Genomic DNA, 104,482 nt, shown 5'->3' on the forward strand with positions numbered 1-104,482 from the left:
CCAAGACCATACTCTCACAGTAGCTAATACTGGGCTTACTTCCATGTATGTGTGGCATTTCATTACTTTCATTGCAAAGGCCCATTCCAGAAGAGCCTAATTAAATACCTTGGCAACTGGGAGCATCTTTCAGGCTTTTAAAACTGCTAGAAATTAGTGGAATAATGTTATGTTTGAATTAACACAATTTTGTGTATGAATTAATATTTAATGTTAATAGGCTGTAGAAGGAAACAAGGGTGAAAGTACAGTTGAATTTTCTTTATGTTCTTTTAAACCATTATCTCCTTGCAATTTCTCCCCTGCAATTTATTGTGAAATAAAGAATTGGACAAATGCGTCCATGCCCCTCCGAATGAAGGCACAATCCTATGCTTAGGATACGACGGTGCAGAGGCTGTAGATGTAGAACTTGGGTTACACCCACCGCTGTAAAGGCAATGCAAACTAGCTTTTGCCCACCCCGCTCCCCCTCCTCTGTGCAAACACTCGGCCTTGCAAATTAGCAGTGCGGTTCCAGAACTTCTGCTGTTTGGAAATACATTTTTGTGAGCTTCCAGTCAGGTGAGGGTGGGAGCCCAGGATCTAAGGTCAGGATTGCAGGATTCCACTTTCATAAGCCACCTTAAAAAGAATGGGGAAGGTCCCAAATACTTCACATCGCATTATAAATACGACCCAAAAGCATTCCTATTGAATGGAAACCCTTTAATGCAAATGGGACCTAATTTAGCCAAGACAAGCTTAAGCCCTATTCATTTCAGTGGGTTAATTTTGAGCACTGGTAAGTGTGGAACCAAACCAAATAACTTCTAATAGTCACAATACCTTTTAACCTCAAAATCCAAAGAGGGCCTTAAATATTAGTGGGACATCCAAATAAAGAAACCTTCTTTCTTAGAATACAGAAGATTTAGGTTCCTGATGTATGAGGAATGAAGCAGGAATGAACCCCTTAAGTCCATCACTACAGTTGCAAGCCCCTCACCCCTAAAATTGTTTCAGGAATTGAATTGCAAGTCTCCAAAACTTCCTAGCCAGTTTCTTATGGGGATAAAAACACCCTTCTCAGTTGATCAGCATGGATCATCTTGGAAGCAGGGCTGGGAAAGCTCTTCTCTCTCTCTCTCCCCCAGTGTGTGTGTGTGTGTGTGTGTGTGTGTGTGAGAGAGAGAGAGAGAGAGAGAGAGAGAGAGAGAGCGAGCGCTCTCCCAGTAACTGCCTGAGCGCAACTGATGGCCAAGTGAGAAAGGGGGCAGGTGTGCTAAACTGAATGAATCTGGCTTTGCTGACCTGGGAGAACGAACATGTACATGTGGATGGACATGCTCCCTCCTTTCGGATTCCACAGTGGCTGATGCTCTGCCCTGAGATGTGGCCCTTGGCAGAATCTTAACGCCTTCCTGGATATTTGCTTTGCAAATTTGGGTGTGCAGAACCCCAACAGGATGTTCTCAGAGGCCAACAGGATGAGGCAGCGTCCCGCATCACATCACGACACTTTAAACATTCAACTTGTGAATGAAAGGACGTCAGCATCAGAAAGAACAAATATTTGTTGGCTGCATTTGCAAGTCAGAATAATAGCCCATCTTGGCAGGAAGTCTTGACTGACTGGCTGTCTGCCATGCAAGCAGTCCTTGCTACTATTTCAGCCAGATTTGTGAATCCACATTTGCCCCGGTACAGATGGGTGGGTGCACCGGGGGGGGGGGGGGGCCCGGGGGGGGGCAACATGCAGGGCTTGTCTTCTGGAAAGGTTCACCAGGTTCCCACAAAGGCTACAAGTAAGCCAATTTTCCCCTTTGGCTATACCTGACAGCTGTCAAAAGGGGACCTGTCAGATGCATCCAAAGGCACATGTGTTCTTAGCTTGTGAAAAGGGGCATTTTTATCTGCTTTGCAAGAAAAGCCTCATTTTGTTTGTTTTCCCTTTTGTCCTTGTTCCCAAGAGTCTAAGATCTCAGGAACACACACAGGCCAAACACACCGCCTTTACAGGTGTTGTTGCCTTTGCCAGCTGCATTTTTCAAGCAGGGTTTTTATAGGGTCTAAAATGGGGAAGGACATTATGCAGGTATATTTTTTATATCTCTATGGTATCCTACCCTCCAAAAAAAGGCCCTAAAGAAAATCTATCAAGAAGCTGGAAGAGCTACACAATGGCATGTGACTGGGAAGTGAGGGAGCTCTTCTTAGCAGTATCCTGGCTCTCTTCTTAAATCCTTTCCCCTGCTAAACATGACTGAACGGCAGGCATTCGGGTCCAGCCTCTTCACGTGTCGGGAGAGGCAACATGCAGCTTGGAAGGTTTTCATCAAGCAGCCACCATCCCGTTCCCTCCTTTCCCTTTCCAGAGAACCCCCACTGAGCATAGGGGCTTCCTGAGGCTTCATGGCCTCTCCTTCTGGATCAGATCCCCCCTGACTTCGGGATACCAGGGGCTCTGCGTCGTGTTCACCCCTTCCCTTTTCAGGCTGGCTCCACTGGGAAACAGCCTTCTGAAGGACCGTGGCACCGACCCGGCAAAGGAGCTCTCCTGCGGTGTTGCTCTTGTGATGTGCCACCGAGCTGCCTCCAACTTGTGATGATCCTCCAGAAGGCCTCTCCTCGCCAGCCCTGCTCAGCCCTTGCAACCTTTACAAAGTCAATCCATTCCACATGTGGAGAAGTCTGTTCTTTCCTGTACTTCAGGAGGACAGAAGAAACAATGCAAGCCCATGTGTGAACTGGTCCTCCATTTCTGTAAGGTCATCCCGCACACTGAACGGCTCACACAATTATCCTGTGAGTGTCTTGTTCTAGCAGTGGAGAAAAGCGTTTCTCGGGGACCCAGGGAGTTGCCGCAGACCTGATTCTCAGAGGCCTTGCCTTCCTCCGAGAGGAGCCTCACTATCAGACCGCCTAAGCACCTGTACTGCTTCCTCTCAAGCGTGTCGGGGAAAAGCAGCAGGCTGATCCGCTGATGCTGAGCTCTCTGGGAAGTCCGCGACTGCTCTTCCACGCTGCTAACCTCATGCGACCGGCAGAGAAGCACAGGTAATGTGGGTGGATGCTGAAAAACTTGGAGGCAAACAGCGAGCAAGAAGCAAGCTCAGATGAAAGATATTCAAGGTGTACATTTCTTTCTACAAAGAAACTCAGACAGTGCCTGAATTATTTTATCTCACGCACATGCCTTCACTTTACTTTGCCTCTCCCCCGTCCTCTTATTTTCCGCTGGGATTGCTGAAGGTTCCCATTTGGGTGGGTGGGACTCCACGCCTAGTTCTGGAGACCTTGAAGCAGAGGGAGGAATTGCATTTGCCTCACATGTTGATGTACTTAATCAACTTATAGGCCTCGGAGAGTTTCCAACAGAAATGGGAACAAAATTTGAATGCAAGCTGCTAATTTTGTACTTTCAAACCAATACACGCCAATGAAAACTCAGCTGCCCTTCAAAATAAGCACTTTTTGGAACTCTGTGATGGAGTTCTCCAGGAGAAAATGTTCACTTAAAAGAATCTATATATTAAGTGCACACAAAAATGTGTTTGTCAGTGAAAATGTTAAAATGCATCATATTAGGAAAATTGCTTGTAAAATATGTATATTTGGCAAACACTCCCCACCCCCAATGTATTCAGGGCAAAACAAAGTTAAGCCTGAAAAAATGGAAAATGGAGAAAAATGCAGAACTGACAGACCCCTGCCTACCAAAAGCCTCAGCAAATGACCTGATAGCAGGCTCACCAGGCTAAATGAAGCGTCCTAAAGATCTGTTTGCGCAACAGGTGGGCAGACGACACGGAAAAGCTAGCAGGTCGGTGTTACGGAGTTACTATAACTACCAATGGCAATATCGCATTGCTCTTACACTTCCTGTTTCTGTTCCTGTCCTTTACCTTTGACCCGGAAGCAGTAACACACTGCTTCATGACTCCTCAGACTAACAGCTTGCAGCGTCGTCCTTTCTGTACATGAAACATGGCCTCAGAAGTGACTCGAATCTGGACAGAGCCTCCTGTTTGGAGTGCGGCAGTCCCGGGACGCAGCACTGATTTGGGAGTTACAGCTCGAGACCGTTCATTGCGAATTTTCTGCTGCTGGAGGGCTTTGAGGCCTACCGACCGCATGGCTGCCATGGATTGCATACCTCCCCCGCAGGGGATGGAAATCGGTGGGGATTGTAGCAGCAACTGGGAAACTTTCAGAGCTGAATTTGAGGATTATTCCCTGGCTACAGGGCTGAATGAGAACGCTGAGGCAGTGCAGGCAGCCGCTCTGAGAGGAGTCATGGGCAGTGAATGCAGGCATGTGTATAAGCACAATCTGAACCTCTCAGCAGAGCAGCAGGAGAATGTTACAGCCATTCTGGATGCACTAGAAGCTTATTTCAAACCTGCTAAAAATGTCATTTATGAAAGAAATGTGTTTGGATGCTGCAAACAAGAGGGAGAATCTCTTGACAACTTTGTTACTCGCTTACGAGAAAAAGCAGCTACTTGTGAATATGGCACCCTGAAAGATGAACTAATAAGGGACAAAATTGTTCGTGGTATATCTAGTGAGAGCACATGCAGGCGTCTTCTAAGAGAGCGCGACTTAACGCTAAACACAGCTATTGAAACGTGTCGTACAGCAGAGCTTACTGACAGACATCTGAAAGTGATGGAACAGGACAGACAGAGTGACAGCATAAACGCTGCAATGCAGCGATGGCACATAAGCAAAGTGCAAGGACAGCAACACACGCTTAGAGCAAATACTGCCAACTCTACAGCATGCAAATATTGTGGGACCGTGCATCGAAGAATTAAAGAGCAGTGTCCAGCATATGGGAAGTCTTGTAGGTCTTGTGGAAGAGCAAATCATTTCGCTAAAGTTTGCTCGTCAAGTAAAAAACAAGTGCCATCTGGGAATTTACATGCTATGGAGGATGCGCCTGCATATGAGGAGGAGCCACGCACCACGGAAGTGATATACAGCAGTGAATTAATCGGTGCTCTGCAATCCAGAGGAAAGAAATGGTTTGTCACTTTAATATTAAAAAATAAGCCTCAATCCTGCCAGCTCGATTCGGGAGCAACGTGTGATGTGATGTGCTTGAGAGACAAAATGACGTTAGCACTGGAAGTATCTCTACTGTCAAGTGACACCAAACTAAAGTTATACTCAGGCAAAATTATGAAATCTCTTGGACTGTTCAGGACAGAATGTGTCGTACGTGGACTGACACACGAGCTAGAGTTTGAAATTGTGGAAGCTTCCCAAAAGCTACTGTTATCTGGCTCAACCTGCGAGCGTCTGGGGCTGATGCATTTCTCCATCCCTGCAGAGCTCAATGCGATGGACAATCAATTTAAATGGCCTTTGACAAAACAACTGTTATTACAGGAATTTGGTGATGTTTTTACAGGGCCTGTTGAATCTGTTCCGGGGGAAGTTCATTTTGACCTTGATGTGAGTGTCCTTCCAGTCCAATGTGCACCACGCAATGTGCCAGTGGCCTTGAAGAGGCAGTTAAGGCACAGCTTGACCGGTATGAGGCTGATGGTCATATCGCACCAGTTACCGAACCAACTGATTGGATTAGCAACATGGTGATTGTAAAGAAGCCTGATAAGCTAAGGATATGTATAGATCCCAAATTTTTGAACCAGGCCCTGAAACGATCTCATTACATAATGCCAACTCTTGAGGCTGTTTTGTACAAGCTGCCTAAAGCACGTCTGTTCACACTTGTTGATGCCCGGAACGCATTTTTACAGTGTAAGTTGGATACTGCAAGTAGCTATATGACAACCTTCTGGACTCCCTGGGGCAGGAAAAGGTGGCTCAAACTGCCTTTTGGAGTCTCAGTTGCACCAGAGGTGTATCTGCATAAACAACATGAGCTATTGGGCGGGCTTAAAGGTATTGCACCAATAGCTGATGACATACTTGTAGTTGGCTGTGGTGATACAGATGGAGAAGCAGAGCAAGATCATGATCGCAAACTGCTGGACTTGATGAATCGTTGTAGGCAAGTGAAACTGAGACTTGGCATGAAAAAACTGCCGTTCAAGGTCAAAGAGGTCCGCTTTCATGGTCATATCCTTTCAGTGGAGGGTTTGAAGGCTGACCCAGAAAAAATCAGGGCCATACTGGATATGCCGCAGCCGGAAAATGTGAAATCTCTGCAGCGCTTCATAGGATTCGTTACCTATTTGGCAAAATTCCTATTGCGTCTCTCTGAGGTTTGTGAGCCTTTGAGAAGACTTCTGGACAAGGATGCAGTTTGGCATTGGCTTCCTAAGCATGATAAGGCAGTGCAGGAAATCAAACGTTTGGTCACGGATACACCTGTCCTTAAATACTATGACGTTACAAAACCGGTAACTATCCAAAGTGATGCAAGCAAAAATGGACTCGGGTGTTGCCTGCTGCAAGATGGACAGGCTGTCGCTTTTGCATCAAGGGCACGGACCCCTACAGAGCAAAACTACGCACAAAGAGAGAAGGAATGTCTGAGTATTGTGTTCGCCTGCCAGCGCTTTCACCACTATCTTTATGGTCGTGACAAGATCACGGCAGAAACTGACCATAAGCCTCTGATATCTATTTTCAAGAAACCGCTTTTGTGGGCAGCTAAGCGCTTACAGAGCATGTTGCTCATGTTACAAAACTATTGTCTCAATGTGGTTTATAAACCTGGACCTGAAATGTACATCAGTGACGCTCTTAGCAGAGCGACTGCAGCAGGTGGTACATTTGAATGTACACAACACACAGTTTGCAATGTCCAACAGGACCTGGATGCCCTGTCACAGATTAATCATTCGGACTATTTAAACGTCACAGACCAGCAACTGCATCAGATAAAACAGCACACAGAAATTGACGAAAGTTTGCAGGTACTTAAATCTGTTGTTCTGAATGGCTGGCCAGGCTCAAAGGAAGAGGTGCCATTAATTGTGAGAGAATACTGGACTTTCAGAGACGAAATTGGCATTCAGGATGGCATACTATATAAGGGGCCAAGAGTCATCTTTCCTAAATCTTTGAGGTCGGAGATGTTGGAAAGCATTCATGCCAGTCACATTGGTGGAGAAGCATGCTATAGGCAGGCACGGGATACCCTTTACTGGCCCAACATGCAGAATGAGATTAGAGACTTTGTTAGTCGTTGCTCAGCATGCAATGAGTATGCACAAGCACAGCAGAAAGAACCCATGATGTCACACATGCTGCCCACCCGGCCTTGGCAAATTGTAAGCATGGATTTACTGAATTATGCGGGGCAAGATTTTTTATTAATTGATCACTATTCTGACTTTTGGGAAATTGAGCTCCTTCCTGACCTATCTGCTGAAACTACAATCGGGTGCTGTAAAGTACCAGATGGGGTAATCTCGGATAATGGACCCCAATTTGCATGTGAGCAATTCAGAAGGTTTTCTACAGATTGGGGAATTGTGCATGTTACCTCATCCCCGTGGCACCCACAAGCTAATGGCAAAGCAGAATCAGCGGTAAAGATAGTGAAGAACCTTTTCAAGAAGTCCAAGTATGATGGTAGTGACCCATGGAAGGCCGTTCTACATTGGAGGAACACCCCGACCGAAGGCATGGACAGCAGTCCTGCACAGCGTTTGATGTCAAGGAGACCAAAGACGTCATTGCCTGTGGCCAACAAACTGCTCGAACCTTGTGTGGTTACAGGTGTTCTGGAGAAATTGCGACGGAGGAAACAAATCTCCAAACTGACATACGACACGTCTGCCAAAGATTTACCAGAACTAAGCATTGGACAGCCAATCCGTATGAAGCCACTTCCTGGCGACAGGACTGGTCGCTGGAGACTGGGTACCTGGGTTCAGAGGGTTGCCCCTCGCTCTTACGTTGTGGATGTGGATGGCAGTCTCTACCGTTGCAATCGAGTGGATCTGCAGGTGGCAGAACAACCCACCTCACAAGCTTATGAGAGTCCTGCACATGATTCTCCGGAGGTGTTCAATGCCCCCAGTCCCGCTGGACCAAGTAAGCAATATAGAGACAAGGCTACTGTCATATCTGAAGGAAACAATGAGGACGAAATAATGCAACCACACATACCAGTAAGTTCTTCTGTACCAAACACACCAGTCAGGAAACAGGACAGTCTCTTATCAACACCTCCTGGAACTAAACAGCCTTCACCAGGCAACATCCCTGTGGCCTTGCGAAGCGGCCGAGTTTCAAGACCTCCAGACAGACTTAATCTGTAGCCTGTTTACTAATAGTACAGTGTGTTATGTTTCAGATTGTTTGGGATCTGTTTTGAGTCTACTTGTTTACACACTGTTGAACCATATGTAAAAAAGGGGAGATGTTATGGAGTTACTATAACTACCAATGGCAATATCGCATTGCTCTTACACTTCCTGTTCCTGTCCTTTACCTTTGACCCGGAAGCAATAACACACTGCTTCATGACTCCTGGGACTAACAGCTTGCAGCGTCATCCTTTCTGTACATGAAACAGTCGGGGGAACAGTTCCTGCAAAGCCCATTGGGCTCATTTTTTAATTCCAGCTCATTTTTTCAGCTACTGCAGCATCCCAAAATAAAATTATCCTCCAGCAACCAGAAGTGATACTGTCCATTGTAGTCCAGCCCTGGAGTTGGTACATTCCCTTTTTCTGGAAGGAATCATGGATCTGTTGGAAAGGAAATTCTCAGGATCTTCCCATCATTCTTTGGGCTGGAGAATTAGAGAACCTCATGGAGTTGCTGGAATTTGGATGCAGTTTTTTCTATTTGGGCTGCAATTTGGAAGACAAGAAAAGATGGCAATGGTTGGTTTTAGTTTCTTTCGTGCAGGGAAAAAGGATGACCAGGAGATGGTATCACAAATGTACCAACGTCTTCGTGGCCACGTGGATATCCACTGTTTCCACAGCTGCTTCTAATTTGCACTTTCTCATTTGAGGTGACCGCAAGTGAGTGTGAAGGTAATAGATGTTCTTTGGCATGGGATTAAGAGCCACGCAGATAATAAATTATAAACGGGAGTGTCATTCAGTGCATCCAGTGCAATCTTGCCTTTTTGCTTGGTTTGGGCTCAAGCGGACCAGTGAGGATGTGTGTTTATTCTAGGCTGTGGTGCAATCCAGGTGATGACAGGAACTGATTTCTTGTCCATTTAATCTGTTTATTCCATGAGTAATTTTGTTTTTTGCTGGGGTATTTCCTTTGCCTTATCCAGAGAATCAAATCTTTTTTTCTTCTTCTTTTTTATTAAGATTTTAAACTAAAACTACACATATCAGTCATCACACACATCAGATTTACTGGGTCAGCCCCCTGCAGCATGTCTTTTGACATTCTGTGATCATACTGTAATCCTTTTATAAAAACATGAAAACATCTTTAGATCAAAAACAAGTCCCGTTTCTCCAGCCAAATAAAAATGTAATTCCAAATTTGATAGAAGTCACTATCTTCCTTCTTCCATTTTCTTTATTGGTAAAATCAATCCCATCTTTTCTTGCAAAGTCCTGCTTCTCTTGACCATTATTTAAGGGAAGCTTCTCCAGGTTGGGTGAAATTGCAACATCTTCTTTCTTCTTCAGTGATAAATTTTCATCTAAACATTTCTGAACAATTCAAAATCTATCCATTTTTCTAATAAAAAATAACTTTCTCACTACCACGATTACTAGCAACTTCAAAAGGATCTATTTGACATCTCAAAGGGCATCCTAACTACTCTGCTTAGTGATAACTTTAAGCCAATTTTCTTTAAACTCACTAATGTTTCATCTGACTTAAACTCCATTTAATCAAATATAGTTAACTCCATACAGTGTCACATATAAACTTACCAACCCATATAAGTCATTCATATTTTTTTAAATAGTAAATTCTCCTATTTTCAATTTCAAATATAATCAAAGATATTCATTTAACAATGTTTCATTAAGCTAAGTTGTTAAGTTTTCACCAACCACATTAAATTAGCCTTTCTGTATCTCATGTGCACATACCAGCCTATTTAAATCATCCCTTTTTAAGATGAAAAGAGGAACAAAGAAAAGGAAAGAGAAAAATCTTTACACTTACAAATAGCATCAAAAGCATCCATTTATCATCTCTAAAAATGGCTTAACAACTCTATTTGTTGACTATTAATACCTATAATGAATTCTCTTATTTTCAAATACAGATAAAATCAAAAACATCCACTTAGCATCTTTAAAAGCATCATTAATTTATCTATTTGGTGATAACTAATACCTACAGTATCTTTTAGCTGAAATTTCTTTAAACTAAGTTACTAATGCTTCACCAAAAACAGTAGCTTAGCTTTTCAACGTTTCATAGGAGCATGCCAATCTCTATGCGTCACCCCTTTTTGAAATAACAAGAAAGAAAGTTCCAGAGAATCAAATCTTAAACAGCTGAGACACATTAATTACAAAATCACCCCTAAAGCTTTATTCAGAATAAGAATAAGAATAAATAAAGCTTTATTCTGAATAGGAATACCCTCTGAAGAGCTCACCTCTTCCTGTTCATGTGACTTTTCAGTTTGGGCTTGCCTCATCTTGGAGGGGAGGCAAATCCAGAGTAGCCATGCATTTCCTTTCCCATAGAGGAGAGTCTGCATGGGACCTCTTTTTGAATAGGTCCCATGTTGGAACAGCTGTCCACTAAGTCCATTTTAAAGATGGAGGACCCAAGAAGGGAGCGTTGGGCACTATCTTCCCTGCAACATGTACCATATTTTTATGTAAATGGCAGTGCCTTTTTCCGCATGGGGCCTCTTTATATAAGTGATGATCTGCCCATTTCATGCAAATCCGGGCCCTCCGCTCCTAGGGGGTTTTCATCATCTGTGAGGTCATGACTGCACTGGCATTTTAAGGAGTTGCTTGTACTGCTTTTAGAGGATTGGCCACTTTGCTTTTGGGGTTGAAAGGAGGCATGCCACAAAAGGATGACAATAAATACACGTACAAATAAAGGTCACCAGTGAGAAACTGACATCCAAATGGGAGTGAGGGACTTTTCCTGCACTCCACCTGTTCTGCAGTTGATGCCGTACACTCGTTTCTTGCTCATTTGGACAATGATTAGTCTCCTGTAAATCTCTCTCCACCCAGCTTTTTCCCTCATTGAATTCTGGCAGTGCACCACCTACGTGCATCTTTCCCATCACGCAGGCAGAAACCGGCCTTTTCCTGCAGCCAACGGCAACTCTCAAGCAGTCGGTACTGCATCCGGCACCCCAGTCCTAGTTTTCCTGTCTCAGAACCAGCAGGGCTATTTCCCAAGCCCCGGGCATACCTTCCGCAGAGGCATCGCCCCCGCCTGCCTTGAGTTTGCTGCTGTTCCCACATTTGCTATCCCCAGAGGAGATCGGTGCAGACAAACATGCCTACAGCCTGCCATTTCTGCCTGGTTTTGGCCCAGCTCTTTATGATGCTGCAGAACAAACACTGAAGAGGTCAAAGTCTACATAACCTCTCAGGAGGATCATCAGAGGAACATGAGAAAAGCCCTGCTAGAGAGACACAGCTGCCAACCAAGCACAAGCACAGTACCCATTTTCCCCAGCAGCAACTCATGTCCCTCTGGTGGTGGAGGTGATAGGAAGCGGTCACGACCATCAGCCCTTCCTACCCCGCTTGATGGATCCAGCTGAAGGACGTTTTTGGGAGTTCCTTGTATTTATCCGAAACTGCAAAATCCTTCAGAGGCTGTTCCAAGGCAACCCAAATACTCCCTGAAGGAAGCTGAATCCTGCACCCCACATCCCCGATTCTGCCTCTTCTTGCTTTGGGGTGCAGAACGGGATGCCACCACCCCTTGGCAATCTTACGCAAGCTGCTCCTTCACTGCTGCATCTCTGCGGCTGTAAGAGCTCGGCCACGGTGATTCCAGCGGAGGTTCTGAAAGATCTGGCAGCTCCACTCCACGCCGCGTGACATTGCTTTCCCCGCTTCATGGAAATCACAGCATGCGCACAATGCCCTGCTTGCATTTCACTGAAGAAGCGGAAAATAGGACTCTTGTGACGTCACCAGGCGAATCCAGGGGCAGGGAGAGAACTGATTTCCTTTGCATTTGGAGGTGCCGGGCCTTGAACCCAGTACCTCTTATATGAAGACCATCTGCGTTATCGCTGAGCTTCGGTCCTCACTTTTCTCTTCCTACTCGGAGACCACGTCTTTCACTGTACATGGTACAAAGGAGATTGGCATTGAGGCTGAAAAAAGAGAAAGATGGTGGCACGGCCTGGAAAATGTTCTTTCAGCAACACACTCCGTTTCACCTTCCTTGCAGCAATTTTAAGGTTCTGTCTTCTCTCAAGTCTGACCAGCTCCTTGGTAAGTCATGATCTTATCAATGCCCTCTAAGTCAAGGCCAGGACGCTCCGGGTGGACAGTGTGTGCTGCGTGTGCTGTGAGGAAGTGGAATTACATGAGATCATCTGTGCATAGACCGTATTGCATATCCCAAAGCTGAGGGCTGCCTGCGATTGGTCACAGCACGTCTGCTTGTGTTTCAGCCCCGGGAGTGGAGCTGGAACTTGAAAGCTGCCTGGAAGCTCCTCTTGAAGCTCTCATTGTAGTAGCCATAGATGACTGGGTTGATGCTGCTGTTGGAGAAAGCAAGCTAGTGAGCAAACGGGAAGGAATAACCAATCAGCAAGCCCTCGTTCATCAGGCAAGTGGGTGTAATCCACCAGCAGCATCAGCGTCCAGAAGGGCAACCAGGAGATCATGAAGAGGACAGCAACCAGGATGAGCATCCTGATGACCTCGATCCTCTTTCTCAAGGTGCTGTGGGCTCTGCCTGTGGCAGGGGCGGGAATGGGGCACTGCAGAGCTTCGAGCAGACTCTTCCATGCACGAAGACGATGAGCACCAAGGGCACCAGGTAAATGTGAACGGAAAGCACAGTGGTGTAGAGCTTCCGCGTGCCGGCATGCGACCAGTCTTCGTGGCAGGTGCAGAGGGGGCGAGTGGGGTTCCGGCTGTCACCGAGCGCCACGTAGCGGCCTTCCATGTGTCCCACCGTGAGCGTGATGGCAGGAGGGCATGTGGTGGCTGTGGCCGGGAGCCACGCTGCCGCGGTGGTCGCTGTGGCCTCGGAAGGCCGAGTCTCTCTCGTCAAGGCAGGACAACGCAACGGAACCTGGAGGGGGAGGAGGGGCACACGGGAAGGGGGAGCAGCGGCAGAGTCCCTTTAGTAGGGGTGAGCCAGTTGCGGCCTTCCAGGCATTCTGGCTTACGGCTGCCATCAACCTTAGGCAGCATGGCCAGTGCTGGGAGACTGTAATAGTGGTAGGCCAAAGCACCTGGAAGGTGATGGCCGACATGGGCAAAAATTAGATCTCCAAATGTCCATCTGGATGGCACCTTCTGGAAGTCCTAATTGTTGGACATGCTGGCAAGAGCTTCTGGGAAGTCTAAAGAGCTGGAGAGTTAATTTTCTGTCCTGCAATAGCCTTCCCAAATCTGGCTCCCTCCAGACGTGTCAGGCTAAAACTCCCGTGCTGGCTGAGGAGAATGGGAGCTGGGTCGCAGACTCTGGCCTATAGGGTCTCCTCTGCTGTGTGCAACAGAATGCATGGGAAAGCCATGCAAGGAAGTCTTGGTCCCTTTGTTGAAATGCAGGTATAACTGTGCCAACGAATGAGCGCGAGTCAGTCGGACAGCCACCCGCGGATGCTTTCGGGCAGCATGCCCGGCCCACCCATCAATACGCTGCTTCCGGAGGAAGAGGAAACACCCGGGAGCATTTCTGCGCTGCCCCTCTGCCTCTTTACCCAACAAATTGCCTACTTCGCTAACTCACGCCCACGAGGAGCCATCTCCTCCTCCTCTGGCAACTGCCTGGTGGTGTTTGGTGTCCTGGCCTGATGATGACAAGGAATGCCACGCAGAGGAGGTTGAGGTGGACTCCCCTGGAGCACTGGCGTTCCTGCCGGCTGAGGAATGTGTGTCATGCCGTGCTTTGGAGCTGCAGCTGGGGACCGAGCGGCCACCCACAGCACCACCCTCCAGGTGCTGAGAGGAGGCCAATCAGGTGTGCACTGATGAAGATGGCAGCCACAGCACGAACGTGCTGGCAATACGGGAGGAAGGTGCTGTTGGCCGAGCTTCCCCCTGTCCATATCTCAGTGCCATTGGGTGAGATTTCCTTCTGGACCACTTCCTTCATGGCCAGGCCCTTAGACACCTAGGAAGCAATCAAGGCAACAGTGCATTTGCTTGCTGGAAATTCATTTTTGAAATTAATGACATTTTATTGCATTGGTGAAAATATCTTGCTTGGCATCCCAATTTCAGGATTGCACATCTTCAGTTCAAACTACTTTTAGGGGTTTTACAGATTTTCTGGAAGAGGTTTCCACTTTTGGTAACTCTCCCTTCATCTGTGGCCAACTAAACTGTTGGACAAGCTTCAGCCTTGAAAGGTGACTTATAAAACTGATGCCTCCCTCTTTTGTGTAAGCCATGGGAAGATTTTCCCACTATCCCTCTTGCAAGGTACCCAAGGCCCTGCTCTCCATTTTATCCTGACAACAACAACCCTGAGAGGTAGGTTAGGCTGAGACTGAGTGATGGGCCCAGAATAACCCAGTGAGCTCCATGCCTGAGAGGGGACTTGAACCCAGATCTTCCAGCTTCCCAGTCTAGCCCACCATGCTGCATTCTGAACATTTTTGAAAATTACCTCAGTGCTTATAAACTTCCACACAAGTAGGCTGGGTCCTTCTTTTTACCTGGATCTTTTTTTCCTTTAATGGAGCCAACCAGATTTTCAGATTACAACTCCCATCAGCCATCATGTTTGAGAATAATGGAATTGGTAGTTAACACAGATGGAGAAGGCCAGGTTGGAGAAGACCATTCCAGCAAAAAGGAGTTAAAACAGATGCCAGGAGTGGTGGGACAGATGGAAAGGACTGGATGACATCCTGTCGCTTTGATTAATCTTACTTGGAAACGGCCAGCTGCAAGACAGGGAATTTAGCCCTTAGCAAGCCGCATTCGTAATCTTTGTAACTGCTTTAAAGTACAAGGACCCATCAATGGAGCCCAGAACCTCTTACGTGTTCACTGTTACGTGTTGACGTGACACGGAATAATCCGTTCAAGCTGCAACAACCCAGATTCAGGCTGGACATCAGGAAAAGCTTCCTCACTGTCAGAACAACACAACAGTGTTGGCTGCCTGGAAAGGTGGTGGGCGGCTCTCCCACACTGGACGTATTCAAGGAGAAACTGGGCAGCCCTCTGAGTGGGATGCTGTAATGTGTGTCCTGCAACAGGTTGGACTAGATGGTCTTCCCGGCCCCTTCCAGCTCTGCTCTTCTATGTTTCTCTGACCTTTCCTCTTCTCCTCTACAATGAAGGTTGGCCAAACCCAGCATTTTCAGGGTTTGCTGCATTCTTTGGCAGACAATCCCTTGCACCAAAGAAGAGCAGAATACAACCCCAAATGGTGGACACTTGTTGAGCAGCCCCCAAGGTCCTGCAATGGATGATGGCTGGGGATGCTGGAAACTGTAGCTCACTACATGCCTTGATTGGAGCCCCCAAGGTCTCCATGGGTCCTGCCAACTAGGGCTGAAGAATGCTGTACTCCATCACATCTGGAAAGGCACAAAGTTTGGGGAGGTGGACCTGGAAAATGGCCTTGCACAGTAATCTGATCAGTTCAGCAGGGACAATTCCAGAGGGTCTCCAGTGCAGACGGATGGACTCCTTGGAGCCAGCGATAGTGTGAACTGAGCTGAGGGCCAAAGGGGCTTCCCGAAGGGGGGTGGGGTGGCTCCCTCCCTGCCCCTTGTGTTCCTGAGCCCACTGGGAAGCCTCTTTGGCTGGCTTTTGCATTTCTAGCAAAGATATGCTTTCGAAGATGCATCTGCATCGCTAATCTTTTGATCAGAAGCATCCCAGAATAGGCATAGTTACTCGCACAGCTGTCTGCCCCTGTTCAGGTTACAGGCCTGGCTTTGCAAGTAACTTCTTCTGGACTTGCTCAAGATTTACCCCAAAGACAGGCCACCCACAAATCTTAAGGCAGCCCCAAAATGCAAAGGGGGGACCAAAACAAGACCAGGGACACTGTCCAGAAAAATAGGATCCATCCCTGCTTGAGAGCCAATAACCCTGCTGGCTGAGGATGGTGGGAACCCACAGAGGGATTGCCAGGTTGGGGAAGAGGGGTCAGTTTTCCATCAAATCCCCAGGTACAGTTGTCCACATACGGACATGCCTGCTCCTGCAATTCACACTCTGTTTGCACATGCCCAGGCTCTGAACTCTGATCCCTGGAACTTTGCATCAGAAAGAAATTTAGATTACAGTGTAATCACTTGCCACAGAATGGTGACAGGGAATGCTCTTGCTACAGGAATTTAAACTGGCCACCTTTGAAGCATTTTTGTGTGGGCACACAGGTTCTAAGTACAAAATTTGAGCTGATTGCAAGAGACATGCTGACTGTCGGCGTAGAAATCCGGATGTGCCCCGGTCCCATCAAAAGCCTAGACGCTCGGCTTGATTAAGCAAGTTTTTCTTCCAGCCAGATTCATTTCCCTGATCAAAGCTACTGTAAGGAGAAAAATATCAGGGGGATGCAGACTGCGTGCATACAACCCATGGGAAGAGGAAGGGTGTGAGTGAATCTCACATTTGTTTTACCCCCTCCCCAACACACACACAGTGATTTAGACATGGTGGGGACAGAGAGGGTTCCAATGAAAATTTTATTGATTGATTGATTGATTGATTGATTTATATCCTGCCTTTTTCCTGCAAAGGGCTCAAGGCAGCTTACATCTCCTCCTGCCCACAACAACCACCCTGTGAGGTAGGTTGGGCTGAGAGGCTGTGACTGGCCCAAAGTCACCCAGTGGGCTCCCTGGCTGAGCGGGGACTCGAACCCGGATCGCCTGAGTCCCAGTCCCATGCTCTTCACCACGACCCCACACTGCCTCTCACCACAAAATGCCATTTGGTTGCTCCTTGAGCAAGATGCAGCTCAAACGAATCTGGGTAGCACCTGAAATACCTTTAGCAACTTGCCATTGAAGGTCGGATGCGATTGCATTGTGCACATAAGATTAACTGGCAGGCAACCCCATTGAGGTCAAAGGGTCTCGCTCCCAGCAAGCATGTGCAGCCTCAGAAAGGGCCCACGTTGCTGCAAGCCTCCTCCTCCTGTTGAGAGTCCCTGCCACCACTGGGCGGTTTGGGCTGCAGTTCATCCTGTATGATGCCTACGTGGCAGGCAGCCCCACGGAATTCAGCAGGCCTTTCTTTGCCAGGCATACCTGGGATTGACTTTTAAGAATTCTCCTGCACAAGCATTCGTAAGTTAAGTACAGACTGAAGTCATATCACAAGAGAGACTTCGGCATCAGAGAAAAAGGAGCACAAGGACAAGACACCCTGCTGGGCTTTTCAGTACATCGTCTCTCTAACAGATTTGTTTTAAAGCTGAGTCTTTCATGCACAGTATCCTCTGAAGCATTTTGTTCGGACAGCAACGGATTGCACACTGGATTTGAGCATCAAGCTACTGCTCTCTGGAGGGAAGTGAAAACGAACTTTCCACCATCTGCAAAACCATCTGCCTGGATGGCTCTTCATTTACGTGTTTCTTTATTGGCACCATCAGAGTCAAGGAGTGTCCAACATCCCTCGTCAAAACACCGCTCAGGAAAATCTAGCCTGCTGAGACAATTGCAGAATGAACTTACCTAGTTCGTTCAGCAAACATCCCCCTCACTTCTCTTTCTTACCTGCTAACTCAGGGCATCTTCCCCCTGCTCTGGATTGTCTGGACTAGGTCCCTGGGCTGATTTGAGAGTCCTGCCTGACAGACACAAGAGCAATCCCATCGTTTCCACAGATACAGACAGATCCAGTCCCTGGCTCGGCTCGAATCCGTTTCACGAAAGCCGCCCATCCTTCCTGCAGCCTTTCACTTTATATACTAGGGAGCAGGTAGCGTATGATGGTCATTCACATCCACAAAATGCGCCCCCCTCCTGATTTGCACTCTCTCTCACACATGCCACCTGGCACGAGAACTTCACCTTCCGTGCCGCAAAGAACCGCCGGTGAAACATCCACCCGGTGACCTGATGTCTGAATTGGTGGGTCAGCAGGTAGATGCCGGTAGCCACACAGCAGAGCCAAGAGGTTCAAACAAGCAACACGCTCATCACAGGGCCTGGCCAGGTGCCAGCTAGAGCTGATTTGGGCAGACGTGAATAAACTGCAACGCTACTTACTCATTGTGGAGAAAACAGCGTGAAAATCGGATCAAAAGCATCGTGAGGAAAATGCCAGTTGTGGTGCTTGGGTTCCGTGTGCCAACCCTTGGATCTTCATTCCTCCGCACTGCATGCTCCCTGCTGCCTGGGCTGGGTCTTGGGTTCTCTCATACACATGGGGCGGTGGGGCCATTTCCAAGTTCTGCTATCTCCCTTTCCAGGTGTTCTTATATTAAAGCAAATTTTAGGGACTGCAGCAAGACTGAGCAGGGGGTTCCTTTTCACACAGCAGCCCTGAATGAGAAGCAATTAGGTAGTTCTGCTGTCCCTCCTCTGGTTCCTGCTGGCTGGGTCAGGTGCCTATGGTTCCTCTTTTATGGGATGCAGTCCTCTCTTTGAAGGGCTGTCCAGTCCAAATCTGGTCTTAAGATCAAGACCCTCTCCCTTCCCAGAAATAGCAAAGCTCTGGGATGGATTGTATTTCCACAGCAGTTATGATAAGTATTTAGAAATGTGTCTCTATACATAAAAATAGCATATGCACATTTCATGCGATTCACAACTGGCTACTCTAGGAGACATTTCACTAGCCTGACGGATCTGTGTGTGTTTTAATCAACTTAGTGGCCCACTCAGCCAGACCACACTGATTCCGTCTAGCCCAGGTCCAAGAGATTTGCAATCAGTCCCAGGGCTCTGTTGGCCCATCTGGATGCCGGCATTGCAATGTGGATGCCCTGGCTAAAATCTTCTCAGGGCCAAGCAGCTCCACTGCACAAAGCTATTGATCAGTCAACTGCCCAGGAGCCTGAACAATCAGGGATCTCCTAGAATCCCTCTCTGGAGAAGATCCTGGTGCTGGGAATGATCGATGGCAAAAGGAGAAGGGGGCGGCAGAGGCTGAGGGGGCTGGATAGAGTCACTGGGGCGGTGGGTGTGGACTTGGGTGGACTCTGAAGGATGGTGGAGGACAGGAGAGCCTGGAGGAAGGTTGTCCATGGGGTTGTGATGGGTCGGGCGTGACTTTTGACTAAACAACAAAGGATACCTCAGATCTGGGGATAGGCCATTACTGGGGAGCCAACCGGTAAAAAACAAGAGACTCTTCTGGGAACTCCTCTCAGGCAAGAAAATGCCACTAGAAAAGGAAGCTGTATGTCCTTCTATGCCAGAAGCATGACAGACGCCCCAAGGATTCTCTGGTGCATTCTTGCCTTCAGATTGTGACATCACTTCTCAGAAGTTTTGTCTCTTATTTTCTGTTTTATGATGTCGGCTGTTCTCAGTTCTGCTCACGGACTGCCAAAGAAGGCACATTTCATTTACATCAGGAATTCTGCAAGAAAGATTCAAAGGGGCTTTGGGGATTTACTGTTATTTCCTCAAGGCAACATGAGGAAGTGACGCTCTCCCTGGGCTCGTAATCAGTTCACTCAGATAGACTCTTTACAGAGAAAAGCAGCCAAGGGGACCAAAGATGTTGCGTGTGGTCATTCTGTCGGCTCACATACCCCCAGAAAATGCAGATAAGCCGGACACGTATGTGATTGGCTCATTCAGAGGTAATGCAATCATGCCATGCCATCTGATTTTAAATCATAAAACAGATTCCTATCAGGGAAGCGGCTATGCAGTGATTCTATGGAACGTCGCATTAGAGGAAGAATATGGCTTGTTAAGGATCTCACATTGCTTTTAGCAACATTTCTAGCCCCTATGCTTGCAATGAGAAGCTGGAAAGGGAAGAGCAATGCTGGTCAGAATTTCAGCACCCAGGGGGGTGGGTGGATGAGGGGTTAGGCGGTGAAAGGTCTTTGGTTCAAGAGCCTGAGCTGTTGCTGCTTTTTCTGGTCCCTGCTTGCTCTGTATCAAAGGAGGACATCAAGAATATCTTAAAAACATAATCTGTGAATTTTTGGACAGAAGATAGCCCTGTAATTAATTCCTATGCTGGCAGTCATAAAACTTTTTTCTGTCGAAAGATGCATACGATCGCACACTTAATTTGCCTTTTGAATTTGTTGTTACAGTTTTGCTGTGTCCCTATTTGTTTGCATTTTTTAAAAAATGTACTTTTCAGAAAGGCAGTCCAGAAAAGCTTTAATGAATTAAATTCCCCATGGGGAGCAAGAGAGGAATAACTAGTGCAAAATAAGGAGAACGATTGCCATGCTCTCCTTTTGCATAATTTGCAAGCATCTCAACACTCAGCTTTTCTTGCTGCAGAGTCTGATTGTGGCAAAGGCTTGTGGCTCAGCGGCAAAGGTGCAAATAGTCCCAGGTGCATTAACCACAGGGGCCAGATCCTGCCAAAGCATCCTACTTTCGGTTTGAGGATGCTTAGGGGGAACGAAAGCACCTGTGTTAGAGATCATGCACAGTTTACTGAATGCAACAATGAAATGCGAGTGAAGAACATGAATGAGCAAAAGAAAGCTTACTTCACCCTTCTCTGTGGCTGGGCTGGTTCCCTGAATCAGTCCAGGGTTGTTCCATGAGCCTCCGTAGCTGCCTGGGTGAGGAACGAGTCCATTTGACATAGTGCAGGAAAAGATGGAGCTAATATTGCCCCTTGTAATATATGGCTGCGAGAGTTGGACCATAAGAAAGGCCGAGCGCCAAAGGATTGAGGCCTTTGAATTGTGGTGCTGGAGGAGACTCCTGCGAGTCCCTTAGACCGCAAGACGATCAAACCAGTCAGTCCTAGAGGAGATCAACCCTGACTGCCCTTTAGAAGGCCAGATGCTGAAGATGAAACTCAAATACTTTGTCCACCTAATGAGAAGGAAGGACTCCCTGGAGAAGAGCCTAATGCTGGGAACAATAGATGGCAAAAGAAGGAGGGGACGGCAGAGGATGAGGTGGCTGGATGGGGTCACGGAAGCAGTTGGTGTGAACTTGAGTGGACTCCGGGGGATGGTGGAGGTCAGGAAGGCCTGGAGGAGTGTTGTCCATGGGGTCGCAAAGAGTCGGGCATGACTTTGAGAATGAACAACAACAACAACAAATATTCCCCAAAAATCACTCCAGTTTGCCAGGCAAACCCCCCAGAGAGGTTCGCCTGGCGCTGACTTTATACTCTTTTCGGCGCCAGGTAAAAACCTTTTTATATTTAACCATCATTTTAAGAATTAAGGATTTTAGCTGCTTTAAGATTCAGTTGCATTTTCTTTCTTTAGTTTTATTGAATTTGAATGTTATTTATTGCTTTGTTATTTATTATTTTAATTACTATTATTGATTGTAATTTTATTATTATTACTACTTTTAATTATTGTAAGCTATCCTGAGATGTTTTATTGGGAAGGACGGGGTTTAAACGTTTTAAATAAATAAATAAGTCTCCTTTCCCCATGAAAATGGCTTCTCTCATCTTGCTCCATTCTCAAGGTGTTTCATAATTTATTTCGAATCTCTTTCTGTGGTTTTTTTGAGCTTACCTAAACCCTGTGAGAAAGCCCAGGGAGCTGTCCTGCTTCTCCACTGCCATGCTCCATCCCCGACTGCCAGGTCTTCCTGGGCTGAAAAATCCCATGGGAGGTATTTCCTCTGATGTCTTCTCTAACGTGGCTTCCACTCAAGTAAGGGAAGCCCTGGAGGCCACCAGGCTGCTGGAAAGATGGTCATACAGTGAAGCCTGGAGAATTGTGAGCCGGGGTAGGGATAGGGGTAGGACAAGCACAAGACCCAGCCCATGTGTACTGTCCAGAAATGCTCATCACCTCTAAATTTATTTTCTGCCAGACTGAATCAGGATGGGAAAACGTGTGATAAATGTTTGGCACAGCAGTAAATGCTGTGCCTCCTTGCCTGCTGCCTCTTCTAGACAAGCAGGGGGCAAGGATGGTGCTGAGAAAGCCAGCTCGGTGGCAGGGAAACCATGGAGGGCACCTGCTCCAACAAGCCTTCAAAACCTGGAGCTTCCCCAGCCCCTGGCCAAGGGTCACAACCTGTGCTAGTGTGCATTCACCCGGCATTTTCATAGAATCCTAGAAGAGTAGAGTTGGAAGGGGCCATGAAGGCCATTGGGCCCAACCCAGTGCTGTTGCAGGACACCAGGTTACACCATCCCACTCAGAGGGCTGCCCAGTTTCCCCTTGAATGCCTCCAGTGTGGGAGAGCCCACCTCACAGTGGTCCCACTGTCGCATTGCTCTGACAGTGAGGAAGCTTTTCCTGTTGTCCAGCCTGAACCTGGGTTGCCACAATGTGAATTGATTATTCCGTGTCCTGCACTCTGGCATCAGCAAGAAGAGAGCTTGACCTTCCTCTTTGTGGCAGCCTTTGAGGTACTTATTTTATTTCTCTTAGATGCTGAAAGGAGCACAAGAGTCGTACAAAAAGAACAAGACCCCACCTGGAATGAGGTAACTTCCTGAGCCCTAGCCATGGTCTCAGTCATGCTCTCTGGGAAGTCAGATTAACAAAAGACAACTTGGAGAAGAAAAGGCAGTGGAGGAAAGGGATCTGGTCATTGCCGGGGGTTCCATGAAAGAGGGGAAGCCGGAGCGTATGGTGCAATCCGCTGTTTTCCTCTGCAGACCCTGGTGTGGTACCTGGATGCCAAACCTCTGACCAGCGATTCTTTTGTGACAGTCCAACTCCAAGACTGGAGCATTAAAGCGGAGAACAGGTGAATCACCCAGAGAGAAGGGAGCAGCTGGAGTCTTCTTTCGTGGCACTGGAAACCATTTTTCTTACTCGTTGTTTTACATGGCTTCAGATCTTGTTTTTAAGGTGCTTATTTTCTGAGCCATATTATTTGTTGCAACATTTTAAGTGCAGCTTATAACTTTAGTTTGACTTACATTTTTAGTGATGACTTATCCACTCTCCTGGCTTAGACAAGTTTTGCTCAAGTATGACATAGCAGTCATCATTTATGTTTTAAACAGACTTTAAAAAAATATATATTATCAATTGTATTTGATCTATCCTAGTTCTTAATACTGTTGCCCAGCGTTGGTGACCCTCTGTGTAAATGCCTTGCTCGGTACCTCCCCCATGAAAGTCGCCGCAATCCACAGCTATTCCATGTTTTAAAAATATACCCACCACATTTAAATCACATGTATTCTGCCGTGTTATACTCCACCATCAGCCACTGTTATCTTTTTCCTGATGTGCAAGAGGGATGGGCAGTTTACCGCCATGGCTTTCACACCTGCATCTCAAGAAGTTTGCGCAGGGCTGTGAATGGTGCCGCCGGAACCCTGCTTCCACCGGTGCGTCCTTCCAGCGCTGCGCAAGCGCCCTCTGCAGGAGTGGCCAAAGACCTCCATCCTACCGGAGCTCCGCGTTGACCTCCTTGTGCCTCTCTCCTCCAGAAATTACGGATTTGCCAACATAGCCCTGGCCAGTGCCGCGGAAAAGCCAAAGGTGATGATCACAGTGAAGGACCAGGTTCTGCGGGATGATGAGCTGAAACCGACTGGCGTAAGCAGGGGGAGGAACTTGTCCGGGGAATTGTGGTGGCGTCTGAGTGTCCTTCGGTGAAGGGACATAACTTGGGGGAAGAGCATCAGCTCTGTGTACGGAAGGCCACGGATCAGCTCCTGACCTCCTGGGAGGGCAGGAAAAACTTGCAACAGATGCACCGTGAGCATGAAGCAGCTTCCCACATTCCTGTGTGCATATTCAAATGCATTTATTATGAATGTAATGAAGAAACGATGCAGGTGGCGCAGTGGTTTAAACTGCTGTGCTGCTGGGCTGGTTGATCAAAAGGTCACCGGTTCGAATCTGCACAACAGGGTGAGTTCCTGTTGTCCCTTCCCAGCTCCTGCCAGCCTTGCAGTTCAAAAGCAGGCAAATGCAAGCAGATAAAAAGGTGCCATTTCAGTGGGAAGGGAGTGTAGTCATGCCGGCCGCACAACCACAGAGACCGTCTGCAGACAAACGCTGGCTCCCTTGGCCAGGAAACGGAGATGAGCACCCGCCCCGAGAGTCAGGCATGACTGGTCTTAATGTCAGGGGGAAACCTGTAACTTTACCTTTAATGAAGAAACATTCTTAATTAATTAATTAATTAATTATTCCGATGTGCAAAGAGTTATAAGCTCTTAGGCCTCTTTCATTGCAGTGCACCATCACTGTGAGGATTTCCTTCTTACCTCTGGAACCTGAACTGATCCCCCGTGCAAGGAAGTATGATCTCAAGAGGCTGGGTGAGTGTCATTCCCCGAGCTCGTGTTTCCAGTACACAGGCATGGGAATGACAGGCAGCTAAGCAAGGGCTGACTGCAAGCAGAATGGAGGCAAACAGGCCTGAGTGGCTTCCACGTCTCTGAGATGAGCCCACCTTCTCTCTCGCCTTTCCTGAAAGCCAAGGCTCCAAAACCTTCCCGGGAAGTGGGAGGTGGTGGACTTTCCGAGGCTCCAGCGGAATGCTTCTTCACGCTTGAGATAGGGCTAATGGGGTCCATCCAGCACCCCTCCAGGGACGATGGACCTATTTATTTATTTAAAGCTTTTGTATACCATCCAGCTGCTAAAGTCTTGGGACGGTCTTCCAATAAAAACGGAGTAAAATAAAGTGAAGCACAGCATCCAAATAATTCCAATAAAATTAAAACCTAGCCAAACCTTAACATAATGGGAAAATAAAAAGGTTTTAGCCTGGTGCTGAAAGAAATACAGTGCTGGTGCCAGGCAAACCTCTCTGGGAAGTGCATTCCATAACCGGGGCGCCACCATGGGGAAGGCCCTTCCCTGGGTGGCCACCCTCCAAATCTCCTCCAAGGAGGGCTCCCGAAGAAGGACCTCTGACCCAGATCTTAGGGGGCGGGAAAGTATGTATGGAAGGAGAGCTTTCATCACTTTGGGTGGCTCTGTTTTAATTTCTAGGGTGCCAAGTGGGGATGGTGGTTTGGCATTAGGCTTCCCTCCTTTAAATAAAAAAGGGAAAACCAATTTATGTCAGAAAGGACAAAAATGTTGGTGGTGGGCCAGAGGTGCTGCAGCGCATCCGGGAGAACAGTGTGTTTGTGCATGCCCCCCCCCCCCCCGCAAACAGCCCCTGCATCTCTCTCTGCCTTGCCGGCTGGGAGAGTCCATTTTTTCACCAGCTCCTGCCCTTCGCCAGTAAGTGCCGAGTGTCCAGCAGAGAAGCGCAGGTGATACATTTCCCCACGTGCCACAAACCAACATTTTTGCCCAGTCGGTTTGTAACCCTGAGATGCTTGGCCAGCAGCACATTATGATTGCTCTGCACACTGCAGCCTGAGCTGCTGAAGCACTTGATCTTCCCTCATCCCTGGGCACTTCAAGGACGTGCTTCACTCAAAAGATCCCCAGGAGAAAAGATCCCGGCAGGCTTTTGATGGACCTCTGCACCCCTCTGGAAATGCTGTATATTAGAAGGTTTTAAGAGTTTGGGGTAAGTGCTACAGAAACACCAAACGTGACAGTCCTGATGCTCTGCCATCTTTGCCAGTTTGCTGTCCCATGTTTGCAAAGGATTCTGCAATGGAAGAAGCAGCTCCAAAGGAGGAGGAAGCCCCTGAAGTGCCAACATCGACAGCGAATAAAAAGCTTTCAAACAAGAAGCAGCCCTTCCAGGTAACACAACCCAGGGCCTGAGCTTAAAGCATAAGAAAACTAGTGTTGTTTCAAGACCTGCCCCAACCTGGACTACAGTTCCCATAGTCCTCAGCCAACATGATGTGCTTGCTTTTAAAGGCTCAGACTTCTTGGCTTCCAATATCTGAGCAATCATCTCTTCTTGGTTCATGTCTTAAGACCTTCAAGATAGACTCTTACTTATTTGTTTAAAGTTTTCATTGACCATAATAGCAGCACACATTCTGAGAATGGCTTACAGCTAAACCTGGTTAGGGGCAAGCACCCCAGGGTCTTGGTGGTGGTGGCACCCTGATGCAGCAAGTCTCCACTCGCCCCAGGCAGGCGCGACTGGCACTAGCATGTTCTTTTCTGCCCGGCATGAGCAGTGCAGTGGCCGAGTTTGCTCATGACACCAAACTGAGCAGGTGGTTAAACCCGAAAGGGACTTGGAGGAGGTCCAAAGGGATTTGTCCAGCCTCAAATTGGCAAATGCAGTTCAATACAAGCAAGGGTAGAATAATGCACGTTGGGACAAAACATCCCCACATCAAGTAGGGGTTGGTAGCATCTGAGCCAGACTGAGCAATCTCAGGGTAGTGACGGACAACCTGAGGAAAATTCTAGCCCAGTTTGCAGCTGCAAAGATGGCAGACTCCATGCTAGGGATCCTTAGGAATGGAATGAAACATAGAACTGCTAAAATGCAAGAGGAGGAGGGTGTCAAACTGAGCCTTGAAGGGGAATGCAGGGAATGTTGATGGCTCAGGCATCCCTGCTTCTTCCGGCCCAGCATCCAGGACTTGGCCTGCTGTCCCTGTTTCTGCAGGTCCGCGTTGGAATCATCGAATGTCGGCAGTTGCAAGAGAACAACATCAAGCCGGTGGTGAAGGTGATGGTTGGTGATCGCGCCTTCAGGACAAGAATCAAACTGGGGAACAACCCGTACTATAATGAGGTTGGCTTCCAAAATCCCCTGAAAGGGGCCTTCCTCTCTGCGGGACAGGAGACCAGGTGGTTGGATGGGTCCGGGAGCCTCTGAGGTTCAAATGTCAGCTTCAAAGAGGGGAACATCTGATTTGCTTCTGAAAAGGAGATGCTGGAGCACGTGAACATTCCCAGCTGTTTTGTTTGTTAAGAAACGTTTGGTCGGGGAAGCCATCTGGGCCAGTTCAACTTGGTGCGAACCATTTTGAATGGAGAGGATGAGAAGTAAGGCTCACTTCTCTGATGCAAGAGGCTGTTTGGGTTCTGGTGTGAAATTGTAAGAAGGAAGGAAAAGGAGGAGATGTTAGAGGGACTCCCCTTCTAGTCATGCTTGTGGAGTGGAATTTAATGCATGGAGTTTACCCACAACTCTCCTGAACCATCAAGAGGCATCCTCAGATGGAAGGGTGCAGGACTACGAAAAGGCTAATGGCTCCTCCAGTAAAAATTAACTACTTACTTGGCAAGCTCACTGGAACATTTCACAGGGACGTCTCCACAGCAGAGTTTTCCTCTAGCTGCTCCCCGAACCTCTGCTGGCACATTTTGGTGGTGGCATAAGGTGTGCTGAGTGCCACGGTGTATTGATTCTAAAAAAAAAAAAAAAACAATTACCTTTAAAAAACTGTGTTTAATACTTAGCCCTTGTGAATGAAGGTGGCCTTTTTATATTGCTATTGCATTAATGGTTTAATATTGTAAGTGTTTAAATAGGTTTTAATATGTTGATACATATATAGATATAGATGTAGATATAGAAATGTGTTGTTTTAATAGGTTTAATATGTGGTTGCGAGCTGCCTAGGAAGGCCTTTTGGCAGTTATAGGCGTCCTAAAATTATGTGAATGAATGAATGAATTAATTTACTGCCTGATCACTGAGGCTCTCTGGGTGGTTAACAAAAGCTAAATTTATTTATCTAAAACTTTTCTATACCGTCCCATCACAGACTTCTTGGAATCATTTACAACAACATTAATAAAATAGAATAAAAATAGAAGTAAGAGTTAAAGTAGCACAACATCCAGTGTTCAGTGTAAAACCACAAATTAAAACAATTTAACAATTAAAATATCAGGAGAATAGAAAGGTTTTCGCCTGGCACTGAAAGGAAAGAAGTGTTGGCGCCAGGCGAACCTCTCTGGGGAGTGCATTCCACAGTCGGGGTGCCAAATTAAATGAAAATGTAAAAGATAAGTACCAATTAAAAGAACAAAACCATAATAGGAATTGCTATGATTTGGCACAGAAGTGCAGCTGCAGTAGAGAATAAAATGGAATATGTAAAAACAAAGTTCAAAAGTTAAAGTGTTAAAATGCTAGGAAAATAAAAGCGTCTTCATCGGGCACTGAAAAGAATGCCAGGTTGACACCAGCGGTACCGCTTTGGGGCGCTCATTCCATGGCCGGGGTGCCACAACCGAAAGGCCCTGCTCCTGGAAGCAGCCTGCCTCGCTTCCAGGATCGGTATGAAAGAGGGAAAGGCTGCTCTTCCTCTTAGGAGCGCTGGCCACGCTCCTGCAGGGCATTTGCATCAGCGGGTTGGCCGGGCTGCTGTGGAAGCCCCTTATAGCCCCAGAACCCTCCCCATGGCCATGTTAGTGGGACAAGGCACATACTTGGCCTCCCTTCTGCATCCACCCCGCCTCACGGGGCTCTCCTTCCCTTGGCGCCTCTTTAGACGTTCGTACAGAATTTTAATGAGACTCCGCAGCAGCTCTTCGACCAGTTCATCACCATCCAGGTAAGAAAGCTCCTGCCCCCTCCCTTTCCCTCCGGACCCCTGTTCTAGCCTTGCGATTGGCTCTTCCCACGTCCTGGAGCAGCACCTGGACGTCATGTTGGGTGTGATGCTGAGAGCCAGAGGGCTGGGGAAGGAGAGGCCCAGGTCCCTGGGATGAGGCACAGGAGAATGGGACCCACTGTGCTTCCAAGCTTTACCTTTTGACCACTGCAGGTTCTCAGAAGAGGGACCCAGGGAAGGTTGGTCAGTTTTGTCACCCACAATCAACCAACAGCATGTTCCTACCCAGCCACATTCAAGAGATGTGGCTTCTCCCAGTGTGGAGAGACCACGGCTTCTTGCCAGCCCCAAGCTGTTAAAGATGAGGGGAAATCAGGAAAGATGAGGGGCTGAGCAGGCCCACGGCTGAGCAGCCAGGGTGCCATGCCCGGGCTTTTAAGAGCAAAACATTCAAAGCACCAAGCCTGGCTGGATAAAACTATGCAAGGACATTGGATTTCCCCCCCTACTCTCTGGCTCTTTGTGTCCTGGACAAGTTTTGTGAATACAAAATGAAATTCTTCCCCATCCCCATCTGGGACTGAGGTCTACGGAGCCTGTTTTTCTAGTTCTGCTTCCACATTTTGGAAATCTTTACTGCTCAAGTACAGAGAGAGAGGAAAGCATGAAGCCAACCAATGTGTGCCAGGGAACAAAAGTGCAAATTGGGGGGGGGGGGGGGGGGGAGAGGGGGGGGGTGTGTGTGTGTGTGTGTGTGTGTGTGAGGGAGGGCGGGAGGGCGGGAGAAGCAGAACTGCAGCTTGCATCTGATTAGTACGGGATTTCTGTATGGCCACCGTACTTTTTCACAGGTGCTGAACTCGAGAGCTATCCGAGCTGATTCCATCATAGGAGTCTTCAGGGTGAGCAGGCTGCTTTGCTGGAACCCCAGGGTGGCCAGACCTGAAAGCCCGGGAGGCATCTCACGGCCAGTGATGATGTGGCTACTACTGCCTGCCCCGGTGGCCCGGAATTGACCATTGGTCCCTGGGCCAGTCTCTGCCGGCCCTGAAATGAGGAAAGGGCATTCCTGACATTTTAAGGAAATGCCAGCATGCACCAGCCAACACGGCTGGCTGAAGCATGCTGGGAGTTGGTGGTCTTTGTTCAGTCTAAACCTGCTCCCCAAATCTGTTAACCAAACTCAGACATTCCGTTATGTCTTCCCCCCAGCAGAAGTCAACAGCTGAGAGCATTGGGGTGGCCATGTGTCCTGGCCGGCTGAGGGCAGTCCTCTATTTTGAACGTGGCCTCTCGCTGAAGAGCTGCCCAGAGCAAGTCCAGCTGAAGGAGGAAGCCCATGGGGAGGGAGTGCTGCTAGGTCCTTGGAGTTGCCCATGCACAGCCCCCCAACTGCAGGCCGGCAGCCGGCACACTTGCTGGTCTTCCTACTGCAGTGCTTTGCGCTCTGCCGCTACCTAGAGTAAAGCAACGCTTTCAGAATCTGCATTGCTCTCTGCAAATGAGCACGTGCCAATTTCATGCTGATCGGGGTCCCTCTTGCTCCTCTTTTTTGGTGATACATCAGTGTCTGCCCTGAGAGCAGTTTCCACGAAATCATTAGAACCATTTTTGCTCCATACCGGCTCAGGTCACCCCACAAGTCAGAAAGCATCCCTGAAATGGGCAGAGCGAGGGCACATCAGAGGCTGAACTGGAGAACTGCAGAAAACCAGATGGACCATTTAAAACATCCTGCTTTGGGATTTTGCTGAACTTTGGTTGCTGCCACAGTTCTTTCTCCTTGCTTTAATAACTGTTTTTTTAAGTAAATTTTATTATTTTCTAGAAACTAAAAAACATCAATCAGAAACATCAGACCTACTGGGTCAGCCCCCTATAGATATTATTATTATTATTATTATTATTATTATTATTATTATTATTATTATTACATTTCTATGCCGCCCCTTGCCAAAATCTCGGGGCGGCTTACAACACAATAAAATACATTGAAATACAATAGAACATAATAGATTACCATTAAATACGAAAATACAAAAAATACACTGAGTTACAAATATAAAATTAAAATTATCAGTATAAAATAAGTAAATAAAAATATAGGAGGAGAAAGAGAAGGAAGAAGAAGTTGCCCTGGCCAGATCATATGTTTTAACAATTAAAATGCTGTTTAAATAAAAAGGTCTTTACCTGGCGCCGAAAAACCAGTAACGACGGTGCCAGGCGGACCTCTTTGGGGAGTGAATTCCATAGGTTGGGCGCCACCGCAGAGAAAGCCCTCCTCCGAGTACTTACTCTCCTAATTTCTTTCATGGAGGGTTCCCGGAGAAGGGACTCTCCCGCAGATCTCAAAGGGCGGTCGGGCATATACGGACGTAGGCGCTCGTTCAGGTAGCCAGGACCCAAGCCGTTTAGGGCTTTATAGGTCATAATCAACACCTTGAATTGGGCCCGGGCTTCAATGGGAAGCCAGTGAAGCTGACGGAGGACTGGAGTCATGTGAGCATAACGCCCAGTCCCCGTCAGCAACCTGGCAGCTCTATTTTGCACCAATTGAAGTGTTCGGACTGTCTTCAGGGGAAGCCCCACGTAAAGCGCATTACAGAAGTCTAGGCGGGAAGTCACCAGCGCGTGTGTCACCGTCACCAGGCAGTCGTACTCCAGGTAGGGGCGCAGCTGATTAATCAGCCAAAGCTGAAGGAAGGCGTTCCTCGCCACCGCTGTCACCTGAGCTTCCAAAGAAAGCTCCGGGTCGAGGAGTACTCCTAAGCTGCGGACCTTATCCCTAAGAGGGAGTGTTGCACCATTCAGGACCAGGTCAAATCCACCCTCTCCGAAACCCGATCTGCCAACCAACAGGACCTCCGTCTTGTCTGGGTTGAGTTTCAGTTTATTGGCCCTCATCCATTCCCTTACCTCGGCCAAGCACCGGTTCAACACAGCCACTGCCTCACCTGGATTAGTGGAAAACGAGAGGTAGAGCTGGGTATCATCAGCGTATTGATGATTCCGCAGCCCACACCTCCTGATGACCTCTCCCAGCGGTTTCATATAGATGTTAAATAGCAGAGGGGATAGAATGGAGCCCTGTGGTACTCCATGGCATAACTGCCATGACGTGGAGACATGGTCCCCCAGCACTACCTTCTGGAATCGACCGTTGAGATAGGAGTGGAACCACTGCAAAGCAGTGCCTCCAACCCCCAATCCCGCAAGCCTATCCAGAAGGATACCATGGTCCATGGTATCGAAAGCCGCCGAGAGGTCCAGAAGAACCAACAGGGATGTACTCCCCCTGTCCTTCTCCCTGCACAGGTCATCGTACAGGGCGACCAAGGCAGATTCAGTACTGTACCCAGGTCTGAAGCCGGACTGAAAAGGATCCAGATACCAATCCATAGACATATTCAAATCTACGCATAGTCCCATTTCTCTAGCCAATAATAAAAAGAGTTCCAAGTTTGATAGCAGTATGTATCCTCTTTCTCCTTCAGAGACAAAGTCAGCCTGTCCATTTCAGCGCAGTCCAGAAACTTTTTTAAAATCAGTTCATCAGTGGGTGGTTCTTCACTCCTCCAATGCTGGGCAAATACAGTCCTTGCCGCAGTAGTTACATGTAGAATCAAATACATTTATCAACATCAACAGGTACAATGATGATTGTAGTTAGAAGACTTCCGGTTTAAATATTAAAGATTTTTGTAACATTTCCTCAAGCCATTCTTGCTTTAATAACTGTTTTGACTCTTCTTTGTGTTCTGATTGCAGATTGAGATTGGGGTTGTGTACGAATCTCCCCGTAAGTTCACCCCAGGGGTCGTGGCTCTTCCCGCCGGAGACAGTCAAGAGGCAGTTGGACTGCCCTCCATCAGGGATGATTTGGCTTGCAGCCCTGCATTGAGCAGAGAGCTGGACTCAATGGCCCTATAGACCCCTTCCAGCTCTACTATTCCAGGATTGTATTATTGCCGTTTGCGGGTTTAAACATGACTTTCAGTGAATCTTGTCGAACTGACTATCCCTCAGATATGTTGGACCACAGTCCTATCTGTATTATCCCAGGGACTTGGTCCGTCCCAAGTTGAAGGAAAATCAAATGAAACAAATCCATTTGTGTCGGAAATAGTATGCAACTTTTTGAATACATTTCGTGTTGAAATATGGATGCAGATTACTATTAAACAAGCAAAGGAAATCCCACACATCCTAGTAGCACAGTAGTAGCCTGCTCCTGCTTCTGAGTGAAGAGTCAGGGACCGGTGCCTCTTGCAATGGATTTAGATTCCTCTCTTCCTCTGTTTCAGAGGCTGTCAGTTTAGACACAGGTTAACCGTCTCCCTAAGTGACAAGGAGGAGAGAAGCTGGTCTGTAAAGAAACAGTTTCTGTTCTTACAGCAAAATCAGCCCTTATCTAAAGCATATAATTGGGAGAAACAGCATGCAGGCGATTATCTCTGCTCTTCCTCGTAAGCTGAAGTCTATAGTGCTGAAAATGGCTCCAAGAAATGATCCTGGTTTCCGAATGCTGGGGCAACTGGCCTTCAGAGTTTTCTGTGGGGTGAGAGAAGCATAGAAGTGACCTGCACCCGCACCCCACAGACAACGCTGGAGGGTTGCTGGCAGCCATGCTGGATTATGCTGCTAATTATAAGGGCCCGTCAGAGCCATGTAGCTGCTGCAACAACATCGCTCTGTTCTGTAGCCGCGTAGACCTACAGAGGGGAACAAAAAGCAATTTAATGTGAGAAAATTAATATTTTCAGTAAGGATCCCTACAATCAGAGCTTTTTTTGTAAAAAACAAAAAGGTGCCGGAACTCATGTCGCCGCCAGCAGTAAGCCCTCAGCGCGCGACCACACACACCGATCCCAAGCCGAGCGGTGCCCTGACGATCAGATGGCAGGCACAGGAGCAGCCGCAGGCACTATGATAATGATGCTTGCTGCTGCTCTGCTACTCCTGCAAAATCACTTTGTAAAATCCATTGGAAAAAAAGGTGCTGGAATGCCATTCCGATGCATTCTATGACAAAAAAAGCCCTGCCTACAATAATTAGAAAAGGGGAAGATACTCAGCTGCCAAATATGATAACAATGCAGCTCAACCTTAGCATTTCACAGCTTATGAGGTACACAGTTGGTCCTGAATAATAAGACTGGGACAAAACTCAGCAGAATCCAGCCCTCTAGCATTTCATGGATGTTCCCTCATGCTTGACCTGGTCTTGCAAAGCAAGCCAAGCTTGGGGGAAGCCTGTGAACACTCACGGAACAAAGACAGCGCAGCTGGCAACCTCCTTCCACATCAGAAGACGGAATGCAGTGCGGAAGAGGGATGCCTTCCGCAGTGCGTGGGGCTCAGGGCCCCAAAAACTCCCGCAAGCACTGGCCATGTGCGCCAGGAACTCGGGCTTGAGGCTGCGACAAAACAGACCGGAGTCTGAAGAGTCACACCCCGGGGATCCCAGTACAGATTCCTCCAGTGCCTAAGGAATGCCATGGAGTTCGGTGGGAGGGGCCAGCGTCTTGAGCTGACTTGCGATCTTACGGAAGCGCCAGTGAGAGACAGAGTCTGGCACAAATGCCGGCCACTGCATTCCCTCTCCCTAGGTCATGCACTCGTTGCCAAATGGTTGAGTCTCTATGACCCGGCGAATCTCAACACCGGACTGAAAGGCTACGTGAAGGTCAACCTGTGTGTCCTGGGAGCAGGAGACCACACACCGGTGAGAACCTGGAGATGCAGCCTCTCCAGCCACTTGTCGGATTCCTGACCCTGTAATAAAATTGCAGCTATTAAAATTGTGGCTTATTTAGAGGCTTAGCTGTGCAAGGGGGCCAACAGGAGGTGGCAGATAATGGGATGCTGGAAAACTCACTCTGAGCTTAATGGCTTTCAACGCATTTCTGACCCAAAAGCTGAAGGCGGACTGGTTTTGTTCTTGGCATCTGTGATGTGGCTCAAAATACGAGTGCAGATTTGGAGCCAAGAACATCAGATCAGTTGCTTCAGTTTGTACAACAGATTAATAAATACAACAGCAGATTGTACTTATTAATACAATTTGCCCAAGTTGTATTAATAAATTACTACATACAGAAGTCTGATTTTTTATGTAAATATGTCTCTGCAGCATTTCCTGCACATTTATAGGCAGGTTCACTTAGCTTCAGTGTTTGGTTCTTTAATGACGAACCAGTGTGGTGTGGTGGGTAACAGTGTGGATTGGGACTCGGGGAATTCGGGTTCTAGTTCCTGCTAGGCCATAATGCTCCCTGGTGACCTGGGGGTGTTGGACTCTCATCCTCACCTACCTCGCAAGGTTGTTGCTCGAGGATAAAATAGGGGGAAGAGGAACAGGGCAAGCTGCTTTGGGTTCTTTGCAAGAGGAAGAAAGCCAGGTGGGATAGAAATGCAGTGTGGGGATGATGGGCAAAGAAATGCACCCAGATTAACATATGGCCAGAATGGGAAATCCACATCAATCATTGATGGAGCTATTTACTTCCATACCTTTCTTCTCCGCACAGGATTTAGACCACTTAACAGAGAGTGGCGAACTGGAATCCACCGTTCTGCAGCCTGCGGCAATGCCAGGCACATGCCTGGCCACCCTCCAACTCTACATCTACAGAGCGGAGGATGTGCCGCAGAGTGAGAGTCCCACTCACTGAACAGCCTTTCCATCAGACTTGTGGGGTGTAGGGCAGGCAACAGGGTCGGGGTCCCAAGCACATCTGATTTCTGTGGAACCAGCCAGAGAGCGGTTTTCCAAAGGCCTGGAAGGGTTTAGCTTCCTCCAGGTTTCTTTCTTACGACTCAGAGCTACCTCTGGCCAAATCAAATTTCGGGGAGGGGGGGAGCACATTGGGGGGAGCGCATGGACAGTAGGGAGACAGAATACCTGCCCGGTGCCTTTTGCCTGGCAGCACTAGGAGCCTTTTGACTGGAAGTGATTCGGGTTACCCTAGGTGACCAGCAGTTTCTGCAGCAAAATGAAGCTCCTAAAAGCAACCTGCTCAGACACGGTTGCTTTGCTCTGCAGTGCAGGATGGCGTCACATCTGTGGACCCTTCTCTGGAAGCAACTTTTGCAGGGAGAGTGGTGAGTAAAATGCATCACCAGTCATTTTTTTCTTAAAATCAGGGGTGGTGGGGAGAATAGCATTTGCAAAGCAAACAAACAACTGCTATGGACAAGCAAACGTTTATTCAGTAAACAAAAATATAAAACCTGCAGGTTTTGGCATATTGTGCTAATGACTTTCCAGGATTACTCAAACCAAATTCCTTGTGGCACATGTTGGGCCTTCAGGGAAGGGAAATACGTCCCTGGCTCGCAGACGCTGGCAATCGGAGGCTTTCCTGCTTCATCAGCTGGAATTTATCCGAACTCATAATAGGGGAGGCTACTGTCCTGCCTGCTGGCACGAGCATTGGCTATTTATTCTCTTAAGCAGAAGTAAAACGGAGATCCTGTTTGGCCGTTTAGCACAGGTATGACCTAAAAGCTAAGCTTCTGTGTCAATGGGCACCTTTTTATTTACCTGCCACCTTTGTCAACACGCACAGCTCAAGACAAATGTTGTGTTTGGAGATGCCAATCCCGTGTGGAACCAGCTGATGTTGTTTCCCATGGAGGTGAGTTGCGTCATTTGGAAACTGAAAGGCAGAGAGAGAAGGTGCAGGAAGACACTTGGGCACGATCTGTCTTGCTTGCCCCAGTGACACCACGTGAGTAAGGGGGAATAATCCAACCCCTTCTGGGTTGTGTCCCAGACTGTGGTCTGTTTGCTCTTCCCGATTATTTGCATTAATGATAATAACAACAATAGGAACTTAAAGGCAGCCACTTAAATTAAAAGCAGAGGAACCTTCACCGTGGCTCATCTGGTAACTGGGCTTGGCAAGCCGAACAATTTTCTGCCCTGATCTGAGGAGCAATAGCCTTGCCTTGACTTTTGCTTCTGATTTGCGTCGCTTCATCTCGTTTTGTTTCATTTCACCCTATTTCATTTTGTTTTCTTTTGTTTTGGGAGCACTGCCACCTGTACTTTACAGCTCTGTTAATCCCATAATATAAAATAAGGGGAAATTCTATTCTATTCTATTCTATTCTATTCTATTCTATTCTATTCTATTCTATCTTTAATAATTATGTGTGTTTGTTTTCTTTCTGTACTGCCCATTAACCAAGACCTCTCTCTCTCTGTCTGAGAGTCAACAGGCGTACACAATTACGCACGATGCAGAGAAGGTGGCGAGGAAGATACTCTTTCTCATAATAGACCCCCAGTGGGGTCACCTCCTTGAAAGTGACCAGAGGGAGATGCAGGGGCAGCTAAAACAGTCCTCCCGCACAGAGTTTCTGTTTTAACTGAGAATTCACGGCTACAAGATACAGCAATGGCCGTTACGTGGGGCAGGTCTAAAAGGGCGTTGGCAAATTCCTGGAGGAGATGGCGGCCATGAGACTTGAAGGCCTGGCTCCCCTTCAAGCCTCAGGCAGCACCCCAGTCGCTGGGGAGCTTTGGCAGGAGGGAGTGTCGCCCCCACTGTCTGGCTTGCGGGCTCCCGGGTGCGCAGAATGCTGGACTGGGTGGACCGATCTGGCCTGATCCAGGAGGCCTCTTCTGAAGTTCTTCACCAGAGGATCCAGAGACGTCTTCCTGCCTCTTGAGGCCCCTGAGCCCCTCACTGAGGAACCCCCCAGTCCTGCTGAGGGTGCAGAGGGATTTGCTAACTGGCACGTTCTCCTGCTGCAGATGCCGCCCGTGTGTGACTTAATCAAGCTTGCTATCCTGGATGGGTGAGTGCCGTCGCTCTGGCTCCTCTCTCAAGAGCAACATGGGACCTTGGCCTCCTGTCAAGGAGAACCGTTGCCACATCATGGCACATTTCCCTGGACCTCGGCTGGACCACTCACCGGCCCACGGTCCTCTCCACCACGGGGAGCGAATCGCATTTCCACTTGCGTTAGAGCAAGAATGTGCAAATTGCCCATGATTTTTGCCCCCGAGCATCTAAATTACAGCTGCAAATTTTATGCCAATGGGTGTTCCCTTTCCCTGGTGCCAAACCCTACCTCTGAAATTGATTCGGCACCATGGAGAGCCCCTTAAGATTTGGCGGAAAATCTAGAGTTGATGCACAGTTCCACTGACATTGGCACAACCGGCCTCAACCATTTTAAAGAAGCACCTCTCCATTTGCTTTTGCTTCGTTCGAAGCCATTCTCCAACACGCACAAACACACAGTCTCAGAGTAAAACTACATATTTTCCAAAGCTATTAAAACAACAAAGACCCCCCATGAAATAGCCTGGAATGTCTCCACTTTCTTTAGACCCCCATCTTACTGTGTGCACCATTTTTGGTTTTGTCTTCTAGGCCTCAACATGATGATGGCAACGTTCTGGGGACCACGTTTATCAGCCTGTCCCAGATCTCAGCCATGGGGCCTGAATTTAAAAGTAAGAAATCTGATTCTTCCCAGGGCCTGAGGTGCAAAATCCCAAAGGCAAGCCCCTTCCGTTAATTAGCATCGGCGGACTCCACAAAGAGTCGTCCTCCAAAAGCAGGGATGGCAACAAGCGTCGGGAAGCCCCGGAAAAGCCCCACTCCCCCGTGCCTCCACAGGACTTGGCTGCTCCCCCCACAGCGAAAACATCCCTGACAATGGGCGTATCAAAGAAAGGAGCCTCCCTCCTCCCACCATGCACCCCTCCTTCAGTGAGTTTCCCCCCCATCATTCTCACCAGCTGCTCTTGCTCCTACTCTGTCTCATCTCCCTCCTCCTCCTCTACCTCGGCATGGCCACCGCTGGGAGCAAGGAGACCATGGTGGGATCTCCACTTCCTTCCTCGCTCCACCACCGTTGTTTGGGCTGGAGCAAGAGGTGGGGGAAGAAGCCAGTGGCAATGGTAAAGAGGAGGAATCCGGCCAGAGGGGTCTGGCTAGGGGACCCCACTGGGCTGCAGGCACTTTGCAGGTGCACAGCTATGTCCCCCTGTCCTGTGTAGCTTCTTGTGGTACCCAAGCTGGTGACAGAATCTCAGTTTTCAGTTTGTGAGGAGGAAATAAAAACTCGGGTCCATGAGAAAGATCAGCCATTTGAACCTCCGCTGCTTTATTGTCCGGGGCCCCAGTGCTTGCAGTCACTACCAATAGTGCGTTACCGGGCAGAGGCAAACTCAGCTACAAAAGGACACCCCATGGGCAGACACTTACAACCTGCTAGTCACATGCACCAACACAGAGAGTTACGCTTCCAGATCATCCTAGTCCAAGAGCATCCGGGTGCCTCTAGGCATGACACGATGCTCTAAGCCGATCAGACATGCTGGTGACAGCAGCACGGGAAGCATGCCTGATCGCCGCACTGCACCGATCGGCCGGTCCAGCGGGTTCTGGGCAGCCGGGCCTGCCTGCTTGGGCACGCGAGTGTGTCTGCGCAGGAGCCCTTCGGGAGGGCTGGCCTGACGGGCGCACTCAGCAGGCGCTGCCGCCGTGGGTCTCGGGTGGGCCCCTTTGGAAGCACAGGGCCCCACTGTTGCAGCTTTCGCAGGTGTTGGCCTCCAACAGCTGCTCAGTCTAGCTAAGAACACCGTCATCTTGGGGCAACCTGGCTGGGAATTCTGCTGCTTTGGGAGAAGGAGGTGTAGATTTGATTTGATAAAACCAAGTCACAGATAAGCAATGCTTTCCTGCCAGCTTTATCGGAATTTTCCCAGTGTTGGCCACCTTGGGCCAGTCTGATGGCTGAATTGGCACAAGCTCTTCCTTCTCTAATGGCCCTTTCTGGTTGCAGGAGACCCCTGCTGCTTCCTGCCCTGTTTTGGGCCAACCTTCCTGACTTTCTACAGCAGCCCAAAGGAGTTTATGAGCCAAGTGGGCCCCCTGGGGAAACGCAGCACCGGGACAGTAAGTCCGTCTCCTGGTTGTCCATTCACCTGGGATCGGGGAAGAGGATTAAAGAAACTGAAGCGACAGATTCTGTCCCCTGCCCCAAATCAAATTAGTGATTTTGCAGCACATCTAGCTGAAACCTCCTTCATGCCTTCGGATTTCCTCACTCACCAAGAGGACTAGGATCTTGCTGCTGCTTCATTTAACCAAAGGATCAGATCCTGCATTGCAGACGGCCGCAGGGTGCATGTCATGCATGCAGTATTTTCCGCATCCCCTCTTTTATTGAAGCAACACATCTTGGAGGAAGCCCTTGTGTTTCACAGGGTCTCTCCAGCAAGACCGGGCCTTTGCACCCCATCTCCAAAGTGTCTGATTTAGGCAGAACGGAAGAGGACAGGGAAGGCTGCCCTACACTCGTCCTTTCCCTCCGCTCATTATTCATTTGCCTTCAGGTCTGCTATTCTGATCTTTTTTCCAAGGGCGCTTTTGCTCCATTTATCTCCTAGGTGGAAGGTGTGGCTTACTGCGGAAGAGTTCTGGTGGAAATGATGACCAGCATGAGGGCAATCCCCTCTCAGAGCATAGATAAAATTCCCGAAGAAAGGATCAAAAGGACCCAGGTAATCAGCGGCACATGCCACCGGGGTAAAGATCTGAGCCATGCAGAAGGAGCTTCTTGGGGAGCAAGTCAACCCTGAAGAAGAGGGAAAGCAACAAAACAGGAGGACTCAGAAGGGCTCTGTCCCCCCACCCATGACTTCCCCGTGTGTTCTGTGGAACAGGGTCCCCAACGGCCCGAAAGAAAGCAAGAAAAAGAGCTCACCAGACCCCCCCCCCCATCCTGTGCTAATTCTGGCTTTGCTGGTGGCGTTTTTAGCATGTTGTTTGGTGTTGATTTTGGGGTCCTTTTAACGGGGTGTTACAGTTAGCCTGAGGATATTTAACAGGAAGGCAAGAGAAATAAATGTGTTATACGTTATGTCCAGAAAAGAAGTTTCATTAATCTGTGGCAGAGAAAACAACAGAACCTTGTGGTGCATTAAAGGCGAAGAACTTCTTCATGACCTAAGTGCTCATGAGTGCAGATTTGGGTAAAAGCTGCAAGGGGCTTGAGGGTCACATTGATTCTGGATAACCAGGTGGGGCTTTTTGCTGCTAGCATATGGTCCAAGCCTCACTCAGACACAGGAAAACACACATGGAATCTGGGCGGTATAAACAGGAACTTTAAAACATTGATAAATAAAAGGAAAATGTCTGGGGTGACCAAAGTTACCTGGGAGTCCTGCACTGAGCGGGGGGCTGCCCTTGATGGCCCTCTGCCCCCCCCCCAACTCTACTCTTCTGGGATTCTATGAAATCGGAGATGTTGGCCAACCAGCTTACACTGCTTTTTTGCTTCCCCAGTACTTTTTGCCCCAGATCCGATATGGGCTCTGCGCCATCTTTTACTCGGCTACCATGTTGCCCGATATCACAGAACGAATCCAGTTTGAGGTCAGCATTGGGAACTACGGCAACAAATTCGACGGGACATGCAGACCTTGCGCCTCGACCACTCAGTACAGTGATGCCGTGTATGACGGCAAGTACCAGGGCCACGGCGCCGCCCTCGTTCGCGGTGCGCCGGCGGGAGGGGCAGGCGGCTCCAGCAAGTCGCCTTGCATGAAACAGACTCTTTCTCGTAGATTCACACTAGCAATACAGCGTGCCCCCTTCCAGTGGGGAACAGCGGCACAATGAATGTATAAGGTTTGCTTTTTGTAAGGATTAGTAGCAGAAATCACCTTGGCTGGTATAAAGAAGTTTGGAAGGTAGCTATTAATGATACGTTAAGCTGTGATATTAAATGGAAAAAGGGTTTGATAAGTGAAAACAAATTTGAAAATATTGGAGACCTTTTATTGACGATGTTTTAATGAAAGGAAGGGGGTGTGAATCGGCACAAGAGTCAGTGCAGTTCTGGAAGGGAAGTGGGGCAGCCTGAATGAATAAATGATCTTCCATTAAGTAAACAGAGTTGTTGGTCCTGGTGGAGGTAGCACTGATGTTGACGTATAGTTTAATTATGTTTATTGTTACTATATCAATTGCATTGTTTTTGTTAGTTTAATACGATTTTTTTAAGTAGCAGAAAGCATCGTAGCCGAGATATCATTTGTTTGCACATGCGTATCTTGACCCGCACTTCCTTTCAGGGTGTCTGGTGTCCAAACGATTTGCCTCCAGGCTTATCTTTACAAATCCTGACCTTCTTGACAGAGGTTTAATTACGTTTCCGACCCTCTTGTGTCTCTCTGATAGGACCCTAAGGAACCGGCCCTTGTTTAGTCATCAGGAAACATTTATATTCTGCAAAGACTGGAGGGCGAAAGATGGTTGGGTTGAGAAGGGATTTTGCTGGGGAGGAGCTCCTGGGAAGGGCAGGGCAGGGCAGGGCAGGGCAGGGCTATTTGGAGACGGTGGGACTCAGCAGAGCAGCAGGCAAGCCTGGCAGCGCATGCCCCGTGCTCAGCTCCCCGGGGCTCCGTTTACCTGGTTGCCTCACCCTTATCCTCCTCACCTCCCAGTTGCTCATGGCCTCCCCTCACCGCCTCTTGTCAGGACGTTGCAAGGCAGGTTGGAGGGCGAGTGTGGCCAGCCCGGGTTCGCTGGGCAGGACCCAGGCCCGGCTTTCCCTGGCCCGCGCTCAGCGTCCGAAGCGATGCCCTGCCCTGGCTCCTCAGCAGAGGGCTCGAGCCGCTTCGTGTGCTCGCTGCGGGACGGCCCCCCGCCGTGGGCTCCAGGCCAAGCCGAGCCACCTGTTTGTTCCAGGTAACTTCTACTACTACTTGCCGTGGTATGACACAAAGCCCACGGTGGCCGTCACCTCCCTGTGGGAGGACGTCAGCTACCGGATGGCCTCGCTGAATGTCATGCAGCTGCTTCAGAGCAGGCTGGTAAGTCTGGGAGTGGCTGGGGCGGAGCAGGTGTGCCGGTTGCCGCCGAAGCCCCGCGACGAGCACGGGCAGCGCGACAGAAACACAAGCCATGCGCCATCCCGTGGCCCTCCTGGTCTCCGAGCAGGGTCCTGCTGGCGCAGAGTGGGCCGGTCTCTGGCACATTGCCGGGGTGCCGGGGGAGACCCGCTCGCCTCTGGAGTGGGGTGGGAGCCAGGGGGCTGTGCGCCTGATGCTCCTGCAAGCTGCAGGGTCCATTTTGGGGAAGACAGGAGGGTGTTCAGGGGAGCGGATGTGGGAGCCAGGAAGGAGCCGCCGGGAGAGATGGGCTGCCCAGCTGGAGGGTCTCTGTCGCTCTTGCCTCCCAGCTTTCCAACAAGAGCACCATGGGGGTGGACCCAGGAGCCTTCCTGAGAGGGAGGGGCCATGCAGAAGTTCCCAGTCTGGATTCAGCTCTTTACATGGGCAGAGGCTTCTCCCCCCAGCTTTGCTAAAAGGCTCTTTAGAGTTAAACGGGTGCCTTAAACTGTGAAGTCCAAGGAAAAGAACAGCATCTCCAAAGCTTGTCTTGGCTTTTGGGACCCAGCTGGAATTGGGAAGGGTCTTGCTCGGGCCTGTTGGATGCCTCTTGCAAGTTCACAAGGGGGGCATCAGTGCTGGCTCTGGTATGCATCACCATGAGCCACGTGACTCGGGTACAAGGTGGCAAAACCATGGCCCCCTGCCCTGTCCACGGGGCCTTCTGCCACCGCAGGCCCCAGTCTGACCCTCGTAGCAGCAAGAGAGCTTCTGCTGCTAATCCAGGACCGATCTGGGAGAGTGAGTAGCCACCGTGAGCTTCCGGGCTGCCCAGCCATGGACCTGTGCTTCCTTCCTGGCAGAAGAAGAATCTGGATGCTCTGAGGGCCATCAGCACGCCCAGCGACCCATCGGTGGCCACTGCTTGGAAGAAGCTTCAGAAAGAGCTGGTGGAAGACTGCAGGTGAGTGGTGGGCAGGGAGGGGCTTCTGCCAGCAGAGGTGGATTTGCTTTCTCCCTTTCAGAAGCTGCCTTTTATGCAGTCAGCTTTTTTGCAGCGGCATCAGTACCGCAAGCTGTGCATCGCAAAAGCAAGCACCTCCTTGGTTCTTGGGGAAAAAGAAAGCACTGGGCCCAGGAGAGATCTATCCAAGAGTTCCTAAAGAACTCCGAAGTGCAATCGCTGATCTTCCAATGAAAATATGTTGCGTGCTCCTAAGATCGGACGCGGTGCAGTCAAATTGTAGAGCAGCAAATGTAGCATCAGTTTTAAAGGAGGAACATACAACAAGGATCTGGGTGACTTTCGACTGGCTGGCTTGACAGTTGTTCTGGGTAAATTGGTGGAAAGCATGATTAAAGAAACTATTATTAAATATAAGGAGGAAAAGGCTCGACTGCAAAAAATCAGCCGGGATTCTGCAAAGCTGCGTCCTCCATTGCCAACCTGTGAGAGTGTCGGTCCACCTGTGGACAGGAGTGATTCAACAGGCATTGTTTATTTGGACTTCCCAAGCGCTTTTGACAAAGTTCCACATTAAAAAGACTCCTGGGCAAACTCACTGTGCCCCACAAGCATCTATTGTGGGACTGGTGCTTTTGATTTTGCTCAAAAATGATCTGGAATTAGGAGTGACGGTTTGCTTGGTGAGCAGGTCACCAAACCGTCTAGGAAGATGGAAACAAAAAGGGTTCAAAATGACCCCTACAAATTGGCACTGCGATCATCAAAATGAGAGGTGGAGTTCAGGGCAAGCAGGTGTCGCATGATACGTGCTGATGGAGGGAAGCCCAGTTTCTCATCTATCCAAGCTGCCCAGGAAAGAGATCTTGGTTTCTCCCGGATGCCTTGTGGAAATGAGTACCCAGAGTACGGCTGCTGGGGAAAGAAGCAGCAAATTCTGTGTTCCTGCCAGCGCCCGTTCCTCAGCAGGAGGTCCCTGGACACATCTGGAGGCCAGAACGCCTTGGCCTGTGTGCTCTCCTGCTGTCTCTGAAAAAGTGATCAAAGACAGGTGTGAAGAAGGGGCCGGGGAAGGAAAAAGAGCACGGGAAGGGGAAGGAGCCAGTGCTTGTGAGGGCATCACACAAACTGGGCCCAAAGAAAGAGGTTGTGTAGGTGGGTACGAGCTGGGCTCAGCCGTGGAGGAGACCCCGTTGAGAGTGTCTTGCCCCAGGAGCACCCAAAGCCAGAGCCATCCCTGAACGTTTGAACTCGAGGCAGGGTCCGCTTGACTTCCCCACATCCCGGTACAGCTCTGCACCAACACTCTTTGCATGCTCCGTCCTCAGGAGGCCTCTGCCTGGCTTGGCGGTCCAAACACCGGCCACCCTTCTGGACCACCAGATGAGGAAGCTGCGGAGCCAGCTCCTCCTGAAAATCGGCAGGGCTGCAGAGAAGATGAGCTGCAAAACCCCTCTGAAGAAAATGATAACGAAAGCCGATACCTGGCTGCACCGGATCGCCTTAGTCACGAAGGAGGTAGCCCAAGCCCGCATCCCGATATGCTTTTAGCACCCCGGAGGAGGAGGTGTTTGCACATGCTAATTTCCGTGCACGCATGATTCCCACGCAAATAAAATAAAAGGCATCTCCCCTCTGTGGGGAGGACTGGAGGGCTTGCTCAGAAGGGCTTGAACCCTCTCGTGCACCACCCCTCCCAAATGCGTGGAATTTGCTTCTGCTCATCTGTATGTCCAGATGCACCTTTGCGAATGTTCGCTGGCTCATCTAGTGGGGAAGACGACGAGCGGTCAGCTGCAGACTCGCTCTGTGCTCTGCCCAGTCCCACCTGCCAATGGTCCCCTGGTGGTTTGTTATCCGACCCGGATGCCCCTGCAGCTCCAGGTCACTGTCCGAAAGAGGAGCGGCCCTTAACTGTTTCTGGAAAGCCACACAGCCAGGAAACGGAAGGCAAAGGCCAGTGGCTTAACAAAACTGCTGTAAAATTGTGAGGACGTTGTGCAATGGCCCCAGCAGTGCTTGCTCACAAGGTCCCTTTTGTGGGCTCACCCTTTTCCTCGGTCTTTCAAGGCCAAATCCAGGGGGGGAAGATGGAGGGCCTGGACCAGCAAGGATGCCCCCGGTCGGGCTTGCCTTCTGAAGCACCTGAGCCTCGCTGCACCATGGCAGGAGACTTCCTGTGCGGAACCAGGCTCTCTCGTTGCTTGGAAGCAAGCACAGGCTGCGATGCTGCACAGCGTCACGTCTGGCCTCAGCGATTAGTGCAGCTTCCCTAGCGTCCGTTTCCTGGCCTTCTGGCCCTTGAGAGTCCGCACGGGATGGTCTTCACCCTGCTGTGAGTGAGGATGCAGGATCAAATGTTACAGCATAACTAGGCCCCCAGCCTCTCCTCTCCCTGCTTACTCTCCCAGCCCACCAGGTGAGCTGTGCGGAGTAGCGGGGCCACCAGCAAAAAGCCCTCACTCCCCAAGCCTCAGGCCCCCTTAACCTCTCCGAAGGCGTGCCGGCAAGGCCCGAGCAAGCGAGCGCTGGCTCTCCATATACTCCTGCTTCCTTCAGACTGAGATAAGCATCCCGGATGTGATTATCTGGATGCTTTGTGACGACCGGCGGGTGGCCTACGCGCGGGTGAAGTGCCACACAATCATGTTCTCCAAGGCCGGTCCCCACGCCACGGGCAGTCAGTGTGGCAAAACCCAGACCATCTTCCTGCAGGTACAAAGATGCCTCCGGGGGAGGAGGGGACGCGGAGGCGGGCAGGAGGGAGGTGATCCTACCCTGCGGGGCCAGCAATCTGGCAAATGTCGAACCTTGGTGCTTCCCTCCCGGTTCCAAGCCTTTGGTGCTCACTAATCACTCAGCAGCACCGTGGGCTAAAAACATCCTGGTCTTCTTCAAAGCCATGGAAACAGCATCACTCTTGGTGATGAAGCGGCTCTCAGCCGGCCTGCAGTGCAAGGAGGAGAGCGTGCAATTCTCTGGCCGCTTCCACACAGGGTGCACCAAGCGACCGGGACGCCGACATCGTCCCCGCCCTGCTCCGGGTGCGCTTGTGGCTGGGGAGGATGGCCGACAGCGCGGAGCTCATGAAGTGCTGCGAAGGGAGGATCCTCGTCTTCGCGGAGACGGTGAGGGAGCCAGGCCCCTGAGCCCCGCCCCATGGGTCCCCTTCGACTTGGATTGCAGGAGAGATCCAAGCTCCAACTGCCTCGCAGCCCGGAGGCTCCCCGAGGGGGCTTGGGCCAGGCAGGCTCCCGGCTTAACCCACCTTGCGGGGTCATGGCGAAGGGAAGCGGTGGGGGAAAGGCCCCGTTGTGCCCTCCGAGCTCCTTGGAGGGAAGATGGGATGGGAATGCCGTAAACCGAAGCTCTCCTGACCTGCTGGTGTTTTCATTCCCCGCCTTCAGTATGAGAACCAGAAGAAGACACACGGGGTATGGGGGGTCCGGGACCTGATGCCGCACCCCAACTTTTCCGACGTGACCGGGCAAATCAGCCTCCCCAAGGACAGGTTCCAGCCTCCTGCGGGGTGGAAGTGGGCCGGTGACTGGGCCGTGGAGCCTCAGAGGAGGTGAGAGGCAAGCTGCGGGTGCATTTGGGCACATCCGGCTTTGAGCATTATCTGGCCTTTCTTGCAAAAATTCAGCTGTGCCTCACACTCAAATCCAAAATGCACCAGTACAAAGAACTGGAATGTGACCCGGTAACAAACAACCCAGCAAAATAGCGGGGAAGAAAATACTAAATCAGTCCTCAGGATTTTCTTTAAAAGTATGAGAAAAATATTTCCCCATCCAAAACAGGCAGAACAACAGGAATGCAAACCCAGCAGCCGGCTCAGAGAGCTCTGCTTTTTTGAGGCAGCAGAAGGAAAATAAATTTGGGGCTGGGCAGCTTTCCTGGGGAGCATACTTCATAGTGAGACTGCCATGACAGACAAGGCCCTGTTACCCATATTTTCTTGCCCACCTTAGTCAGTTGCAAAAGGATTTCAGCTGTTTACACCTTAAATTTTTGGTCCTGTGAGCCAAAATCCCTGGATTCGGTTCCCAGATGAGTCTTTTAGCAGACTGACCTTCGGCTTTCCATGCAAAAGTTCTGGGTTCTGTCTCTGTGACTTCTCGTTTCTCTGCCACTGCCATGGGTTGGGCAGCCACTGCCAGCCAGAAGGCAAAACTGGGTGGACAAAGCCAACTCTCTCTAGGTACCTAGAGAAAATACATTTCACAGAAATGCCAGCAGTCTCACGGGCTTTCTCATCGAAAGGATACTAAAGCCAGTGCTTCTGGCCCCGGAACCTCAGAAAGGCAGTTTCGCTTTCTGGCTAGTCAAAGGCACCGTCTTGTGCCCCTCCTGATTCTGCCCAGGCTGCTGCTGGACAAAGAGACAAACCACACCGAAGTTCTGGAAGAAGTGTATGAGAACCAGAGCCGGGAACCGGGACGCCGCTGGAGACCAGCCTCCATCCCCTGCAGCAACGCAGTGAGTGAGGCGGGACTAGAAGCGCCTGTGAATTGCATTTCAATTGGCAAAGCATCAACATTTGTCCCAAATATAAACATGCAGGAGGGTACTTTTTTTGGGGGGGGGGGGACTCTCCAATTCCCAATCCTTGAAATTGTTTTGAAAAATACACATTTTCTTACTTTAGTCAAAGGAGGGGAGTCCGCAATTGGGTGCATGCCTAAAAATTTAGGTACTCAAAAGCACACGTTTCCTATTTGGAAAGAAAAATACTTGGGAATGGAAACAAGGCGAATGAATCTTTGAGGTGAAAGGGGAACTCAAGTCTTATTTATTCTCCATGCTTAAAGGCTGGGAGACCCACTGGGGCTAGAGCAGGATTGTGGCAGAAGAAACCTTTTCCCTTTTATGATGCCAGAAATTTCTCAGCTACCCACCTTTCAGGAATTCTCTCCACTTGTGCTGCCCAATCAACTCCCCCCACCCTGCCTTTTCCTGGCCATGGTAATCCCCAGATTCTGAGTGAAGGGGGTCTAAGAAGGGGATCATTCCTCGGACCCTAGTCTATGCTAGGACATGACTTCACACCAGAATTGCCTCCACTAAATTCCCCTAAATCTAGAAATTCCAATATGCCTCCCTTGCTCCGACTCTCTCCTTGCTGCCAGCACCCCTAAGGTCAGCATCGACATATTCCCTGGAGCAATGCAAACCGAGGGATGTCCAGACCTGGTCAGAATTTGGCTTTGTTGTGCTCCTTGGCATCTTTCCCTCACTCGGGCCTTGCTAGAAAGTTAGCCAGGGTGAGGTCAACTCTGCACACACTCAGGAACACTAGAGGAACCTTTCCTCAAAGCATGCGACGTCCATAATTCTTTCCACATGCAAGAGAATGTATGAAATTCTTCGCAGCAAAGTATGCAAGGCCCTTAAGTCGTATGTGCAGAACTGAATTTGAGATCGCTTCCTGCGGGACACCTGCACAAACACCCCGTGAGGCAAACGTCAGGAAATGAGACAGGGGAGCAGAGTCTGGGGTGCCAGTGAGGAAATCCCACAGCTTCCCACCCCAAATGAGATTCCATGCACAATCCTACACAAAACAACTCTGAAATATTACTAGTCGTTCGGAGTCCTTCCCACACTGCAGGCATCCTATGCCGATGCAGTCACTTTTGCAGGCTGCCAGAAAATTGCACGCTGTGTAACTCTCTGGTTATTCCTTCCTGGGTACCCGTTTCATCCCATGCTTGGACTCTCCATTCTAGAGCGGTGCTCCTACATTTCCAAAGGAAGAGATCGTGTGTCCCCCCGGCTGGGTCTTTGTGGAAGACTGGAAGGTGGAGGTGAACCGGGCAGTGGATGATGCTGGCAAGTCTCCAGTTCCATCCATTGTCCCCCAGGGTGGCCCCGAGAAGAAACGGCTCCTTTCTGGGGTCTTCTCCGGGGTCCTCATGAGCACACGCGTCCTTCCTCAGGCTGGGAGTACGGTGTTGCGATCGCACCGGCCGAGTTTCCCCATGCCTGGAATGCTGCAGAGAAGACGTACCACACTCACCGACGTCGGCGCTGGCTCCGGAAGCGCTCCCGGAATCTGGTCAGCGAGAACCGAGAACACCACATGGCCTCTTTCCTTCAGCTGGTAATTGCGATCACCTTTCTGTCCCGCCTTCTTCCTTCTCGAAAGAAATGAGGGTCTGCTTACAGAATCTGGCTCCTCCTCTTTGTTAGCCTTAGAACAACAACCCTGTGAGGGAGGCTAGGCGGAACGAAAGGGCTCATTCACGCGGGCGAGCTGTAGGAGACCAAAGTCCCCAGAAAGGGGTGGGCACACCGGAGGCCAGGGCTTCATAAGGCCAGGGCAGGGACTGGCCGCCGGGATAAGCCCCCGGCAAGCTGGCTTCGAAGCCTGGGCTGCCCACGGCTTTGCTCCGAGATGCTCTCGACTGCGGCCAGTGCAAGCCAGCCAGTTTGCGCCAGCACAGCGCCTCGCGGCACTTCGTGCGGCTCCGTGCGGCTCCGGCTGGGCGTGAAGCCAGCAGGGTTTCGTTGCAGAGCCCGGGCCAAGGATGCCGCTTTCATCCCAAGCTTGGGTGCAGCTGCTGCCCTCTGGAAATTCGCCCCGCGGCTCCCGTCATCCCCCGCTGGCACTGCCGCCGGCTGCGGTGGCGAAGGTAGGGGAGAGAGCATAGCCACAGTCCCCCCATCTTTCCTCGGTGTGTTTCCGCCCTGCCCGCTCACCCGTCTCCCGCAGCATTCGGACATGAGGTCGAAAGAAGAGTCGTGGGAATACGCCCCACTCTACGGATGGAGGTTCCACCTGCAGCGGCAATCCAATGACGTCTTCCGTCGGCGATGCTGGCGCAGGAAGCTTGTCCCGGTGGCTCCTGGCCACGGGACCCCCATCTTCCTACTGGAGGGGTCACTGGTAAGGCGAGGCGCCGCCTCCAACGGAGGGTGTTTGCTTTCCGAACAGGGCCCGATGCAGCCCCCCCAGCTGGGCAGATGCGGCGCAGCAGAGAGGTCGGGGGGCCTCTGCTGCAGGGGACGGGGTGCCCAAGGGGAGGCAAGCGGTGCTGGACTTGGTGAGGATTGCATTACCTCGTAGGCTCCAGACCGCCCCTGCAAGCGCAACGCGTGGCTTCAAGCTGTCTCCTTTTCAGGGGGTGGACGTCGACGGCCAAGCAAAAGACAAAAAGATGGAGGTGGGGGCAAAGGGAGAAAAGAAAGAGGAGAGAGAGCCGGGGAAGCTGGCCCTGCCGAGTCTGCTGGCGATGAACACGCCCCTTCTCTTCTGCGTCTTCAAGAGTGAGCATCCCTGCAGACGGGCCCATGCCGGGAGGGGCACCCACATTCTGCGTCCTGCATGTGGGGAAAAATGCCCAGATCCTGCAGCTTATAGAAGCAGAATAGGTTAGGTCGGGGCCTTTTTGAACTGCAGAAATCTTTTGTTTCCTTTTATCCCGGGCAAGACGGCTGCAGATTGGCAAAAAATTGGGCTGAGGTGTGAGAACAAAGATGCACCGGCTCCTCTGGATATCAAGGATCCTTAAAGGCTATTTGGGGGCTGGGTATTGCCCCATGCCCGCTGCCTGCTCTGTGGGTCTCTGTATCTACAAAAACACGCCACACGCACATTCTGTCCCTCCATCCAAACTGGCATCTGTCCAACCGCTGGGAAATCGGAAGTTAAGCCCAGTCCTTTAGCAGAGCTGCGTTGTGAACTGCCATGTGGAGAACTGTGCTCTCTCACAACCGCCTTGCCGTGGGCCCGCTGGCCTTGGTCCTTCAAGTCCAAATCAGAGGGGCAGGGCGAGCAAGGACGCCCCCCCCCTTGCCCTGCACCTCTCCTGCGGTATGAAGCCCCCACGCATTGTTGTTCTCCTAGGGGAGAGTCGGCCCCGACCCCTTGTGGTGACACATGCCATTCCTTTCTGTGGGGCTGCCCCCTGGCGCCCAGTTCCGTGGCGTTGTGCAACCTTAAACAGGCAGGCTTTTATTCATCAGACGTCCCTGATTTTTAAAAAATATTAAATGCATGATTTTTTTTTCAAATGCATGTAAACAATTAACCGAGTTATTGTGTGCAGAGAAAGGGCAGGGCCCTGTGGGTTCAGAATGACTTGCTTTGGAGTAAGTCTACACAATTCCTGCACCGCCTTTGGAGGTGCAGGTGATCTGGGTTCGAGTCCCAGCTCAGCCACGGAACCAGCTGGGTGACTCTGGGCCAGTCACAGACTCTTGCCCTGACCTTCCTCACAGGGCTGTTGTGAGGAGAGCAGGAAGAGAAGGGTGTCAGCTGCTTTGAGCTCTTTAAAAAAAGAAAAAGGCAGGATGGGAATCTAATCAATAAAAATAAATAAATTCTGTCAGGCAGAATCCCTCTCTCAGCCCCCCTCCCATCGCCTTATCTCAGTTGACGCATCACCCTCAGCACCACTGCCAGAAAGCTGGCAGGGACGGGAATCCAAGGCGCTGGAACGCCGGAGGGAAACAGAGAGCTCCCAGCAGAACGTGGCCAGTGCGGACGTCCCGGGCAGGAGCTCCTTGCCAGCGCCCAAACCTCTGCTCAGAGTTTTGCCAAACCAACCGAAGGCACGGCCCCTCAACAAGTCTGAAAAAAGCCTCCAGGATCTGAAAGACGTAACGATATGCTGAACCGTCGTGAGAATAAATTGCACAAATGAGCCCCTTCGCGGCCCACTTTACCTAGCTGATCGGTGGAAATTTGTATTGGATCGGGTTGAAAATCTGCAGAATTGTGAAACTCACCAGTAGATCGTGGATGCTTTTTTCAGGTTATGGGCTCTGCAGGAGTCCTTTTGATAAGCAGCGACTTGTGAGAGAGAGCGGGGGGGGGGGGGGCGCACCTTTAAAGCATCTGCGGTGCTTCGGCTCCATGCAGAGCACGGCGCCTCCTTCCGTTTCTCAGCGGCTCTCGCAGAGAGTCTGGCGGCACATTGAGCGGGAAAGCGCCTAACGAGCCAGAAGGAGAGCGATCGTTGTGCCAACCTCTCCGTCTTTCAGGTCCGGTCTATTTCCAGCTACGTTGCTACATCTACCAGGCCAGGGACCTTGTAGGCGTGGCCATGAAGGGCTCAGCAGGTTGGAATACAATACCGGGGGGGGGGCACACCTGCCGTGTTCTCCGCACCCCTTGCCCCACCCCCGGCCAAACAAGTTCCGAATCGCCCACAGCACCCAAATGCGCACCGTGCCCTTCGGATGTGCGCCCGTTGCGGATCCCCGGTGCTTCTTCCCGGGGCAGCCGTACGCTGGTTCGACCTCGCCAGGCACTGTGGAGACCCACTGCTCCCAGTTTATTTTCTTCCCTTCAAAGGCTGAATGGGATCAAGGCAGCAGTGCTGGGGGAGCCAGAGGGATCCTTCTCCACCCCCCACACGCGTGGACGTCCTGGCGTGACTTCCCGCCCCCCATGCTTCCCTCCCTAGAAAAAAAATGCAGCCACCTGTATCACACCCTGCCTTTATTTTTTTTGTGGGGGCGGTTCTCCAGCAGAGTTAGCAGCAGCTTTGGGAGGGCAAATTAGATGAGAAAAGTGGCTTTGCTGAACAAGCGGATGCTCCCCACCACCGCTGCTTATTCGCTCTTGATGGCATGGCCCCCAAATGGGGGGAAGCGCCTCATTGTGAAACCACACGTCCCGAAGCATGCCCCAAATCGCCTGCCATTCCGTTCTATTGTGTGAGCCAGTTTTTGAGAAGGGACAGAGTTCCTCCCACTAAGCTTGTGTTACACGAATAATTCTGCCAGCTTTCCTCACGAGTTCCCTGCCCTTACGGGCCGCTTTCCTAAGCGAGGAATCCCCACCCTTCCAGCCCTTCTCCAGGGGGACTTCGCGTCTGTGGGTGGCTCACTCCGGCAGCACCTCGCCGTCTCTTTTATTGGCTCGTTCTCGTGGGTCTCAGCAAACTAAATCGATGCGCGGTCATCTCCTGACTTTCTGCCACTGGTAGATCCCGTGGCGTACGTCTCTTTCCTCCACATGAGCCAGTGCACGGAAGCCATCACCGGCACGCTGCACCCCTGCTGGGACCAGACCCTGCTCTTCGAAAACATCTTGATCTATGGCGACCCCCGAGCAACTGAGCAAGACCCGCCTTTCATGGCAGTGGAGATCTTTGACTATGATCCTACTGTGCGTATGACCAGGGATGGATGAAACTGTCCATGAAATGGATGAAGACCTGTTTCAGGTCTTCTGCTTGTCAGATTTTCCCGATCTTTAGTTTGGTTCATCCGGAACTTTGAGATTTTTAAACAATTTGCCTGGAAATTCATTAGCATTTTTGTGCATGTTTCTCCTAATAGATTCCATTTCTGCTAAGAAGCAATGCAAACAATTTTGGGTTTGCAATGCATTTTTAGTGTTCTCTCTCCAAATAGCCACATATTTTGATTGGCGAACTCCATCACAAAATTCAGAGACATGCAAGTTTTGAAGACTAATCATATTTTGGCTCACATAGTCGTTTCTGAAGTGCAAAATTGGGTAACACAAGAGGATGGGTACGTAGGCTTGAGGCGAGGCATGGGATGGCTAGAACGAATCAGTCAGGTGGCTGTGTGCCCCTGTTCCTTCGTGGCCCAAGTCCACTTGATTGAGATTTTACCTTTTTCTGGTGAATTGAGCCAGTGCCCAATGGGAAAGGTCTGTCTGTCTCTCACTCTGCACCAGAAATCCACTTTTCAGGGAGTCATTTAGCCTGACGGAGATCAGGAGGGTGACTACCTGGAGAAGGGCCTTCTCTGCAGTGGCCCCGATTGTGGAATAGGCTCCCCAGAGAGGTTCGCCTGGTGCCGTCACATTATTCTTTTCGGCACCAGGCCAAAACCTTTTTATTTTCCCAAAGTTTTAAGACCTGACTGTTTTAATTGGGGTTTGTTAGCTGAAATTTTACGACACTGTGTTTTAAATTTTTTACATTTTGTATTGTTAAACCATCCCGAGACTTCCATAATGGGACAGTCTAGAAACATTTTAAATAAATAAATAAATTGATTTTTTGTGTTGGAGGCAGCTCTTACTATGCCATTCAGGATGCAACTTGAGCACGTCCAAAATTTCTTCTCCGTCTGCTTTTTCACAGCCAGTTGTCTCGCTCACCCTGGTGTGAGATTACAATTCCACCACCCCCGGCCACAAGCCATGCTGCCTGGGGATGATGGGGGCTGTCGGCCACACACCTGGAGGGAACCAGCTGGGGTACGGCTGGTCAATCCCAGTCGCCACAGGCATCCAGGACCCACAGCGGCCTCACCAGCCCGTGTGCTCTCCCTTTTAGGGCCGCTCTAGCTACTTCATGGGGAGGACTCTGTGCACTCCCAGGGTGTGCCTGAACCTGGAAGCACGAAGGCTGCCCCGTCTGAAGAAGCACCCGGTCAGCAGGGAACGGGAGGACACGGGCCAGCTCCTGGCCGCCTTTGAGCTCCTCCTCGACAAGAAGGTCGGTCCCGGGAGGCTCCCACCGAGCTCAGCCACCTGCCAAACCACAGTTCCCACATTTCTGCGATACTTGTACCTCAGAATCAGACAGAGCCTTTGCTTCTTGCATCAGTCACAGAATAGCAGCTGAAAAGTGTGCTTTGCACAAAGTAATCGCAAAACATCCTTTATTGACCAATGTTTTCGGCCAATAAAATTACCCCAAATAGATCTCTGAGCTTGCTCAGAGTGGTTTGTGGAGCCCAATTTAGGAATCCACTTCTAGGAACTCTCCTTTTAAGTATGTTTGGGCCCTGTCCTTTCAGGAGGAGCCTTCCGGAGACCAACGCGCTGCCTCTTTGCATGCAGATCCTTTAATTGCACTGCCCCTCCCCCCACTGAGATTGCAACCTGGGATACCTGCCTCGTCTGTCCCTGAGAAATTCCCCTGCTCCACGACCCTTACCGACAGCTGTCCATCTTGGTCATTCTCAGAGGCTTCCTGTCCACCTGGGGAGTCTGGCCTTGGGAAAAGCACCTCTACTTCTCTCATCCCAACATCTGGCATTGGCCCTACCCCACTCCTCCTCCTCCCCCAAGTCCAGATCCCAACCCTGGGAATGCACACTGGGAGCAATGCCCATCTCAGTCCCACAGGTATCGAGTCCCGAGTTTTGTCTGACCAGACGAACAGTTTGCGAAACCTGGAGATGGAGGATACTTTTGTGACATCCTCAGAAAGCATAAGACGGTTTGAAAGAGGACTCGTTGTTCAACCGCTCATCCCCCGTGCCTCCAAGTCAACAGGTTCTGCAGGCTTCCAAACCCTGCCCTGCCTGTTTGACTGGAGATGATTGCAGGGTGCAAGAAAGCCACATGCAAGCGCAGCTTGGGAAGCAACGCTTCTTCCAAACTGCTTTCAGACTTTGGAGAGACTAGGCACAGGGGCAAAACCTGGCCCTTGAGAGGGCACAATGCAGCCCTCCCTGGTCCCGCCCCCTTTCCCGGGCCCCGCCCCCTTTTCCCCACCCATCAGTTGTTTGGTAGTTTCCCAGCTTTTGCGCTATTTCCCCCATTCCAGAAAGTTAAAGGCCCCCTGAAGGCTCGCTTTCTGGGAAGGAGAGATTTAATATTCGGGCGCTTGGGGGGCGGGGTTTGGGGGGCTCTATCCTTGTTGTGTTCATGTGCACCTCTTTTCCTTTTGGAAAGGAAAGCCTAACTCTGCATCTGCTCCCTACAGGATGGATCTTTGGGAAAGCATCCCCCTCCACCATGGAAGGATGGGATTTATATGATCCCTAAAGGAATCCGACCCATCTTGAAGTTGATGGCCGTGGAGGTGAGCCCCAAAGCCTACAAAAATGGGGCAACAACACCCTAATAAAAGCCCCTCCCCGACTGGCAGGACGGGCATTGAACTGGGTGGCTTTAAAGGGGGTTAGTCTGATTCAGGAACAGATAAGGCTGCATGTTCCCTCCTGGATCGGGGGGTACATCCCTCTCAGGACCAGCTTCTGCACTACGGGGGGGGGGGGTCCTTTGCACTGTGGGCAGCGAAAGAGGAGCTGGTAGAGGTGAGCGGGTTCACACAACCTGCAATCCTGCGTGGTTTTCATAGCTCCCCCCGCACATGCCTCCCAGCACTCCTTGCAAGCCAAAGGGTGCTGCTGTCTCTTCTGGACTGGTCCACTGAGGCGTCAAGGCCGGCTCTCCCTCTTCCCCAGGAGGCACTTCAGCCTCTTTAACATGCGGGTAGGGCTGGGCCTCCACGCGTCTCTCTTGCTTTCCCCCTCTCAGTCCCAAGGCAGCTTTGCTACATCTTCATCACAACCTTTTCCCACAGATCCTGGCTTGGGGTCTCCGGGACATGAAGAACTACAACCTGCTGGCCATTACCAACCCCAGCCTCACTGTGGAGTGTGGAGGGGAATCCATTCAAACGCCTCCCATCAAGAACTTCCAGGAGAACCCCAACTTCCCAATTAATATCTACCTCATGAAAGTGGTGAGTAACTCTCCGGGCCACGAGCAAACACCAGAGGATCGCTCCTGAGATCCGAGCTGAAATGAAACCCCACACCCTCACAATGGAAATGCCCCAGCATTTCAGTTTCCACTCCACACTTGTTTGTGTTTGTGATTGTTTCCTTATTTTGGATTGTAATCATTTAAAAACATTAACCAGAATTCCCCATAACATCTGAACGCAAGGAACTCTGGTTAGTTTAAACTATAGTTAGTGAGCAAGCCAGGATGGTAAACAATGGTTTGATCTATCTCAGATTATTTGCACAAACCGTAGTTGAGAGCAACCCTCTCAGTAATTTAAAAGTAATTTTAAGGATGAAATGGCAGTGAGGCAGGGAAGAAAGATGTTAGCAGTCACTTCAGTTGCTTCGTCTTCAGTAATAGACCCAGTTGTTTAAAGGGGTCCCCACAAGAAAATCAAGTCCAGGGTCTACCTTCACTGCTTCCTGCAAAGGTTGAAATGGGCCATCTTGATCTCCCTTAGTACTTACCAGTGGATGAAGATTACGCTCCTGCGATCGAACTGAAAGTGACCGATCACAGGGACTTCGGGTACAAGCCAGTGGTGGGCCATGCAACCGTGAGATCCATGAACCAGTATTATTGCGACCCGTGGGAGGAAAGGAAGGCCCACGCCTTACCTGCCCGAGGTATCAGCAGCTACCCTACCAAATCTCTGTCTGGCTCAAGGCAAAGGATTTCAGCAACCGAAGAGAGCTCTCGGGAGGCTCGATGCCTGGCTTTCGGCATGGGGACTCAGCCTCTTCCCACCAGCCCCCTTTGCCCTGCCCTCCAGAGACCTCTACCCTTCTCAGGCCTGCTCCTCTTTGTGGCACAGGAAACATGGTTTGAAAGACTAGCCTGTTCTCTGCATGTGCCCTTAGGGCACATCCCCATGTATGTCTAGGCAGAACGAGCCCCGTTCCTCCCAACCTTCCTCAAGGCACCTTAGGCTGCTCTGGGACATCACTCCCTCTGTACGTGCCTGGGATTGTCTCGTCCCCAAGCCAGGCACCACAAATTCCCACAACCTCTCCTCAAAGGGGGACTGCAGGTGGCGCAGCGGTTTAAACCACTGTGCTGCTGGGCTGGTCGATCAAAAGGTCGCCAGTTCGAGTCTGCACAACGGGGTGAGTTCCTGTTGCTCCGTCCCAGCTCCTGCCAACCTTGCAGTTCGAAAGCAGGCAAATGCAAGTAGATAAAAGGTGCCACTTTGGTCAGCAGGTAACAGCGTTCCGTGCCCTTCGGTGTTTGGTCATGCCGGTCACATGCCCACAGAGACCGTCTGTGGACAAACGCTGGCTCCCTCGGCCAGGAAATGAAGATGAGCTCTGCCCCCTAGAGTCAGGCATGACTGGACGTAACGTCAAGGGGAAACCTTGACCTTTTACTCCTCAAAGGAGAGGGCAGAAGGGCAGAACCAGAGGGTCCTGGGGGCTGTCGGTGCATCTGGGCTATAGTTTGCCCTGATTGGAACTCACACGTCTAACTGGTCTGGGAGCACCTGTTTCCATCACAGCAGAAGCGAAGGGCAATCCGCTTAGTGTGCAGATGGGATGCATCCTTTGAGCTTTCCAAAGGACAAAGGGGAGACTATACGTCCCAGAAATGCTTTCTGCCTGCTAAAACTATCTGTCAGAACCAAGGAGGGAAATATCATTCCTGCCCACATCCACTCTTCTGAGCATGCCAATTAATTGTTTTTTCTATTTTTCCAATTTCTCTGTTCCCCAAACAGCCATTTCCAAGGTGAAGAACAAAATGGTAAGCATTGTTACAGCTGAGAGACAATAATTCAGTGCCCTTCCCTCCAGGCGATCTTGTGCCCTTTTCCACGGGGACAGGCCTCCAACCGAGTTTCACACAAAGCTGGGTTAGACTGCTGGCCATTAGAAAAATGAGGCTTGATGATAAGGAGCTGATTCTGAACTGGATAGCTCTTCTTCCTTCCAAACCTGTTGCCCTCGGGGTGGATCTTCCTGCTTAGGGGCCAGTTGCTTGGAGCCCTCATGCTTCTTAACCAATCTGCGCTCTTGACCTGACACTGTACCCCGGGAAAGGAACAATGCCAGGCCCACGACCGTCCTTCTTCGCCACTCACTCAACTTTCCCACAGGATTTGAGACTGTCTGATTCTCGGCTATGGCCTGGCTTATCTCTGGATCCTTGGAACTTTGCAGATTCTAACCCTTTCTCAGCCAAATCCATTTCCACAAACCTTGAAGGTTCTTTTACAAGAAGAGTGGGTTCATCCATGCCATCTGCTACTTCTAGGGACAGAAGAGAGGCATCTGGAAGCTGTGGCATTGGAGGAAACGAAAAAAAGAGAAGGTGGGTCATGATGTCAGAGTTGACACCACTATGTGTTTTGGATCAGGAAATACATGAAAAACTGGTGGCTGATTATCTATTAAATGCCTAAGCTGCCTGGTACTGGCACAAAACTTAGCTTTTAAGGAACTATTTCAATGTTTTATTTGCAAATCTGAGAGAAAAACAAGAGCAAAAGGGAAATGTCTCTTCACAGCACTAGTGAGAAGTCCACACTCAAATCCTAAATGTAAACAACATACAAGAACACGTCAGGTTCTTCCCACATTTCCTGCAGCTGGAGACATACACTGTCACATCAATTACGCTTCCACCCACTTCCTCATGCTACATTAACGTTTTGGGGCACACGGAAAATATGATATACATGCCTACCGCGGAGATATTACGGGTTCGGTTCCAGACCACTACAATAAAGCAAGTATCACAATAAAGCAACCCACACATTTTTTCCCAATGCATATAAATATTAACACTGTACCGTAGTCTATTAAGTGTGCAATAGCATTGTACTAAAAACAACAAACAATGTACTTAGATAAAGGTTGCACAGAAACAGTCCCTAGTTTTTGCTGATGTAAATGCTCTTTCATTCACTCACCTGCTTCATGGAATTCATGAACTGTCCATATAAAGGGATCCTTCTTGACAGTTAAAAAAACGCTTTTTTAATTGAAATGATAAATACTCTCTATTATGCAATGGGCTCAAGAATTTACAACACTTTCCACATTTACTGGATGTTGCGTCTGTATTCTCCATGTTCAGAAAGTTGCTAGAAAGTTGCACGTTTGCATCTATGCATTTCTTATGTACTAATTGCTATGGAGATACAAATGCATGCTTATTTAAAAATATTTAAAATGTGGGCATGGCCCAAATTACCTTCTCTCTTTGTAGATGGCAAAGAGTGACGAGGAGGAGGAGGTTGACTGGTGGAGCAAGTACTATGTTTCAGTGGGAGACCTGGCCAAGAGTGGAAATTACCTGGAGAGAGGCTTTGACAACGTAAAGGTGGGCATGTCAGCAGGATGGCAGGGTCTAGCCAGGGTGCAGGGTGCGGGAGGCTGGTTTCTGCAGTAAATGGGCGGAGGGGGGGAATCTGAGGAGGAGAGTTGGTGGGAAAGCAAAGGGAAGTGCATCTCCCCCCCCCCCGCCCCCCGCCCCCCGGTTTCTCTGCGGTCAGTGTGCTCCCCAGCAATTCTGGCGCGCAGCAACCGAGCAGTGCAAGCTCTGTCCCCGGCCTGGCCCCGCGGTGGCTGTGGGGGTGGACAAGGTCGCGGCACTGAGCGCGTGCCTGGGCGGGGGGCGGGGGCCCGGCACCTGTGTGCAGCCCGTCTCCTTCTCCTAGATCTACAACTGTGAGCTGGAGGAAGTGCCCGAGTTCCAGGGCCTCCAGGACTTCTGCCAGACCTTCCGGCTGTACCGAGGACGGGTGAAAGATGACGACCCCGTGGTGGGGGGTGAATTCAAGGTGTGCGCTGCAGGGAAGAAGAGGCCTCCTCAGCTACAGACCTCCCGAATTCTGTGTCAGCTGGCTCCATAGCCCTTTCATCTCCAAGCGCCCTCACGGAGACTGAAATGCAAAACTGCATTCATGTGTGTGTGTGTGTGTGGGGGTGCGTTGTTGGTTTGTTTTGCTGCTGCTGCTTTTAATCAGGGTAAATACAGCTTTGCTGCTGCTCAAAAATATCAGAACTGTCAAAGCCTTGGTCCAGCATGGGGAAGGGGTGGCGGGAGGCGGTGTGGAAAGATCCGTGAGAATTGCATGCTTGGCTACTAGACTAATCCACGTGGCCACCTAAATGGGAGGGCATTAAGGCCACTGTGTTGGCCTCATGGCACCACTGGTGTCTTCAGAACTGCATTCAGCCATTCTATGGAAACCTGGATCCTCAGAGATTATTTTACGCACTTGACTTCCCAGGGTTTGTAATGGGTGGTTTCTTGTATTCAACCTCTTTCTGTAAGGCAGAAATTCAGCGAGAGCAAAGCAGAGCATCTTCAAGCCATCAGAAAACTTCCTGGCTTTCGTACTCATCATCCTGTCAAGCTATGTAAAGGCACAGGAGCCTTATCATAAAAAAGTTGGCAACCTAAATAAAGCTGCCTTGCTTTTCAGGGGCTTTTCCGGATCTATCCACTCCCAGAAGACCCCAACATCCCACCTCCCCCGCGCCAGTTCCAGGAGATTCCTGAAAACACCTCGCAGGAGTGTCTGGTCCGGGTTTACATTATTCGGGCCTTTAACCTCCAGCCGAAGGACAGAAACGGCCTGGTAACAGCCATAGCGTTCCGTTCCCGCCTGTGCTGCTCGTTTTCTCCTCTGCACCGCCCTGCAGGTGGGACGGACCTTTGCGGAGCCCATGCTTTTGTTGGGAGATCTAGGCTGAAGAGATCTGTTTTCAGGCTTGCAAAGCTGAGAAGCATCTTCATTGCTTTCAGGACAAAGGTCCCTCTCATCTTACAGAATGTATTTATGTCGATTTATATCCCCTGCCTGCCCCTTGAGATCCGAGGCAGAGGCCCTTGTCCGGGAGCCCTCCTTGAAAGAAATCGGGAGGGCAGCTACTCGGAGAAGGGCCTTTTCGGTGGTGGCCCCTACTGTGGAACACACACGCCCTAGAGAGGTTTGCCTGGTGCCGTCGCTTTATTCTTTCGGCATCAGGCAAAGACCTTTTTATTTTTCCAATATTTTAACAGTTAGTTGGTTTTAGTTTTGATTTTACCATTCTTCATTGTTTATCGGATGCAGAGTGTTGCATGTTGTGTGTTGTACAGTGGTACCTTGGCTCACGAACTTAATCCGTTCCAGGACTCTGGTCGTGACCCAAACTGGTCGTGACCCAAGTCAAATTTCCCCATAAGGGTCAATGTAAATAATGTTAGCTCATTCTGTAACCATTTTTTACATCACAAAAATTCAAAACAAAATGACAAAGAACAACAAAGATTGCGGCCACCCGCCCCTCCCCCCCCCGCGAGCACCATCATCACCTGATGCGGAGATCGCGACCTGCGCCAAAATGTTTCTGAAATTTCTGTTTGCGACCCGATTCGCTCATGAACTGAGGCGTTCGTGAGCCAAGGTACCACTGTATATGATCGCTTTGTGGTTTTTCTGCAGGGGGGGCGGGGTTGGTTTTTGTAAGCCGCCTAGAGACATTAGCATTGGATAGCATATAAAAACTTTAAATAAATAAATAAATAAATAAATAAATAAATAAATAAATAGCAAAGTCGACCAAACCCGTCCCAGGCACGCACGCACGGGCATCCTTCCCCCACTGTGTCCTGGCAGCCTGCTTTTTCCCAGTCTCAAGGACCATAATACTCGTTCAGTACAGCAGCTGTGGAGACCCATTCGCCGCCTGCTCCTTCCCCTTCCTCCGTTGCACCTGGGGCGTGTGGGGTGATTTCCCCCCAAGTCCCCCCCGCCCCACTTGATTATTCCCTCCCGCAGTGCGACCCCTACGTCAAGATCAGGCTGGGGAAGAAAAAGGCCGGTGAGCGCGAGGATTATATTCCGAACACCCTGGAACCAGTCTTCGGGAGGTGAGCCTGGGCCTGTTCCCCAGCCCCAGTCCCAGCCCCACGCTCGGCTCCCTCCGCTGTGCAGCGCAGGAGACGCCCCAAAGCCGCTCAGGTGGTGAAGGCGTCTGGTGGGCCTTCCACACCCCCAAGAGCCGCGCTCTGCCCTCCGGCGCCCCGCCAGTGACTTGGACCTCAGCCGGGGCCAGTGCGGCTTGGGGGCCGCATCTTGGCTGGGGAGCCACGAGAGCTGGGTTCTCAGCCCCGCTCAGTTGTCGTGAGGACGACAACCCTCCGGGGCTCCTTGCCAGAGGAAGAAGACAGACACGGACACCTACACAACTCTGGTCCACCAACGGCTACGGTTCAAACAAGCCAGATGCGACAGATTGGGCAATGGGAGGGGAAGGGTTGATCTCTCCCACTTTCTGTGCTCTCTGCAGGATGTATGAGCTCCTGTGCTCCATCCCCTTGGAGAAGGACCTGAAGATCACCTTCTGCGACTTCGACATCTTTCCCCCCGATGACGTCATCGGGGACATCACCATCGACCTGGAGAACCGGCTGCTCTCCCGCCACGGGGCCAGCTGCGGCCTCCCCCAGTCGTACTGTGTGTAAGTCGCAAGGCCCCCGCCGTCACGGGGCGAGTGTGGGCCGGCAGCCGCAGCTGTGCTTGTGGGCGGTCCAAGCCCCTTCGCTGGCCCACCGGCAGCCTCGGCCAGCACTTGGCCCCCACAAGACTGCGAGGTTGGGCTCGCCCAGTCATAAAAAGGCCAGCCCTCCCAGTCCCAAAGCCCCCGTTGCTCAGCCGACTGAAAGACGAGGAACTCGTCTGGGAATGTAAAGGAAGGCAGTGCGGAGGGTGGCCTTCAAGAACACGCCCCCACTATTTTGAAGCCAGAGGCGGGTGGCGTTGGAGGGCAGCCTCCCGGCCAAAGAGTGATTAATTGCCATCTTAAAAATCAAGGGTGAGAAGGGGGCCCACATCCTGGTGGGAGCAAGGAGGTGACGCCACACTTTCGAGCCCTCTCCTTACCGCTGGCCAAGCTTTGTCAGGTGTAAGACGTTTTCGGAAGGTGTGATTTTATCCTGGAGAGAACTGATTTAGGATTGTGCGCGTGAGAGAGAGAGAGAGAGAGAGCGAGCGAGCGAGCGCACCCATCACATGCGCTGAGTGTACACTTCTGTCATAAACTTCATGGTGCTGAAAAGCTCTGCTTTCATTAGATCATAGTAAGTCCCCCAGCCTTATGGCCATGTCCCAAGCTTGGTGTGGTTGATCCAGACTCAAACAAGAAAGCTCTCCCTGGACTGGGCAGCTGCAGGGGTTTCTTTGGTTTGCACCTTTCAGTGCTTTCCCACAGACTCCCCGCACTTCACCTCAATGAAAAAATGAGCACTTCTCGCTGGAAATCTGCAGCTGAGTTTCCCCTCGTTTTCCATGTTTAGGCTCCTTCCAGGTATGTAATGTCAGCAACCCAGGACAGAACAGTTCTGGAAAACAGCACCACTCCAATGGTTCTCTGTGTAAACACCACATGATCCCATGAACTCTTGTCCCCTTCCCAGTTCTGGCCCCAGCCAGTGGCGAGATCAGCTCCTTCCCAGTGAGCTGCTGGAGAATTATGCTCGATCCAAAAACTTAGCTCAGCCCGAGATAAGGGAAGATGGGAGCAGAGCCATTTTCAAGGGCAAGACCTACCACCTGTCCGACTTCGGTGAGCGGGGGACGCATCCTCGTGCCGTGGGAGGGACTGGGGGCGGCTCCTCCGCACAGCAAGCACTCCCAGGCTGCCAGGTCTGGCACGGTGCTGGAGAGCAGCTTGCCGTGCTGCGCCGTGGAGGTGCTGCCCCTGAACCTGCACCAAAGCAAAGGGTAAAGGCCAGCCTGCGGAAGGGGAGCTCGCCTTGAGCCAAGCCTGAGGAGCGGAGGGGAGTAAATCTGGCCTCACCTGAACAGGCACCTGCTCTTCAGGCAGGCACAAGGCTGGAGTCGCAGCTGGACACCTGGGAAGACTCCAGACCTCAGCTGGTCCAGCATAGAGCCACCAGGTTGTTAAAAGGGACCGGCAGGTAGGAACACATAACGCCGGCCCTTTTCCACCTCACTGGCTACCAGTTGAAGTCTGGGCCCAATTTAAGGTGCTGGTGGTGACCTGTGAAGCCCTAAATGGCTGAGGGCCTGGTTTCCCGAAGGAGCACCTCCTTCCCTTTGTGCCTGCCCACCCCTTAATGTCTGGGGCAGATGCCCTTCTCCGGGAGCCCTCCCTGAAGGAGATTAGGAGGGTGGCTACCCGGAGAAGGGCCTTCTCTGTGGTGGCCCCGATTGTGGAATTCGTTCCCCAGAGAGGTTCACCTGGCGCCGTCACTGTATTCTTTTTGGCGCCAGGCTAAAACCTTTTTAAAACCTTTTTACTTTCCCAGTGCTTTAAGGTCTGACTGCTTTAATATGGGTTTTATTGTTGATTGGTTAAGATACTGACTAGGACGCTGTGTTTTATTCTATGTTGTCTTACTGTTAAACCATCCCAAGACCATGGTAAGGAACGGTCTTAACAAGTTTTAAATAAATGAATAAATAACTAAGACCCACACGCCAGCAGGGGGCCCACAGCCAGCCCCCGAATCCACCTTGTTTTGATGCTGCTGCCAGTAGGCCATGTGGCGACCTCCGGGCGTTTTGGAGCAGGGATGTGTGAGGAACGCAGTTTCGGGGTGGGAATCCTCCTAGTGCCCTGGACTCTGGTCCTCTTCCCCGTGAGTCCGACTCCCTTCCTCGCCAGGAATTGAGCGCCATGCAAAGAGCGTGCAAGTGCCACCTCTTCCGTGCCGCCTGCGCCAGCCCTTTCTTCACACTGCTGCGCCTGACACAGAAAACGGCTGCCGGCGGAACCACCTTTGTTCCGCAGGTGTTCTCGGGCTTCCTCGCTGCTTGGCCCGCTTTCCAAGCGCGAGCAAAAGAGCCAAGCACAAGAGGGACGGAGTCCATGGAGCTGCGCCACACCCCTACTTGGACTCCAACTCCCATTGCCCAGCCAGCAGGGCAAGGGTCAGGAAGACTTATTTGCGATCCAAAGATCTGGAGGGCACCAGGTTGATGGAAGGTGGGGTCGGCCATTGAGGCAGCAGGAGCCGCCTGCCAGCAGGCTCCCTCCTCCCCAGGACGGCCGCCCACGTCGCTGACCGCTGCAGAAGGGAGAGCCTTTACATGGGGGGCGTCCTGCCCCCCGCTCCCATGGCCAGGTCTGGGTACGCAAAGGGCAGCCAAGCAGGAGAGTGACCAGCTCTTGCCCATGAAGGACGTTCCCCTACGATGGCCTGCGCCACACACCCATTGAAATCTATGAGGCTGCTCCAGAATAAAAAACATGCCAAGAAAAATAGTGCCAAATTTCTGCGGATGCGCACAATTTTAACGGTTGCAGAATTCAGCCAGCCCTTCTACAAAAAAGCGGCTAGAATTGTAGAATAGTAGCGTTGGAAAGGGCCTATAAGGCCAGCAGATCCAACTCTGGCTCAGTGCAGAAGCTCAGGTTCCAGCATCCCCCTCATTTGGCTGCCCAGCTGCATCCTGAATGCCCCCCATGTGGGGGAGCCCACCACCTCCCCGGGTCTTGGGTTCCACGGCTGCACTGCCCCAGCAGTCAGGAATTCCCTCCCAAAGTCCAACCGGAACCTGGATCCCCGCCATGTGAGCCCGTTATTCCGCATCCTGCACTTCGGGATGATCGCCAAGAGGTCCCGGCCTTCCCCTTTGTGAGGCACGTGTGTGTGCGTGTGTGTGTGCGCATGTGCGGGTGTGCTGGCACGCCCTCTGCCGTGCGTCATTGTCGCGCAGCCCTGCACTCTGCTCAGCGCAACGCTGCTGTCCTTCCAGAGGCCCAGGTCCCGGCACACGGGCGGCTGGGGCCCGCCAAGGAGCGCCTGGCCCTGCACCTGCTCCACGCCTGCGGGCTGGTGCCCGAGCACATAGAGACACGCACCCTGCACAGCGCGGCCCACCCAGGGTTCGAGCAGGTAGGACCACCGGTGTGCACTACGTGCCCACGGCTGCTGGACGGGAGGCTGCCAGGCACTGCATCAGGACCCCCCTCCCCCCCGTGTTTTGGCCTCTCCTCAAAAGTGGGGCGCCCCTGAAGCACCGAAGCTCCTTCAGGGCACAATATCCAGTATTGTAAGAAGGGTGAAAAGAGCAGCCTTTGAAGTCGGAGCTTTTTTACACGGGGCGTTGAACCTGCCGCTTCCTGAGGCGTTGGCCTCCGGGTTCTTTGTCGGATTTAACTGGCACAAATGGCTTTACGACTCTCTCCCTTCCAGGGTAAAGTGCAGATGTGGGTTGACATCTTCCCAGAAAGCTTGGGGGAGCCAGGGCCCCCTTTCGACATCACCCCAAGGACTCCCCAGAGGTAAGTGCCCCCCCACACACGTACATTCTTAGCTGGCTGATGGCATATTTTGTCTAGAAAATGCGCACCAAAGGGCTTCTCTAGGGGAGGCAGTGATGGTACGCTCATCCCCGCTCCCTAGAGGAAGGCTATGGGGCCTTTTCAGAAATTCTGCAGCCTCAAGAACCTCCTTTGGGAGTTTTAGGAATTTTCACTGCTTTTTTTTTTTTTTTTTTTAAGAGCAAGAGAATTTCAAATGCAGAAAAAACCAGAATGCCAGTCTCTGGCATTATACCAATTCTGTGACAGGAAGTCATAGCACACCGCCACCTTGTGGTTGAAAAATGGAAAGCATTAGAAGGGGAGAGAAAGACACCTTAGCACAGACCCTTGAAAAGGACCCGTTCTTCCTCCCAACAAAGGAAACAAAGCAGACACCTCAGGAAAGTGGCAGGTTAAACCCCTCATGTAAAGAAGCCTGATGCTTGAAAGAAAGAGATGGGGAGGCTGCATCACAGCCCCATCCTCTGCCCCACCTCGAGATGAGGAACAAGCAGCTAGAGACCAGGTCCAGTTATTCTCCATCTTTTCCCAGGATCCTCTGAGCTCCTTCCCTCCCAGAGAAGGAGCAGTGTTCTTTTGGCAGGAAGAAGCAGGGGTTGAGCTGAGACACACCGTTGCACAACACCCTGTGCCTGGTCAGCCCGTGTGTGCCCGCTGCTGCTGTCAGTCAGTGTCTGCACTACTGGGCTGAACGGAGCAGGGGCCTGGCTTGGTAGAAGGCTACTTTCAATGCGCCAGGGTGCCTAATGTACATGCCAATGCAGGCCAGTCCATGCCTGGTGCTGAGCTGAGCTCAACTGGCAGCTGCTTCGCAGGCTGAGGGTCCAAGGTCACCTGCTGGGGACTCTGCGGTAACAGGACTGGGAAAGACATTGCAAATTGGCCAGGTAATGCAGAGCACACCTGATGTGCTGTAGAGCAACATCGCACCCCAGGTGGAGCCTCAAACTGATGCCTCATCCCTGCATTATACACCAGGAATCCAACTTGCCGTGTTGCTCATTGGAAAAGAGCTAAAAGTTTCCACCTGGTAAAATGCCTTACAGACCTGCTCCATGCAGCAAAGGAATCCCTTAAAGCTGGGCTGAGAAGGTAGACCAGCAGGTACTTTGGATTTCAGCTCCCATCGGCCCCTGCTGGCTTGGCCCATGACCAGGAATGCTGGGAGCTGAAGTTCAAAATACATGGAGATCGGCATTGACCAAAACTGCCTTAAAGCTCCTCCTGGCACTGCGGCCTTCTTTCCCTGCTTCTCTCCAGGTACGAACTTCGCTGCATCATCTGGAACACCAAAGATGTGGACCTGGAAGACACCAATATTTTTGGAGACCGGATGAGTGACATTTATGTGAAAGGGTAGGTACCGGACGGACAGCAGCAGGTGGCCGGGGACTGAAAGTTATCCTTAGCCAGCAGCTCTGTGGACACGCAGCGTAAAAAGTGCTATCTGTGCAGAGCACAAAAATAAGCAGTCGAGTCCAAGGAAAAGCTGGACGCGTCACAGGCTGTGACGATACAGTCCATGCCTTGACTTTCTGAATCGTCCCCTCGGCCTACCAGGCGCTTGGGACAATGTCCAACAAAAATGTCAGAGAAATGTAGCATCCTAAAAGCAAGAAGCACAAGGGCAAAAGCCGTTCTGGGCAATAACCTTTGAGAGGGGCATAGAACATCAACCTGGCCGAGCTGCATGAAACGCTCCGCAGCTCTCTGCAGGGGAAGAAAGCCAGGGAGTCGACCGCCTCTTTCCTGGGAGAGACCCCTGTTGCAGGGATGTTGCTACCAGAAGGGCAGTGCAGAGCCTCCACTGAACCCAAAAACACAACTACTGCATAATGTTTAATAAATGTTTTAATAAACACATATATTGTTATTATTTTATATTGTTATTTTTGTACTTTATCTTGTGAGCCGCCCCGAGGCTTCGGCGAATGGGGCGGCACAGAAATGTTTTAATTAATAAATAAATAAAGAATGGCGGTGTGTTGTCACTAAATGAGAAGAGGCAAGACCTGCATTCAGGGACAATCACGGAGGTTCCTCGGAGTCCTGGCCTGAAATATCTCTGTGTCGAGATGGATGCCTCTCCCAAATCTGCTCGCAGAACTGCCTTATGCCAGCTTCCCCAACACAGTGCTCTCCAGATGTGCTAACTACAACTTCCAGCAGCCCCCCATCAGCTGGGAGCTGTGTTTCAATGCAGCTGGATGAAAGGGGGGCTGGTGAGGCGTTCATTCGTTCATTCATTCAAAGTTTTTATATGCCGTCCCAATACTAAAAGTCTCTGGACAGCTCACAAAAGACAAACAAAAAACAAAGCAAACATATGCAACAAACAACTCACAACACACTGCATCCAATAAATGATGATAAAAACAAGGATGAAACCAATTAGCTGTTTGGGAAAATATTGGGAAAATAAAAAGGTCTTTGCCTGGTGCTGACAGGAATAAAGCGACGGCACCAGGCAAACCTCTCTGGGGAGCGCATTCCACAATCTGGATGCCACCACCGAAAAGGCCCCTCTCCGGGCAGCCACCCTCCTGCTCTCCTTCAAGGAGGGCTCCCGGAGAAGGGCCTCTGCCTCAGATCTCAAGGGGCGGGCGGGCGGGCACAGAGGGAAGGAGGCGCTCCTTCAGGCATCCAGAACTCAGGCGTGGCGAAGCACGGGATCTGCATGTAACCCAGAAGCCAGGCTGGGGTGAGCCTGTTTCCCCAGGCAGCTCCAGCATCTCTTTGCACTGGTGCCAGGTGGCTGGATGGCCTAGAAGAGGACAGTCAGAAGACGGACGTCCATTACCGATCTCTGGCGGGTGAAGGCAACTTCAACTGGCGCTTCGTGTTTACCATGGACTACCTGCCGATGGAACAGGTCTGCGTCCTCACCAAGAAGGTGAGTGGCATCCGTGCTGCTGACGCTGGTCACCGAGCCCCAGGACTTTCCAGGTTCTTTTCATTGCATATCCTTGCTATTTGATGCAAAGGTCAAAACATGCGGAAGTTTAAGAAATGCTCCACATGAGAAAGACATTTCTGTGAAATAGAAATGTCTTACCTTTCTACCCGGTAAGATGTGAATTTTTATACTGGGTTTGGCCATTCAAATGGGAGATGACCAATGGTATGGACTCCATATTTCTTCGACTAACATGGTCAAATGCATCTGGGGACTTTATGGTGTAAGTCAAAGGCCACTGCACTGCTATTTCATTGAGCAAGTCACTCTTAAGCTTAAACTCAGAAGAAAGTGAGTTAGTTCTAGGTCCAAAAGGAAAGATGGAATTTCTAAGGAAATTCCCTTCGGTAAAATCCTTTCCCCCTTTCTCTAAATAATATTTTACATCTGCGCTATTATTATTTGAAGAAAATCTTTGGGACTGCATACTAAGCATATTTTAAGGTTTGATTGTCATTTTAATACGGGTTTTATTTCTAGGAATTCATTAGGATGCTGTGTTTTATTTTGCTCTATTCTGTTTACTGTCCAACTGCCCCGAGACCTTGGTAGGGGATGGTATTAAAAAGTCTTAAATAGATAAATAAATATTTCTCATAGTCAGTTGGATTCTGATTAAGGAGAAAGCATTGGCCAGTATAGGAATGTATTAATGGAATGAATTAATTATTCCTGAGAAGCTAATTTTCTCTACTTGTAGAGACATACAGTTTTGTGTCAGGAAATTTTAAATAGGGGCAACAGGAATTGTGGGAACTTGCTGGCATTGTTCTTTTCAGAGATGTCTAGATATCAGGGGCTTTTTGCATAAAATTGAAATTTCCAGTTCATCTGTGCTAGGGATGTCAGAGAAATGACTTCCGAGTTCAAGGAATCTCAGTGATTTTCAGAGTCGAACACCTTTTTCCAAAGCGCACAGATTAAAAAGACTTGTAGACTTGAAAAAAAATGTGGAGATTTCCACAAGCATGCACATGTGCTGGCATGAACCACAATTGTGTATGCCCTTCAAACCAATTTCAAACATCTGATGCCATCAACGAATGGACGAGAGGCTGAGCCGCTGCCGGGGAAAAGGCTGCCCAACTTCTATAAAGTAGCAAGCCTGGGAAAAGGCGGCGTCCAGGTGTGTGCTGCCACCGTGTGTCCGACGGTTTCCCTCCACCTGCTCTCCCGCAAAGTGGCCCAGCCGCTGTTCCGCTGCTCACCTGAGAAGCTCGGAGGAGGTGGGCCCCTGGCTGACCCTTCACAGGTGCCTCCAGGAACCGAGCCGGCGCTGGGGGCTTGCCCCACTGGCTCATTCTACACGAAGAACCCCACATCTAGGAATGGGGCAGAGGCTGACCAGGTCCTCAGCGGCTGGCCAGGCAAAGCAGGAGCTCTGCAAGAGCATCTCTTGCGACCCACTTTTTCCTTCCTTGCTTTCTTAACTCCCAACAGCAGTTTATCTGAAGCGTTCAGAGACTGCCTAAGTGGGCCAACGTATATTTTTATAGACTGGTACATTTTGCAGGCGCCTCTGCAAGGCTGCTCTAGCTTGGATTTCTGCAGCAATAAAACACGACTGGGCAAACCTTGGATGGCACGTGGGCAAGCAGAGCATTTTTATGCAGTCTATCCCCTGCAAAAGTCCTTCAGAGCGGCTTACAGAGTGCAGAAATAGCTGTTGCTGCCTGCGGGTTTAGAATCCAAAAGGCACACGAGGAAAGGGGACGTAAAAAGACAATCGAGCACTGGAGGTTTCATTGCGAAGTCAGAGCCCCCCACTTAAGCCGTGTTCCCCCCATCTTTGCAGCAACACTTCTGGAGCCTGGATGAAACCATGCAAAAAGTACCCCCGAAACTCATCATCCAGATCTGGGACAATGACAAATTCTCTGCTGACGATTTCCTGGGTAAGGAGAATCCCGAACAGTGTGAGGGGGTCCTGGGGTGGTGGGAGTAACGGGCCTGTTTTCCGGTTCCTGTGCCCAGCTTGGCCTTCGTGGAAATCGCCAGTGCCCACCTTGCGTGTCCCTCAAGCTGCCCTCCACCTTTTGGTCTGCATAACCCTCTCAAAACATTTCCGCGGATATTCCCAAAGGCACGCTTCCACGTTCACACTGACGGGCAAAGGAGACTGATGCTAGCATGACTCTAGTTCACAGGCATCCAAGACAGACGTGGCAAGAAGAACTCATCCAGACATGCTTGAAACCCGTCAACGGGTCAAAGGAATTGTTTGTAACTTACACCACAACAGGGGATGCTCAAACTGCCCTTCAGGGTTTCCCCTTAAGGCAGGGGGTGCGATCCGATAATTCTCTGGGCCCTTTGCTGTTCTAAGACTCATATCAAGCACCCCACTTCACCTCTCCCCTGCATGGTGCAGGACCGTCAGGCACAATCTTGGGTCCACCAGGGTGCTGGACAGTGACTGGGACCCCATAACCCCTTGGGCAGTGAGCGCATGTCCTGTGAGCGCATGTCTCTTCCTGAGCCCACGCGGGATCATCCTCCCAAGTCGCGCCTGTCCTCCCTCTTGCGCTGTCTACTTTGTAGTTGTTCAGATCTGCGTAAAAGACGTCTGTGCTCAACTTTTGAGAAATCTACGACACCTATTGTGTCTTCTGTTTCTGGCTCAGGGAGATCAGCCTCAGGGGGGAGGAGACAGTTTGCTCTGCCTCCTTCCGAGTAGAACTTGCAGCTCCCTCTTTCTCATGACTCTCTGCCTCTGATAAAGGTCCAGGCCTTTGCTCAGCGGGCTGGGGCTCAGGGGAAGACGCAGTAGCTGGCTCAGCCGTCCCTGCATTGGGTTGTGGGGTCGACGCTTGGGCACTGGGTGCCAAGTGCAAGGTCTCCTCGTGAGTCACTGTTTCTGTCGGAGCTTGATGCACGACATCGGCTGACGGACGGAGGAACGAGTGGGCCCTAGACCACATCAAGCCGGAAGTCTCCTTAACTGCAAAAACGACAGGACTGAGGCCATTGTGCTTCGGCGCAGCACGAGAAGGCCAAACTCCCTCGAGGAGACCCTTCTGTCAGGGAAAGTAGAAGGCAGACGAAAAGGAAGACCAGGTGTGAGATAATGGGGGCCACGGCTGGGACTTCACAAGAGCTGAGCGGGGCTGTCCAGGAGAGGGCATCTTGGAGGGCTTTCATCCGAAGGGTCGCCATAAGCTGGAGACGACTCGACGGCGCGGGCAGCAGCAACCACCACGCAACACACCCAGGGGGGCTCAGGCGGGGAAGGCTTCGGAGGGGCCCAGGGGCCAAGTCTGACTGCCTCGATCCGCCGCAGGCATTCTGGAAATGAACTTGACCAAGATCCCACGACCTGCTAAACGGCCACGCGACTGCACGGCGAAGATGCTGATGGAGGACAGCGCCGCCCCCGCCACCGCCTCCTCTTCGCCTTTGCACCGCCACAAAGAAAAGCACATTTCCTTGTTCGTGCAGAAGAACCTGCGGGGCTGGTGGCCGTGCATCGTCTTCGAGAAGGACAAGCCCCGCGTGTCGGTAGGCAAAGAGGAGCTTCCGGGGCAGGAGGGCCTCTGGCTGCCCGGATGCAGGCGGGACAGTCCAGGAGGCCTGTTCTGTGACCCGCCAAGCTCTGCTTTTATCGTTACAGCTTCTCTCAGCTCCTCTCCTAAAATTTTACTGGAACATTTTCCAAACAAGACTAGGAGGGCAGAACCAGCAGCCGGGCCAGGGGCCTGATCCTGCCCGTTAGGACCCCCCTCTGACCCACACAGCCATGGATGCCTCCAGGAGACACAGCTCAGTGACAATGGGGGAGATGCAGAGCACAGGGGACTCAGCCACTCGGGGCCCCCAGATGGCCAACCAGGGAGTCAGAGCTAGCAAGCCGAGGCGACCATTGACAGGGTCATGCGTGGGCGGATCAGGGCCTGCGGGCCTCAGGGCTGACTGCTCACTGCAGCACCGCTTCGATGGATCTGTTTAGAAGTGTTGACATTCACGGGGGGCACGGCACGTACATGCTGCAGAGGCTCGGCAAAATGCTTGCTGCCCTGAAAGGGCGCTTGCACAGGCTGCGAAGCCTGAGTCCACTGCGGGACTCGGATCTAAGCTGAGGCTGGGCAGCAGCCAGTGCTGGAGCGGTGGCAGCACAGGCAAGCCAGGGAGTGCCTTCCAGCCCACGTCTCCCATAACACCTGTCCCCACCGGCACCCGCGCTCTCGTATCTCTGACTCTCCAGGGCAAAGTCGAGATGACAATCGAGCTGCTGACTGAAGCGGAGGCTGAAGAGAGGCCGGCTGGGAAGGGGAGGGACGAGCCCAACATGAACCCCTGTTTGCAGCCACCCGAGTAAGAAGCGGCGTCTGGGCGCCCCAGGACAGGCGCCACTGGGGAGGGGCGCAGGGAGAGGGTGGACATCCTGTGCCAAGACAGAGCCTGCGCCCAAGGCTTCGGGGGGCTGGCTTCTTCCGAGGCAGGGCTGTGGAAACGGAGTCCCCTGCCACTGGCCTGGCCACCGTGGCAAGCTCCGTGCGGCTTGCAGTGGCCTTGGGCCTCTTGGGCAGAGGGCCCAGTGAGAGACTATGCTCCATCACTGCATGGAGGCCTCTCTGGAGCCTCCCACCATTGCCCAGGCAGTTCCATCAACCTCGTGAAAGGCTGAGGCTGGGGTTGGGACAGGCTCCCTGGAGGGACACGGTGCTGGGGCATTGTGGGAAAGCAGCATGGTGGTCAGCTGGAAAGACCTGCCTTTGATACCTCCGCTGCTCCTTGTTGCATCCGTTTCCCCCACTGCTAGGAGGCCGGAGACCTCCTTCCTGTGGTTCACAGCCCCGCTGAAGAGCCTCCACTTCATCCTATGGCAGAGAAGCAAGTGGAAGATCTTCCTGGCTCTTTTCATTGCACTTGTCCTCTTCCTCTTGGCGCACTTCATCTATTCAGCCCCCGTGAGTCTACTGGGGGCAGGATGGGAAACTGGACTCCCAAAGGGGGTGAGAGCTTGAGCTGTTAGCACTTGCAGCTTTTCAGTGAGTATCTACCTCTCTCGGGGACCCGGAGAAGGGCCTCCTCTGTGGTGGTACCCCGGTTATGAAGGATGCACCCCAGAAAGGTGTGCCAGGTGGCGACACTTTATTCTTCTCAGCGCCAGGCCAAAACTTTTTTATCTTCCCAATACTGTAAGTCTTAACTGTTGTTTTAACTGGGTTTGATCTGAAGGTTGATGATGCCTCTAATTGTAGTACTCCCGAGACTTTTGTGATAGGACTGCATATTACTTTTTAAATTAATTAATTAATAGCGTTTCTCACCACGAGCGTCTCGGTATAAAAAAGCTTTTGAGAAATAAATTACTAAAAAATAAATACTGGTTCCAGAGAGAGAGGGGAGAGAACACAGGCGCTTTCTTCTAGTTGTCTCCTGTTCATTCCTCAGGGCTACCTGGCCATGAAGCTGATCAATCCACTGAAAAGTTTAAAGCCCTCAACATTAGAACCGCCTCCCAGGGGGGGCATGAATATGTCTCCCCAGCCGCCTCTGCCAATTCCCCAAGCAGGGCCACCACTGACTCTCCAAGGACCGCCAACAGCAACTCCGCAAGGACCGCCCCCAACTCCCAAAAGGCCACGTCCGCCTCCCAACAGAAAGAGGCCACATCCTAAAGAGACACAACCGCCGCTCAAGAGGACACAAGCACGTCCAAAAAAGCCACGCCCGCATCTGAGGAAACCGCGCCCGCATCCCAAGAAACCACGCCCACATCCCAGGAAACCACGCCCACATCCTAAAGAAACACGGCAGCCACCCAAGAGGACGCAAGGATCGCCCCAGAGGATGCGAGCTCTGCCCAAAAGGATGCAAACGCATCCTAAAAACCCACGACCGCCTCCTAAAAAAGCACGACAGCCACCCAAGAGGGCGCAAGCACCACGCAAAAAAATGCAACCAACTCCCCACCCAGCACTGCAACCTCCCAAGAAGTCACGGCTACCGCCAAAGCAGCCACTTCTGTCTCCCAAGAGGAAGCCGGCAGCTGCCCAAAAGGCCGTCTCTCCTTATTAGTGGCACCTGGTCAGGCTGCAGTTCGTTGAGTCTCACCCCGCGGGGAAAGCGCCCCGCGCCTCGTGTCTCCTCCATGCAGCTGGAACGGAACCTGTCCATTTGACGGGGAGCATCCATTCTGTGACAGCTTCCCAAAGTCTTCCTTTCCTGCCAGTGCAGAGTCCTCTGCAGTCAACTGAAATTTCACGGCATCAACACTAGACCAAACCAGCTGGCGAGGAGAGAATGTGTGACGTGGCGGAGAACTGCAGGAAGGGCATCTTCGGGGCTCTGTACAATTCCCTTCAACTGAAATAAATCACATGAATGTCAAAATAGAGTCTTGTAGGTCTTGTAGGTTGGTCTTGTAGGTTCTCTGCAGATCTTTACAGCCCAGTCCTACCTTTTTATTGTTTCATTTGTACACCGCCTTCCTACCAAAAATGATACTCCAGTTGGCTTACAATCGCAAATAAAACCGATAAAACCAATAAACAAATATTTGAAGAGACTACCGACAGAATGCAAACAGGCTTCAGCCCCCAAGACCTTATGCCCCCAAGCCCTATTTAAACGTAGTGGCACCACCACTAAAAAGGCTGTCTCTCATTGCACCAAATGCCCCTTGGAAAGACATGAACCTAGAAGGGTCTCTCCCAAAGACCTTAAGAACCGGGGAGGATTATAGGCTATGCATGGAGGTTGTCCATAAGCCAGGCTCAAGTAGACCCAAGTCTTCAGGGGGTTTCGCCCCATCCAACCAGGCGGACTCCCCGTGCCCTGACCTTCGCTCGACCAGCCCAAAGCACTCGTCCGGCCTGGATCCAGCTTCCCCTTGTTTGCCTCGCCGAGCCCATTTTCAGACACCAACCGAAACAAGAGGAGGAGGATTTGGATTTGGACGAGGGAAGAAGCGAGTTGGGTGCCATTCGTGAAGGGGATGCCAAGCCCTCAGGTGTCGGGCAGCCCATCCCGGAGGTCACTGGACAGCATGAGGGGCGCGATGGGACTTGGAGGGACACCCCAGGCCATGCACCCCATTAAGCAGGAATCCCCCAGCCCCGCTTTCCCCAAGTGTCCCTCCCCAGAGAGCCCCCCGTAACAAGCCTGCCTTAGACCAAGGGCCTGCAAGCAGCGCGAAGCTGGATGGTACCGAGAGCTGCCGAGGGGGCAGGGCCCCGATAGCCCTGCACCTGGGTATATTTGACCTGCCAATTACAAAAAAAGTACCAATTTTCTCCTATCAGCTCTACTTTTTGAGATGCAGCATAAATGCCCTATGTACACACACCTCCTATAAGTTCATAGCTATAATACTGTTAATTATCCTTTAGAATCCAATGATTCTGATGTAAAATTACGGTTGGAAGTACATACACACTCACTCTATCTGCTCACTTGCATGCAAAAACACAAACTAGGTAACGAAAGAATAAGTTGATCAGAAAGACCTTTTCAAAAACTGACCAAAAATGACATACATTTGGCCATCTCTAAGAAACTAGAGCCGATGTGGTTTAGCCAATGCGATTTTCTGAACCGGCTCACCAAATTACCCCAAAGAACAGGTCTAAAAAGCAGGGTACCAAGAAAAAGGATTTTTTATATATATACACACACACACACACACACACATATATATTTGGGCTGTGTTATTCCCCAGGACAACCAAAGCTTTCTCTGCCCTGTGATGAGTCTGCATGGATAATCCACATCACCTGGAAATCTTTGGAACATGGAAGCCACAAGATGTTCTTTCACCTGGCCCAGTCCTTTTAGGCAACCACTCAGAAATAAGCCCACTGCTCAGAAGCGCTGGCCCAATTACAGCCTCCACCAACCTCCAGATGCACCAGGCTGCTGTCTGGGGGGGCCGGGAGGGTGAGCTGGGGGGGATCTACATTGGGATAAAATTGGCGAGAGAGGTGTGCGCCACGGTCCAGTCTTTCTCTCCCTCCTTCCAGGCAGTTCGGGACAGGGTCAAACCATCCATTCATCAAGCAATAAAAGACTTCAGCACTTAACACTTGTGTGTGTTTATTTCAAGACACAAAAACAAGCAGATGCACAGCTTTGACTGACCCAGCAAAACCGGTTCCTTCGAAAGAGGCCATGTTTCCCCGCTACAGTATCCTGAAATGCTTACGTGCCTAGAAGCGATCCCGGCTGGAGGAGCCAACGCAGCAATCCGTGCCAGGCACTGCCCTCTTCCAGAGTGCAGCATCTGAAGGGCAAAGCAAGAGGCTCGTGCATGTGTCAAGGGACATTCTGGTGGCTTGGTTTTTGTTTAGGACAGAAAGTGCTGAGCTCCTCCAAAAGAGAGACATTTCCTGATGCTCTGGGACAAAATATTCCTCTAAACGCAGACTTCAGTGTCTAGGACCAAATGCAAAGTGTTTGGTGTTCCAGCTTCTTTAAATAAAAGGCAAGCTGATATTCGCACCGCAGCCGGGCCTCTGAATGTGCGTATGTGAAGCTGTCTCTGGGAACCACTGGTCCTCCTGGCTCTACTCGCACTCTCCAAAGCCTTAAGCAGCTGCAGTCAGTCAGACAAAAAGCGCCACCAGGAATCGGGTCCGGGGCCAGCTGCGTGTAGAGCATCCGTTCTGCCGCCCGGTCCTACTGGTGGAGGTTGCCGCTGTCTCGCATTCAAGAAACGGCAGGATGGGCTTGGGAATTTAGACCAGGACAGTCCTCCAAAGCACAAGTGGGAAGCAGGCTGTTTTTCTCTTCTCCAAGAAAGCCCCCGAAGGACTCGCAGCCACTGGCCCAGATGGAGAAGCCAGCAAGCCACATGCAAGGGGGAAGCAGAGAACCGGCCAACATCGGCGCCACCTGGAAAAGCCACCACTGCTCATACCTTCTGGGTGGCCAGCGGCTGCAACAATGCCAGCGGTTGCCTCAAGCTGCCCCCCCCAGAGCCCCCGGAAGAGGATGATCCAGGAGGGCAGCCCACGCAGGACCCTCCAGCTGAATGGCCGCCGAGCACTTTTGCCAGACCATTTCTGGAGATGCTCACAGGTACAGTGCGCACACTCCCTCCACACCCCAGTCCCAAGGACTATTTCCTAGCCCTAACCGAGTCCTACTTCAAGTAATGCTTTGAGGAGGCAGTCCCCAGAATGCTCTTCACACTCCGCTCTGGACCGCTCATTGCCTCCCAGGCATTTTGGCCGACCGCCACGTTCTTTCATTGTCTGGCAGAGGGCCAGGGGTACCACGGGCCGAGCTCTTCTCTGCAGGCTTTCTGCCCCCCAAGGGCTCTCCGGGATGCCTGTTTGTGGCACCCTAAGGACAAACACACCAGTTAATTAAGGCAAAAGCATTTGCTGGCCAGAGCCCACTTTGCCCAAAGCGAGGAGAGCAGCCCTGAGTCGGCAAGCGAAGAAGGACAGAATAGGGGCAATTCTGTTCAAGCTCAGATGCGTCAAGTAATCACAGGGGCCACGCCCAGCGCGGTGCCGATAAACATGTTGGGGCGGATGGGCTAATGATGCAAATGGAGCCTCGGCTCGTGTCGTCGCCGGCAAGGTTATCAAGAAGGTCAGTTCCAATTCGGTGGCCTCCTTCTGAGGGCTCCCTGCACGCGGGCGAGCCCTGTCAGGCCAGTGGCGAACGCAGCAGCCCAACTGGGAGTCAGGTCAAGCGACCGCAAGGCAATCCGTGCTGCACCAAGAGCCAGCTGGCCATGCTTGGGGCGGGGGGATGCAAGAGGTACCCCTTCCGAAGCCAGCACGCATCTTGGACGAGGGGACCAAAGGGGGTCCTTCTTGGGCCTGGGGCTCACCCCAGCTCGAGACACCCTCTTGGCGAAAGGGCGACCCTACCCCCCTCCTGCTGCCCCTTTACACAAGGGGACATTCAGAAACGCCTCACCCACGGCAGTAAGGCAGGAGGACGGCTGCAGCACAAATTGGAGCAAGCCCAAGTTTATGGCTCAAGTAGAAAAGGCCTCCGGAAGCTGATGCCGCTTGTGAACTAAAGGGAAGGGGTGACGTGCAAACAGCCGAGCCATCTTCTAAATCGGCCTTTTCTTTTACACAGGCTGCTTGCTTGCTTGCTTGCTTGCTGCTTGGAATTCTTCTCAGGGGTCGCTCAATGGCTGGGCAGGCTGCAGTTCTCCAGTTTGTCTCGAGCTGCATTCCCGCCAAGGGAACAGCACACTGTGATCCGGGTATGCTTGAAAGCGCTCGTGGGCATCTTCCAGACTAGGGCCCAGCCAGGAGCCGCGAGGGGGCCCTGTGACGCGCGTCTGGACAGCACCGAGAAGCGAGCCCGCCTTCGGCCATTTCTGCAGCGAGCGAACTGGACGGAGGCCACGTGGGAAAAGAAAAAATGGCCAGATTATGTTCACTGCATGAGCACCGATTTGCCGGGAGCATTCAACCATTATTTTTAAAAATAAGCCCATGCTGAGGAAAAGGAGAAACTAAAAGTATCCCAGAGAGAAGGGCAGACCATTAAGAGGTTTCTGAAAACTACTCTCCCCCCATGAAAATCTTCAGTGGCAGCCCATTTGGAATGGAAAATTTCGCATAGTCCTTGCTCAAACGGTAGAGTATGGTTGTTTTTTTTAACTGTGCCACAGGAAAACAGAGTGGGGGGACATCTCTGGGCACAGCCAGGCCTCCCACTGCACAGGACGACTCAAGGCTGCCACAGCACAGAACACTGCCCAGCGCCTGCCGAGGCAGCAGCAAGCTCCTCCCGCGAGGCTTTTCAGCCCGGGTGGGGCCAGAGGGAGCCAGGCGAGTGGTGCGCCCAGCGAGGCAAGCAAGCATCCCGGAGTCACTCCTCAGCTCTCCAGTTCAACGGCTCAGAGACCACGTTTCTTCCAACCAAGGTCAACCCTCGGTGAAGACACACATAGGAAACTGACTGGTATGCCGAAGACGAGCGCGTCGGCGGGGCTTGTAGGGCGGAGGGAGAGGAGAGGAGCAAGGCAGCAGCAGAAGCTTCAAGATTACAAGCCCCAGCACCCGTGCCCACTGGCCAGGAATGATGGGAATTGCAATCCAACACATCTGGAGGGAACCGGGTCATGTCTCTCAAGAGAAAGTGGAAGGGGCCGCTTGAGAGGCAGCAGCAGGGAGGGAAGGACCCGGTGTCTTGCCCCAGTCGTTCGTGGAGCCCTGTCGGCCTGGTGGGAAACAGCCCTTCGGCTGCACCCTTGTTCCCCCAGGGAGCTGCTTGTGCGCTCGAGGGCAGTCCCTCTCCAGATGTTTCGGACTTCAACCCCCAGAAGCCCCTATCCACATGCCCAGTGTCAAGAATGTTGGGAGTCGAGCCCGAAGCGTCTGGAGACGGCCGTTCTGCCCCACCTTTGCTGCAGGTGCGAGAAGCAGCGAGCGAAGCAGTCGGCAGGGGAAGCGAGGCGAACGCAGGCGAGCTTCGCGCTGAAGCAGCCCCTCGACGAGCCTCTGTGGGCCTCCACGGGAGCGGCCCAGAAGCCACGGCCATCGCCAGACTCCCCGGCCGAGGCCTTGCTGCTGCCGCTGCAGCGAATGGGATCCCGCAGAAGACGCACCTCACGGGGGCACATCCACCCCTCCGCAAGGGTGCCGGGCCACACCTGACAAGCCCGATGGCCACTGGGCCCATTCAGGCCGCCAACAGCGCCGCCGGGGAGCCGGCAGAGCGGGGGGGGGCCACTTTCAGGGGGAAGTCCCCGTCTGACTGCTCGGCAGGGTTGTGCATTCACTGCGCTTCTTCCCGTCCTGGGCAAGTAGAAGGGACATTTAGGTCGTGGGCCATGCGGGGGAGGGTTGCTTCCTTACAGCTGCAAGTCACCAGGTTTCCTTGCCAGGACAGGTGCTGGCTAAGACATCCTGGTAAAACATTCAGACTAGACAGTCAGGACGGACCTGTCACAATTGCCCCGACAGGCGCCATCAGGATGCCCGCCAGGCCAAAGCTCCCAGCTAGCCAAGAGCGCAGGCCACGGACTCCAGGCAGTTGGCCACAGGCCTCTCTGATCCACCTGCAAGGACACAAACGTCCCTTCTGCACAACACAGCTGCAGATATGTTTAGAACCCACCAAGGTCTGTGGAAATGCTGGTGCTGAAAGCTCAGATCAGAGAAGACAGAGAGGAGAGGTGTGGCCACCTTCCACAGAGGGGGCCCAGCAAGGAGGGCCCCCACCAATCCGTTCAGAGTTTAAGTTCCGGACGGATGGGAGCCCCTGGCCGCCGGGCTTCTGGAGAAGGGTCTCCTGCGTACGTGGCCATCCACCCCGCCGGCCGTCCAGAAGGCAGAATACAGAAGGGGCCCCACAGGTCAGTAGAAGTGCTTCCGGCTCTGTTCTTGCCATTTGTTGTAGACGATAATGCCGATGACGATGGCAAACACGATGGCGACCAGCGAGAAGAAGACAATCAGAAAGAGAGCCAGGCCACTCATGGGCTCCATCGGCGTCTCCACTGCAGAAAACGGAGGACAGGTCAGGCCCGGGGCACAAGCCCCGTGGTGCCTCTGTAGCGGGACTCAGGCCCACGCTCACAATGGCGGACCCACCTGGGAGGGAGTGACCGACATGGTGGAGAGGCCCATGATGGCTGCTCCTCACCCACGACAGCCCACGGGTTCGAGTGCTGGACCAGGGCAGGGGTGGGCAAGCTGGGCCTTCAACTCCCACCGTCCCCCACCTTTGACTGTGCCGGCTCAGGCTGCTGGGAACTGTAGCCCCCCAGATGCTCAGGTGCACCAGTCGCCCACCCTTGGACTTCAACCACCTCCGGGAGCGCCTGCACCTGCATGTGCCTCCCCGGCCTAGGGGGCCCTCCTGGGTGAGCCCCAGAAAGGGAGGCGAGGGGGGTGGCTGCTAGGAGGAGGGCCTTTTCTGCAGCTGCTCCCCACATTTGGAATGCCCCCCCCCCCGAGATCCACCTGCCGCCTTCCTTACTTTCTTTTCGGCACCAGGCAAAGACCTTCCTTTTCAAAAAACCATTTTAATAACTAATTGCCTTAGACCTTTGTATTGTACGTTTTGCTGTATTTTGTTGTTGTTGTTACTGTGCGATGGTTTTTATTATGCTTTCGTTGTGTTTTTATCTCATGCCGCAAGGGGCTGTGGCACAACTGGGCGGCATACAGGAAGAAGGAACGAGGGAAATGCACTGGGCAGCCTGGGCTATGCAGGGGACCTGCAAGAGGGACACGGCGGCTGGGCGCCCGTACCTTCAGCACCCTCAGGAAAGGGGCTGCCACTGCCATGCTGCCCCCTCCAGCCCAACGCCTTGCCCCCCCACACCCACTCACATCCGGGCAGCTTCATGTTGTCCACCACGGGAAGGAAGACCTCTTTGTCCCGCCGCTCCTCCTCTGGCATCCGCTCGACTGTCAGCTGGTACAGCTTCAAGGAAATGATGTCATGATTGTCTGGGGCGAGAGAGGCGCACGGGCAGTGAGCGGGTGGGGCACGGGGCGACCGGGTGAGCTTCCGCACGCCTGCAGAGCCTCCCGGAGAGGGCCTACGGCCCATCCCCAGCTGGCGAGGCCCCCTGCCCGCCGAGTCCGCCCGTCCTGCTCAGGACTGGAGATGCTTCTGGCCAGCCACCGTGTCTGCCCCGATTCTGCCCACGGGGGACCAAGCTCTCTCCAGGCTGTCTGCCAGGCACAGTGCCCTCCCCTGCACTGCGTGGGGGGAATCCTGTGGAAGGAGGCTGCCTCAAGGGGCCCGGAAGGAGGGTCTCGCAGAGGCCACAGGCCCTGGGAAGCGACGGGGCTGAAGCGCCTTCAGGGCCCGGCAGCGGGGGAGTCCACTGCATCCGGGTGCCTTCTGGCTTCTCGCCATTCTGCAGCAGAGGGGTGCTGCTCTCACCCGGCCTGCCCCCCACCCTGCGCGGTTCCTCCTCACATGCAAGCCCCTTCTCTGGCATGCGCCCGTGGGTCTTCCGAGGGAAAGCAGGGCTGCCCACAAGCCACTGGGGCCACAGGCACCAGGCAGGACGCTAGTGACAAGGCCGGCGTCAGTGAGGGGCTGCCCGAAGGACCGGGCCAACACGCCACACACCAGAAGCGGCACCTGTGTGACGACTGGAGCGCGCCACAAGCACGGCTAGCGTGTCTCGGGCAACGAGATCACCGTGAGGACTAGAGGCACTCTTGAGAGAGACGCCTGCTAGCACTAGGCGTCCGCATGAGATGCCACACAAAGCTCTTCACGGAAGGAATCATGGGGGAGCACAACGGGCTGGCTTTCCCGGCCTGCTTCTGCTCCCTGACCCTCTCACGCTGCAAAGGGCGCTGCGAGAGCCGCACCTGACAGGTCGCCGGTGACGGACGAGACGCCGAAGTAGTACCCGCGCGGCAGGTGCACGCCTGGGATGTCTACGCAGTCTCTCCATTCGTTCTTCCCGTCGATGTCCAGCAAGACCTGCCGGAGAGGAGAAGCGATCCCATGGGCGCCTGCCCCGGCCGGCCGGCCGGCACGCGGGAGACACGGCGCGGACACACGGGCCGGGGCGCGGACACTCACCGTGAGCCGCCTCTTCACGTAGCGGATCACCAGGAAGGTGTCATGCTGGAGGTTGCGCACCATGGCCGTGCACCCGCCCAGCTCCGTGGGCCTCCCGTCCCGGGCATGGTCGTAAGCGAGGGAGCCGTTGCTCACCATGGCGGAGACGTATGGGAAAACGCGCTGCAGGAGGAGAGGGGGCCGCAGTCAGCCGGCAGGCGGCGTGTTGCGCCGCTCCTCCAGAGACCTGGCTGTGGCGGTCGGACGACGGGGGCAGGCGGGATGCATGCAGAAGGCAAGCGGGGCCGACATGACACCCGGTGCAAGCGCCAGCCGGGCCAAAACGCGCTCTTGAGAAGCCGGCATTCCAGTCAGAGAATGGCAAAACCTATTCCCGTGTTTGGAAGATGCATTAGCAGGGCCGCCCCCGCCACTGCCTCTGCAGCCAAGGGCTGGCCACGCCATTCTTCAGGACACCTCTCTGCTCTGGGGGACGACCAGGCATGGATCCACTTGCCGGGGCGCCACCATCGGCCCCCGACAAGCGCCTCCACCTGGCCGAATGCTCAATGCCCCACCGCTCAGGTTTGCCGGGGCTCTGAGAGAGCAAAACACCTGTGGGGACGGCCTCCGGCCCACAGGCCGTCCAAGGGCCCACCGATGCTCCACGCCATGGCATTGTGGACGGGAGAGCCCGCCTGGGGAGGAGGAGTGACGCGGCAAGTTCCCGTGCTCCTGGGTTGTCTTGTCTACTCTCCAGCCTCCTGACAAACTGGGTGGCACCAGACAAGGCGTGGGGTGTGGGGATGTGGGCCAACGGGATGCTGCCACCTTCCACCAACACGGCGGACATGACTCTGACGCCCGGCGGCCCCCCAGGCAACAAGCAACATGTGCCACAAGGAAAGGGGGAGCTGCGCCTGCGCCCTGCGGTGGCGCAAGTGGAAGCCTTCTGCGGTTTGGGGAGCCCAACAAGGAGGCTTGTGCCAGCAAGAACACTTTACAATCCGGTTGCCTCAAGGAGCACCTGCACCCACATGTGCCTGCCTGGCCTTTGAGGTCTACGCAGGGGCCCTCCTGGGTGGGCCATCCCTTAAGCAGGCTAGGGGGGTGGCTGCTAGGAGGGGGCCTTTTCTGCAGCTGCCCCATAATTGGAACGCTCCCCCCAGTGAGATTAGAAACACAGGAACAGAGCGAGTCAGAAGGGGCCTCCCGGGCCATCTAGTCTGACCCCCGGCTCCAGCCAGCCCTGCTCACGACAAGCCCACCATGTGCACGTCCAGCCTGTCTTTGAACCGACAGAGATTCACCTGGCACCTTCCTTATACTCTTTCCGGCTTCAGGAGACCTTCCTTTAAAAAACATTTAACAGCTGATATCACTAAACCTTTGTTTTGTATTTTTTCTCCCACTTTCTTAGTATTGTATTTTTTAATTCTTGTAATTGGCTTCATTGTGGTTTTTATCTTGTGATTGTGAGCCGCCCAGGAACATTTATTTTATGTTTTGAATAAATAAAAGACCCCTTCCCTGTCGTTAACGCTCTTCTGGCCAGGTAGCAGGAACTACTATTCTTTGCTCTGACTACTCCACACCCACCGGAGTCCTCCGCAAGGGCAGAAACACGTTTCTGGAAGAATCTGTATGCCGCTGCGCAGAACCAACTCAACGGAAGCCCTTGAGTTTGTGCCAGGAGACTGCGGAGGGGATTTGAAGCCGGGGTCACAAGGCTGCAGTGCCATCACGCTGACGGAGGTTCCCCAAGAAGCAGAAGGGGAGAAAGGATGGGCAAACCGATGCAGGATGGGGAAGGGCGACGGGGCCTGGGGAAGGGGGCCGAGCAAAGCAACAGGCAGCTCCTGCACCTCGCTCCACGTTACGTGGCCCCCTCACCTGGAAGGCTTACAGACATACTCAGAGGGGAAACGCAGGGTAGGAAGAAGATGCTACAAGCTTGGAACAAGGCCAGGGAAGCGTCATAAAGTACCTGATTTCCAGAAGAATACCTCTTCTTCTGCGCCTGAGAATCCAGAACAGTTATTGCAAAGCAAGGGAGAGAAGGAAGGACAGAAGCGAGAGACGGTCACACAAGGGGCAGCTTTGCACTGACCGAGGAACTGGGGGTAGGGGAGACCCCTCCCTTGAGCCCCTCCTTCCCCAGCCCACCAGACGAGTTCTCTGCCTTGCCCTTGGGAAGGTGTGGCCATGGATGGCAGCTGTGCACACACTTGGAACGCTGGATTTGGGGGAGATGAGCTAGAATCCTATAAACAACCTAAAAGGCAGTGAGGGACCCTTCCCTGGGGCAGAACTTAGAAGCACAAAATGCCACCGTCACCACGCTGATGCGCCCCGCCAGAGGACGCCACTGCACAATGCCCGGTTTGTGGAGGTTTCCCTGCACAGCTTTTTTTTTAACTGCTCCTGAACACATTCCAACCTCCAAAAGCTTGATGGGGAATGTTGTTTTTCTAGCCCTAATCTTAAGCTGGACCTCACCCCCACCCTAAGGAAGGGCTTAAAGACCCCAGCTGGAGGACAGATTTCGAAAAAGGCCCACTTTGTGGAGGTTTCTCTGCCCAGCTCATGCTTTCTACCCATCCTGAAACCTCTCCAAGCTTCAACAGCTTGATGGGGAGTTTTTCTCTAACTCCAACCTGGTCTTGAGCCCTGTTCCTAATATTGGGCTTGCTTAAGCAGGTTAAGCTTAATTTCCAAAATTCCCGCTATTAGCACTTTTTTTGCACAGCTCATTCTGCCGACCAGTCCTACACACATTCCAAGCCTTGACAGATATTTTGGGGGGGGGGGTAAACACAGAATCAAAACACAGTGATTCAGCCTCAGGAAGGCACTGCTTGTCGCCCCTCTGCTGGAGTCACTGCTCTTCAGGCGGCACGCTCAGAACCGCTGCTCACAGAGGCACAGGAGAATGCAGCTACAGGCTAGCTCAGAACTTGAAAGTAAACCTCACTGAGGGGGAGAGCATGTGACCCAGCGGATAAGGTCAGACCCTGACAGCTACCAGCTCCATCCAGCATGGCCAAGAATCAGGGATTATGGGAGTCGTTGGCCAGCAACATTGGGGGGGGGCGCACACGTTCCCCCTGCAAGTCCAGCACTGCTGTTAATTGACAGGAGGAGAGCGGCTCCACTACCCAATCCTCGGCAAACTCTTCAAATAACCGAAAGACAATAATTTACATATATATGCATAATAAAATTGCTAGGATTAAACTCCCATTACTGGAGGGGACCTGCACAATCACCACAAGATTTCCCAGAATAGGGCTTACTACAGTTAATACAGTTAAATTAAATATTCCGCGGAAGCCAACGAAACTGGGCTGCTAATCAGTGACATTCCAGAATGGAGTGCAAGGTGCTCCGTTTCGTCTTACAAACCAGGCAGGCAAACAAAAGCAGTGGACAAGCGGAATCAGCAAAACAGAGCAAATAAAACCAGTGACCGCCATCTCCCGGATGTTCCCACAGCAAGCTTTTAAAACATGAATAAAGGCCTTGGAGTTGGTGCCTGTTGTAAGCTTGCTGAAGAGTGGAGGTGGGACAGAGACTGAAAGGGTGCGATGGATCTACTCGGTTTTGCTCAGAGGGACGGCTGCCCAGGAAGCCCTTGGTCCCAGCACGGCTTCCCTGAAAGCCAAGATGCAAGGGAGGTTTCCCAGGAAGGACTTTAGCACTACAGTGAAGAATGAGATGCAGCTGAGGCTGCCACACATTTCCAGACCTTGCTGTCTGAAAAATAAAGCAGCAGCCAGGCCAGGGGCTCCGGAGAATGATACTGTCGCCACCTGAGAGTGGGGCAAGCGATTCGTTCCAGGTGCTGTTGATCCTTTATTTAAGTCAACCACCTCAGTTCAAGAACAACGGAGAGCAAACTCGGCCTTCCACATCACAGCTGCCTGCTCTGTCCAGGCAGTGGAAGCAAGCCGGATCCATGGGCTACGTCTTAGAACTCAACAGGCATCAGATGCTCGATTCCCGAACAGAAAGGTTCCCTGCTTGTGCAAGAGCAGGAGAAAGCTGGGCCAAACACATTGCCCTCGCCTGCAGTTTTTCCACAGGGATGCCAAAGGCTAGTTTTCCACTGCGCATGTTGGAAACAACGCTACTTTGACAGGGGTGTGTGCTTTCGTGCCCAAGTGGGACTCTTCCGCACCGCGTTTGATCAAACGCGTACGTTTTGCAGAGTTCCTCTTTCGCATTATTCCACACCCATACTCTGCAGTCTTGCTGCAGGCGAGAAAAACGGCCCACCTGATAAAACAAGTGGAAACTTCAGGACACAACACAAATGTAGACGAAGCTGACAAGTCAGAATCCTGCATTCAGGCAGGGTACAGAAATCACCCCCTACCTGCAGGCAGTATCTCATTTGTGGCCAGTGGCCAATTTAGGACTTACAGGCCACAGACCCGGTTCCTAATAAGCCTCCTCCGTGGGGTTCCAACAGGCAGGCTCAGACCCACAGGCACAATCCCACCCCACAAGCGACTCTCCCGCAGCTTGCAGAGTGTCTCCAAGGCCACCTTACCTCTTGCTGCTTCTCTTCATTTGGGTAGGTGTCTACAAACACTCCCAGTCCAAGGAAGTTATCCTTGCTCCCAAAGACAGGCCCTAGAACAGAGTTGACTGTGTTCAGCACAGGCAGCCACTGTCAGCGGGCCTGCCAGCGTTTCATCCCACGCTTCTGGAAAAGCAGAGCATTAGGCTTCCCTACAGCAAAGGCCAGCTTATTCCCCGCCTCCCCCAAGCAAGCTGTGAACACCTGGCTTCCCCCTTACAAAGATTTCAGAAAGGCGATCCCCCAGAACTAACAGGTCAGCACTTCTTGCCCTCGGTGGTTCATTGGCAGCAAGCTGCCCAGGTGGAAAGGATCTCACATCCCCGTTTAACCATGCCCATAATCCTGTTTACAGTTAGGGATCCTAAACCCAGGATCAACCCTTGGGCAATCCTACAGGGCAGGCCCACCCCATTTTAATCAAGAGATGAGCAAGAGGCTCACCCCCTGCTTTTATACCGAGCGAGGCTGTTCGCAAATTTTAAGAAAATCCACACACTGTAATCCCACTGGAATATGACAGGGATATGTATCTGTGTGTGGAATGCTGCGAGCGAGTGCCATGTGCTCCGTGAGTGTGGAACATTTTCCACCAGGTGGAAGCCAAGGAACCACAAAAGGGCTGGAGGGAGACACGGCAGCAACACTCACCTCAAGCCCTGCCCACCACCTAGAGGGGCAATAATAGCCCGATGCCTTCAGGTATCTTGGACTACAGGCCTGGAGCGCATGGTCACTGTAGTCCAAAGCATCCCAGATGGCCCCAGTGGCTTGCCTGGCCTGGACAGTGGAGGAGCCCTCAAGCACACAGGTGACCCTCCTCTGCTTAGAGTTCCCCTAAATCGGACTTCTGTTCTTAAACAATGAGTGAACACGTTGCCGCCATGCTAGATTTTTGGCTGCTCAGGGCCTGCCTGCAGTAGCCCATGAGAGAGATGGCACAAGGATGGCTAAAGACCAGGAAGCGGAGAAAGAGCGCTGGCATGCCAGTCAGGGCCGAAGCAACTTCGCACGAAGCAGAGGCAGCCAAGGACTGCTTCTCCTCGCGGGCAAAGGAGAAGCTGCAGCGAGCCCCGTGACATACCTTCCAACCCGCAGCAAACTGATCTGCCCTTCTGGACATAGGAAAGGGTAGAGCGAAGGGGTTCCCTGCAGCCTGCCAGCACGTGTCGGGGGGCCCAGTACCGGCCTGGTGCCTGGCAGAGCCACCTCTTACCTGGCTGCATCCGGTCCTTGGTGTACCACATGGCGAAGCCGTCTCCATTCAGGTTCTTCTTTCCTTGCCCGTGGATTTTGAAGTGCACTTGCATCTCCCAGTCCCGCAAGTAACAAGGCTGTAGAGGGTGAAAAAGGGGGAAATGCAGGACCTGGGATGCGTCTGTCCCAGCCCCTTCCATGAAAGAACAAAACAGGAAAGGCCAGCAAATGTGGTGGGGCCTTAAAGCAAGAGGGCTCTGCATTCACCAGCACCAAGCAACTGGCAGTACTGAGTTTAACGTAAAGGAAGCTGAGGAAGAGCGCCCTGGGAGAACAGTCCGCGGCTGTGTCAGTTAAATACGGCTGGCTTCGTTTGGCAGGGCAGGCAGCCTTTGAGTCTTGGGCCCTGTGCGGCACACGGCCTCCTCGAAAGGAAGGCTGCCTCTGCCTTGCTGCGGCACCAGCAAATTCATAGATGAGCTGCCCAGGTGGGACACAAGGTGCGCAATGCGGTGAACCAGCTTTTTTCCATTCATTCATTCATTCATTCATTCATTCAATTTCTATCCTGCCTTTTTCCTACAAAGGGCTCAAGGCAGCTTACATCTCCTCCTCCATCTCATCCCAACAACAACAACCCTGTGAGGTAGGTTGGGCTGAGAGTCTGTGACTGGCCCAAAGTCACCCAGTGGGCTCCATGGCCGAGCGGGGACTAGAACCCAGGTCATCTGAGTCCCAGTCCCGTGCTCTTAACTACTACACCACACTGCCTCTCTTACACCTGTTCTCTGCAGAGAACAGAACATGGAAGTGGCCCAAAAGGCCTCACATAAAGACTAGGCTCCAAAGGCAGGCAGCGCACCGGTTCTGAGGGGCAGGGCCAGCAAGAGCGATGGGCCCCTTAGAGAAGGGGGGAACTGGGAGGAATGGGGGGGGGCTTCTTGTTTCCTCCAAGCTGTCAATGCACCAGATTAGTGTCAGGAGGGCCTGCAGGCAGGCACGGACTGCCACTCCTCCCGTTCCCACTGTCCCAACTCCGTTCCGGCACCACACACAACGGCAGCTGGCAGGCTAGGAGCTTGCCCAGTTCTGTGCCACACTTTGCTTCTTTTAGGCCCTTAGCATGGTGGGAGCAGCTCCCCAGTGGCCTCCCGCATTATGCGCCGGACCAAAACTCCCAAGGTTTCCCACCGGGGGGGGGGGGCATTTGGGAGGAAGGCTGCACAGCTGCTTTCATCACACCTATAGAAAGACAAGGTCAACCCCACGAAGGAGTAGCTATAGAAAGTGCCAGCATTCCCAAAGCCCATCAGCCACGGGCAGCGGCCTCCTGATTCCCCTGCCAGCTGAGCTATGTTTAGGGCCAAATAGAGAGTAATTACTCCCACCTGGCATCATTAAGCAACAGGAGTGGTACAAAGATATCAAAACAAAACCATCAGCCTTGACGGAAAGGGGTGGAGTGAAGATCTCCATCTCTGTGGATGAGCTTGCCCAGGTAAGAGGCCTTTAGGATCAGCTTAACCTTTTACTTGGCCATTAAACTCCACCAACACAACCTCCACCCTTCCACACAAGGGGCAGGCCTGCTTCCCACTTCACCACAAAATGCCTGGTCAAACCTTTTACAGGGCAGCTGGCCAGCACTGGGCCTTCAGCCACCAGGGTGCAGAAAAAGCATGCCACTCCAGCCTGGTACACCCAAAGATGCATTCGGGTGGCCTAAGAGATTTGTTGGGGCTCAGGAAAGGAAAAAACTGAACTAGGCAGGGTTCAGGCCCAGGCATTTAGACTGAATCCTGTGGCACGATAGACTACAGTGGGTGAGCATCTCACGCAAAGTCATGCTGGGATTTTTGAGATGATGCAAGTTTGGGTTCCAAGTCAGCCTAAAAACCCATGGCTTGTAGCTGGGGTTATTTCCCCACAATGGGCTTTTTTCCCATCTGACTCAACACCTGATCTCCCAGAAAAGAATCTGCCCTGTAAATGGGAACCGTAGAAGCTCTGCATGTCCCCAAGCAGTCCAGGGCCCTCCCACAAAGACACTTCGCAAAATGTTTTGCCCTGCAGATCCCACTTTAAAAAAGAGGAGGCATTTGAAAGATCCTTGGACGCCCCATTTGCAGGGGATCCTCAGGCTGTGCGAGGGAACCAAACATCCCACATCTCCTGTCGGCTTAGCAAAGTGTCCCAGTGAAGGTCTAACACCCCAAACCAGGGAACTGCCCCTGCCTCAACATGTTCCTAGGATGAAAGCACCGCAAGAACGGCCACAAGATATAAAGAACGTCTGGGACACGCAAAATATTCCTTTGAAAGCCAGGGATCTTGCCCTCCCTTTGCAAGCAATGCTTTCTCTGGGTCTTTGATATGCTTGACAGGGCCAGTTTGATACCGATCAGATGCATGAAAATAGGGGAATTGTTCCCAGAGTAGGATGGGCAGCCCCCAGGGGGAACTCCCCCAGCTATTACCCACGCCAGGTTCCCCACTCACTCCCATATAACTGCAGTTATTTGCAAGTGCTTTGGAGAGGCAACAAACTTAAAGTGTTTTCACAAATATTTGCAAAAAAGAGATGGAGTGGGGGAGTAACAGGGATGACAGAAGTAACAAGCAGCTTCACCAAGCTACTGACATCTCTTCTGTAAAAGGCAAGTTCCATGCTGCAGAGAGCCCAGTCTGGCCCACGGCGTGTGATGCCTAACCCTCCCATACATCCCCCTGGGAGACTGTGTTGACCGGCCAGTGGGCATCACAGATCCAAAGTCCATGAAATTTTAGCTTTGAAGCTGAGGTTAGAAAGCAATCAGTCAACATTTAACATTTCAGTTCAGGGAGACTATTAACTCTGCCCATTTCTCTTCTGGTGCATACAAACAGAGCAACTTCATTTGAACTCCAGCCTGTGCGTGTCCTCAACAAATATGCAGACCTTGAAACACACACCCTCTGCAAGCAATGTCACGAACCCTCTTATGCAAGACATGGGTTGGTACTGGCAAGTAATGGAGGGATTGCAAGAGCCCAAGTTCCCAGTGCTGAATCTGAAACTGCTGAGAATGACTTATTTCAGCAAATGTGGAGCCCCTTTTACCAAGAAAAACAGACACTGCCAGAAAAGCCAAGTGCATACACTTCAGAACCCTACAGGGACTGCTAACTGTTTCTGTCTGCTAAGGCAACAGGTCTGTTTCCCTGCACATGAGACATTCTGCAAAAGCTTTCGTTCTCGGAGGAATTTCACTGTCGTATTGCCTCGCCCTGCCCCGCATTAGTTTCAGACAGGTCAGCGTTAAACACTGCAAGCCGGTCATTGCTGCTGCAGGGGAGCCCCAGAGCCCACCCAGGGGCAATTCGAGAGAAGCGTCACCCTTACCACCCTGTTCCAGACAGCACCCTGCTTGCTCTGAACATCCGGGGTCAGGCGGATAAAGTGCGTCATCACCATGGCGTTGCCCATGAGCTCCCACAAAGAGGAGGTAGATGATCCTACACCTGAAAAGCAGGAATATTTAAAGCAAGTTATTTCTAAAGTTAAAGCCAGCTCAGCATATCCCCCACATCCAAGCATGGCCTTCTCCAACATGGCGCCCGCCCCTGAGGGACACTCTGGGAGAACTGAGGCAACCAGAGCCTCAGCAAACAGGTGCGGCATAAGCTAGAACCCCTGACCCAACCATGCTAGGATAAAACCCCGGCCTCCTACATGCCAACCCCCGAAACACATTTTGCCAGTTGTAACTGTCGGATGTGTTCACCCTCACCACTTTCATTGCAACCTCTTTCCATGCCAGCCACTAGCCTTTCAGATAATTTCACACACACTGGTCGCCCTGCTTTCCTCCACCTTTAAAACTACTCATGAGCACATGCACCGGTGCTCATGTCCCTCATTTCCACCTGGCTCCTCAGCCAGCCTGTGCTTTCCAGAATTGTGCTGGCTGAAATGCAACAGCTATTCGTCAACACTGCACATCTTGCAAAGCAGGGCTTCACCAGTTGGATTTCTGCCTGGCATGCCACTACGCAGGGCGTTGCCAACAAGCAGCTAATTCTCTCTTTGCATTCGATGGGCCACCGGTGCGCCAAGACAAGCCTAAAGATCCCCCATCTTCCAGCAGGGCCCCTACATTTGTAACACCTGCATGACGGCAGCCCGGCAGGTGAAGCTTTTCCAACATCCAGACGCAATACTTCGCGGATGCGGCTATTCAGACAGTGCCAATCATTTGGCAGCAGCCGGAGATCTAACCGGTAGCGCCCGCCGTCCTCCCCTCTCTGCATACCGGGGACAGCCCTCGCAACTCCTGATCCAAAGCAGGCGGGCAGCCCAACAGACACAGCTCTTCCCAGCAGCCACCACGGTCCAAGGCTAGGAGAAGCTTCACCTGATGGGTTTCTGCCTGCTACCTAGAAGTCAGGCGCAGGCGGGGCCCCTCCCGCCGCCTCGCACTCACCCTGGTAGGGCTTGGCGAGCGAGTGCTCCCGCTTCAGGTGCTCCTCCATCTGCTCGGCCCGGGCCCCGCAAAGGGCGAGCAGGAGCAGTAGCACCGCGCAGAGCTCCGCTCCGCTCCAGCAGCCCCGCCGGGGAAAGGCCGCCACCATCTTCCTCTCCGCCGGCCCTGCGGAGCGTTCCAGTGCAGCCCAGCGCCCCGAGACTGCCGCGGACGCGGCTTCCATTGGCCCGCACCTCGAGCCCCGCCCACTTCCGCGTCCCGCGCGAGCTCTGATTGGCTGATCGCCACGGCGGCCCACTAAGGCGGGCGCGGGAGACGCAAGTCGCCAAGGCCAGGGAAGGCTCCTTCCGCTGAACGCTTCTGGGAAATGTAGTTCGCGGCTGCGCCCACCGCCTTAAAGGAACAGGAGCCTATTTTCTCGTCGCAGATGAGCGGCGAAACGTGGCTCGCGGTCGTTCCGGGGCCAGAAGACGAAACGTCTCGGGGACGGGCGTGGGTGGGACATCATGGAAGGTCCGACTTGCAATTCAAGTTATTTGCACGCGGCCCCGATCCTCTGCAGCTCTCCTTGGGAGGAAGGGGACTTTACTCGCAAACAGTAATGCATAGGATCGCAGTCTCAACTTCAGCGACTTGGCTGAAATTATTTCAACATGTATTTCGTTTTTAAAACGGGAGCGATTTTAACACACAGAGAAGCGCTGTTCTTTCCAGTCAAACTCAGAGCAGTGCATTATTACTCCATTGGCTTGCGTGTTGAAGGCCGAAGCAATCTGGCCATCTAGATGGCAGTCCTATGCACACGTTATTATATTACATTTATACCTGCCTTTCTTACTTCTACCTCTGCTCCATTTTATCCTCACAACAACACCCTATAAAAGAGGTAAAGCTGAGAGCTAGTGACTGGCCTAAAGTCACCCAGTGAGCTTACCCAGTTGTGCCGTGACTCCTGTATTCTGCATTCCTTCCTTCTGAACAATAGAATTGGAACAAGACGCTTTATCCTTTGTCCTTGAAAGCACCCCCCCCCCGCCGCGCTCTTCCAGCCGCCTGCATGGTCTGCAGAAATGACCGCAACAACACAGCTCCTGCCTCTGCTTCCCGTCCTGACCCAGGTGCTTTCAACGGGGCTTCTGCCTCAGAGCCATGCGCACCTCCTTGCCGTATCTTTAGTGGCAAGGACAGTGGCGTCGCCTCCTGGCTTAGTTTCAATCTACAGTCAGGAGGAAAGGGGTTTTCCCGAGAAAATGGAACGACAGTGAGAGAAGTGAACTAACCCAGCATTTTCTGAGCTTGGGTGTGAGAGTGTGCACTTCCAAGCTGACCACTGCACCACTCCTGCCTTATTAAGCCTGGCCCGGCATCCATTCCTGGGGAGGGAATTGCCCCTAATGATATGTGGGCATAGACTAATGACAGCGTTGCCCTTGCAGCCGGCTCACGGTTGTCTCAACAGATTGGCTGCATTAGCAACTCGGTAAGATCGCGGCAGGAGCCATTTGCGTTCTAGTCGCCTTTATATTTATGGCTGAGCCCAAGTCCTTCTCGTGCTTGGACTAAATGAGCCCACAGTACCCTACAATTAACATGAGGCCGATCCATCAGGCATTCTCTCCTGTGCAAGCCCCCACTCTGCTCATATCCCAGTCATTTCAAAGCAGTTGTCATGGATCAGGGTTCAGCTGCTCCCAAAGGGTGCCCCAGAACATTGCTAGGCATGATCCTGAGTTGACTCCCAGTGGCAGGAGTGAGTCCTGAACTGAGTTCAACTATCGGAATGCTTCCACCTGTTGAAGAGAAGAGGGGATTCCAGTGACTCCCCTGCCCCCTCCTTGAAGATCCTGTCTCCCTAGAATTTCCTATGGAGAATGTGTGAAGGTGCCCGTCCCTCCTGGAAGCCCAGCCCAGTATATTAAAAAGAACAAGTATATGCATCTCCTCACTCTGTTCATAAATCAGCGCCTTGTGATGTTTTGGTGTCAGCTTTCATTCTGTGGCTCTTAGTTTTCTTATGGCAAGCCGTCTTTCTCCAAACATCTCTGCTGACACAAGAAAAGTGCAGTACAGTCCCACTGCAGCTAAGTCACTCCACCAAAACTGTTAAGTCATTGCAGCAGAAGTTCCATGAAACCTGATATATACTCTGGGTCATCTCGTCATGTGAACCCAGCCTGTGCCAGCTTCCCTGAGCAACCTGGAGGAAGGATTTCAATGTAACCAAGCAACCATCTCAGGCTGGCCTTCTCCAACCTGGTGCTCTCCAGATGCGTTGAACTCACATCGTTGCTAATTGGGAAGACAGGAGTTTAAAGGCACCGGGCTGGAGAAAACTGTGAGACCTTCTCCTTTTGCCTCCCTTCCTTACTTCCACAGTGCTGACATCTCCCTACAGCTTCAAGGGAGGACAGGAAGATGCAGAAGAGAATAAAGAAAGAGGAAAATGAGAACAGCTGGTCCTTGAGGGACTTATCAGCTTATGATAATCTACACCAGCCTTCTTAACCATGGGGCCTATTTTATACTTTTGCACTTCTTTCTATCGTTCCTCCTGGAAGTAAGGTGCTGGCTGATCAGTTTTAGATTTCAGCCTCCAATTCCCCGTCTCCCTAACTGTCAGACTGGAAGAACGTCGAATTTCTCTCTCATACCTTGAATTCCTCTATAGACTTCATACCAGCGTTCCAAGCAGTCTAAATTCCACAGCCACATGCAAATAAGGGAAAACTGCCAAATATATGATTACCTGCAGAATTCAGCACGCCTTTTCCTGGGGTTTCTTTTCTCTGACTTTCCAGATGCTCCATTACATAACCACAAGGCTGTGCTGTAGCATGTGCTGTGCTGAATTAGAGAAAATCTGCTTTCTTGTGTCAGCGCAACATCCAAGTAATACCTCACTTTTCTTGCTCTAAAAAAAGGTTCAGAAGTGCTTGGTGGGTGCAGGAGAAGCCCCGGAAGAGGGTGGTGTTGTGTAAAGTAGCTGCATCTTGAGTAGTTGGAGTACTTTGGAAGGGAGCATGGTGGAGGCATTGAAGGACACCAGATATACATCAAAGCCTGGCCTCTGTCATTTCCACCCTCCCCTGCCCGTCTAGAACATCTGTAGCCTTCGCTCTCCCACACTTGCATAATGTGGAAAGCCAGCATTTTGGTGAAGCTACTGGACTGGGGCATGGGAGATGCGGGTTCAAGTCCCCACTCAGCCACTGAGTGGCTTTGGGCCAGCCCAGCCTCACAGGGTTGTTGTTGTGAGGGTAATGGAGGACTACGGAAGCTGTCTTGGGTTCCTTGCAAAAAGAAAAAGGGTGGGCTGTAAATGCAATAGAATAATCCTAACGTGAGAGGCTGTCTTAACCGCAGTGTCGGAGCTGAGATTAATTCGACCTGCCCTGTAGCACTTCGGGCAGCAGTGGCCTGCGCAGGGGCTTTGGCAGTAGTGCCTCCTGGGCTGTGGAAAGAACTGTGGTGCTTCCCCCAGAAACTGACTGACTGGGGCACGGAGCCATACACTTCCCCTGCCATCAGTGCATTCTGTGCCACAATCTGCAACGCTTTAAGAACAATCTTGGGCAGGGCATGAAAGGCACTCTATAAATGCAAGATATTTATAGCCTTCCTAGCATTGCTCCCCAGGCAAGGGACAAGATGGACACTGCTGTTGCTTTGCTGCCACAACGCCAAGCCAGTAATCAATGCTTTCCAGGGGACACGCTGCCCTCTCTGCACCGAGCGCTCCAAACCCAGAGCAAAAGCCTGCAAAGGAAGATGCGAAGACCAGGACTTTACATATGAAATCACTGTCCAGTCTGAGCACATTTATACTGCAGACTCAGCCCTCGTTTTAGAGAGCCATTCTTCTCCCAGGAAAGCCTAGCAGTGGAAAAATAAGTTCCCAGAGAGTAGGGAGCGGAAAGAGAATTTGCAGCGGATTCGGATTCTCAGCTCTCTTTGGAGGAAACTGTGAGATTCAGTGGCACAGAACCAAGAGAAATCTGTCGCTCAGAACAGCACCGAGCAGACAACTGCTGGCGGGAGCAATGTACTCGTCGGTTATTAGAATCCCAATTTTATGCAAACTGCTCCAAGAGCCTGGTGCTGGAACTGCCTCGACACACAAGGAGAAAATGCACCTAAACTGCGATGGACCAGAAATCTAACAAGCAGTTCAAAACCTGGCCAGCTGAGCTGCACAAGGACCTGGTCAAAGAGAAGCAATTAATACTTACATTTTGCAGAAAATACTGAAACTAAGAAAGAAGCTATTTTGTGTTAATGTTTATATGTTTTCCAACAAGAGTTAGACATTGTGTGCGTAGTGGTTAAGAGCACGTGATCTGGGTTCTAGTCCTCACTTGGCCATGAAACTCACTGGCTGATTTGGCCAGTCACAGACTCTCAGCCCAACCTACCTTGCAGGGTTGTTGTGAGGATAAAATGGATTGTTGTTAGTCAGCTTGGGTTCCTCACAAGCAGAAAAAGGGCAGGATATACATGTAACATGGAAATAACAACATGCATTTTCACTTGCTATTCTGGACCTTCTGGGAACTGTAGAACCTCTTTGTGTGTAAACCCGGGCAGGACTGCATTGAAAGGGCTGGGAAAGTTGCTTTCTTAAATCGAGTTCACTTGGTGTTGCCATTTGCTTTTTTAGCTGGTCCGGCTCCTGTGTTCTCTTTGCACTGAGGTTAAACAAAAGAAAATTTCCCCAGCTTGTTATTTCTGCCCACGCATGAGCTTTTGCACAGAAACCAAACTGGGACCAAACATGGTAACGTGGGCAGAGTTCTTAGCACTCTGAACCTCTTTCCGCAGCGTGTGGCTCCATCCTTTACAAAAATCAGAGACAATGAACAAGGTAGTTATCTTCTAAATGCTTTGTTCTCTGGGGAAAGCATATGCAAGTTCTTGAATTATACAGAACTCTTCATCAAGGACAGAATAAGTTAGTGACCAGATCATACAGAGAGAATATTGGTCAAAAATGCAATTTTATTTAAAAATATTGTCTCCCACCCTTGACAATGTCTCTGGGCAGCAAATATTTCAGGTCATCAGAATTCAGTTCTGGATTTAAACTGTGCACTACCTTCAGCTGGTACAGACCTTGGCAACTGGAGTGACCATCTCCCAAAAGGGGGAAGGATCCAGCAGCCGAGCAGTCATGCATTTTGGGAAGCAAAGCTTGTCCTGCAGGAGTGAGACAGCCTGAACCTTGTGGAAATTCCCTCTTCATGATGACTAGAGGAAACTCTCGCTCTCCTTCACACCTGCTCCCACTTGTGTTCCCCTAAGCCAGGGCTCCTCAGACTGTTTCACCAGGGGGCCAGTTGGAAGGGGCCAGTGCTGGGCACAGGCAGGTGGTGCCGGCAGTGCACATGGCGCATGGGCGCAGCGAGGCGAGGTGAGGCGAGGTGCGGGTGGGTGCGCGGTGCGAGGGGAGGGGAGGCGAGGCGAAGTGGGGGCGGGCACGCAGCGCAAGGCAGCTGCTTGCTCACTTGGAGATCACTTTCTCCAAGCGAGTCCAAAACGATCTCCACGCAAGCAAGCCGCTGCCTCCCCGAGCGCGGGTGCGCACGTCCAAAACCTCTGAGGTGGGCTGGATAAATGGGCATGGTGGGCCGTAGTTTGAGGACCCATGCCCTAGACCAGGGGTCTCAAACTCAACCTACCTGGGGGCCGCTGGAAGTGGAGTCTGGGTGAGGCTGGGCCGCATCAAGCACTCCACCTCCGCGGTGGTGGTGGGCCGCTCATCCCGCGTGGCTCCCGGAGGCCGGCCCGGGCACCGCCAGCGCTTGGAAGGCCACAGGGCCCCTCCCCGTGCCCCGCCCCACCCAGCAATTGGCCCGTGGGCCGCGAGTTTGAGACCCCTGCCCTAGACCCATGCCTCCACCTGTGCAATCACACATTAACAGGTTGTGGTGTCCACATGCTGCAGTGGTTTACAGAGCCACACTGGGACTCAGGTGATCTGGGTTCAAGTTCTTGCTGGGTCATGGAGTCAGCTGGGTGACTTTGGGCCAGTCCAGCCCAGCCTACCTCACAGGGTTGTTTTTCTGGGGATAAGACTGAGAGCAGCCAAAGGAGAATGATGTAAGCTGCTTTGAGTAAGGAAAGGTCCGGAGAGGTCCGCCTGGCACCATCATTATATGTTTTTCGGCGCCAGGTTAAGACCTTTTTATTTAATCAATATTTTAATAAGTTTTAATATTGAATTTTATCACCATATTTTAATTGCAGCCAGAGTGAGTTGTTAATTTATGTTATGTTAGGTATTTGTATTTTATTTGTGTAAGCCGTCCTGAGGCTCTTGTAAAGGACGGCATACAAATATCTTAAATAAATAAAGAAGAAGAAGAAAAAGTGGGATATAAAGCTAATAAATAAATAAATAAATAAATAATCAGATGCAGGGGAGAAAGCCATGCGCTTCCTCCTGTTCTTTGCAGGAGCAAAGCAAGGCATCCGTATAATGAACACACTGTGACAAATACACCACAAAACTCTAGCGATCGATCCTTCCACTAAGCACACATGCTCTCGATTGCTTGTGCTGAATTGCTGATTGTTCAGCCAAACAGGAAGCACCCAATACAGAGGATAATAATCTGTAGGCTATTTGCAATAACAATTAGAATGCAAAACTCACACAGAGCATTGTGACATCACAGGATGCTTAAGGACAGTCTTAACTGCTGAGTCTGATGGAATGGAATGAAGATCCTGTGAAAAGGCACAAAATTAGGGGGGAAACCTCCCCAGGGCCTGGGAACAAACAGAAGCAAAAGCAAGGTCTGTCTGTGGCAGGATGGCTGGAGGGAAGGGGCTTTCCCTGCAGGAGAGGTGAACTGAAAGGATCGTAGGAAAGGAAAGACCAGGAAGCCTCAGGCAGGACAATGGAACAGCCCTTTGATGGGGGTGGACCTACACTGACATCTTGCTGGCAGGCAGAATTTTGCCGAGCCATTCACATGTAATCTGCCACATATTTGATGGCACATCTCTAGCATGTTTCATTGACTTATTTAAATGTAGAACCATTTATTATTTTTTCAAGTTTTTATATGCTGTCCAACACTAAAGTCTCTGGGTGGCTTACAAAAAACAAAACAACCACATGCAACACACTGCATCCAATACATAATAATAAAATCAAAGATAAAACCAATTAACTGTTAAAATATTGGGAAAATAAGGTCTTCCTGTCACCGAAAAGAATAAAGAACTATCTCATTGCCAAGAGCTCTTGATGAGTAAAACCTTTCTAAACACCAACCAAAATCTAGTTGTGGTGGGGAAGCCGGGAAGTGCGTAGTCCTGAAAAACCTACTGAACCAGGCTTGCATCTCGTGTGCTGCTGCTGGGTGCATCATTTGAAGAGAGCCATTTCCATCCAACACCAACTTTTCCACCTTGGCTTTGGCTGACAAAGCATTAATGGGGATCAAATGCGGCATGAGTCCTGCACTGAACCACTGACATTTATAGTTCTTCCTAACATTAATGTCTTTTACTCTTTTTTTAAATGACAAATGGCCTAAAACGCCTGAATAATTAAAGCAAAGCTAAAACAGACGGGGAAACTGTACCAAAGCAAAGCCAGGCGTCCCTTTGAACAAGGATGCCAAACCTTGGAGCCTGGGAGCAGAGCTGGGCCAGTCGGGACTCAAATCTGATTCCTCTGCATTCTCCGCTCTCCCGCTGGTGCTGCCAGGGGAAGAGTGTAGCCTTGGCTAGAGAGAAGCCAGCTCCTACAACTGCCAGCACGTTCCCGCGGTTTCTTTCCAGCCACGCCTCGGACGCACTCTTCAGCTGAATCTGGCTGTTCTGCTTGGTCCCGCTGCTTTTGCCCCACACGTTTCCTTCCAGCCCCACCTTCCACTGGAATGCCCCACCCTGCGGCCTTCTTCAAAATGCAACTCGGGCCCCTGATGGAACGAGGGCCGTCACCCTCCGGCCACTGCAGCTTGATGCCCAGGGCAGACTCACCGGCAGACCAGTAAAAGGGGAGGCCCAAGACAAGAAAGCTGCCCCCTTAGTTGGGTAGGAGAGGCCCCACAGAACAGTGAAAATGGGGGAAGGAGCCGTTTGGGAGACGAAGTGGGTTCCTGGTGGCACATCCCGCTGTCCGGGTGGCTTGGATTATCATCCCCAAACAGGGGCTCACTGGCTAAGGCTGTTAGGACTCATAGTCCTAAATGTGGGGCCCCGTCTGGGGGAAGATGGGGGCCTTGCACAACTGTAGCCCAGGCAGAAATCCTCCGGGATGAAAGTGTCCCCATCCCTGCATGTGCAAGCTGGTAAAAAAAGACATGGGTTGAATTTCACCTGCTTGTCTCGCAGCTTTGACGGAAAAGAGTGCTGGCAACCCAAGCAACCCAGTTCCAGATGTACTCCCTGACCTGATGCATGTTTACCAGGCCTACCCAGTTCAGTGGGGTGACTCCCAAGCCAGATTCCAGAGGACTGCAGCCTTGACATTGTATCGAGTGTTTACATCAGGGGAAGAAAAGCACCAGGCTGCTTGGCCCCGGCACTGACGGGTTCTCAAAGGTTACTGGCAGGGGATCTTTCGCAGCCTCTCCCTGCACCCCCGGGGGGGCTGAAACCTTAAAGCCAGGACCCTCTGCTTGCAAAGCGTGGGGTGCAGCCAGCTGCCCTTCTGCTCCATTCCCTGCTGTCCCACACATCTGGCTGCCCTGCCCCAAAATATGTACATTGGTTTTCCATTCTGGAAGCGCATTGCTCTGTAGCTACAGAGCATCAACCAAAAAGCAGGTGCTAATTTGGATGAAGTCTGCATCCCCTTATTTTCACATATCAGTGCAAACGTAGAAAAAATGAATGTCTCATCACAGTGAAGACAGTGTTGTCCAGATGCAGGTGCGCCTGTGGAGCAGATTTCAAGGCCCGGACTCTGGTCCCTTCAGATGGTTCTTGTTCTTCAGACCAGATTTGGTGGCTGGGAAGTCCTCCAGTCCTTCCACTGGAGGACACCTTCAAAGCAGAGGACTGTTCTAAGGGAGCGTACAGAGCCCACCCATGACAAAGGAACTAACCGATCACCCTTTCAAGTTTTTGATAAACCACATGTAACAAAAAAACATACGTGTGCCAAGCGCCCGGCCCAGACTTCGTTTACTCCACACCAGGTGAAGCCCAACTCACCTGCATTGGGCGACACAGGATGAGTTTTGAATCAGGACTTGCCTTCTTCTTGTTTGAACGATTTTGCACACACCGCTCCCTTGCTCCTTGAAGAGGTTTTAATCTTCGTAATTATTTGCAAACATTTGCGGCCTAATTGAAGCCACGCAGAGAGATTTGGAGATTAGCAGCATGGAATTGTCAGCAATGAAGGGAAATGAAAGGACGGGCCTTTGCACCAAGCCTTCTGCCCCGTCTCGAGCAAGGACGGAAAGCACACCGGACATGGGCAGAGCGCACTTCTCCCCAGGAACACCCCCGCGCGCGGGCAATCCGGCGAGGGATCTGGCCGCGGAGGCGCGCCGCGCCGCGCCGCGCGCACGACCGGCCGCGCTCCCGCCGCGCGGGAGACCGGGGCCGTGCAGCGAGGGCGTGCCGCCGGGGCGCCTCCTTAAGAAGGCGGCCGGCCGCTGACGCTTCCTTAAGACGGCCCTGCGGGGGCGGGGGCCGGGCCGGGCCGGGCCGGGCCGGGCCGGGGCCTACAAATAGGC

General features: G+C 51.7%; 3 protein-coding genes across 8 annotated transcripts in view; 2 read left to right on the forward strand and 1 right to left on the reverse strand.

Annotated features, from left to right (window-relative positions):
* Nucleotides 1–19,727: 19,727 nt before the first annotated feature.
* On the forward strand, nucleotides 19,728–76,203 carry FER1L5 (fer-1 like family member 5). Its single transcript, XM_044437359.1, has 52 exons — nucleotides 19,728–19,812; nucleotides 21,761–21,831; nucleotides 22,791–22,882; nucleotides 23,577–23,685; nucleotides 24,332–24,416; nucleotides 25,685–25,809; nucleotides 26,639–26,775; nucleotides 28,481–28,541; nucleotides 29,393–29,443; nucleotides 32,313–32,343; nucleotides 34,154–34,269; nucleotides 35,075–35,198; nucleotides 35,590–35,648; nucleotides 37,309–37,352; nucleotides 37,934–38,016; nucleotides 38,183–38,275; nucleotides 39,354–39,466; nucleotides 39,961–40,074; nucleotides 40,862–41,039; nucleotides 42,269–42,393; nucleotides 43,275–43,375; nucleotides 44,704–44,893; nucleotides 45,935–46,090; nucleotides 46,372–46,503; nucleotides 46,783–46,946; nucleotides 47,743–47,857; nucleotides 49,108–49,210; nucleotides 49,318–49,481; nucleotides 50,094–50,267; nucleotides 52,384–52,444; nucleotides 53,317–53,498; nucleotides 54,646–54,855; nucleotides 56,026–56,124; nucleotides 56,629–56,790; nucleotides 57,298–57,463; nucleotides 58,552–58,577; nucleotides 60,045–60,158; nucleotides 60,496–60,618; nucleotides 61,267–61,422; nucleotides 62,608–62,699; nucleotides 63,119–63,289; nucleotides 64,245–64,393; nucleotides 66,553–66,692; nucleotides 66,993–67,081; nucleotides 68,384–68,479; nucleotides 69,875–70,016; nucleotides 71,875–71,974; nucleotides 73,360–73,577; nucleotides 74,281–74,390; nucleotides 74,839–74,986; nucleotides 75,474–75,590; nucleotides 76,180–76,203. The coding sequence occupies exons 1-52, from the start codon at nucleotides 19,728–19,730 to the stop codon at nucleotides 76,201–76,203; spliced, it is 6,090 nt and encodes a 2,029-aa protein (XP_044293294.1).
* Nucleotides 76,204–78,099: 1,896 nt separating this feature from the next.
* Nucleotides 78,100–95,797, reverse strand: LMAN2L (lectin, mannose binding 2 like). 6 transcript variants are annotated; one of them, XM_044437554.1, is made up of 10 exons: nucleotides 95,716–95,797; nucleotides 93,701–93,819; nucleotides 90,338–90,455; nucleotides 89,092–89,174; nucleotides 86,524–86,556; nucleotides 84,558–84,719; nucleotides 84,341–84,455; nucleotides 83,339–83,458; nucleotides 82,389–82,500; nucleotides 78,100–79,367 (listed from the first exon to the last, which is right to left on the reverse strand). In XM_044437554.1, exons 1-10 carry the CDS (start codon nucleotides 95,744–95,746, stop codon nucleotides 79,154–79,156), a joined length of 1,107 nt encoding a protein of 368 aa, XP_044293489.1. In that variant the 5' UTR covers nucleotides 95,747–95,797; the 3' UTR covers nucleotides 78,100–79,153. The 6 variants fall into 6 exon arrangements, with proteins under 6 accessions (XP_044293489.1, XP_044293493.1, XP_044293491.1 ...); XM_044437558.1 differs by lacking the exon at nucleotides 95,716–95,797 and adding an exon at nucleotides 94,782–94,924; XM_044437556.1 differs by lacking the exon at nucleotides 95,716–95,797 and adding an exon at nucleotides 94,782–94,912 and having other exon boundaries at nucleotides 83,339–83,432.
* Nucleotides 95,798–103,050: 7,253 nt separating this feature from the next.
* CNNM4 (cyclin and CBS domain divalent metal cation transport mediator 4) overlaps nucleotides 103,051–104,482 on the forward strand; it is a 42,215-nt gene continuing 40,783 nt past the window's right edge. Inside the window, exon 1 of the mRNA XM_044437360.1 lies at nucleotides 103,051–103,084. Coding sequence (XP_044293295.1) covers nucleotides 103,051–103,084 — 34 coding nt within the window. The remainder of the gene's footprint in view (nucleotides 103,085–104,482) is intronic.

The sequence above is a fragment of the Varanus komodoensis genome, unplaced genomic scaffold (genome assembly GCF_004798865.1).
Source record: "Varanus komodoensis strain SLA01 unplaced genomic scaffold, ASM479886v1 scaffold30, whole genome shotgun sequence".
In the NCBI taxonomy this organism is placed as follows: Eukaryota; Metazoa; Chordata; class Lepidosauria; order Squamata; family Varanidae; genus Varanus; species Varanus komodoensis.

Coding starts and splice junctions, on each gene's coding strand:
- FER1L5 (XM_044437359.1), top strand. CDS start 19,728: ATGTTGCGTGTGGTCATTCTGTCGGCTCACATACCCCCAGAAAATGCA. Junction 56,125..56,628: donor TGAAGTTGATGGCCGTGGAG/GTGAGCCCCAAA, acceptor CTTTTCCCACAG/ATCCTGGCTTGGGGTCTCCG. Junction 64,394..66,552: donor CTACCACCTGTCCGACTTCG/GTGAGCGGGGGA, acceptor CTGTCCTTCCAG/AGGCCCAGGTCCCGGCACAC.
- LMAN2L (XM_044437558.1), bottom strand. CDS start 94,830: ATGGAGGAGCACCTGAAGCGGGAGCACTCGCTCGCCAAGCCCTACCAG. Junction 93,820..94,781: donor GCTCGCCAAGCCCTACCAGG/GTGAGTGCGAGG, acceptor CCTGCTTTTCAG/GTGTAGGATCATCTACCTCC. Junction 79,368..82,388: donor ATTATCGTCTACAACAAATG/GCAAGAACAGAG, acceptor GTTTGTCCTTAG/GGTGCCACAAACAGGCATCC.